The 144179-nt window shown below is 39.0% G+C and overlaps 2 long non-coding RNA genes across 2 annotated transcripts; one reads left to right on the forward strand and one right to left on the reverse strand.

Moving 5' to 3' along the window:
* Positions 1-557: 557 nt before the first annotated feature.
* LOC140507266 (uncharacterized) lies at positions 558-10106 on the reverse strand. The gene is made up of 2 exons (XR_011968272.1): positions 10007-10106; positions 558-3593 (listed from the first exon to the last, which is right to left on the reverse strand). It is a non-coding gene; the product is annotated as an uncharacterized lncRNA (long non-coding RNA).
* Positions 8077-52246, forward strand: LOC140507267 (uncharacterized). The gene is made up of 5 exons (XR_011968273.1): positions 8077-8907; positions 44638-44746; positions 47749-47827; positions 48508-48777; positions 51864-52246. It is a non-coding gene; the product is annotated as an uncharacterized lncRNA (long non-coding RNA).
* Positions 52247-144179: the final 91933 nt, after the last annotated feature.

Here is a 144179-nt window from a genome sequence, read left to right on the forward strand (position 1 = left end):
ACATCCAGTACACAAATTAAAAAAAAAAACCCAAAAAAAACCTCTCATGAAAAATTTGATTATAATATGGAAGAGATATATAGGATGTGTTGTTACAGGTCATGGAGCGCTTCATTTCAGCTGCTGGTGCAGTGGATAGAGAGCTGGGCCTGTTGTCAGGAGGACTTGAGTTCAAATTTGGCCTCAGATACTTGCTAGCAGTGACACCCTAGATAAGTCACTTAACCTCTGTTTGCCTCAGTTTCCTCATCTGTAAAATGTAGATGATATGGATAGCACCCCCTCCCAGGGTTGTGAGGATCAAATGAGGAAATAATCGTTCAGTGCTCAGCACAGTGCCTGAAACGTAGTAAGTGCTATATACCTGTTAGCATTATCTGTATTACTGTTATTTTTGTCATGGAACTCAGTCGTCTCTGAAGGATTCAAGTTGACGGCCAAGTAAGGTCACTTAAAGGGCAGAGATGTGGGTGTGAGCAGGCTAAAACGCTTTACCAAGAAGGAATTCCAAAGGGGACAAATTGTATGATTAGAAAAATGGCAAGGGTGAGGCATAATCCATCAATCAATAAACATTTATTATATACCTACTATGTGCCTGGCATTGTCCCAAGTGCTGGGAATACAAAAGGAGGCAAAAGATAGCCCCTGCCCTCAAGGACTTCACAATCTAATACAGTATCCTTGAGATGGCAGAAGAACTTGGGGAATCCCTCCGGCATGTGAGGAGGACCTCTGGATACAAACTTCGGGGGGGATAGGAGCAGGATTTGTACAGGAGAGGCATGCTGGGTAGGTGATAGTCTGCATGGCTGCTGGGAAACACTCCAATCAATAAGATCACAGATCCATTGGAGGATATCAATCTTCTTCTTCTTCCTCCTCCTCTTCTTCTTTGTTTCCTTCTTCTTCTTCCTCCTCCTTCTCCTTCTCCTTCTTCTTCATCTTCATCTTCATCTTCTCCTCCTCCTCCTCTTTCTTCTTTTTCTGTAACTTCTGTTACTACTTCTAACTGTTACAGTTCTTCTTCTTCTTGGCTCAATATTAATATCAAAGATCACCACATAGTAGATTTTCCCTTGTGGCAACAAGGCAGAGAATTCATCTGCTTTGACCTTTTGTTTGTTATTAGCTCTGGCTCTATAGGGAGTTAAAAGGCTAGTTGTCACAACGCAGTAAGGGCAGAGGAAACAGTTGGAGAACACTTGTAGGTGCCATGAGGCAGACAACAAGGGCTCTCCATTACGCCATTTTTGACGTCAGTTCTGTCAAGCATCCATGTGGATACTTTCTCCTGTGGGGAGAAAACCTTGTGCTTTGCAGGCCAAGGACCGGGCCTTCATTGGCCAGTCTCCCCCAATTACACATGCATAGCAGCACTATTAGTAACAGTGCTTAGAGTCTTTGAAAATGGATTTCTAAGTACATTTGAAAATAACTGGATCCAGCAATTTGGGAATGGTCTAATAAATTACATTATCTAAATACAATGGAACAGTATTATACTAAGAGGAAGAGTAGATATACAGAATGGAGATAAATACGGAGAAAGCTTTGTGACATAGTAGAAAGCGCACTGGATTCTAAGGCAGAGAACTTGGGTTGGCATCATGGCTGTGCTACTGACTATTATAGAATCACATAATCTAAGTCTCAGTTTCCTCATGGACAGAACGAAGAAGATGAGCAAGGGGACTTCCGAGGTCCTTTTCAGCTCCAAATCTGCAAAGCACACGAAGATCACAAGTATGCAATGAATGAAATTTTAAACCCAGGTAAAACTGATGTGTAGCGCTGTTAATAACTTACTAAACTTAAAGCCTGTCTTACTTCACCTCCTACTAAAAAAAGTGAAAGAAAAGCAAAACCTTTGTAACAAATAAGAACGATGGAAACGAATTCTGATACTAGCCATGTGTCTCTTGTTCTGTAACGGCTCATCACCTCTCTGAGGAGAGATGGGTGGAATTCTTATCATGAAATCATTGTTCGTGATTGAATTTATTGAAGTTCTTAACTCTTTCTGAAATTATTTGTTTTTACAATGTTGATGGTATCATATACGTTGTTCTCTTGATTCTTTTCACCACTCATTATTAATGCATAAAAGTCTTCTAGGTTTCTCTGAGACTTTTCCCCTTGTAATTTTTTATGGCGCAATGGTATTTCATTATATTCATGTGTGATAATATACTCAGCTTTTCCTCAGTTGGTGGATACTTCCTTAGTTTCTAACTCATTGCCAATACAAAAAAGGCTGTACGTATGTACATATGTACACACATATACATACAAATATTTATATGTGGATATAGATATGTTGTACATCTAAGACCTTTTCCTCCTGATCTCATCAGGGCATAGGCCTAGAACTGGTATTGCTAGGTCAAAGGATATGCACAATTTAGTAACTTTTGGGGCATAGTTCCAAAATGCTTTTGAGAATTTCTATACCAATTCTTTGCTCCACTAACCATGTGTGAATGTGTCTGCTTTCCTACAGCCCTCAAAATATTTGTCATTTTCATTTTTATCAACTTTGGCAATTTAATGGGTATGAGGGGGGGACCTCAAAATTTCCTTAATTTGAATTTCTTGAATTATTAGTGATTTGGAGTCTTTCATTTTTGATAGATAGGTTGGATTTCTTCCATTGTATACTACCTGTTCATATACTTTGACCATATTTTGGAACAGTATATGCTCTTTGGAACAAAGCTGCCCTCTTGTTTCTGGCTGCTCAGAGCCTGGGAGCCAGGGGGACGATGTGACCCAGCTCCTTCTGATCATAGGTCTCTAAAGATCCACTGAGCCCTTGTGTCTCCCTACTCAGTAGCTGATAAGAGGATCGCTTCGTCATCTCAGAGCAAGCCCTTCAGACTTGAGTCACACATGGCAGGATGCAAACAGGTGCTCATCTTCCCCAAAACATCTCAGCACTGAATTAGTCAATATGTGGTTGCCAGAATCAGGACACACGGCTTTGTCCCATATCTTAATCACCACCAATTTATGCTTTTAACAAACTATAAACTGGTGAAATCTAAGTATAATGCTGATTACCCTGGCCCGCATTGGCTGAGAGCGAAGTATGTTAACTTTTCACCATTCCCCCAGGGTTCTCCATTACCCTTCATGGGACTGGGGAGGTGTCTAGTTTCTCTGCCATTGGATCTAGACTCCACCAATGGTATTCCTTCAAGTACAGGGGGTGGTTCCCTTGTGCTCTAGTTCTATTTGAGCATTAATAGTTAGATTAGCTTTTACAAAGGAATATTTGCTTCAAGGTATAATTACCTATATATAGACATACCCCCAGATACATACCACCTTCAACTCTGGAGAAGGGAAGTGAATTAGGTTAATTTGTACTACCTCAAACTCTGGGGAAAGGAGGAAAATAAGCTTAATAGCTTAACTTGGACACAATCCCAGTTCCAAGTCCAAAGTCTCTGTTGGGTTAGAGGACAAGGCACTCTGGCTTCTCCAGGCTTCCTTGTTGGACTGGTTGGCTATGCTATCTTATTTTGAATCTTGGCTCCAGGGTCACCATGCTTAGAACTCCCTGCTCTGGTGGGGAATGGCACCTGAAACTGAGAAGGACAAAGAAACAGATCAGAAACAAACACCCCTTTTATCTCTGAGTTGAGATAAAAGAGACTAGGGAAGGAAAGTCTTTCCTCTCTCACAAGTTCAGTTCATGTTGCCCATGCTAGGGATGAACTGTGATTTGAATGAATCAGGAAAGAATATGAATCTAAAAAGAATGCAGACCAGAAAGAGTGACTCTCTCATTCTTAACAGCTTTAAATCCCTATTCTGTTTAGGCAGCCAGTCAAGGGAAGCTACCCTTACCTACATGGTTGGGGATGCAGTGTGCCTCTATGTGAGGCAATCTGGGCATGCTACCAAGGTTGCATGCATACCAGGAGTCTGCCTTGCTATTGGTCCAGTGAATCAGCTCCCTTATTTCAAGATTTTCAGCCCTTGGTGGATGTGACCAAATGGAGCCTCTAAGTGATAGTCTTTGCCGGGATTGTGTCTTTAGAGCACACATACCCACCAAGGAGAGCTTCTTGTCAGAAAGTCAGGGTGCAGCCAGTTTTCCAACAATGTGATATATACCAAAGGAAGAAGGGGTCTCAAGAGATCAAACATAAAGACGCAAATATTATGGAAACAGGAATTATTATGGAACAGAAAAATCATGGCCTGTCAGCAAGGCTAGAGTGCTCAGGCTCCTAGGATCTGACGATCTGTCCTTCCATATATGTTCTGATCTCCATATCCTATACCTCTGTAAGTTCATTGGGCAGTCAGGCTCTGATTTCCCACTTGTACTTAATTTTATGGTATAATTTATGTATGCGTGGTGTCTGACCTACTGGACAGCAAACTCCACGAATCAGGTCTATGTGATTCATTTTTGTATCTCTTCCTGAACTTGGCACCATATTCTATACATATTTGGTAGTTGATAATCAGTCATTCAATACATATTTATTAAGTACCTACTATGTACCAGGCAGGGTGCTATACACTTAGTAATATTTAATAAGTATTGATAAATGTTTATTGAATTGAATTAAGGGAAAGGAAGGTGCCATAGGTTCTGGAAGAGAGGCAGGGCACAGAACCTGGGAGTTAAGAGAATTGAGAATGTTTAGTAAACTACAACTCTAGGTCTGGGTATTTGATAGGAAAGGGACACTGGGGAAGAAACTACATAGTTGCCTTCCTCTTCTGGACCAACGCTGAGTACTAAAACTGAGTACCCGTCTCTTAGTACACTCCTCCCTCAACTTTGTCCCCATGCCATTCCTAAGAGAGGGCAGAGGAGAAGGTAAGGGTAAAGTGTAAGGAAACATAGTAAGATGGCATTCTGGGATACAAATAAAAGCCCTCCAGGAGAGGAAGGAACCACCAGTCCAACTTGCTCTACCGCACTCACGGTTCTTCTTCTAACTCTACACCTTATCCCCACCCTTAACATGAGACACCATCGTTGTCACTGGATAGTGCTTACAAAGCACCTGGGAGATTCTTAGATGAAAGGTGCACTGTCAGTGTGTAGATTCAGTCTGTAGTATGCAGGTGATGGTAAAAAGCTTCTCTGTGTCCTATTGTTAGATTTCAATTTATTGAACTTTCAACCTTCACCAAACACCAAGAGAAATTTAAGGTTGCAGGGGAACCAGAGAAGAAATATGTGTGGTTCAATTTAGAGCAAGCTACAGATCTCTCAGGGTCCCACCAGAGATGACATCATTGCTCCTCACTGGCAAGGGCCAGGCACATGGGAGGCTGTGTTTTTACTGTGTTCAGCTGCAGACAATCATCAGGGATGATCTCATCTGCAGCTGAGTAGGTTTGACCTCTGCCCTTGTAGGCATGTGAAGTAGGAAAAAATGGTGAGCAGCCTGAGGAAGGTCAAATAGACAGGCATCCTTTGCTCTGCACTATTTAGTGAGCATGTGTTAAGTGCCCTGAGTAGACCCTGGATATGAGGTAAAGGCAATTAAACGAGAAGACAATTAGTAGCCACTTGGGAGTTGAGTACATTCCTTGACATTTCTTGGTGAGCCTAGCAAAATGCTTGTCTTGTTTTGTGAGGAAAAAGCAGTACGAGAACTTGTTTTTGTTTTTCAATAATGAAATTGTAAAATCTATATTCTCAATGCAGTTTGGTCCTAGGAAGAGGTGTTACCATTAATCAGAACATGAGATTATTTAAATTTGGCAGGAGTGAATTGACTTCTGGTAATAACATGGGCCATAATATTCAGAGCCAACTGCTAGAGGTTATCTTGAGACTCTATCCTAGGATCCCAGGTAAGAATTCCATTGACATGCCCCATGAAAAAGAGCCCAGTGGCTGCTCTGGGATGGGCAAATCAAGGAGCCATTGTACATTGGGTTGTAGATGTTACAGTGAATTCAGTGTATACTATTCAGATAGCTAGATCACACAGTGGATAAAGTGATGGACCAGGACTTGGGAAACTTGGGAAGTTCAAGTCCTGCCTCAGATACTTACTAGCTTTGTGAACCTTGGCAAGTCACAACCTTTCTTCCTCCCTTCCTTCATCTATAAAACAGGGATAATAATGGCACCTGTCATGAGGATAAAATGAGATAACATGTGGAAAGTGTTTTGCAAACCTTGAGGTGCTATATAAATGGCAGCTGTTATTATTATTTTACACCGAGTCTCATGAATAATATTAGTAGTACTCATGACCTCTACATAGTACTTCAAGGTTTGTAAAAATGCTTTACAAATTACCTCAGTTTTACCCTCACAATAACCCTGAGAGGTAGGTACTATTAGTATCTTCATTTTACAGAGAAGGAAATGAAGGCTGAGAAAAGTTAAGTGACTTGCCTAGGGTCACACAGCTAGTAAGTCTTTGTGGTCTGATGGAAACCCTGGTCTGCTTGACATTAAATCAGTTTCTCCATTGACATTCATGTTTCCTCTCATTTGAATGCCTATTATCTAATATTTAATTATCTAATCTTAGATTTTTAACTATTTTAAACTATTTTTTAGCTAATCTTTACTAAGTGCCTACGATGAAGCTGGCACAAAGGCAAAAACAAGGTCCCTACCCTCAGGGAGCTCATTTTCTAAGACGAGAGACATGCAGATATTGACCTAATACAACACAGATAGGTACACATACAGAGTAAGTCATATGTGTATGTTTACATATGCATATACACGTAAATCACATACATATCTATTACATATGTTTATATACACACATGTTTCTCTAGACATACAATACGTATGTATATAGATATATTTATGCACACATATCAATGTATCAGTGTAGAAGTGTGGGCAAATCTTGTATGCAGGTAGATATTTGTACATGGTCTCTCCCATTAGAAAGTGATTTCCCTAAGGATTGTTATTCAGTTATATGTGACTCTTTGTGATCTCATTTGGAGTTTTCTTGGCAAAGATAGTGGAATGGTTTGCCATTTCCTTCTCCAGCTCCATTTTACAGATAATTAAACTGAGGCAAAGAGGATTAAGTGACTTGCTCAGGGTCACACAACTAGAAGGGTCTGAGGCCAGATTTGAACTCATGAAGATGAGTCTTCTTGACACCAGGCCCTGCACTCTATCCAATGTACCACCTAGCTGTCCACCTCCAATTCAGAGCATGTGTAAGTAATCTTTGCCTGCTTTTGATATACAGTCTTCTGGAGGAGTATCAGTGAGGAAGGGGCAAGAAAGTTTCCTTCTGAGCTTTGTCCTGTTATCACTCTGTGTCTCCAGTCCCTTTGGGAAGAGGAAAACACCATTCCACCACACTGGGTCTCTGGCCTTTGAGATAAGGGAAGAAAATGACACCCACTGTGCAGGGTCTCCTACCTTGTTATTATCTTCCCTTGGGATGAGGAGAAATGCCTCATCAAGCCTATCAAGCACTCGTCTTCTACCTTTGAAGTAAGACCAGTAAAATGGAATTTTCCAGGTTCCTTGGCTGAATGACCACTCTATTGAGCATCAGATTTCTTCCTTTCAGGGAAGAGGAGGAAGGCTGTTCTGTCACCTCCAGCCTGGATTTCCATCATGGGGAAAGTGGAGGAACACCAGTTTTTCAACTTCTGGCACTTACCTCTTCCTTGAACTGCCTAATGCCTGGAGAGAACTCCAACCTGAACCCCAGCCCATAAAGACGACAGCCCAGCTGAACTCATTCCTCAATGATTAATAAAATCCCCCATCATGCTGTTCCCATATTGTTGTTCAGTTGTTTTTTGGTTATGTGACTTTTTGTGAGTCCATTTGGCTTTTTTTGGGCAAAGATCTTATAGTGATCTGTCATTTCCTTCTCCAGCTAATTTTATAGATGAGAAAACTGAGGCAAACAGGATTGAGTGACTTGTCCAGGGTCACACAGCTAATAAATGTCTGAGGTTAGATTTGAACTTAGGAAGATGAGTCTTCCTGACTATAGGTCCAACACTCTATTCATCAAGTCACCTAGCTGCCCCATATCCTTCCCATATTAGTGACTCTGAAGTCTGGTTATCATACAAACCCTGTCATGTGTCCTCTACTTCCTGGTCCCTTATTTCCATTGGACTTAACCCAAACTACCTTTCCCTTTACTCCAGCATTTCATTTTAAAGTTATCCTTCTTTCCCACTGTGCTCTTTGGAATGTTTGCTCCATAAACAACAAGCTTACTTTTATATTAAATCTTTTCCTTTCTCCTTTCATCTTCTGGCTCTTGCTGAGACTTGGATCTCTCCTGACAATCGGACCTTTCTTTCCAGCACTGACTACACTTAGCTCATTCCTTTTGACTCACTGGTCAAAGTGGGGGAATTGTTGCTCCTTGCTCCCTACTGTCACTTCCAGGTTCTCTCTCTACCACCATCACCTCCTCATTGCCTAAAAATGTACCATGTCTTCCCCATCCTCAAAAAATTCTCATTTGATCCTTCCATCCACACAAGCTATCATATCTCTCCTCCCTTTTGTGGATAAACATCTTGAGAAACCTATCTACGATAGGTATCGCCACTTCCTTTCCTCTCACTATCTCTTTAACTTTCTATAGTCTGGTTTCTGACCTCATTCAATCAAAATTACTTTCTTTAAAATTATTAAAAGTCTCTTAATTGTCAGATCTAATGGCCTTTTCTCAATCTTGCTTCTTCTTACTACCTTTGACCTAAAGGGCTCAGTCTCCCATTGCATCCTGGGTCATCTCTAGTCATCCTGAGGAATATCTGGTCTCTGGATTCAGATGGCTTTGGAGGAGAAGTGAGGTTGGAGACCTGCACAGCCCTCCCTCACTCAAAACAAAGTCAAAGGCAAGTCATGTCATCATTTCTCTAATGGCATGGTCTTCTTTGGCAATGAAGGACGAACACAATCCTGTGAGTAGATGCAGCTGGTTGGATACTAGCTGGGTAACTCCCCTCCTCCTCTCCTGTCTCCCTCCCCCTCCCCAAAACAATCCCTGTTACTCTTTTCGCTCTAGGTTTTCATACGCTCCTTTCTCTTTTTCCTACCTGTCTATTACTCCTTTTCAGTTTCGTTTGCTAGATCTTCATCCAGGTCATGCCTGGACAACTAAGGGTGTCCCCAGGGCTCCGTGCTGGCCTTTTCTCTTTTCTCCCTTTATTATTTTTCACTTGAGATCTCATCAGGTCCTATGGATTTAATGATCATCTCTCATTCCCATATTTGCATATCTAGTCCTAATTCCTCTCCTAAACTCTGACTTACCATCCCCAACTAACTGCTTATTGGATATATTGCAATAGATGTCTCATAGACATCTTAAACTCAATGTGTTCAAAAGTGATCTCATTATTTCCCCCCACTCCACCCCTCCCATTTCCCTAAATTCCCTATTACCAATAAGGGCACCACCATCCTCCAGGTCACCTAGGCTTGCAACCCAAGAATCATACCTGATTTCCCATTTTTTCTTACCACCCATATCCAATCTGTTTTCAAGGCCTATCAATTTTACCTTTGTAACATTTCTTGAATTCTATGCCCATGCCACCCCCACCCCCATCTTCTGATAGTGCCACCACCCTGATGCAAGCTCTTATTGGTCTAATCACGTCATCCTCCTACTCAATGAACTTCCTTTGATGTCCAAGATCAAATATAAAATCCTCTGGTGTTCTTAGTCCTCCTTAACCTGCACCTTTATCTTTCCAGTCTTCTTATATCTTATATTTCTCTCCCTTCTCCCCCCAATACTCTATGATCCACTGACACTGGCCTTCTTTCCGTTCCTCAAAAAAGATACCATATCTACTGATTCTGGGCATTTTCCTTGGATATCCCTCATTCCTGGAATGCTCCCCCATTCTCATCTCAGTGTCCTGCCAATCCCTACTTCCTTTGAGCCCCAGATCAAGTCCCTTCTTTCCCAATCAGCTGTAATTTCAGTGTCTCCCCTCTGCTGATTATTTCCAATTTATCCCGCATCCATCTTCTTTGCACATAATTACTTACGTCTCCTCCAGTAAACTGTGAGGTCCTTGAGAATAGTGGCAACTACCTTCTGCCTTTATTTCTGTCCTGAGTATTTGGCACATGTGCTTTCTGGAACACAGAAGGGATGTTGCAAAAGTTTACTGACTGATTGATCCTAGTTTCTTTACTGAGTGATAACGAAAAGCTTTTTCATTGGCTGCTGTGCGTAAAAAAGTTACCAGCTGATGAAACTTGGCCCTCCATTTCCTGGCAGTGCTTGATGCAAGGACTGCTTTCACCTGTGGGTGGGGAGAGGCCTTGCTGGTGGCCTACTTTCCCTACTAGAGATGACACTTGGCTGTACCCATGGTGTTCCTTTTTCTTCTGTTCCATTGTATTTATCATTTTATGATCTTAGATGAAGGAGTATTATAGACAGAATGAATTCATTAGTTTTGAAAGGTTGGAAGAGAGCTGAGGGAACAGAACGGCCATGCCATGAGGTGCACCTGTGTGATCCAGCCCAGGAATGGGTCATTCCAGTAGCAAAGACACAGTAGTTAGTAAGTAAAGGGGCAACAATTGCTTTTAGTTTGAGTTTCCCAGGTTTGGAGGTAGTAAGTGAGAGAGTGTGTCAGGTTTAGGGGTTCTTTCCATACTTTGGCTTTTACTATGTCTTCTCAGTAAATATCCCTTTGTAAAAGCTAACTGGTGTTAATTGATTACCAATATTATCTAGAAGACAACAGGTTAAAATGACTTTGGAGTGTTAATCAGTGGTATCAGTGACAATGAGGACATAGTAACTGGAGATAGCATTTTAGGTATTAGACTGGAATGGGGTCATGAAACAGTAATACCGGAAAAATGCTCCAGCTTCTCCGAGGTGCCCTGGAACTTTGAGGAGGACATTTGGCCACCCTCTAGGGACGTGACTTACCAGTGGAAGTGGAATTTCAGCAACGACCCCTTAGCCTACAAAGGCTACATTAGTGCCTGATGTTATTTCGAAGCCAGAAAAAAACAAAAACCAGTCACATGAACTTGTTTCTAGTGGAATCTTCTAGGCTTTTCATTTTCTATAAATGTTAACATCATTACAGAGACAAAGTTGTTTTTAATGACTGCTTTATAAAATAAATAGTAATGATTGTAGAAATAATAACCTCTATAATATCTTGGGTTATTAAAAGGGGAGCCCTGAGGCAAGAAGGGGAAGGCCAAAGGATTAAAGTAGTTGAAGGTCAGTAGGAAGCATGTTCAGGTACATACAAAAGGACATACACAGGTACATACACAATTCAGCCCATTGCATTTTAGAAACATGAATTCTCTGCTCCTTGGACTTCAACACCACACCCCTTCTGCTGCTGGTTCATCCTGGAAGTTTCTTTAGCCTTCTTGCCTTGGAATGGCCCATTATGGTCCACTCACTATTGAACGTTCTCCTTCTACCAATGGAGAGTCCTCTTGGAGGCTCCATTTGGTGTTAGGGACCATGCTGACCTGCCTGTAATCCTCAGCTGACTCTGCTCCTGACTTCCAAGGCTTCAGAATGGGCCCCACACAGCATATTTCATCTCCCCACACCTCTCCCTCTCCAACTTTTACCTCCCTTTTGTATGCCGTCTTCTACCCTTAGAATATAAGCTCTTTGAGGCCCAGGACTGTCTTCCTTTTTTCTTGTATTTGTATCCGCAGCACTTGGCTCTGTTCCTTGAACATGGTAAGTTTTTAATAGATACTTATCTCCTTCCTTCCATGATGAAAAATAAGTGAATCCTAAATGCTTATGAAGAATTGAGAGATTTGTTTAAAATTACTTTCAGATAATTTCATCTCAAAATATTTTATACTATTACTGATTAGGAACTAAAATCTCTAGCTGTGTTCCAAACTCCATCTATATTCTGGTTCATGCTTTACTAAACTCTAAGCATTAAAGCATTTAGAACTAACTGCAATAACCATAAGGAAAGCATAAGGAAAATTCCAAAAAAGCATTTGAATATAGCTGTTTTTGTCATTATTTTCCTAATAAGTGGACAATATCAGTTTTAAATTTCCAGGGCAAGGATTCCTTAATTATCAATAAATTTAAACATAGTCAGCTGTGTAGTCATGAGCAGGTTGTGTTCTTGAAGTCTGCTGTAAGTCAGTTTGCAACTCAATGCATTTTCCAATGAAGTACTCTTGCAAAGGGTGAACACGTTCCTAGGTGAGCCTACAAAAGTCAATTTAACCCGTAAGGTCTAAGAAAAGTAGTACTGATTATTCCAAGGGCCTTTAGCCACCATTCATACATTATTTCTAACAGGAAAATGCATTCAGAGCACTGGAGAAGAATGCCTAGGAAATATGACCCTTTGTCCTTGGACCTCTACCTCCAATTAATTCTAGAAGAATATAAATGCTACTGAGCAGCAATAACTTGTTAAATCCTTATATATGCTCAAGAAGGTAGAAATCTCCCCAAATTTGCATGAACGTAGTCTTCTCTACACAAGAGAAAGTCCTTTTCCTCAGAATGCCCAGCTGGGAAAGGGTTACTGTTCACAGCTAGCTTCAACTGTTTTCCCTTACTGTCTGTTTCAGCTCCATTGATCTCCCCAGGTTCTGGAACTGGTTCAATTCTCTTTGGAAATCATACTGGGTGATCAGAGGTACACTCTTTCCTCACTCCTATAATGAACCAAATGTGGAAAACAAAACCCATAAGGGGCTTGTAGGTTAATTTTAAATAAGAAATTATGTAACCATAGTGAAGCAGCAAAAGTAGGAAAGTGGGCTTATGCATGGTAGATGAAGACATATAAGCTAGGAAGTGTCTTGTTAAGTACAATAGTGAGACTGGATATTTTACCTATGTACCCATGACTTAGTCAGTAAGCATTTATTACGTACTTAACTCTACGCCAGGTACAGAGCTAAGACAAATAGTCCTATTCTCGAGAAGTTAGAAGTTCCCAGTCTAATAATGGCTAACCTCTAGGTCATTCCCATTCCTTCCTCAATGGGGTCAGTATATAGTTCACAATTTTTCTCTCCTCCACTCCTTCCCTCATACCTGAGGGCTTCAACATACATACTGACTCTCCCTCAAACACCACTCAGTTTCTCAACCTATTCCCTTTTCATGACTTGCTCTCCATTCCACTTCAGTTACACACAAAGATGGTTACATCCTTGATGTGACCATCCCCCATCAATGTGCCACCTCCATGTTCAAGAAGTCCCAGATCATCTTATCTGACCATAATCTACTGACTGTCCGCTTCTCTTTTACCTTTCTCTTACCAAACCTTGTTCTTCATTTATAACATGACCTCCAATCCCTTGACCCCTCAGTTCTCTCCCAGACCATATACCCTCCACTGGTCACTCTCTTTTCTTTTCCCCATCTTGACCCCTTTGCTAAACTCTATACGATGCTCTTGAGTCCCTTACTCCCTTTTCATATCACCAATTGCACCCTTCCAAACCTCAGTTTTGGATCAGTCCCACCATCTGCTACCTTTGCTCCCATACATGTGCTTCTAAAGTAAAGTGGAGAAAATCAAGCAACCATTCTGATTAGGTCCAATGCAAATTTATGTTACACAACATAATGGGGCCCTCACTATTGCTAGACAATCTTACTATACCTCCCTTATCCACTAATATGCCACTCTCCATAGCTGTTCTTCCAAACTGTTTTATCCCTCCTCAAATTTCCCATGGTTCCCCCACCCTCCCTATCTACTCAGGTGAGAATCTTGTCTCATATTTTACAGAAACAGCTGAGGCCACTTCTTCTGAGCTCACCCTTCTCCCCCTCCTCATCTCATATTATTCATATTCATATTATGCCTTCTTCCACTATCTCCTTCACCCCCATCTCACCTGAAGAGGAGGCCTTACTACTTAGCAAGGCTAACCCTTGCCTGTGCAAAGGATCGCATTCCATCTTGTTTCCTACAGCAGGGAAGATTCCTCTCACTCTCACTCTATCACTTAACTTCAATCTCTCTCAGTCTGCTGGTTTATTCCCTGCTTTCTATAAACATGTTTGTGTCTCCTGAAAACAAAACCGAACCAAACACAACCTGTCACTTGGTCCTTCCATCCCTGCTGTCACTCTATATTTCTTCTGCCCTTTGTGTCTAAACTCCTGAAAAGGCAGTCTCTAATAGGTGCCTCCACTTTCTCTCCTCTTATTTTCTTACAATCCAACTTCCAGCCTCATCATTCCACCAAAATTACTCTTTTCAAAGTCACTGGTGGGCTTTTAATAGCCAGATTCAATGGCTTTTTCTCAACCTTCATTCTGTTCAGCTTCTGGACAGCCAGAAACAATGCTGATGGCCCTTTTCTTGACATTCTCTTCTGTCTAGGTTTGCAGGACACCACTCTCCTTATTCTCCTCCTCCCTATCAGACCACTCCTTTTTAGTAAGTATCCATTTCTGGATGCCCTCTTCTAGATCAGGCCCTCTAATCCTACGTGTCCTGCAAGGCTCTGTCCTGGGTCCTCTCTCCCTTTGTATTGTGTCATTTGGTAGTTGCATCTGCTCCCATGGATTTAATTACCATCTCTCTGGTGACTATTCCCAAGTCTACCTATCCTTCTATAACCTGACCTTCAATCTCACATCTCCAACTGTCATCTCAAAATGAATGTCAAACAGACGTCTTAAACTCCACACTTTGAAAACTGAACTTATTGTTTTGGCACCTACATCCTCCCTACCTTCTAACTTCCCTATTTCTGTTGAGGGCAGCACCATGCTTTCAGTCTCTCAGACTCACAACCTGGATGACATCCTTAATTCCTCACTATCTCTCCCCAAGGCCTGCCAAGGTCACCTTTGCAGCATCTCTTGAATATGGCCCCTTCCCTCCTCTCCCAATGTCAGCATTCTGGTACAGGCTCACATCACCTCAAACCTGGACTATGATAATATTCTGCTGCTGTCTGTCTGCTTTAAGTCTCTCCCCAGTCTCCCCATCATCTGTTCAACCATTAAAGGGATTTTCCTACAGAGCAGTTCTGACCATGCCACTTCTTTACTCAATAGTAGCTCCTTGTTGTCTGTAGGATAAAATATAAAATGCTTTGCTTGGTGTTCAAAGTCCTTTATAACTTAGCCTCCCCTCCCAGCACTTTTTCACTCACCACATACTCTTCAATCCAGTGACACTGGTTTCCTTTCCGTTCCATGAACAAGGCACTCCATTTCTTAGCTCTGAACATTTTCTCTGGATATTCTCTATGTCTGGAATGTTCTCTTTCCTCATCTCCACCTACTGACTTCCTTTAAAGCCCAACTAAAATCCCATTTTCTTCAGGTAGCCTTTCCCAACCCTCTCAATTTTAGTGTCTTCTCTCTTTTCATCACGTCCTATTTGGCTTGTATATAGTTTATTTACGTACGTGTTTATTTGTCATCTTCCTCATTAGATTGTGAACTTCTCGAGGATAGTGTGGCCAGTGCCTGGCACATAGAAGGCTCTTAATAAGTATGTATTGACTTTGCATTCTAGGCTCTGAGTTTTCATGGACTGGAGTTCATTATAGAGACAGAACCCCCAAACTCCCCAAAGAGGCAGGCCTCTGTGGCTCATAGTGCCCCCACCCAGAGAAGACTTGGGAGAAACCTCCAAATACCGTTCAAGTACACTCCATAGGTAGGTCTCCAAAGGTGTGTTTAAAGGGCCTCTGGCTTTTATGCAGGCACTCAAGGTGATATATCACACCAAGTACTGGACAGCCTAGTAGATAACGTATGAAGAATTTACATTAACTTCCAAAACATGGATACGATTATTGAGCAAGTCTCCATTTCCCCTCGTACTCACCATATATTCCCCTAGACTCATAGTGCCACCATGTGGTTTATGTTCCTCTCAAAAGGCAATAAATTGGTGATTACCGAAGGCGCAACTTCCCAATATTTCCAGGACCCCACTTTTACTCCTCAGAGACATACACATATTTTGCCTTAAGCCTGGAACACTAATGCTGCCACTGATTCTTCCACAAATTTGGAAACACAATTTGTCAGGAATTCACATCTCACAAGAATTATCTACAATGTTATTTCAAGAACGAAGCACAAGCTGCAGCAAAAGCCTTTAACCACTTGGCCCCTTCCTTCCTTCCCAGTCCTCTTATACTGTACTCCTCTAACACATTTTGTTATCCAGCTACATTGGGCTACTTGACATTTTTTGCACACAACATTCCATATCCCCAACCCATGTCTTTTTATTGGCTGTTCCCCATGCGTGGAATGTTCTCCCTCCTTCCCTCTATATCCCCCTACATTCCCATCATACATAAGAATCAAATCCCATCTTCTGCAAGAGGTCTTTCCCTGTTTCTCCACCCAACCCTCTAAGATTAAATTCCATTCACACTATATGTACTTTGTATGAACACTGTTCTTTGTTTAGTCTCGCACCCATTAGATGGTTAACTCCTTGAGGCCAGGGACCATGTCTTTGCCTTCCTTTGTATCCCCAGCACTTAGCACAGTTCCTGGCACATGGTAAGTGCTTAACAAATACTTGCTGACTGACTAATGAATATTCTTCATGTTAGATTATTTCAGAATACGTCTAGCTGTGCTGGCATTTAGCTCATACTTTCCCATCTTGATCAAACATTTCATGAGAGTTTGTTAAATTTTTGAAAATCTAGTTATATTATGTATAAGGTTTTCTCATAACTTATTACTCTAATAATAATCCTGTCCAAAAAAGGAAAACAGAAAAAAATGCAATGTCTGGCATGGTTTATTCCTGGTGCTTATATGACAGTTTTTATTGATCACAGCTTTCCTGAATAAGTATTTAGAAACTACTCTTCTCTTAAAAATTATATATTGATTTTTTTCAGTCATCAAATATTGGTCTGCATTCCTGCATTGACTGTACTTTCATTGATTAGCCAAGAAGAATAACTCTCTGCCCAAGCCTCTTTCGATCACTGTTTGGACCCTGATGACTCAGAGTGAATGTAAATAGCAATTGTTTCTGTTTGGGCTAGAAACCCAGACGGTCTTTCCCTCCCAGATTTTTTTTTTTTTTGACTATGGAAAAAAGACTATGTTTGCCTCATTTCTTACTTAGCCTTAATCATTAAATGGGCTTAAAAAGGCCTTTGTCACTGTATCAGGGCCATCTCCAGTCATCCTGATCTATATTTTGTTACTGGACCCAGATGGCCCTGGAGGAGAGAATGAGGCTGGTGACTTTGCACAGCGCTGCCTCACTTAAATCCAATCCACTTGCAAGTCGAGGCATCAAATTCCTGATGTCAAAGTCCTCTTTGAGAATGAAGGATAAACAACAATGGCTCTATTGAAAAAAATAAGTCTCACTTTGAGTCCCCTGCTTCTTATGAGGAGGTGGGGAGCATGTTTTCTCATTCATCCTTTGGAATCATTGTTGGTCATTTAACTGATGCAAGTTCTTAATTCTTTCAAAGTGGTTTGTCTTTCTCATATAAATTTTATTCTTTGGGTTCTGTTCACCTTGTACCTTAAGTCGTACAAGTCTTCCCAGGTTTCTTTGAAGCCATCTCCTTCATTCTAGCCCACTTATATACTATAACTTGTTCAGCCATTCCTTAATTTGTGAGATGCCAATTTATGGGCATCTCTTCAGATCACCATTCTTTATTGCCTCAAAAACACCTAGAAATGTTTTTGTATATTCTTACCTATAGTTTCTTTGGTTTTGATTAATACCTCCTTTAATCTCTTCTTCTAATTCTTTTTTTCTTTTTCTCCTATTTCCTTGTTGAGTAAAATGCATTTATACCCAACTGTGCATTTGTGTGTATTCCTCTCTTCTGTGATCCATTCAGATGAGAGTGAGGTTGAGGTGTCAGCGGCTCCCTCCACCCCTTCTTGTGTGTATAGATGTCTACTTGCATACCCTCGTTATGTGAGATAGTTTTCCCTTACCTTTCTTTCTCTTACTCTCTCCTCAGTGTATTTCTCTTGCCCACTCTTTCCATTCTATTTTTGAAATCAAGACTAAAGAGAACCACTCCCAAGTCTCATCTACTTGGATTCCCTCTGTGACTTCTGATGATAGGGTTCAGAGGGTACACACATATCATCCCCCCATATTTGAATGTAAACTACTTATTGTGTAGTCCCTTATCATTGCTGATTCATGTTTACTTTTTATATTTCTCTTAACTCCTGTGTTTGGACTTCAAAGTTTCTGTGTGGTTCTGGTTTTTTCATCTGGGACGCTTTGAAGTCCCCTATTCATTCAAGATCCATTTCCCCCATTGGTGCATTATACTCTGTTTCCATAGATGAGTTATTCTTTGCTGTAAGCCTATATCCTTTGCCTTCTGGAATATCATATCCCAAGGTCTCAGCTCCTTTAAAGTGGTGGCTACTAAATCATGTGTGATCCTGGCCCTGAATCCTTGACATTTGAATTCTTTATTTCTGCTTTTTCGAAATATTTTGAAAACACAATATTTTGCCTATGATGTCCTTGGGAGATTGCATTTTGGTGTTTTCTTCAAAAAAGGGCCAGTGGATTCTTTCTATTACCCTTTGCCTTCTGGTTATAAGATACATGAACAATTTTCTTTTTAAGATTTCTTGAAATATGATATCTAAGCATTTTTTTTTTGGATATGGCATTCAGATGGTCCAATGAGTTTTAATTCCCCCACCCCACCCAGTTTTCTAGGTCATTCATCTTTACTATGAGATACCTGATATTTTCTATTTTTTCAGTTTTTGGACTTTGTTTTAATATTTTTTATCTTATAGAAGTTATTGGCTTCTATTTGCTCCATTCTGATTTTCAAGGAACTTGATGCTTGGGCAAGGTTTATTACCTAGTGCCAAGCTGCTAATTCTCTTTCCAATTTTTTCTCCCATTTCTTTTATTTCTTTTCATTTGTTTCCCTTCTAGGCTCTCATTTTACTTATTAAAAAAGTTTAAACTTCTTAAAAAAAACCCTCTTGTTTAGTTTCTTCGAGGAATTCTGTTTGAATTTGTACCCCACCTATCTTTTTCTCTGAGTCTTTGTATGTAGATCTTTTGGAGTCATTCTCTTTTTCTGCATGTGTTTTAAGCTTCTCTATCACCATAATTTCTTTTCATGGTGAAATTATCTCTTTTGTTTGCTCATTCTTCCAATTTACTTCCAGATATTGGACTTTGATAATGGGGCTAGGCTCTGCATTCTTCTAGTGGGAAGTCTGTACTAATCCTGTTAATGCTTTCAATTCCAAAAGACTCATGATGCAAAATGCTATCCACATCCAGAGAAAGAATTTTGGTATCTGAATGCATATCAAAGCAGACTATTTTCACCTTTTTTGTTGTTTTTTCTTTCCCATGGTTTTTCCCTTTTGTTTTGATTCTTTAATCAACATGATTAATGTGGAAATGTATTTAATATGATTGTACATATGTAGCCTATATCAGATTGTTTGCTGTCTTGGGGAGATGAGTGGGAAGGGAGGGAGAAAAAAATTTGCAACTCAAAATCTTATAAAAGTAAATGTTGAAAACTATCTTTACATGTAATTAGAAAAAAAAATACCATTAAGTAGAAAAAAATACCATTAAGTAGAAAAAAATACCAAATGACTCACTGTGATTTCTACCCCCTGGATTTCCCTATCAGAATTTGGTTTGGTACATTTTCTAGATTCCTTTGGAGGATTTTTTGAGGGAAGGGATGGAATAGGACTTACTATTCTGTTTCCTGCTACTCTGCTATCTTTACTCTGTCCCTCCTTACAATCTACTCTTTAATAATATATTCTAGAATTTTGCTGGAGATAGGGGATTGAGGCCTGGAAATCTATATATGTTTCTGTTTTATTTCCTTTACTAGATTATGTTTCTTTAAAGCAAAGGATGTTTTATTTTTCTTCTTTGTATCCCAAATTCCTAGGTCAGTTCCTTAAACCTAATATATTACTGTTGACTTGAATTGAATTGGGTATGAGAATTTGGATCAATTAGAGGAATGATCATTTCTTTCATATGATAAATAGTTTACTTCATCATTCTTTTAATGGAGGGCATGAACTTGCCAGCCATACTCCTTAAAGGGTTGAATCTATCTGGTTCAAGAATCTACACCACAGAGGCCTTTAGCATATGTAGTATACCATTGTCCCTTATTCACTGTTTTCCTTACTCTTTTACTATGTCAATTATCCAGAATCTTGACTAGCAGAGAGTCAGAGAATGACAGTTGATTGCCTAGGAGAGGATATTATGTATGAAGTGCCCATAATGTCCATTTCTGATATGTGCCTCAACTAGTCATTCAATAATCAGGCTTTTAATAGATGTCTGCTATATGTCAGGCTAAGAGAGATAGAAATGGATTTGAAGTTTCCCTTGCTAGATTGAACTAAGATCCATGTGCCAGGCGTAGAAATGCTTATTGATTGGTTGATACCTCAGAGGGCATACTGTCTTCATATTAATATGAAGAAGTTGTAACTATTGGTGACCATGTCACGTGTGTGTGTGTGTGTGTATGTGTGTGTGAGTGTGTGTGTTGCTTAGTGGAAGGAGTTGGACCACCCCACATAAACTGTAAAACGTAAGTTATTGCCGCATTTCCTCTGTTGGAAATATATTTCAGTCAATTTCTTCCAAGTAACATAACACAGAGCTCCTGCTATGCTCTGTTATGGGAAACATTAAAAAAAATTAGCAACGTTGATAAAAGCATCAAAGGAATACTTATCTACTTAGTAGATAACATAAAACTATTCCTAGTCACACAAAGAATGACAAGATAAATATGTAAGATGCTTTGATAGAGTGGAACAATGGACTGAAATCAAAAGAAAGGAATTGGTTGAAGGTTCTTCCTCTGAAAAAATTCTAGTATTTTTAGTTGATCACAAGCTCAATGCAAATTAATAATCTGGCATTGCTACTATGAAATCTAAATCAGTCTTTGCTGTATAGATGCAAAGTATAGAAATAAGGAAGGTAAGAATCTTATTGCCTTGTACGTCTGTTGAAACTTACCTGGAATATTGAATTCAATTCTCAGTGACACATTTTATGAAGAACATTGATAAGCTGAAGCATATCCTGAAGCAGGAGGATAACATGATTCAGAGACTTCAAAGCGAGTTGTCTGCTGAAAGGAATTGGGAGCATTTAGCTTGAAGAAGGGAAAGCTAAGGGCTTGGGGCATGATTGCTGTCTTCAAATATTGAAAGATTGAGATGTGAAAGTGGTATTAGGTTTTTGTTTTTTTTTTGTCACAGAGGGAAGAAGACCCTATGGTATAAAAAGTGACAGGAAGATAAACTTCTACTCTGGGTAAAGGAATGGAACTGTTCAAGAACTGATGATTCTAAATTGACTGAACTGCCTTACAAAATATTGAATCTCCCCTCTTTCTACTATCCCTAGAAGTGTTCGAGCAGAGAGGGAGGGAGGGAGAGGTTCAATGACATTTGTTGACAAAATTGGACATGATATAGGAGAAGGAATTCCTGCATTGACTGGTACCTTTAAGATACCTCTCAACTCAAAGATTCAGTCTTAGAAGACAATGGTATAACAAAGGCACAGGTCACAAGCAGGTGGTGATTGAGGAGCGGGGAGAATATTGAGGAAGACAGGCAAGAGGGAAGAGAAGTGGTTGTTGGATAAAGACTTGGGGTCCTTTACCCCAAAACCTTTTACAGGTAATTGTTGAGTAGGCTATGCTAGCTGTATTAGGACACTGGCAGGAATTTTATCAATGATCATTTTCAAGGAAAGCAAAGTACTTTAGTGAAAAGGGTGGTAAAAACCCCTGAAGGAAAAGAAGGCATAAGTCAGAAGCAGTTCTGTCTGGACATCAGGAAGAGAAGGTAGATGAAAAAAGAAGGAAATAAAAAGACAAGATGCAGTTGGAAGCAGGGTTCTTTTCAGAGCACTTCATAGATAACTGGCAAATATGGTTTCTGTTTAAGGACTGGCAGAAAGAGTCTAAGGACCGTGTCACAAGGGTTAGGGGTACCACACACCACCACCACCTGAAAAATCCTTGTAAAATTTTTTAACCTTCTCTTTGTACCAGAGAAGAACTCTGAATTATTATGGTATTAAAAGATAAAATATGTTGATATTATACAATGCCATACATATATTTTATTCATTTCTGAGTTTCTAAACTTTTTCTGTGCCACCTGCTGGCTTTTACATGTCATCTGTGACTTCTGCAAAACTCTCCCCAAATTCTCATTTTATTTCTTATGCTGACCCACAATATTTTGAGATCATGAAACCATGATGGTGAAACTTGAGATGTGGAAGGGATAACTATACCTATTTTTAGAAAACTTTACCTGTTAGTTGTAGTTATTCAAAATAGGAAGAGGTATGAGAGAAAATAGGAGCTGCACATTAAAGATTTGGAAAAACATGCAGTTTGCCCAAAGATAGCTACAGGAATTCTCAGCCAGAGTCGCAGAGAACTCTCCCAATTTCAGGAGGGATAGAAAGGGACAGGAATGCGATGGTGGTTAACAAGGAATCAAAACACCAGAGAAACGAGGAAATGATAAGAGAGGTGTCCTTGATGAGTTCAAGTCGTGTGATTGAGACTCTGTTTCATTAGACTGTGAGCTCTTATGGGACAGGGACTGTCTTTTTTGGGGCACCTTTTGTAGCCCCTGGGTCCAGCACTTAGTAGGAACTTAATAAATATTTATTGATTGATATTTTAATTTACCAAGAATGGGAGGATGTGATTGCTTTATTACTGTTAGTAATTTGAAAAATCATTGAGAAAGGGGGGAAGTGTTAAAGGTCTGAAGCTAGGAAAATATCATAATACATGTTAAAAAGAGAAAGAAGGTAGATTTACCAAAGCAGAGGTTGGTGGCCTTGAAATTGAGTATTGAGAAAATTTGAGAATATATTATTAAAAGGATGTTTTATAGGCACTTAGAGAGGGAAGAAGCAATCATGAAGGGCCAGAATGAGTTCATTAAGAGCAGGTCATGTCAGGTTAACCTTATTTTTTTGACAGTTATTAATTGATTATGTCAAGGAAGAGCCCTGGATACAGTATACCTGCATTTCAGCAAGGCCTCTGCTAAAGTATCCCATAATATCCTTCTGAATAAAATTGAAATATGTTAAGTGGGTGATACAGTTATTTGGTCTGATGAATAAAGGCTGTAATGTTATGCCTATCAAATTTGTAGATGATGTAAATCTGGAAGAGATAGTTAATGTGTTATGTGCCCAAGTTGGAATCAAAAAGTATTTTGAATGTTGGGATGAAATTTAACAGGGGTAGGTATGTTGTCTTGTACTTCTGTTAAAAAAAATCAATTGCTCTATTACAGGATGGGAAGATATGGTCAGATAACAATTTGTTTGAAAAATTCCTGAAGGTTTACATAAAAAAATTCCAGTGGAAAGAAAGTTTAATGAGTCAATGTGATGACGTGGCAGACAAAAAAACCCAATGTGATTAAAAAAAATTATCTGGGCCTGTGACCTTATCAGCATAGGAAACTCCCTATTAAAAAACCCTCTATTAATGCAGGGGTCCTTTGAAATTTGGTCTTAGAGAGTAACTTGGGGCACTGAATGGTTAAGTGACTTGGCCATGATCAAACAGCCAGTTATGTATTAGATGTGGGGTTTGAACTCATGCCTTTCTGATGCTAATGCTAGCTTGAAAGCTACTTCAGTGCAGTAGAAAGATTGTGGTACTTGAAATCAGAAGACCTGGATTTAAGTCTCAAATCTGCCGTCTGGAGAACCTTGAAAAAGTCTTCTAAACATGATGGGCATCACTTTTCCAATTTAAAACACCATCTTACTCTAAATGTATGTATTATGAACTTCATCCACTATCCCATGCTGTCTCTCTGATGTGATGGTAGGCTGGATAATTTCTGTAATGGTGATCCTTCTGTTTTGTGTCAGTTCTGAGGCCCACATTTAGGGAAGGATATTTTCAAACAAGGCCACTGTTAAGAGTAGGTTGATCAGAATAATTAAGTGACTTCTAATCATGTCAAAGGAGGATCTATTGGGAAAACATATTTACCCTTGAGACAAGAATACTTAAGGATGCGAAAAAGGGACATTATTAATATTTTCAAATATTTAGAGCAGGCAGCTAGGTAATACCATAGTAACAAAGATCTGTATTCAAATCCAGATTCAGATACTTAATAGCAGTGTAATCAACCTCTGTCTTTCTTAGCCACATCTGTAAAACAGTTCCCTATTTTGGCATCTACCTTCCAAGGTTGTGCAGATAAAATGAAATAATATTGTAAAACACTTTGCAAACCTTGTAGTGTGATATTTTGTTGTTCAGTTGTTTCAGTTGTGTCTGACTCTTTGTGACCCCATTTGGAATTTGCTTGGCAAAGATATAGGAGTGATTTATCAGTTCCTTCTCCAGCTCATTTTAAGGATAAGGAAACTGAGGCAAATAAAGTTAAGTGACTTGGTCATGGGCACACACCTAGTAAATGTCTAATGTCAGATTTGAACTCAGGTCTTCCTGACTCCAGGCTTGGTACTCTATCCACTGCACCCACAGCTGCCCCATAGTGTTTTAGAATTGCCAACTATTGTTGTAGTACTACCACTTCATTGACCACTGACTGGAAGTTTTAATAAGGCAGATTTTGTTTTAATTCAATGTGAGAGAGAGCACCCAAAAAAGTGTAGTTGTTTCAAAATGGAACAAACTGCCTCAGGTTTCAAGGTCTTGATCACCAGTGGAGGGAGGCTAGATAACCAGTGGTCCGAGATGTAAATGGAACAGAGATGTTCCTGGTATGGATCGGGTTACATGCTTTCTTCAGTTCTTTTTACCTCCCAATTTCCTGTGAATCTACTATTCTATGATTCTGTTGGAGATGAGAGACAGCAAGGTGATATGGTAGAGAGGAGTGTTGGCCTTGGAGCCAGGAAAATTTGAATTCACACTTGGTTTCAGTTACTTTTCAGTCACACACTAGCTGTGTGACCTGGACTAGTCAGTTAACCTCTCTCAGGCTTGATTTCCTCATCTGTAAAATGGGACTAATAACAGCACCCAGATCACACAGGGTTATTGTGAAGATCAAATGAGACAACAGCCAAATGAAGAACATTTATGCTATCTCCACTGAAATCAGGAAAGGTAAGAGGCAGGAGAAAATGATGCTGGTTGCTATGGCAGAGGGGAAAGTCAAGAAAACCAGTTACACTTTTAAACTTCCAAGAGTCTTGGAAAGGATTTACTTTTGAAGAAGTATAAGTATATTTTTATTTTGGACTTTGGGATTCAAGTGAGTCTTGAGGTCTGTTCAGGAAATTGAACTTTTCTTATGAAATAATATCCTCAAATTGTATATTTTTTTACATTGAATGGAATTTCTTTACAGTGATGTTGGCTGTGGTCCAGGATTTCTGTGATTCTTTTTCTTTGAGGTCATATACATAAAATGGAGAAGTGGTTTATGCATCACTTTCAACTGGAAATTCCAAATTTCAACGTAATTATAAATTATAACATATGAATTACATATATTAATATGTGTATATAAAAATTAGAATTTTTATAATCTATAGCTAAGGAGAAGAAAGAAAAATTCACTTTTAGGTAGCAAAGTCTTTTTCTATGAGGCTAAGGGAACTTTTCTTATATCAGTTGACATGCATTAATCTGTGCTAAGTTTTGTGCTAAGTGCTAGATAGGCAAAGAAATTCAAAAATAGTCCCTGTCCTCAAGGAGCTTACATTCCAGAGAAAAGGGCTTTCAATTTCTTTATTGTTGGATTGGATCAGGACTGAGACCAGTCCAGGAAGCAGATCAAGAGCCTGATAGTAGATTGTTATCTGAAAAGTAGCCAGGCTATTAGAAGCTCATCACCAAAATGCTGGCCAGCCGAGGGTGTTTTTTTTGCCACGACAATTAATGAAACTTTCCATTAAAAGGGTGTATGTGTGCGTGTGCGTGTGCGTGTGTGTGTGTGTGTGTGTGTGTGTGTGTGTGTGTGTATAGTGGGGGTGAAATGGAAGGAGGTTACCATCTGTGTGAGTAGAGAAAATATCCACATCAATGGAATTCTTGAAGTTATCTTAAAGTGGGTAGCAAAGGATTCTGATACCTGGAAGTGGGGAGAAAGGCAATCACTGCAAAGCATGCTGGGGAGCCAACAGTCCAAAAGATGCCCCTAAATCAACTTTTTAAGGGAATTGCAAGTGAAGGGGAGTCAAGACCTCAGGGAAACAATTCAGACCTAGGGAACAGAAAGTGCTGTTGGGGAGAGACCTTGAGACATTGGTACAGGCTTGGGGACCTTGAGAGAAGAAGCAGAGTAGGGCTGAACTAGGGAGGGGTTTACTTGGGTTGGAGTTACTGGGACAGAGATAAGCATATCTAGTAACTGTCTATTTCAGTTAGTCTTGTGAATTAGTTCTTAAGCTTTCTGTCTGCTGAAGGGAGAGCATGTATTAGTAATATTATTGTTATTAATATCCCAGGCCCAAGTCCAGTTGATTCCCCTTTAGCTTTGATTCTGAGTATGTGCAAAGCACAAAGGAGACAAAATGAAATAAAGCCTAATCTCTCATTCTTAGGAGCTTAAAATTTGATGAATCATACTTATATTATATTTGAAATGCTAAAATTAGTCTCATTTGCACCTAATGGTGATGATAAGGCTACAAACCACATCGCCAAGTCCAGAACTTGCGACCAAGGTCAGAAATTTCCAAATTCATATTTGATGAAAAGCAAAGATCACTCCCTTGTCCCTCTTAAGCACCGTGGAAGGAAAGAAAGAAGAATCTAGAACAATGAGGGAATTTGGGGCATGCAAAATCTACATTGGCTTTTTATGATTCTGCCTGAGATTTTGCCTCCAGGAGGTTTGGAGTGGATGTGAAGAATGCTGATGCTTTCTGCACATCCTAGGGGTGTCTCCCACCTTAATCTTGTCTCACTCTTAAGCGTTGAACTGTATTCAGTCAACAGTGGAAAGAGGATGTGTTCTGGACTAGCGGACCAGTGTGAAACTCTCATTCATACTACGTGTGTGACTTTGTGTTAAACCATCATAGATCTAAGTTTTCTCCTCTATAAAGTGAGGGGGCTTGGACCAGATGAGCTGGGAGGTCCCTTTCCGTGCTAGATTTGTGATTCTCTGAAGTCCTTCCAAAGCTACCCCATATGATTTTTTTTGAGTTCTCCTTTTCCCTACCTCCTTACCCTTGTTCCCTGTTTATTCCCCACCCCCTGCCCCAATAGATTCTACTTAAGGTACAGAACATTAAACAGTACTTGAACACTAAATGGATGAAGAAAGTGAAGAAAGACCTTTTTCTTTCACATACCCTCTAGATGAATAGATCTATACAATCAGGTTTCTAAAAAAGAACAAAAACAAAAAATAAGGCATTTCCAAAGTGAAAACATTTTATTTCTTCCCTAGAACAGTGCTTCCCTCTGCTGGGGAACATCTGGAACTCTCCTCCCCCCTCCCCTCCCCCGCCCTGGATTATCTCTGGAAAAAAAAAATCCTTCATAGTTCTCCTGATTTTAGAGCGAACCATTATTATGAAGGCTGAAAATGATGTTTTCCTGTACAGAATGTTTGTGTTTTTAGAGTTCTTCACCTCCTCCTCTCTCCCTGTCTCCCTCCATCCCCACCCTGGAAATCCATCTTTACATTTCCGCATGTAGACTAACTTCTCCTCTAGAGCTTGCTTCCTGAGACAGTCTTCATGTCCCTGGAGTGTTCATTCTGTTTACATAAATGAGCAGTTCATTCCCAGAGAGATGCTTTCATAGTAGAACCAAACTCATTATTCTTTAGCTAAGAAGAGTTTGCATTTCCTGCTCTAGGGAGAAAGCCCTTCCTTTTGTCTCCTTAGAAAACTGTTTCTCAAAGTACGTGATAACATGAAGACATTTATTTGCCTGTTAGAATGCTCCTCCCTTTCTCAACTACATATGGGCATGAGGCAGAATTTTCTTCGCATACTTCAACAAAAATAACATATTGCATCAGATTGAATGTAGAAGCAGATACGAGAATCCAGCTGTCTACTCCTGTCAGACATTCAAGAGATTTGCAAAACTATGTAAAACTGTCACTCTTCTCACTAATTTCTTTTTTGGGAAAATAGTTCTTTTTTAAAATGCCACTTACATCAACATGTAATGGTTTTGTTTTACTTCTAAGTGAATTAGCAAAAATAATATTTTTAAATTTTTATCAGTTTTAATTTTTAGTATGGTAAATATTAGTAGATATAATCCACATAAATAAAAACCCATTTTTGTTCTTAACAATTTTTAATAGTATAAAAGGGTCCCAAGACCAAAAAAGTTTGAGAATTGGTGCCTCAGAGAATGAACTGAGTTTTTCATTCCGTTCAATTAGTAAGAGTTAGCTGGAACTGAGGACTTGATTTCAAACTGCATTTGCAAAATCATACCTCTGCGACCTATAGGTGAGTTTACCCTATCAAGTCAAGACAACAATCGCTTATTAAGTGCTAGGCACTGTGCTAAGCCCTGGAATTAGTTTGTATGAACTGTATGGAACTGAATTCAGAACAGAAAATCTATTTAAAAAATTTACTGGAAAATGGGGAAAATTTACGGTAAATTAGTGTAAGGGGATTGGGTTGGGGAAGTGTTAATATAATTATAAGAATAACAATAAAAGGCAAAGTTTTGCAGAAAAAGTCCTGGACTGGGGTGGGGAGGAAGGAACCCTCAATTTCTGACTTTTATACTTTTCAGCTGTGTGCCCTTGGATAAGTCATTTGTTCCCTCTGAAAGTATTTCCTTCTCTATAAAATGGGTATAATAATACACTGTCTAACCCACAGGATTGTTGTGGGGAATTAACTTTGGGAACTTTAATATGTAAAATAAATCTGAGTTTTTACTTCTGTACTTAATTTAAAAAATTGTCATTACATTATTATGGATAGCTTTTTGTTTTTGTGTGTGGGGCAATTGGGGTTAAGCGGCTTGTCCAAGGTCGCACAACTAGTAAGTATAAAGTGTCTGAGATCAAATTTGATCTCAGGTCTTCCTGACTCCAGGGCAGGTGCGTTATCGACTGTACCACCTAGCTGCCCCATTACAGATGCTTCTGCTGCCAGTGTTGACTGGGATTCCTCCACACAGAATCACAGAACGTCAAAATTGGGAAGGGACCTAAGGACCTGTTTAGTCTAACTCATGCCAGATCATTACTTATCACTATAACCCCCACCCCCAAAGTCCAGCTGATTTATCTATCTCCATCCAGGAGGAACTCCCTGTCTCCTGAGGCCATCCATTCTCCTTTTGGACTGTCTTGTTTTCTAGGGAGTTTTTATGTTTGCCTTTTTGCAACCTCTACTCAATGTTTTTCGTTCTCCTCCCTGGGTGACGTCTGATCATCTCACGCATTTGGGCTTTTCAAGTATTGTTACATACAGAACATCTATAACACCCTTTCCCTTCCCTAGGATAAAATCCACACTTCCTTTAAGCAATCCTCATATGATATCAACTTGAGAGCCTTTGCCCTTGTCTGGACACTCTCCAGCTTATCAACGTTCTCCCTCATGCAGTTTGACCAGGTCACGTGATACCTTAAGGAAAAGTTTCATGAACTGCTGTGTCAGATTATATCATTACTTTATGGTGGATCTGATGATGATAAGTGTCTCTGAACTCCGCTGTGCTGGGCCTCAGATGGCAGATAAAATTTATCCTTGGGTCCTTGTTTGAAATCTTTTGAATGGAATCTCCTCAGAAAACAGAGTCCTCTTTACTCCATGAAGAAACACTGGAGGAGGATTGTAGCGGCAGAAAATAAAAAAAAATCCTACATTTGTACAATACTTTTCATTTTGCAAAGCGCTTTTATATCTAATATCTCATTTGATCCCAAAATGAGCTAAACAGGGAGTCATTATACTTTAAAGATAAGAAATCTGAGTCTCAGCAAGTTACTCAGCTCAAGGTTATCCAAGTGTATGGTGGAACTGGAACTAGAGCTCAGGTGTTTTTACTCTTAGAAGTTATAATGACTATATATCACAAAGATATAAGCAATGAGGAAGGACAGAACATTTTTAGACTTCCCCAAGGAGGAATGGATGAGGGTCATAGAAAGCCAATAGAAGTTGAAGAAGAGAAAATTTTCCTAGATCTCTAAATCTGGACTAACTTCTGAGGGGAAGGAGAACTATTCCCTCTGAAACATCTGGAACTAAACTGAGTCAAGTTTTAGCTTTGCTGTTCTCAGCCCACACATTATTTTTTAAAGGGTAAAGGAGATTCTTGATGCACAGATCAATCCAAGAGCTTCCTCAGTGAAGGAAGACTTATCAGAGAACCTGAGAGTTTTTATTTCCCGCTCTAGGAAATCTGGGGAACACAGGAGCAGCGTTGTTACTTGAGAGCAAAGGTTATTTATAGATGTGACCATGCAGGATGAAGACCAGTGCTGTCTGGTTTTACTTTGGCACTCCCCAAAGGACATTTTGGCTCAGCATCAATGTTTGTGCCCTAGTCCAATGCTGTAAAATCAAGTATTTACAGAATCCATTGCAAAGGCCTGACAAGAAGGAGTATTCTTCTTTTACCCTACCACTCCAGCCTAGACTCTATCTGTGACCTTGCTGCCCTTTTCTCTTCTTGACTATACGCTGACACCATCTCCTTCCTCCAATCTCTGTCCCCCCTCCCCCATTCCTACCATTGCTGGAGGGAACACAGAATCCCTACTTTATTATGACCCTTAGGCTTCTGTGACTTTTCTTAATGATGGCAGACCAGACACCCTAATGCATAGAGGAACGGACTTGAACTCAAGAAGACCTAAATTCAAATCCTGTCCCAGACACTTATTAGATGTGTTTCATTGGGAAAATCATTTAATTTCTGAATAACTCATTTTCCCTATCTATGTAATGAAGGAGTTGGACTCATAGGCCTCAAAGATTCTAGCTCTAATTCTATGATCTGATGATTCCTGCTTCTTTCCTTCTTACCTGCAGCTGAAACCTCCTATATTTATTATTTTCTCCAATTAGAGAGTTAACTCTTTGAAAGTGTTTTTCTCCCTCCCTCCCTCCTTCCTTCCTCCCTCCCTTCCTTCCTCCCTCCCTCCCTCCCTTCCTTCCTTCCTTTCTTCCCCTCAGTGCTTCACATATAATGAGAGTGGTGCTTGGCACATAATAACTTCTTAACAAATGCTCATTCATTCCTTCATGGCTATGAATGATGGCCATGCATCAGTGTCTTTAATACCAATATCACAATATGCTGGATTTGGAGTCAGAAGAGTGGGATTTGAATTCTGACTGTCATTCCTTACCCATGAGACTTTGAGTAAGTCATTTAGTGTCTGTGAGCCTAAGGTTCCTTATCTGTAAAATGAGTGGGTTGAATTAGATGGCTTCTAACATCCCTTTCCATTCTAAATTTGTGATCCTGATAAATTATTGCCAAGTTAATTTTCTCAGGAAAGAATGAAGAATTTCCAAATAGAAAATCTTCTAAACAGTTCCACATTCTTATCTTCTGGTGAATTAAAAAACAAAATAAAGGATAATACTTTCCCGACAGTTTGTTCAGGGGTTATCTGAAGCCAGGGAGGCAGGAGGAAACATGTTATCGAATTGGGAGGAAGAGAAGTTGATGAACTGTGATTAGAAAGATATTATAGGTATAGGGTGTGGCTGGGAATAAGACTGAGAGACCATATTACGATGACTGGACTATATAAATTGACTGGGAACTTCTCAAAGGGCCTGGATGCAGGGGAGGTTGGAGAGGAATTGTATCCCATAACAAATGCAAACTGGGATCAGGACAACTTTGCGTGGAGGTGAAGCCCGTTCTCAGAGGACAGGGGATGCAACTAAATGGAGAAAGGAAGAACTTGTTGGTTTCTTATGATATTTCTTCATGGGTACTCAGATAAAGTCAAAGGATGAAGCACAACTGTAGTTCTCGGAACATCACACCTCCCCTGTGGCAGGCACTATTTGTTACATTTGGAAATATTTAAATGTGTCCTCACATAAGGTATTTCAGACCCTTCCAAACTCATTTCACTCATTACCTTTGGGCAGTTTGAGTCTCACTTGGTAAGTGTCTGGCTTTTACTCAGGACTGACCTGATTGCTCATTTCTTTCAGAAGAATGAATAGTGCAGTTCAAGAGAGAAAATGCTTTCATTTCCTGCTGGAAGTTCTTGTCTTGGTAGGGCTTCTCAGGGAACTGCCAGATTATTCTCTGTGCAGTGTAGCAGCCCCTGGGCCTCTCAGTGTCAGGTTTCTCCTGTACCTATACAATCAGACAAGAACCTTCATGGTACAGGGTGGATTTCATCTCATAGCCATAGGTATTTTTCAAATGAAGTACTGATAACTCCTGGTTTCATTTAGCTCTCTAGACCAAGAACTCTTGACCTAGAGTCCAAGCGGGTACACGCCTAGATTTTAGGACATGGGGGAAAATATTTATCTCTGTCTATATTTTCACTAACATTTAATTTCTTTTATAATCATATATATTTTATGTATTTAAAAACATTATTCCGAAAGGGGGCTCATTAGGGTTCACCAGACTGCCACACAAAACCAGCTGAGACTCTTTGCTGTAGTTCAGTGATGTCAAACGCAAATAGGAATGGGGAGGACTAACCCGTACACAAGACTTGCTACTGGCTGCATACTGATTTAGCATTCAAGTGTAATATTATCTGTGTTTGATTGTATTTTCCTTTATTTTGTCACGTATGTCCCAATGACATTTTAATCTGGCTTGGGCCAGACTCTGGAATGTTGTGCTGCTTGTGGCCAGCAGGCCAAGTATTTGAGAGCTCAGCGTCTAGATTTTGTCATGTCATTTGAAAATTGCATATTCATATAATTTAGTCATTTATGTCTTGAGGGATGGTCCTTAGTCTTACAGTCTTGAACGTTCCTTCTCTATGTCAGATATAAAATCTTTATCAGAGAAACTTGTTGAAAAACTTTCCAGTTGTGTTTCCTCTCTAATTTTTACACTAAAATTGTACAAAACTCTTAACATTTATATATCCCAAATTATCTGTTGTATGACCTGATTGCTTGTTTAGTTACAGACTCTTCCTCTAGCCACAAATCTGAAAGGTAAGTTCTTTCTTGGGATTTGCTTTCACATCTAAGTCACGTATCCCGTTAGAGATTATTTTGGTATATAGTGTGAGATGTTGGTATTGACCTAATTTCTTCCAGTCTACTGTCTAGTTTTTCCTTTTTTTTTGTAAAAAAGTGAGTCATTCCCTTGGTTTTTCTATTTTCTTCTAGAATTTTATTCTTGAGAGTATTCCATCTGTCCAGAGTGAAATTTTCCTACAGATTTTAGGCTGTGTAATCTTATGAATCCTTTCATCCCTATGGTTCATCTTTGAAATGTGTTCTTCCTCAGTTCAGTAGGCATGTCAGGTTGCATGACTGAAGAAAATATCTCTAAAATGAATTCTAGGGTGAAGTGGTCCCTTCCTCTCCAAGTGCCTCTCTTTTCTGCTTTAGCAAAGAGTCCCTCAGAGTTCTGCAAAACAGAACCCTCCCCTCCCACTCAAGCTTATCTCTCCTCCTAACTCCTTATTTTATTGAGAAATTATCTTTCCTGTCATCTTGTTTCATATCCTCAGAGGCATGTGTGACCTTTCCCTCTCTCCTTCCTGGTTATCTAATCAGTGCCAAGGCTGATCACTTCAGTTACTACAACATGGCTCACTACTGCCACCTTTTGTTCACTGAAATGAGTGAATTCCTAGTTTGGCCCTTTTTGTCGCCCTGCTTCCCCCAATGGCCCCTGGAACCCGTCTACCACATAGCTGTTAAAAGAAGCTTTCCAAGACACAATTGTGGCCATGTCACTCTCTTGCTTAAATTTTTTCATTGTCCTATAAATATCACCACCTGACTTCTTTTTTTTAAACCAAATTGATCTTAGCCTTTTTTTGGTGTGTGTTGCATGAACTCTTGGCAATCTGATGAAACTTAAGGATACCGTCTCACAATACTATTTATAAATGCACAACATAAAATACATGAAATTACAAAGGCAACCAATGATATTGAAATAAAGATGTAACTTTTTCCTTTCCAAGTCAATGAATTTCCTGCGATCTTTCCACAGACTATTTGGAGAGGTCCATGGGCCCAGGTTAAGAATTTACCTTCATAGTCCTAAATATATGTTTTCCAAGATTGCGCTAACCTTTTGGCCGCCATTTCAGAGTTAACTCACCTTGAAGTCTAGACACCAGCTTCAGTTGCTCAGTCCTCTTCGTTGATACCTATTACATTTCACGTGAAGAGATCTGGTTCAAATTTCTAGTCTATTGTGAATTTTTTGGATGCTGACTGCAATCCTGTGTGTATGATTCCTTTCTAGCTTTGTGTTACCTATTTCTCTGATAAACATTCCATTTGCATCTTTATCTGAACAATTGATAACAGTTTTTAAAAATTATGACCAAGACCTCCTTCTAAGTTGACATTAAATCCTTAAGGACTACTCAGGATCATATGAAATAATATTTGTAAAATCCTTATTGCAGTGCCTGGCACATAGTAGGCATTTAAGAAATGTTTGTTTCCTCCATTTCTGCTACTAGTTTGTCATGAAAGACTTTGCCAGATGCTTTCTTGATCTCTATAGAATTCTCTTAGCCTATTAGTTGAGTTACCACCACCAAACAGGAAATGAGATAGCTCTAGCATAACCCTATTTTTAATAAATTCAAGTTGGCTCTTTGTGAAAACTATTTCCTTTTCTAGGTGTTCTATAGGAGGCTCTTTATTAATACATCTAGAATATTATTAGGAAATCAAGTCAAACTTATTTGCTTAAAATTTATCAAATCTATTCTCTTGCCTTTTTTAAAAAAAATTGGGACATTTTTCCTTCTTTAATCTTGCAATACTTCTCAAATTCTGCATGAATTTTCAGACTACTGACAGCATTACAGCAACATATCTCATGGGTTTCTTCTTTCTTTCTTTGCTTACCTCACTGCAATATCCCATGCATCCTTCCTCTCTCCCTCCTAAGAAGTCATCTCAGACACTTACTGGCTGTGTGAGCCTGAGCAAGTCACTTAATCACTACCTGCCTCACTTTCCTCAACTGTGAAATGGGGATATTAATAGCACCCTTAGAGTGTTGTGGTGAGGATCACAAGGTAATATTTATAAAGCACTTAGCATGATTCCTGACACTTTGTAGGTGCTTAATAAATGCTTGTTTCTTCCCTTCTCCTTTTCCAAGTCTAAACAAGAAGAAAAGATCTTAGTGACTAGTTTCCAAGGGCTCCCTTTTCTAGAGATCTCTCTTGGGTTTTGAGAAGACCACAACATTTCAAGTAGCTCATAAAATGCAACAGTTGCATTATTCTCCATCTTGAATTCTATCCTTAAAACCTGACATGACCCAGAGTCTACATCTATGAGTAGTCTTTTCAGCACTTTCCTTATCACGATATATAGTTGCCCCTAAAATAAGCAGTTTTGTTGAGGTTCTATGATCCCCATTGAGAACTAGTTTTTCAATAAATGGGCGGTCATGGCAGCTTCTCAGCTCCACACATTACTACAGTTTCCAACATTAGGCTTGCCAGCAGAGTCTGTTCTGCTGAGGCTGGAAGTCTAGACTCTAAAATTCTGATATAAGTACAGGGAACCTTGATAGTATAACCTCAATTTTTATTTCAGATGACCCCAAACAATTGTAGCTTATAGTTCAGTGAACTTTGAACTCTTTCAGACTTGAGATCAACTCATGGGATTTTAAAATGGGAATTATTGGTCTGGTTTGGTCTTGCCTCCCACCCAATTAGAAAAGTAGGGACTTATGAACTTAATACAAATGTAGGTATTTCATTAGGTCCATTAATAGGTCTAGGTAAGGAACAGTAATGAAATAGTGAAACCATTAATCAAAGTAGAGATGAATAGTAAAACAATGGAAAACCTTTTAAACCACATTCTCAAGTGAATGTGGTTTAATTTTCTGATCTCCAAAGCAGTTTGAAATCCAAGTTCCTCTGAAATTCACAGTTCTTTCAGGGAAGATATGGGCAGAATTTGCCTCTCTAGATGGGATATATTCCTGGACAGATGTGAGGGGAAAAATCTTTCGTGAATGGCTGAGTCGATCTCTGGCTCTCTGCACACTTGCTGCTTTCTCTGCTAGCACACTCACTTCTGAGTCCGTGGAGGTTCCAGTTTATTTTATTTTAGAGATTCTTTCCATTCCATTCCTCTTCCTCCTTCCCAGCACCAGTCAACATCTGTACCACGAAAAAATGGCCCTACAGAAAATGAAACCAATAAGCTTTCTTTTGCTGGGCCCAGGCACCATGGGAAATGTAGTCTATTCCTATTTTAGCTGCGTCTTTTACATAATTCACCTGTATAGCTTGCAGCTAATTCCTATTTGTCACTTCCCAGGGCTATTTGGATCCAGATAAGACAGGATACTGATGGTTGACTGCCAGCCCATCTACCATTCTGAGCCTGTGCCTGTGTGGACAGTGGATCACTGCAGGATGGGCAGACCATCTTGCTCCCAATGGTCCCCTCACATTTTCCACAGTTTATCCTTTCTGCTCTAAGTTGAACTTTGGCTCCTTTTGCAAATCCAAGATAGAAATTGAAGGTTTAGTAACTAATCTCCAAAATGATCTTGTTTTAGGGAATCTCTTTGGGGATTTGAGAATCAGGGCATTATTGATTCTAAGATTTAGATACCTTTCATTTTCTCCTGGTGCTGACTTAAAACATAATCAGATGCTAAATAGAATGAATAATATCTTTGTAATGCAAAAACAGTAAAAGAGATCATGTATTCCTTTAGTTCATATGGCTGAAAGGTGGCAAATGAAAAGTTGGAGACCTCACATGCCATAGCCTTTTTTTTTCCCACTTTCAACAAAAGATGACCTTCTATTAAAATAAGATAACAACCAAACAGGTCATCGCTCTCCTATAACTGAAGCCTTAGCTTCACTTCTTTTCCTTCCCTACCCTTCTAAAAAAGCCCTCAAACAAAAAATTGAGCAACTTTGCAAAAAGTAAATAGTTTTAGAGATATGAAAGACTTCCTCCATTTTTCTCTTAGGATGTCATGGAAAGAGGAGATATCTGTATTCAGAAATATGGAAAGAATGCAAAGAAGAATCAGCCGTGCACACAAAAGAAACCTCTACTCTAACGGGAAGTCCTTCCACCATAGTGGTACTTTGGTCTCTTGGCTTGAAACCGGGCTAGATACTGGAGATGCAAATATAATAAGTGAAATAGACACTTTATTCATTAAGAACACTAAAGCTATATCTATAGTGATATTAAAAGGACCACCATTTTAACTCCGTTCTATGCAGAAGAAAAGGCCTGATCTCTGAGCATAAAATGAATGAGTTCTTTTCCATCTATGATATTCTTTTGTTAGGTCCAAGAATCACAGAGACACATCAGAAGCACGACCACCATATTGTCCCATTCATTGAATGGGGGATAAAGGAGGAAGAGCTGTCATAAACCACATAGTCCCATTAGTGGCCAGTTTCATCTTCTCCCTGACCAAACTTTATCCAACATCTCTGCCATGTTTTGACTCAGGCTTCTGTTTTTCTGGACTTTGCTTGGGTTGTCACCAGTTAGCTTGTTTCTCTTTTCTCTTTCTCCATAAACTCACAGTCTGGTGCTTACCTTTCTTCCTCCTTAAATTCAAACACATTCCATTTGGGGGCAATTGTTGTGTATGATGACGTTGTCATTCCAGTCACTTTGAGCTTATACAGTAAAGCAATTGATACACAGCCAATTTACCCATAGGAGTCACTACCTTCTGTGAAGTCAGCTAAAGGGATTGGGTCAACCATTCTGTAAGTAGTTTGGTTTGATGGCTATGCCAGTCTCTTGGACCTTTTATTCCCATCCCCTCCTACCTCTTCCCTCCCCCAAGAAATGAAGGAAACTCTGAACTAAGGGCAGCTTTAGAGGACTCAGAATTTTATGACTAATGAAGTCAAGTCAACAAGCATATGCAAATCACTTATTAAGTACCAGACACGGTGCTAAATTCTAGGGATACAAACAGGCAAAAAGCAAGGTCTCTGCCCTTAAGTCACTTACTTTCCAATGGAGAAGACAACAGGCAAAGAAATCCCTAAATACACTATATAAATGGATATATACTATGAAAATGGAAGATAATATCAGAGGCCACACAGCTAGGTGGCACAGTGGATAGAGTACCAGGACTGAGTCAGGAAGACTCATCTTCCTGAGTTCAAATCTAGTCTCAGACCCTTACTAGCTGTGTGACCCTGGGCAAGTCACTTCAGCCTGTTTGCCTCAGTTTCCTCATTTGTAAAATGAGCTGGAGAAGGAAATGGCAAAACACTCCAGAATCTTTTCTGAGAAAACCCCAAATGGGATCATGAATAGTCAGACATGACTAAAAATGACTTGTACAACAACAATCTTAGGAAAAAGCTGGGCAAGCTATTCTAATCTGAAGGGGATTAATCAAATATTCCTGCATGATGTTAAAGCCTTTGGATAATAGACTGCACATTTATTTCCAGAGTTAAGATGAATTCTTCATTGCTAAATTAACTTCTCAATGTTTATATGGGAGGAAGGAGTAATAAAGTGCAAAAGAAATCTAAGAACTATCAATCTGCCCCTTTTTTCCATGCACTCAATGAATTTAATCATCAAAAGTTCCTTAGGAGCCTCCTGATGTGACAAAGTGAAATAAAATACATCTCAGCCTTTCAGTTTTATAAGTTCAGTCACAAATAAGTAATTATGAAATAACTTAGAATATTCATGTGCTTGCTCCCTATAAAATCTTTTTTATATTCATTTTCACAGTTAGTGTGTGAGAGGGGGGGAGGGAAAGGGAAAGATTGACCATTCCATATTATTATTTGGAAAAGCAAAATTTATTCAGAGAATTGGTGACCAGAAAAAACAAAATAAAACAAAGCCCCAGAACCTCCATTGTTAGGCTGTTCAATGTTGTCTTGGACTCTGAGTCAGCTGGGTCAGTTACCTAGAGAAGCAGATAATTGTTTGGACATGATTATTTCAGGCCCTGGGTACTGCAAATATTTCTTCAATGATGAAGCTTGGTTTTAGTAGGAAAGAATGTTAGACTGAATCACTGGAAAACACATGAGAATTCGGCAAAGAAAGAGCATCTCGGCGAAGGGAACTTCACCTAAAAATTCACCATGGAGAATGCAAAATGAAGAAACTGAATTCTATACCACTGGGTGTGTGTGTGTGTGTGTGCATGTGTGTGTGTGCATGTGAGAGCATACTATTAGAGAAATAGTATTCTAAAGAATTCTAGAGATTAGAGAAATAATATAGTTTTCTTTTTAAAAATTTATTTATTTTAAATTTAAACCAAAATTATGTACTAGAAGACCAGGTAATTAGAGGCAAAGGAATAAAAACAACTGACATTTAAGCAGTGCTTTAAATATCCACCATTGTGTAGTGCTTTAAGGTTAGCAAAGCGTCTTCATCAAGAATCTGGAAGATAGAGACTACTGCTATGATTAATATTCCCTTGATTTTGCAGATAAAAAACCCCCAGAGTTTAATTGACTTGCCCAGGGTCACACAGTTGGTAGCTGTAAAAGTTTGGAGTCAATATGAGCTCTTTAGTGAGGAACCATAACCAACTGATCTATTCCTACAACATGAGGCTGCTTTATTCTAACGGACTAAAAAAAAAATTGGGAGGGTAACTCACTCCATGGACTTGATTTGAAATGCACATCTACTAAGGACTACCTGTGGGACTTCAGAAAATTCACTAATCCTTTCTTTCTGAGTCACAAGTTCTTCATCTGTATAATGAGAGGGTTGGACTGGTTTACCAGTAAGGACCTCTCCAGCTCTAAATCTAGATTTGTTGTTTTTACTCTATTGGAGACCTGCATACATCTCTCTCCTTCATCTCTAGATCTTGCTTCTGGGGAAGGAGACAGAAAGAGGAGAAAGACTTCACAACGTGGCAAACAGATGTTCACAAATAGGTGTTTTCAGTATTCAGTCATGCACACATCCTACTTAAGTGAGGCTATTACTTACTGCTCCTTGTCACAGAGCAGTTAAATAGCAAAATCTTTCAGGGATGAAACATCTAAGACAGGTAAGTTTTGATTAGGAAAAGGTTACTATTAGCATATGTAAATATCAGTGATTGGTAGGGCATTGCAATAGGAAGCATCCAAGCAACCAGATAGACTTTGCCACATGAAAACTTTGCACAGATGATGGATGAGGGAGATAGAAAGCAAGAGGGAGGTGGCAAAGATAAATTGGACTCCCTCTCCAAACTTGGATAGGGTCACCCTTGCCAAAAGATGAGGACATCATGCTGGGAAGGACAGCACAGACTTGGATCCTTATTACTAGGAGTGAATTCTAAAATCCCTTATCCAAGAAATTCAATCACACGTATAGCTCCTGCTAGACCAAAGTAATTTTAGTGTTACAAAGTGGGAATTTTGGTTTTGGCAAGCTAGCCAAAGAGGGACTGACACCCCATTAATTTATTTTTATATTCTATCACAATGAATTCTATTCTCAATTTCCTATGCATAATAAATTGATTCTTCATCTGTTCGATGACTTACTTGTACTGAATGATATTTATGTAACTGACGCTGTCTTTCCAAGTCTATTTTATGATACACATATAACCAGAAACTGAGGAATGAAACTCCTGGGACCAAAACCTTTCTGGTATAATCAAATGTAGATAAATAGTTCTAAGAGTACCATTACATGCTTTACTAGCTCAATAAATCTGTGGTAGCAGAAAACATTAACTTGTAAGTAATGGAAACAGATAGTTAGACCAGATCTGCATTTCGCAAAATGGGCTTAGTGGAATTCCAGGAGCCCAGTGTATAGAGGAGTTGTGGCTCTCCCAACTGTGTGGGGAAGTGGAGTTTATTAATATAACTTCCTCCTCATCTACCCCATCATCACCACCCTTTGCTCCTCTCATACTCCTCCTCCTCTTCCCTCCAACACTTTCTCTTTCCTTCTTTATCTGTCCTTCTCAGACCCACATAGAGGTCAAGGTCAGGGAAGAACCTGACCATTACTAAAATGAGCACAATGAAACAATGTAACCATGACCACCCTTCCTTTCTCAATACTCAGTATATTCCAGTGGATCTGTGATCTCATCAATGTGCCTATTTCCTCCAATGCTGCACACAATGCTTTATATCTCTACAACAGATGCAAATTGATGTGTTAGATCGAATTCTGGACGTGGAGTTAGGAAGATCTGTGTTTGAATCCTGCCCCAGGTTCTAGCTGTGTGAACTTTGATAAATCACTTTATCTCTCAGGGCCTTTGTTTCCTCAATCTGTAAAAAGAGTGGGGTTGGAATTATTGACTTCTAAGGTTTCTTCTAGTTCTCAATCTATGATCTTATAATATTGAAATGAAACACATGGCCCCTTTCTTCCTGGGTAAGTTTGGGATGATTAAGGGAGCTTTGTGATTTCCTGAAGGCAACCCATCCAGCTTGCTTTCTATTTAATTCAAAGAGTAGCCTGTCCATTTGTATTTTCTGAACTAGATTATTTACATGCTGGTGGATAAGCTCTATAGGTTGTTATCTGACCTGTGCAATAGACGCTTTTTACATACTTAATATTCCCTGAGTTGGTGGTTAGGCCATTTTGTTTTTGAGTAGCTAAGTATCTTCGGCAAAGTCCTGCGATGCTCCAGGGCAGGTTACAGCCAGCATCTGTAAACAGGAGCATCAGGGCATCAGGACGACGTCACCATCCCTAGGGAAAGTGCTCTGTGCTAGATCTTTTCCATGACAGTGTTAAATTCCTTTGCCCGACATGAATCCATGGTTTATGCATCACCTCATATCTAAGATCGAGGAGTTTGTGAACAAGGCTATTTCTGCTGTTCTACAAGTTGAATAAATTTGATGTATGGATGTGATATACCTTGTTGGAAAAGAAAGCCTTTAGAGCAATACCTTGCTTTACCAAATCAATGAAAAATGATCAAACCAAAAGTCATCATGGAGGGATTGTGTATTTTCCACACATTTCAGAAACTTACAAACCCCGCTTTTTGCAATGTGAAGTTCATGCCAGAATTTTATTTTGTCATTTTTCTTTTGATGAATACTGGTACAGAGCATGGATTAGATGGACATATTTTCTGAATCAAAAGTGAAGACACAATCTACATATATTTCTTTGTTTTAAGTGTATTTTTCCCTTTGAACCTAGAAGCATTAAAGCAAATCTTAGACATATAGTCATATGGTCACTTGGTCATCTGAAGGAGAGGATGTCCAGAGATAATTTAGGGGCATATTTTGTTTTTCCTCTTCAAACCCATGATTTCATATGTTTTGGGAACTTTAGTTGTGTAAACTGCCTTTACCAATGCAGATTAGAAACTCCTCTGTAACTCATGATCTTGGAAAATTATCTGAGGTTAAGTGAATTGTTAAAGGTCACCCCACCAGTATGTGACAGAGGTAGGTCTCAAATCTAAATCTTCTCGACTCTAAGATTAATCTTTTATCCGTGATGTCTACGCTGTCTATCAGCATCTTAGAAGCTGCTCTGGAGAACTACACAAAACTATAGTTTTCTCTTACCTTTCAATGGGACCAGTATTGATGTACTACTCACATCCATTCAGCCAGAACCACTCTCAGCTCTTCTGAGAAATTACAGTTGTTGGTAGAGTATATTTCATTCAAAGAGCTACGTGGAAAGAATACAGATAGAATCATAGATCTAGAAGAGACTTCCAAGGTTGTTTACTTCAGCCCCAACATTTTACACAGGAGGCACCTAGTAGCTCAGTCAATAGAGCACTGGACCTGGAGTTAGTAAGATTTGAGATCCAGCCTCAGTCGCTTAGTAGCTATGTGACTCTGGGCAATCATTTAACTTCTGCCTCCATTCCTTCATCTGTAAAATGGGGATAATAATAACTCCTACTTGAGTTATTGGGTAGATAAAATGAAATGATATTTGTAAAATACTTTGCAAATCTACTGTTATCAGGTATTATTATGTGAGGAAACTTAGACCCAGGGATGTTAAACAACTTTTCCAAATCGCACAGGTGATACAGAACTTGAACTCATTCTCCTGATTTCAGAATCATTGTTCTTTTCAATGTATCACATGTCCTCTCCCCCTTATAGTTTATTCTTTCAAAGAAAATGAAAATTTATATATAATTGCTCAATTACAGCCCTGTATCTGAGCAATAAGGTCTTTTTCAGCTCTCTTCATTTAAAAGTTGAGGAAGAATGAGTCCTTCAGCCTCACTCTCTGTGCCTGACTCAGTGTCTACAGTCACTTAATCTTAGTTTTTTGGTTTTTCTCCTGCTGCCACTTTATGTCTCAGGGTTAGTGGAGAAGGTCAGTTTTGGATGACTGTGAGGCCTTAGAGAGAAAACAGTACACACGACTTTATTCTTGCCATTCCTCTGTCAGACAGGAATAATTCACTCTCAGATCTGAGCTCCCTGCTTGGACAGAGGGCTTGTCCCAGAGACAGAGGATTTATTTTCCTTGCTTGTTTGAGGTGCTGAAAGTGTAATATAATGTTCCATGCACAAATATGGACATGAGACTGAGGGGCTGTACTCCTAACGACTCTTACAGAGGCAGGCAAGTATGCACACATAACCCCAGGAACACCCAGGGAGGTTACGGAGGGAGCTGGACTAGCATCGCCAGGGATTGCTGCCTGACCTTGTCAACCATCCAGGGAGGGAAAGAATGTTTCTTCTCACTCCATCCCCTTGAGTGATTACTGGCCCTGTTGGCATCCAAGCTGTGAGGTTTCCTTAAAAAGCCACCATGGTACAGCATTGTTCGAGGGCGCCAGGTGGTCTTTTCACAGTCTAGACAAGTTTACTGCTATTTTCTAAGACTTCTTGTCCAAACACCCAAGTCAGGGTGAGGTTATCGACTAATGTCGACAGTGGCATTTGCTGGGATGCGTTTAGAGGCTTCTAGCCATGGAATCATTACTGTTCACTTGCCAGTTATTTATAATTCACCAGGTGATGGAGCCACCTTTTTGATAGGTTGACCATTCAAAAGAAGAAAGGCATGTCTCCCACATAAAAAAACTCCACTGATGTGCCATTGATTTGCTGTCATCTGTTTCTGTCCAGAGACAGGGTAGAGAGCATGGTTCAGGGGAATGAACGCTACACATAAAGTCAAAGCATCTTGCTTTGAATCCAAGATCTACTACCTGTGTGACCTTGAACATGTCACTTTACTGTGTTTCAGTTTCCTCACCAATCAAATGAAGTAGTTGGACTAGATCAGGACTGGGGACCTGTGGCCTTGAGACCATAAGGGGCCTTCTAGGTCCTCAAGTGTGGCCTTTTGACTGAGTCCAAGTTTTACAGAATAAATCCTTTTATTAAGGGCATTTGTTCTGTGAAGTTCAGACTCAGTCAAAGTGTCACACTTGAGGATCCTAGGGCTACATGTGGCCTTGAGGCTGCAGGCTCCTGGACGAAATTCTCTCTCAAGTCTCTTCTAGCCCTGGGGTTCTATGATTCTTTGGTTCTTTCCTTTCAGTCTCATCTTCCTTTTCTGTAAACCAGAAGGATCATTGAATGTATCCAATGAGATGGGGTGCCTTGGGATGTTTGTGACCAGAGTAGTCTTTGGACTTGGCAGTAAACAAGTAAGTAAAAGAGCATTTATTAAGTACTTACTGTGTTCCAGGCATGGAATGAAATTGTGATTTGTCACTTCATTCATTCACCAAATGTTTATAAAGCATCTGTTACATGTATCTCAGCTAGGTGTTGAGTGCGGAGGGAACCACAAATATGAATAAAGCATAGTCCCTGCCCTCAGAAAGTTTACAGTTTCTTAGAGGACATGCATCATGTACTGTGTTACAAGGTCAAATATGATAACTATTTTAAGAGAAGCACCCATCAAATACTATGGGTGGTCAGATGAGGGAAAGAACTCTTTTGGCCAAGTCTTCTTTAAGGAGACAGTATTATAATGGGCTTTGGTAGATGGGTAGGGCGTTCGCTATGAAATGGAAGGAAGGTATTAGAGGCTAGAGGACTACTTGAACAAAGGCACAGAATGGGGAAAGTGTAGAGCTTGTATGGGAAACGTGTGGGCAGTAGTACAGTTTGGGTAAAGCATATGGTATGTGAAGATAAACTAGCTAGATGACTAGATAACTAGCTGCAAAGGCTAGTTAATTTTTTTTTCAATTAGAAGGGGAAATAATGAATTGGATTTTGAACAGGTTGAAATCGAAGTACTAGATGTATGTTGAGGTAGGAAATGTATAGCAGAGAGTTGGGGAGTTGGGTCTAGAGTTTAGGGGAGAAGTCGGGGCTATATATAAATTTAAAATCTGCTTCCACAGAGGTGATAATTGAAATTATAAGGGTGAAAGATTGCCAAGAAATTGTGGGGATAACAAAAATATGAATCAAGGCCTTTTACTCTCTTCCTCTGGAAAACCTCTGATTTGTCAGTATCCTTCAACTATCTGCCCAGAATTGAAAGTAGTCCTACAGATCAAATCTGTTGAGGGCAGAGTATACTGGGACTTCCCCTCTAGGAATAGATTCCTGAGATCCCTTACAAGCCTAAAATTCTGTAATTCTAGAATTTGGGATCAAAGTTTCAGATTAATCAAGGTAAGAGAATTCAACAAAGAGGACAAAAGAATGATTAGACATGGTCAAAGGAGAGGTAGGAGCAATCTGTGTCATGGAAACCAATGTAGGAAAAAATATGGAGAAGCTCTTGGTGTTCAGCAATCTCAAATGTTACAGAAATACCTAATAGAATACAGAATGAATAAAGATTATTAAATTTGATGGTGGAGAGATGATCAATAACTTCGGAGAGGTCATTTTTTTTTTTTTGTAGAATTACAGGGGAAAGAAGCCAGATTACAAATGGTTTAAAACTGAATTATTGGTAAGGAACAGAGACCATGAGGGCAGATTGCTTTTTGGTAAAGAATCTTATGATTTATGTGGCAAGGGGAAGGAGAATCAGAGTGGGTTTAGTAGGAATGAAAGCATTTGGATAGGAGATCACATGTCCTACTTTGGCTGGACAGTTTCAGATGGACAGCAGTCTTGGGAATCCCAAATCTTTGAATTTATTTGGTTTTGAATGTTTTCCAGTACAAAATGGTTTATATCTTGACCAGTATGACCTAACAGTGCTGCTAAATGAAACTCTAGGATAGTTGGAGGGGTGTCGAGGGCAGATAGGAGCCAGAGAAAGCAAGTAGAACAAGGATCAGTACAAGTAGGTCATAAGATTAACTGCTTTCTTTCAATTAAAAAAAAAGGCTGAGTGTAGATAACAAAGTCAGAATTCAGAAGACATGGAGTTATTAAAGAGAGTGCAGAACGCAGGTCAAGAGCTAGTGCAGGATGCAAAAGCTAAAAGACCAATAAATCAATCCTAAATATTTATCAAGTGCCTGTTCTGTGTCAGGCACTGTGCTAAGGGTGGGGGCTACAAACCAGCTCCCCCAAACAGACCCTGTACTCAAGGAATTTACAGTCTAATGGGGGAAGCAACATATGAACAAATGTATACAGAGCAAGTTGTATATCAGATAAATAGAAAATAGTTAACAGAAGGAAGGCACTAGAATGAAGAGGTGTTGGGAAAGGGTGCTTATAAAAGAGGGGATTTTAGGTGGGACTTAAAGGAAGTCAGAGAAATCAGTAGGTGGAGTTGAGGAAGGAGAATATGCCAAGCATGGGGGACAGTCAGAGAAAATTTCCTGAGTTAAGAGATGAAGAGTCTTGTTCATGGAACAGCCAAGAGGCTAGTGTCAACTGGGTCTAAGAGTATATGGTAGGGATTAAGGTGTAAGAATAGAAAGGTGGGAGGGGGCTAGGTTGCAAAGGGATCATAGGTCTAGAGTTGGAAGGGACTTCAGATGCTTTCTTGTCCAACCCCATCTTTTTATAGAAAAGAAAACTGATGCACAGGGAGGTCAAGTGATTGGCTCAAAGGTCTGTCTCTCTCTCATTTTCTCCCCCCCAAATAGATGAGCAAATAGATTCTTAACTTGCTTTAATGAAAATTATATTCTTTAAAAAGTCTGGTTAGCAACAGAAGATATTGCTTTTATACACCTAATTTTGACCTAGCAGTCTTCACTGAATTCAGTTGGCCAGGCCAAATGGTCTACATCCCAGGATACAGAAATAACTGGTGAATCTGATTGTTAATTCACTGTCAATGATCTCTGAGAAATCATGGAGAATGGGAGAAGTGCTGTAAGACTGGATTTGGGCAAATGTCCCAATTTTCACAAAAAGGAAAAGGAAAGAGCCTGCAAACTTCAAGCCTCTTTGACTTAGACTTTTAATTCCTGGCAAAATTTCAGAAGATGTTATTCAAAGGCTGGTTTGTGAATATTTAGAAAAGGAAGCAGTGACTACAAAGAGCCAGTATGGCTTCATCAAGAATAGGTTAGGCCAGACTAATTGCCTTTCCTTTTTTTTTTCTTTTTTGATAGGATTACCTACACTATGGTTAGATCAGAGGTCTTTTGATTTTATCTTTCTGCAGTGAAAAAAGGCACTGAAGAAGGATCAGAGGCCAAATAATATATTTAAAGAGCAATGATCAAACCAGTCTGATTGGAATGTTTTCTTTATTTATGTTTTAAATAAGGGAATAGAAAGAAGAAGTAGATAACAACCACTTTGCTAGAGCTTTGAAGGCCAGATCAAGGAGTTTTCTTTCCTGAAAGGTAAGAGGAATGGATACAAGCATGAGGGTGAGGAAGATGAGGGAGACAGACCTAGAAAAGGGAAGCTGGAGGGGACCAAAGATAAATCTCTTACTTCAATATTGTCTAAGCCAGCTTCACATTTTGGGACCACTAAAGAACATGTCATTTTTGTGGTAACAAAGAACTGGAAAGAAAATGGGTGTCCATAGTCTGAAGAATTTGTATTACTAGAAAACAATGAAATATTACTATGCAGTCAGAAATGTCAATCAGGAGAAATTCTGAGAAATTTGAGAAGTTTTGTATGAACTGATAAAGAGTGAAATAACTAGAATCAGAAGTACAATATACAGAAATAGGCTGAGTAATGAATGTATGCATATACTCATGTAAATGAAATGGATCAACACTACAAAGGAGCTAAACTCTGTGTTATTTTAGTAACCAACTGCGATCTTAAAGAAGATAATGAAAGGTGCCTCCCATGTGGAGGCGTTACGTGGAGGACTATGAGGGCAGAATGGTGCATATATTATCATGTGTGGTTACTACATCTGTTGTTTTGGCTTCCTTTTTTTCTTTGTTTCTAGACAGAGTTCAATGCTGGGTTAGTGGGATGGGGAAGAAATGAGCATATTTGGAAATTAATGTAATGCAGAAATAAAAGGCATAATTCAAACTTTTTTTTTTAATTACAGAAAGGATAATTATACAGAAGAAATTGACCAGGTATTCTGCATCTATGGAGCAATCAGAACCAAAAAAAAATGGACTCACGTTGCAGCATAAGGGCTTAGGTTAGACATGAAAAATAACAACAAAGGAAGGTTCTCATGCCATCTGGCCAGACTCCTGCCCTCTGGGGGAAAGGGAGGTCAGGTGGATAGAAACAGCAAGAGTGACTGATCATCTAGAGATGTACTGGAGAGCTCTGAACGTCTTGGACAGCCCACTGCTAAATTTTCAGGGTGAGTATTAATGCCTCAGGAGCAGTCATCTCTACAAGTCAGGGCTTGACTTAATCTTTTATTGATTGTTGGGACCTAAGAAAGTATTAATAATACAGCTAGAGCTTTAAAGTATATGTGCATTCATTTCACCACTACCACCAGCAGCAGCACATCCTGTATTATTCTATAAGCACTGCTTCAGTTCAGCAGGAATGCAGTGAACGTTCAGGGAATGAAGTCACTCCTCCTGGAAGCATGGTGAACGAAGGCGAATAACCAGCATTTATATAAATTTTAAAGGTTTGCAAAATGCTTTAATCTCACAATACCTCTGAATAGATACAGTAGTGTAGCTTCTGAAATCAACAACATTCTATCAATGTCTGTGTATATTCTTATCCAGTTCATTCATGACTGGTGTCTTTCATGCCACTGAAAATATACTGGAGGAGACAGCTGAGATTTGGTAGGTCAGCAGAAATGATTGACAGATGTAGGTTTTTAACCTTTTTGTAGAGGTATACTACTGGCTGTTTGCATACTATTTAAAAACAACCTCATAATTAGATCTTCAGAAATAGAAAATAAAGGATGTACACATACATATATGCACGTATTTATATGTATATACATTTATATGTATGCCACACATATGTGTATCTATATCTATATATTTAATATATGTCTGAAAACTGACCTGAGGATTTCTTACAAGTTCTGGACTCTGAAGAGCATGCACAACTGCAAATTCAGTGAAAACTTAGACTAAAATTTACACCAGATACTAAGTCAAATATCTCAAGTACTGGTCTAGCAGTTAAAGAATCTTTGCTAAGGCATTCTTTACCTATGGGATTTCCTTCAATATTTTTTCTTGTAAAACAGCATAAGCACCGTAAAGCTGCTTTTAGTTAGATCCTCGGAGAATATACAATTGAAAAACCTATATTATTACTCATTTTAGAAAGTAAAACTATAATATCCCAAAGCAAGAATTATATCAGGGCATCTCAAATACTTTTATAACACTAACTCCAAATGAAGTTTAAAAACACTGATTCCTGTGCCAAGACTTATCACTGATTTGTTTTGTTGATTTTGACAAGTAACTTGACTTCAGAATTTCCATTTAACAGAAGCTGGGAAAACCAAGTGTGAAATGGACAGTGAGCTTTTCAGTTCAGTATTGTGATAGTCAGTTTGAGGCAGGTGAAGAACCCTGAGCTAAGTATTAGTCAGGAGATCTAGGCTTGAGTTCCTACTCTTTTAATAACTAGTTGTCACCTATGTTACTTAATTTCTCTAAACCTTAGTTTTCTTTTCTGTAAAATGAAGGTGTTATAATAAATTGTGTCTAATACTTTTTCTCCATTTTATACAGTTTGAATTGATGGAGGTTCTAAGAATTGATGTATTCCTAATCAAATATTTTCTTCAGTAGAAATTACAAATGTCCCAGAAGGCAAAATGTCCTCATTCATATTTTTAGAAGGAAAAGAAAAGTGCCAGTTACTTTTGGCTCAAAAAAGAACCAATTGAACCATTTGAAAGACAATCACTCATATCACTGCCTTTTGAAAATAAAATAATTAGGCAGAGAATTAATATTTGGGGAGTTAGTGATGGGAAAGTACAGACTTTGGCTTCTGGGTCACAAATCCTAATAAAAGTTAGGAGGAATTCTGGGATTCTTGGAGAGAGGCAGTCTGACCTAATCACCTATGGGATCATTTTACTTCATCTTTCTTCCGAAGCCCAGTCTAAATTCCTTGACAAAAGGATCAGTGTTATTAAATCTTAGGTTTACAATCTGCAGTTTCTACCTCAATCTACTTGCTTGCATCGAGTCTCTTGGCCAATCTTCCTGCCTCTTTCATTGGCAAAATGTCCTTGACTGAATCAGACTTAACTAAAAGAATTAGTGGGGTGTCATAGAAGGACCATAGGACAAAAAATCAGGAGATATGGGCTATAGTTACAGTTCTAGAACTTGTTGACCTCAGAAAGGTCAGAGAAAATTACATGACCTCAGAAAGCCCTTTTCTTTAGCTTAATTCCTTCTACAAAATGGAGCCAGTTAATAGCGGGTCATCTTTGATTTTTTTGCTGCCTTAATTTTTTTTCCACTTCAGATACTTTCTGGTGTCTACTCTATCCCAGAGAAACCTATCCCAAAGAAAAACAGCTAAGTATAATTAAGTGTCATTGTCACCATATCTGACATGATACAATTCTGTTATCCTCATGTTTCTAATAAGTGTAGGGAGATATGTTTCATCATATGTCCTCTGGAACCAACATTGTTCATTGCCTTTAATCTGAGTTTGGTTGACTTTTTTTCCTCACTTATGGTAATCATGGACATTTCCCCTTCCTCTACTATTTTCTTGGCCCTGCATCTGTTAAGACAAGTCTTCACAAGTTTCTCTGAATTCCTCATATTTCTTTTTGTGAGGAGGGAGGAGACCAGTCATTTCATTAGCATAGGGAGCTCTCTGGTGAGGAAACCTCCTTCCAGTCATTTCATTAGCATAGGGAGCTCTCTGGTGAGGAAACCTCCTTCTATCAGTTAAGATTGGGAACTATTTTGCAACATAGAGCCTTAGAGAGTTGACTGGTTCCCATCAGAGGTGTTACTTGAACCCAGATCTTTGTGGCAGCAAAAACAAAACAAACAGCCCCAAACAGAACAAAGCAACAATGACAAAACAAAATAAAGCAAAGCCCAGAAATAAAGTGGGTGTCCTTCAGTGGGGAAATAACTGGTTACGCTGTCATGCATTTTCAGGAAAAGAAGTGCATTTCCTTAGAACCTTCTTTGAGGGGCACCTGACCCTTCTGTGAGTATGTGGAGATGACAGTCCAAATAAAATCACTGTGCAGAATTCCAAAATTACAGGATTAATGAAGTGTGTCGCTCTTAAGCTGGAGAAGGATATAAAGGAGAAGACATTGTGCCTGCCCTCACTGGGCTTATAATTTAGTAGGGGAGATTGATACTTATACTCTTCTGTAATAGGGGGAGGGGGAGCTTTAAATATCGGTAATACAAAATAGAACAAGGTTTTTGTTTTTTAAAATAAATATCTGTCTTACTGCTCCAGGTCAGCGAGGTGGTGCCATCGATAGAGCACCAGGTCTGGAGCCAGGAAGACTCATCTTCCTGAGGTTTAATCTAGCCTGAGACACTTACTAGCTGTGTGACCCTGGGCAAGTTACTTACCCCTGTTTTCCTCAGTTTCCTCGGCTGTAAAATGAATTGGAGAAAGAAATGGCAAACCGCTCCAGTATCTTTGCCAAGGAAACCCCAAATGGGATCACAAAGGGTTGGAAAGGACTGACAGATGACTGAACAATCACGAACTGCTGCTTCAGAGTATTCTGACAAGTTTTATTCATTGAAAAGAAACATTTTCTGTCTTTGTGTTTCTTCCTACTTGTCTTGGGGATTTCTTTTCTTTGTGGAATAAAAAGAAGGTGCAAAGTGGTGCAACGTTCTAATGTCAATTACCACATTCTCTTAAGTCCTGTTCCTTCATGGACGCCAATGTCACCTAAAGAATATTGGTATTCAAAAAATGCGCTTTTGCTGTAGCAAGCAGATTAAATGTAATCCAGACTGATTGTTTCTGGAACCATTTGTAGCATCTATCAATCTATCCATCAATATATGTATATGTATACTGATGGGCTGAATTCCTATAAAATACTGTTTCTGCTTCTGAAACTGCTGAGAAGTTGTTAGTGCTTTGTTTTCAAAGAGGACCAATGATATCATGGGGTGATATCTTGACTTGCACATGGATTGGATTTAAGTGAGGCAGAGCTGCACAAAGTTTTTAATCACCCTCTTTCTTCCTGAGTCATAAAAGTCCATGGGCAGGACGGACGTCAAGATGACTGGTGATGGCCTGGGACACAGTGGATGATCTTGGCACCTTTGATGTCTGACCAAGCTCTAAGCATTCCACAGAGCCTGCTTCAGCTGCTTCCATGACTGTTCAAATAAATTGTTCTCATCTGTTGACTCTGCTGGAGAAAGTCTTCGAGTGCTTGGGGTAGACATCTCCCTAACTTATCCACTGTCGGTTACCCTCAGCCTGGTTTACCCTGTCTGCTCAGATGGTTTTATTGGGCTATCGCTGCTGTGTGTGCCATTGCTTCTTGGAGCCACAGGTGAGAGCTAGGTAAAGGTGGACACCAAAGATCGATGAATAGCCCATGGAAGGGCTCAGCAAGTCCTCAACTCCCTGAGCACCCCATACATCCCAACTGCAGGGAAACAATTGTATGTGAAATGCAGTGTGGTGAGCACTTGATTTGGAATAAGCAGACCTGAATTTGAGTCCCGATTCTGGCACTTACTGCCTGAGTGATCTTGGTATAACTAATTTACCTCTATAAACCTCAATTTCTTTATCCAGAAAATGGAGATAATAATTATATTACCTGCTTCATAAGATTACTTTGGGGATTCAATGTGATATATACAATGCATTTTGTAAATAGTAGAACACATCACAAATTAAAATGACCACCACTCCTTGAGAATAAGCCTGTCACCTTTGTTGAAAATGAAATCTTTCCTCTAGGCACCAAGGATGTCTGAGTATAGGGGTGCAAGCTGGCACAAGTTCATAATTCCAGGTTCTGCTTTATTCATTGTGGCACACTTGATCTACCTTACAATCCACTTTCAAACACATTTTCCTGAAATATTATATTTAGCATAACAGCTCTTGCTTTGCTATTGTATCAAGTCTAAACTCCTTAGTCTGTCTTTCAACATTCCCCCTCTCCCCCAGAACCTGGTTGCCCCTTTACCTGTTCAGCTTTAATGTGTGTCTTGGAACAAAATCTATGCTAATGGCCCTTTGTAGTATGAACAGTTCAAACTGGCTCATGCATTGCCTTTCTTTAGCTTCAAGAACTGAAGCATGCAATAAAGTAGCAGAGCATTAAATGTAGCATATTAATGTAGGCAATGGATTTGAAATATCTGAACCATTGAGCAGGTGGTGTTCTTCTTGAGCCTCCCTCCCAGGAGCCACGTCAGTTCTGTTTTTGGCACACGTGCAGTGTGGCCTCCCTAAAGGCTACTGCATCCCCTTGGTCCCCAGAGGGTATTTAGCCTGCAAACACTAGGCTGCCCCATCCTTTCCAATCACTTGAGAGAAATGATTATTAATAACCGATTACTTGGGGAGGTTCATATTTCCCCCTTTTCTTACTCCTCATTTCAAGACCTCAGTCTCTGAATGTTGAGCTAACTTCTCCTCTATCAGGTGGGGCAGCCATTGTCTTATGCTTAGGCTTGGGCGGGGCATAAATTCTTTGAATAGGTTGCCCTAGGCTTGGGGTGGGGGACTTGGAAGTGGATGACACATAATCAAAGTTCAAGTCTAGCCCCTCATTGTAATATCCATTCTCTCATTGTTAATAGGAGTTGATTGTCATCCTTTTGAATATTCCTCTTCCAAAAAAATGTATAAGCCCTGAGCCTGCTGCCATGAGGTTTTTGGTCTAAGAGAGAGACACCAAATGACCATCCTTTTATTAATAAAATGGTTAAATTACGTCTGTTGAACCTTTTCTAATGCCACACACTCCTTCAAAAGAAACAGTTAAAATGCACTTTGGTGCTGTGCTGCCCATGTAGGCGCGTGTCCACATGGGTCTGTCTAGATGTGTGACTCATCAAGAGGCAAGAATAGATCTCTTTAGAATTCCCTTTCCCCCATTCTTCCCCAGGGCAGACTTTAATTCCTGACTGGAGGTGAAGTAACAAGATGGGGTCAGAGGCTCTGTTCTCCTTAGAGAGGGGAATTAGATCTATACACTCCCTTAAATATTATTAGTATAGGGAAAACAATTTTTAGGTTTAATCTGTGCTTCTGATTATTATCACTTAGCAGCGAAGGAGAGTCCCAAGCTATACATCCAATTTGGCTTGCCACCAAATGCCAGGTCCACAATGAACAAACAGAGCAAATATCAAAGAAATCTATTTATCCAAATAGAAACAAAGCAAAACAGAAATCAGATAAAGTACGCATAAAAATATATATACCAGACAATACTAAAAAGGGAATGAACTCTACTACTGACAGGGAGATGAGAGAGAGAGGGAGGGAGGGAAGGAAGGAGGAGAGAGAGAGAGAGAGAGAGAGAGAGAGAGAGAGAGAGAGAGAGAGAGAGAGAGAGAGAGAGAGAGAGACAGGGAGAGACAGAGAGAGACAGAGAGAGACAGAGAGAGAGACAGAGAGAGACAGAGACAGAGAGAGACAGAGAGAGAGAGACAGAGAGAGAGACAGAGACAGAGAGAGAGAGAGAGAGACAGAGAGAGAGACAGAGAGAGAGAGAGAGAGAGACAGAGACAGAGAGAGACAGAGACAGAGAGAGAAAGAGAGAGAGAGGCAGAGAGAGAGAGAAGAATTTCAATCCCACTCAACAAGAAATTCCCAGAAGTTACTAGGGTAATAATCTGGACATAGGGACATGATCAAAGTGCTAGGTCCTCTACATGTTGGCCTCTACATATTCCTAGAATATTTTTCTCTTCAAGAACTGAAGAAAATCTGCAAGAGAGTGGCCTCTCAGAAGACCAGAATGCTCTGTCACGCTCTCACCAGCTCTACTCCTTCCAAAGGTTCAGAACATTGAGTAATCAGTCTTGGTGTATGAGGAGAGTCTTATACAAATTGCCCAAGGGATATATTACAATATCATCACAATTAAGAAATCTATACCTGCAGAGCAGGGCTTCTTAAACTTTTCCACTCCACCCCTTTTCTTGTCCAGGCAGCCTTAGTTGGCAGTGCCTGACCTGAGGGCGTGCTTTGTGTTCAGAACCAAAGCTGCAGTGAATCTGGGTGGAGCAACACAGGCAAGTGCTGCCAGAAACACCTCAGATTCTTTACATATTTGATTTTGAATTAATTTTTGGTCATTGCGTGTTCAGAAACCTTTTCCTGATGCCAAATTCATCTAGGTCCACAGTTTTAGAAACACTGCTCTAGAGGACCCACCCTGTATCTGGACTTTTCTCTCTTTGGTCATTTTCCTTTCCCTTCACCTCCCAATAAATCACAGTACTCAGATACTCCAAGGTTTTGTAACCACATAGTTCATTGAATATGGTTAAAAATGAGGCAAGTGTACGTGGAATCATCTGTATCTATTCATCTTCCAAGACCTCCTCATGTTTACACTTCTAATTCTTCAGGTATGACCAGGGAAATTACTAAACCACATGAACGTACAGATCATGGAAAGGAAACAAGATGAGGGAGGTAGGTGACCAGGACGATGCCAGGTTAAATCAGAGAATGAATCATGTAACTCTCAATCTTATTGGAGTTACAGTAGCTGCCAGTCTTGGGATGAGGAGTAATCTAAATTGCTTTTGCAGTACCAGTGTCAGGACATGGCAACCCTGGCACCTCTGTTGCCTCATGGTAGCTTGGGAGTCCTAGTCCTATAGCAACAGAATATCCCTGCCTGTGAGGAGTGTGACAACCAATAAACCCAATAATCCAATATGGCAGCTGCTGTTGCTACAGTTTCCCACATCACCACAGGCGAGTCTGAAACTCAAGGGCAGTGGGAAGAAGGAAAAAGACCCTCAAACCTGGATGCCTGTGTCCAGTTCCTATGCTTGCTCTATCCTTTCTAGGGACCAAATATACAGATCCCCATCTATCCAATCATAGTTCTAGAGCTGGGGGGGACCTCAGAGACCACTTAGTGCAATCCCCTCATTTTACATATGAAGAAACTGCAACCTAGGGAGGTTCATTGACTTGTCCATGGTCAAATAGGTAGAAAATACTGGAGAATCCAGGACCTTTTACTTTGAGCAAAGGTTCTTAACACTTTTCATGTGTGTCTTGTCCTCCTTTTGTAACGAAGCCTGTGGATCTCTTCTCATAATAATGTTTTTAAATGCATAAAGTAATGTATCTCGCATTACAAAGAAACCAATTACTCAAATACATTAAAATACAACTCTTTCTCTCCTTTCTTATGCTTTTCCTCCCTACTTTTCCCTCTCTTTTCTTTGACCTTCCTCTCCCTTCTTGCCCCTTCCTTTCTTTCCCCCTTCTCTCTCTCTGTCTCTCCCTCTCTCTTTCTCTCTCTGTCTCATTCACTAACCTCAGATTCAAAGCCCCTGATGTCTAGCACTAATGGTCTTTCCACCAGACCATCCGCTGTAGCCCCATCTCTCTTCTCCATAACAACTACCCCCACCCCCTTTGGATTGGGACAATTTTTTCCACTTCTGTGGTGGCTCACAAATTGTTTCCCTTTCTAACAACATCTGAGATCCTTGAGTCTCTAAAGAGATGGAGCAGTGTTAGAGAAGCACCTGTTCTGTTTACTTACTATTACCCCTCCACATAAGGGCAGCTAGACGGCACAATGGGGATGTGCTGGGCCTGAAATCAGGAAGACTCATCTTCCTCAGTTCAAACCTGACCTGAGATACTTATTGGCTGTGTGACCCTAAGCAAGTTATTTAATCCTGTTGGCTTCAGTTCCTCATCTGTAAAATGGCCTGAAGAAGAAAATGACAAACTACTCCATGATCTTTGCCAAGAAAATCCCAGTTGGGGTCATGGAGAGTCAGATATGACTTAGCAACAACAACCCTTCACCATCTGCCCTCTCACTCGTGTCCTCAGTGGCCTTTCCACACACACCACACGCCTTCTCCTATTTACTGAGCTGTTGTCCCTACCTGGGGACACCCTCCTTTCTTTTTGCCTAGCCATATCCTACAAATTTAGCTAAAATCCTGCCTTCCATGAAGTTCCTCTGCTGCTGCAGCACAGACTTCTCTTTTCTCTGAATTTCTCTTGTGCTTATGGTCAGTATCATTTAGTTTTAGCGCCTGATGTTTCTCTACGTTGCTTCTCTAATAGATTGTGAGCTCCTCCAAGGCAGACGCTGTCATATGGTAGATTTGCACAATTGCCTAGCAAAACATGAAGAATATAGTTGCCACTCAATGATCGATCAGTAATTAAAATCAGTTCATCCTAAATCTCTAAAACTCCCTTTTAGTCAATATTTTGAATGTTTCCTCCACTAGAGGAAAGTCATGCTGTCTGGCTTGGAAAGAAGCAGCAGAACCAGAAATTGGACTCCCCACTCTTTGCTATGGTCATGGCTTTAGCTACAGCTGTACAGGCACCGACAAGTGTAACCGAGTCTCTAAAATGTGGACAAGACGTTACATCCACCTATATAAGGCTGACTGCTCCCTTGGAGCAGTTTACTTATCTGGAGTCATTTTCTCAAGGAAAGTTAAGTTTATTGTGTTAAGATAAGTGTTGCAACATCTGGATTTCTAACTTCGATATATTTTCTCTGTGCATTCTTTTGGAGTCAGTGTATGGTTCTTGTTTGACTGACTCTTGGTCGATCAAGTGATTACTGTGTCTTTCCTATCCTAGTTTATCTCTAACCTGCTACAGTAACTCTAATCTATTGTGGCATTAGGCTTGCTTAGGTTTCCCAGTTCACCTTAATACCACCGTCTCTCAAAGCCCCCCTTAGCAGTTTTGCTTTGGCTCACTCCTCAGCCTAAGTGCAGACCAGGAAACAAAGATTTGCAGCCTTTTCTTTCTGAGAAAACATGGAAAAACTCTTGTGCTGAAAGCTCTGTGATACCCAGTGAAGCCCAACAGGTGGCTGTGTTTCTCAACATTTCAAAGCTGCCTGCTTTGCAAAATTCCATCACCCATGACAGCCGTTTGTGGCAGACAAAGTCAATTCTCTGATTCTAGAACATTTAACACAAGGACTCCAGGACGAATAGCGGGGAAAGGAGGTTCTTCAAGACTGAAGAAATCTTTTTTTTTTAAATGATTTTCGACATAGTGCTTTCATTATAATCTGTTTAGATGAATCAGAACTAGTTGTCCTGTCAAGTTTAAGAACACCAAATCAAAAATCTAATTTTTACAAACTATAGACATGCATATATTGAACTTTAGAATAAAAAAGAGCCTTAAAAAGTTGGTGTCTTTTGTTATTGCTTTGTTTAATAAAGACGGTAGCTTGCTTTCCTGATTGAATCCTGTCTTTATCCAGGATGCTTAGTAGGAGTTTTCTCTCCAAGATCATCGCTCCTTTTGTTAGTGAAGCCCAGATATTGGCAAAGCTCCAGAATCTTACTTGTGAGTAGAACCCTGATGTAGACTGAACCAGTACAGATAAAGCCAGATTCACTTTTAGCAGATCAAATAAAGTTATTTATTGGGAGAAAGGCACAATTCAGGAACATAAGTAACCTAATTCAGGTATTTAATCTTGTCCCAGAACAGGGACTTTAGGATTTAAAGCAGCCCATATATCAGATCCTCTGCTTAGGCTGATGGGTTACTGCAGAGTTGGATTTTTAATATAGTTCAAACAACATGAGTCAGCAGAACAAAATTTCAATGACACAAAGTTATACCATTTATAGAACAACCTGATGAGGATTAACTGTTGAAGAGTGACCAATCATGGGTAAACATTACGGCCTGGGCAATCATACCACTAGGAATCAGGGGCCATCTAGTTAGGGAAGAAGATGGGATGAAAGAGGGTAATATCCAAGTTGTGCCCAAACAAAAAAAATTCAGGAGTACAATGGAGGCTTGGCTATATCAAGACATGAGCAAAAGAGACATAAAATACCATTGGGCCATATGGCTTATGCTAACATGTAGTGAAATGAATGTTATCTGAATCACAATGGTACTAGGCTTTAAAAATTAAAGAGGTTTTTACTGAGTAAAATATTGGGAAAATTTCAACATTCAGGTGATCTGTTTAAGCATACAGGTTGGAGGTAATAGATTATAAAATATTAGCTTTAGAAGGAACATTAAAAAGTGACCTAGTTCAGCGTGTTTCCCAATCAGGGAAAGACTGTCTGATAGACAGTCACCTAGCCTCCTCTTCCTGGAGAATTCAGTGTATTTAAAATTATCCCAAAGTGGAGTAGCTCCCTCTGGAGGAAGTAAGTTCTCCTACACTTGGGCTCTTTCAATTAATCAGTCAACCAACATAAATTTATTAAGGGCCTCTTAGGTTCCAGGTGCTGGAGATAAAAATACGATGAAGAGGACATTCTCCATTTGCTAATTAAGGGGAGATGACTACTTGCTAGGGATGTTATAGAGTGGCTTCTTAGTCAGCTATGGGTTCAACTAGGTATTTAGAATCAGATCAGAGCTCATTCGATTCTAACCCTAAATGTGATTCTGCCTTCCAACTTGGAGGTTCTACCATTTTGTGATTCTCTGGGGAGGCTGACCCAGTTTCTGCACAGACCTTGTTGTTCTAATGTTCTGTAAGTTCTGTCTTTTGGTCCCAGTTCTTTCTTCTGAAGCAAGACAGAATAAATGTCATTCCTCTTTCACAGGAGAATTCCCAGGAGAATTCTTGTCTTTGCCAAGCAGTGATCGTGTTTCCTATTTGGTCTTATCTTTTCCAGACTAACCATCCCTAGATCCATGTACCTGATATGTAGAGATCTGAGACTAGAAGTGTATCCAACCCACAAGCAATTTAATAAAAAGCTTAGATTGTAGACAGATCTTGGTATTAGGTGCTGGGGGGAAATAGGAAGGTTAAATAAAATATGGTCCTTTTATCCATTCTGAAGACTATAATTTTGAAGCTTATTGCATCAGAACTCAAACTCTAATAGACTTTGGCAAACTGAAAAGGCTTGGTATGGATCAGGCAAGCTAACCGTATAAAGAGACTCTACCTAAGCACCTGAACATCACATGATGGATTATTTCACCCATGGCACCCATAAAATGTGGACACTGAGATTTTTATTTATAAAAGCAATACCGCCATATGCCATAGGATTGTGGGATCATAGATCTAGAACTGGAAGGAAACTCAGAGCCCATTTACTTATCCCAATGAGTCTCATTGACTTGCCCAGATCACGTCTGTAGCAAGCATCAGAGGTAGTAGATTTTAAACTCAATGGTTTCTGAATAGGTTAAAGAATGGATTTTTCAAATGGTTTAGGTAGGTGTATAGGATAAATGTAAGAGAAATAGTATATGTGGTTCCAGAGGAAAAAGATATACATCCCTTGGGAGAGAGAGTCAGGGAAGGATTCTTGAAGGATATGGAATTTGAGTTGAGCTTTAAAGGATGGATATGAAATGAACAAGTAGAAAATAAGAACAGAAAGGGAAAGTGTGTGAAGTTATACATTTATTAAGAGCTTACTATATGCCAGAAACTCTATTAAGAGGCGGCTAGGTGGTACAGTGGACATAGCCCCAGAGCTGGAGTTAAAAGAAGATATGAGTTCAAATTTGACCCCTGACACTTATAAACTGTTTTCTCAACTGTAAAATGGAGAAAATGATAGTACCTACCTTTCAGAGTTGTTATGAGGATCAAATGAGTTAGTATTTGTAAAAACGTTTAGCATCTCCTACCTACACAGTAGGTGCTATATAAAGACTGTTCTCTTCTTCAGTCCCTAAGTGTTGGAAATACAAAGAAAGGCAAAAACACATTCTTGCCCTCAAAGAGCATGGGGGAGACAATTTGTAAAGAAGTAGGTATATAGTAGCTGAAGGTTGTCTGCAAGGAGAATGCTTTAGTGGATAGTGGGACTGGGAAAGGACTCTGAGCTGAGCCTTGAATGACTGCAGGGAAACCGGAGGCACAGCATTCAGTGAAAGCCCACTGGGAAATCGTGAAGACTGGAGATGGAATGATTGTCATGTTTGAGGAAGTCCAAGCTGGCCGTTGCGTCTGGATCATAGAGTGTGTGCAGCGGGGTAAGTTGCAAGGGGCATACGAAGGTAGGCAAGGGCCATAAGGACCTTTCAATGCCAAAAAGTTTATATTTGATCCTGGAAATAATAAGGAGCCACTGGAGCTCAACGCAGAGGAGATGACATGGTGGCAGAGCTGGACTTTAGAAAAAAGTCAAATTGGCAGCCACTTGGACAATGGATTCAAGGAGGGAGAGACTTGAGGCAAGGAAGGTTATTAGGATAGTCCAAGTGAAAGGTGATGAGGGCCTGAAATAGGGTGGTGGCTGTACAAATGGAAAGAAAGAAAGGTATATGAGAAATTCTGGCAGTGAGGTAGAGTAGTGGTTAGAGCATTGGGCCTTAAGTCTGGAAGACTTGAGGTCAAACTCTGCTTCAGTCACTTACTAGCTGTTTGACCCTGGGCAAGTCATTTATCCTGTTTTATCCTCACTTTCCTCCTCTATAAAATGAGCTGGAGAAGGAGATGGCAAACCATTTCACTCTCTTTGCCAAGAATCAGAGATGACTGAAATGATTGAACTATAAATAGGAGAGATGCTGTGAATGTAGAAATACAAGATTTGGAGTGAGAGAGGAAGGAACTGAAGAGGTTGTAAGCCTGAGTGATTGGGAGGATGGTGGGGCCTCCAAAAGTAGTTGGGGAGATGTGAAGGGGTGGAAGGGTTTTTTGGGAAATATAATGAGATCTGTTTTGGACATGCTGAGTTTGAGATGCCTATGGGATATCTAGCTCAGGATGTATAAGAGGCAGTGGGAAATACGTGGCTAGTTCAGCAGAGATACTAGGTCTAGATGTGTAGATGTAAGAATAATCTTCACAGAAATGATCACTAAACCCATGGGAGCTGATGGGATAGTTTGGGGTACACAGCACATGCAGCAGATGCTAAGTAATCCAATTTGGGGGGAACCTTAAAAAGTGTGAAGGGATAAGGCCATAAATACAGAGTGGTGTCTAACTATAGCTGCTGGGCTAAAGAGGTTGAGCTTTACTCAGGAGGTCATAGGGACTCACAGAAAGTTTCTGAGCAGAGAAGTGATCTTACCAAATTTATGAATGAAGATTCATGTGGCAGCTATGTGAAGGAGTGAGTGAAAGAGAGAGAGCAAGGAGTTAAAATTGATTGGGGTGCTTGCTACTGTAATAGTCTAAGAGGAAGGTGATGAGAAATTTTATTAAGGTGGTGGCATTAAGCTTGAATTAGAGAGGAGAGAGTTTTTACAAAAGCTATTATGAATTGACAAGATTTGGTCACTGCTTTGATGTGGAAATTGAGGGAGAAGAAACGGTTAAATCAGCAGAGCCTTCCTTCTTATTTTCCTGGACACATCTTTTACTATTGTTCTTTTTATATCAGTTATTTTTTTTCTAGCGTCTAGTTCTATGGTTTTATCTAAGCATTTTCTTTATCCTCTTAAATTCTGCTTTAAAGCTCTTTTGACCAAGTTATCGGAGTTTCTTGCCAAATTTGTTTTTCTATTGTTTATGTTATACCCCTTTCCCCTTGACGAGAGTCCATTATTCTGACATCATAAGTCCAGAAAAATCAGATCCATCAGTGTAATGCTCTGTTAATTTCCTATGTTTCCCTTTGTCTTTAAAGTTTCAGCCTTTATTTGGAAGAAAATATGAATGCTCTACTGTATCCCTAATTCCTTTTTTCTTATCCAGAATTTCAAAATCCTTAGAAACATATTCTAACTTCCTTTTGACTTTATCACTCATTCTCAGAAATGGGTAGCTGTCTGGGTGTTTATGAGTATTGCAAGGGTGTCCATCAATGTTTAGACACAAACTTAAGGGAGGAGGCAGCACATTTTCTGACTAGCTATGTCAGATATATTGTTGTCTGAATGAAAGCTTGATTTTCTACTGGCTCACAAGGTGTGTGTGTGTGTGTGTGTGTGTGTGTGTGTGTGTGTGTGTGTGTGTGTGTGTGTGTGTGTGGGTGTGTGTGTGTGGGTGTGAGAGAGAGAGAGAGAGAGAGAGAGAGAGAGAGAGATTTAAAGGACTCCAAAGTTATCATGAACAAATTATGATGGGAATGCCCATCAGTTGGGGAATGACTGAACAAGTTGTGGTATATTAATGTGACAAAATACTAATGCGCTATAAAAATGATGAACTTGTTGATTGTAGAAAAACATGGATAGACTTGCATAAAATAGAAGAGTGAAATGAGCAGAACATTGTATATAGTAAAAACGATATAGTTTTAAGAACAACTTTGAGTGACTAAGTAGTTTTGACTTTTATAAACACCCAAATTAACTACAGAGGACATAGGAAGGAAGGTGCTATCTGAATCCAGAGAAAGAACTGATAAATAGAAGTATGTATAGAATGGTTTCACACACATGCACACACACACACACAAACATATATACATATTTGTGTCTAAAAGTAGTCATCTTTTGGGCAGGGTTGGGGGAGGGAAGAGAAAAGGACGTTACATGACAACTTCACTATACATTTAAAAGCAGTAGCCAATTGTTCACAATCGATTTGCAGTTCCACATGCAGTCATCTTTTTTCTATTTTACTCTGTTATGAAAATGCTCATTTTATTTAAATTCGGAATAAAATAAATAAAATTAAAATAAACAAAAAATCGGATAATCTTCTTGGCTTAACCCTTCATGAGAATGTAATAGTCCTTTTGTGGCTCAGACATCCCTAAGAAAGGAGTGTGGTAACCAGAGTCCTAGTTCCCCCCTCTGTCTTTGCCCTGAAATACAGACTAACTCACTGAAAACACTGGAGTTGTTGGTTAGGGTAGATAGAGCTAAGCAAAGGCTGTGCAACGCTCACAAGACTCAAGATTAAGCAAAAGATCAGAATGAGACACAGGTGTCTGCATGCAAAACCAGCTGAGTCTCTCTGCACAAGCCACTGGTCTAGGTCTTGGAGATACAAAGATAAGCCCAAAGCTGGGCAGCCTATTGGGAAGGAAACTTGTCAATATAAAGTATATACAGAATAAAGATGCAGGAATTTCAGGAGAAGAAAGCACCAAGAACTGGGGGAATCACATAGGATGTGGCACTTGAGCTGAGTTTTGGAAAAATGCTCAGTTTTTACCGAGATATAAAGGGAGAACATTCTAGATCATTATGGAGATGGGGGGAGGGAACAGCCTGTGCTATCAGACAGCTGCATGTGAGCAGCCAGAAGATGAAACCTTATGTAAGAGGTCAATGTGTTGGGAACATAGAGGGTATGAGGGGGATTAATGGGAAACTGGTATGGAGGGCTCAGCTGGATCCAGATTTGAAAGGGATCTAAATGCCAATGAGTTTGTATTTTATCCTAGAGGAAGTAAAGAGCCATCTTGAACAGGGGTAACATGGTTAGACCTGTGTTTTGGGGAAATTATTTAGGCAGTTGGGTGGAGTATGGATTGAAGAGGGGAGAGATTGAAAAGAGTCCCAAATTCGGAGATGATTGCAATAGATTCAATCAGAGGTATGAGGCTTTGAGAGGGAAACAGATGTGAGAGATGTTATGGAGGGAGAACCAATAAGACTTGACAAGTGGATATGGGGATGAAGGAGGATGAAGAATCAAGGACTTGGAAATTGTGAACTTGGAAGACTTAAAGGATGATGGTGTCCTCAATGGAAGGAGGGAAGTTAAGAAGAAAGATGAATTTATGGGAGAAGACTTGTTTTGGGCTTTGATTAATAAACCAAGCAAGTGTTCCTTTGAACAGCGCTTCCATATAACAAACACTGTGCTAGATACTGAGGATAAAAATGGAAGTTTATGTCTTTATCCTCATGGATCTTGTATTCTACTGGAGGAACACAGAATGTTCACTAAGAAGTAAATACAGAATAGAAGAGAGAGACTGGACAGCAACTTCCCAGGTGAGGATCAATGTGGCCAACACTTTCTCTGCAACTTAGAGCCTTAGGGCCTGCTTAGAGCACTGAGAGATGAAGGCACTTGCCAAGAGGCAGGACTTGAACTCAGGTCTTCTGGGCCTTGAGGGTGGCTCTTTTTCCACTACTCAATACTGCCTCTACAAAAAAAGTAAAATAAGTAAGTACATGATGATTTTAGGGGGAAGTGATGCTAACATCTGGAGGAGTCAGGGAAGCATTCTTGAAGAGGGTGGCACTGATGCTATTTTACAAGGAGCTAAGGGTGAGAAGGGATCATATTGTGAGGGACTTCAGATGACAAAGGAGGTTCTTTGTTTCCAAGAAATAAAAGGGAGTTACTGAAGGTCTGTGAGCAAGAAAATGGCTGTAATGCCAAGGATACCCGCAGCAGCTGCTGTGAATATGCATGCATGTTTCCAGGGTAAACTTGCAAAATGTAAACTCTCTTCCTCAAAGACAAAACAAGACATTTATTCAAACACCAGAAAGCCAAGTGCATCATAACTCTGTAGATATTATCAATGCAGGGAGCACGGCCATCTCCAAACCTTCCCTCCATCAGGCCTCCCCACAAACAAGCTCCCTTAGGCAAAATCATTCCCTCTCTCACTCACTCTAACTGCTCTGCTGTGCTCTCCCTGCCCTCTCTCAGCTCTGCCTCCCTCTCTCTTCCTCTTGTACCCTTCCTGCTCCTCCCACCACTGGCTTCATGTGACTCAGGCTGTGGTCTGGGCCAAAGTTCAAAGCAGGTCACATGGGCCTATAAAGGGGCAGGGAAGATCTTCAAATCCCTTTACCATTACAATGGCACGGTCAAACTTTTGGACAGTTAGGAGACATGATGATACATTCAGGTGATGGAGATATATAGTAGACAATTGGTGATATCATACTGGAGTTCAAGACAGAGATAAAGAATAGACAGGCAGATTATTTTAATTTCTTTTATTTTTAATTTGTGAAATAAAACACATTAACATAACAGTATAATAAAAAAGAGGATTGCACATAAAACTGCAAATCTATTATGTAGAACTAATTATTACTTTTAAATATATAATAAAGTTATGTAAATTCCTTTCCCCCTTTTTCAGTTTCCCTTTTTTTCCTTCACTCCCCCTCCACTCTAGAGATGGTTCACATTAGACACAGATCTGAATATATTTTGCATATATATTCTATATATATTTCTATTTATCAATTCTTTCTCTGGATGTAGATATTGTCTTCCTTTATATGTCCTTTGCAGTTAATTTGGATATTTATAATAATCAAAATGACTTATTCACTTAATTGTTGTTAAACCTCTTACTGTATACGGTGTTCTTGAGTTATCTACATAGAGATCACAACTGAACCCATGGAAGATGATGAGATCACTGAGAAAAAAAGAGGGTCCAAGACAGGGCCACGGGATACAATCATGCTTAGGAAATGGGTTATGGATTATGACCTTTCAAGCAAGACTGATGAGAGCTTAGATAGGCAGGAGGAGAACCACTTGAGAACCGTGTCTCCCCAAATTAGGGAGAGTAGAGTTTTTAAAAGGAAGGGGTGGTCAATGATATCAGAAGCAAGAGAGAGTTCCAGAAGGATGAAAACTGAGAAAAAACCATTGGATTGGGCAGATAAGGCGAGTTTCAACTGAGTAGTGAGGTCAGAAGAGAGATTACCAGTGGGAGATAGAGATGGTGGGATGTAGAGAAGTGGAAGCAATGGATATGGCCAACTTTTTTTCTAGGAGTTTGGGTATGAAAGGGAGAAGACAAATAAGATACAGCTTGAGGAAAGACCAAGTCAAGCAAAGGGTGTTTAAGGATAAGAGAGACCTGGAAGATAGGTAGTAGGGAAGAAATAAGTTGTCAGGAAGAGGTTGGAAATGAAGATTAAAAGAGGGATGGCTGAGGGAACAAATTCCTAGAGGAAAGAGGAATAGATTAGACCCTGGACAAAAGTAGATGGTTGGCCTTGGCCTCATATCCTTGTTCCCCAAGACACTGTTGGTAATTTGTAGTTCGTTTTCATCTTCTTGTTCCTGCCCCTTGATTTGATTAAGTAACAGGTAAAAGACTGTGGTAGACTTGGCCCTCAGGGGCCCTAGCTTATTGCAGTGTTGGTCACAGGTCTGGTTATGAAACTACAAAAGCTCCTGAATCCTCTTTGTTTGATTTAACAAAAGACAAAATGTATCTGGCAATCAGGACACAGAGAATTTAGGATAGAGACACGGTTCTCAAATTTAGGATGTTACTAGATTCTGCAAAGAGTCCCTTTTATTCATCTCAGACCTCCTTTATTAGGCAAAAGTGGTCAGGTGAAAGGAACGTAACTAGAAAGAGTCCTGAGAGTGGTTCTTGCTTTTATGTACAGATACCAAAAATGCACCTCCCCACACCACACACACACACACACACACACACACACACACACACACACACACACATTTAAGGTGCACTGGAATCAGATTTCCTGAAATGAGGCTTGAGGAAGGAAATGAGGATGAGGAAAAAAAAGAACTTCAATTAAATCAGGCAAAAAAACAAAACAAAAGAGAGTAGGAGTCAGCATTGTCAGCCTTTGTCCTGAATGCCTTAAAGAAATAGTGCTTGTGGTGGAACGTTGTGGGGCAAGAACATTGTATACAGTAAAAACAACAAGGAGAAGGGTGAAGGTGCCTACAAATTCAGCATTTATCCAAAAGGTAGAAAAGCAAGACTGTTTATGTTTCTATTTGGGGTAAAGCAAGCCAGAGTCAGTCAAGGAATTCATTCAGATCTCAGATTACAGGGGAATAGAAATATTTTTGCAAAATGAGCATATGTGGAAGAAACATTTTTTGAGTTAACATTATATTTCACAAGACCACATTAAAGTAGGTGACTTGGCTTGGAAACTTGGAGAATGTTCTAGTCATGGACAGCGCCATATCAGGTGGCCATCTTGGACCTAACTTTCCTTGGACTCTCTGAGAGGATGTCCTTTTTAGCACTTACCCAGATGTGTTGCATGAGAAGCTTAAAAAAGAAAAAATAGAAACAACATTAATCCTAATATACTGATGCTGTCCAAAACTTTCTGTGGCTTAGGAAATAGCAGCAGCTCCTTATATCATATCCTACATGTATGGCTATGTATGGTTAGGAGGGGTGAGCTGACTCTCAGCAAGCTCACCAACAACTTTCTAATGGAACATAGATAGAGAAAGTGATATGGTGGGGAGGGGGGGATGGACAGAAACAGAGACAGAGAGACAGAGAGAGGTACACAGAAAGAGATGAAGACAGAGAGGGATCCAGAGAGACAGGGACAGAAAAAACAGAGATACAGAATAGTAGCCTGGTAATAGAGAACTATTCTCAAAGCTGGGAAGATTTGGGTTCAGGTTGCAACTCTAAAACCCTACTAAGCAAACCTCAGACAACTCTCTAAGACCTTCATGGGCAGAAGAGTTACCTGTCTATCTACATGACTGAAAGGAGATTTCTCACTACATCAACAAAATCACAAGCAATGATTTTTAAAAAGTATCAGTGAAAAATCCCAAGGGACTTTTGGGATAGGTTAAGATATACTCAAAAGTTTGCTTCTCATTATTTGTTGTTTTAGAAAGACTGACTTGGGGAGGAAATGCGGTATATCGGTAAATCACAGGATAGGAGTTGAAATTCTCCCTCTGAGACTAACTTGTGAGATCTTAGGCAAGACACTTGACTTCTCTGGGCTTCAGCCTCCTCAGCTGTAACAGAAGGGTGTTATGCTAGATAATAATAATAAATATTTACATGGAGTCTTAAAGTTTTAAAGTTCCTTACATGTATTATCTCATTTATCCCTTCTAACTCTAAATCTTATGAGCCTGTGAATTAAACTCCCGTTTTATGATTGAGTTGCAGGTAGAGGAGGGGCATAGAAAGAGCTCTAGAGAATTTCCATCAGCTTTTATGATATATATATATATATATATATACATATATATATATATGTATATATATATATATATATATCATATATAGCATACCTCTGTTTTCATGCAGTCATTGATTTCTCTTTTGTTCATTCTCATTTTCTGGGAGTCTGTTGTTTGGGTAACCTTGGGTTACCTCTTCTACTAAAGTATTTTCCTTCATTTTTTCCTTTCTAACTTTCATTTTTTGTATAGTATCCTTTTGTACTGTCCTCAAGATTGCAGAGTTAATAGAAGTAGACCAGACTCTTTCTGCTAATCAACGCAGCAAGCATGAAAGAAAGATCCCCAAAGGAGTAATATTCACAAAATGGAACCATAGTAAGTCTACTTTTTTCAGTGCAGGTCTTTACAAAGAGACTCACAAGTCTGTGGGCAGTAGGGAAGGACTCTAGTCAGAAAAAAACCCAAACAAGGTGCAAAGTGTATGGAAACTTTCTAGCTGGAGGAACAGAAACAAGACAGGGATACAAAAAGCCGGTAACCATGTTCTCAGGAACAGGGAATCTCAGTTAGGAGCTAGTCATGATAGCCTGCTCTGACTCTGAACCTGCAGGTCAGGAGCCTTTAAAGCTTGTAGGAGGGCAAAGATCAGGTCTTCTCCTCTCACTGTGCAGGCTGGAGCTATGCCTAAGATGCTCATACAACATGATGCTCAGTATCTAGAAGCAATGGCAAGACCCCAGAATGGGTTCAAACAAACCCCACCATTTCTTCAGAACCTGTTCTTGACCCAAAATACCAATTTAGCAGGAAAGGATAAAAAATGAGTGGGCAGAAGATGCTAAGAAATTATTACAGAATCAGAGATGTATGTAAATTTAGAATCATTGTCTATGAGCAAAGCCTCATCTAAAATCACAGATATTCCATGCATTCTCCAAGAATTCCTGGGAGAAAAGGAACAAGAATGAGAAAAATGATATTTTAAATGTGAGCTCCAGAAAGTAGAATTGGAGAGAGACTAAACAGCTTAGTTTAGAGGGGGCAACATCTCATTCAAGCAATAGATTCTTTGAAAATTAGTGTGGGTCAAACAGAGATGGAACATGGAACAGCAAGAAATACCATAACAAAATGAAAGACTAAAAGAAGAAGAATATATAAGGTGCCTCCTAACGTAGAACAATTCACCTGGAAAGCAAGAAAATGAAAATTAATCTAAGAATCATTAAATTACCTGAAAACCACAACCATAAAATATTCTAGATGTTATACTCCAAGAATTTATGAAAGAACATTTCCCAGATCTATTAGAATCAGAAGGCAAGGAGAAAAAAGAAATCCACTGGGTATCTAATGAAAGAAACTCCAAAATGAAAACTCCAGGTTGTCATGACCCAAACCCAGAGCTCCAAGATCAAAGAAAAAAAACAAACAACTTGCAATCAGCCTAAATAAGAAAAGCTCAAGTATACAGGGGAAACAATCAGGATCACAAGAACTGGAATCTACCACAATAAAAGAATGGAGATTGGAATGTATTATTTTAGAGGACAAAAGATAGTTTTATAAGCAAGAATCATTTACTTGATGACAGTGAGAGAAAAAAATGAACATTTATTGAAACTTCTAAGAATGTTTAACAAAAATATCAGAAGTGGATAGACACTTTGAAATACAAAATGGGAGTCAAGAGAAACGGAGAATAGTAAAATACATTCGAGCAAGAGGCAGAGACTATACAGTGATGGGATTTTTTCATCCTGATAGGGGAAGCTGATAGAAATGTCCTCTCATAGCCCTGATGCCACAGAAGGTATAAAGAAGACAGAGGATCTATGATTCATTTTATCATAATTTAAAAATCTAAGGAGGAGAAAGAAAAGAGAAGGAAAAGGAATACACTAAGGAAGAAATGGGGAAAAGGAGTGTAACCTACTATCTCACAAAAAAGGATACATGAGAAGGTGACTATACAAGGAAGAAAGAAGGGATTAGGGGAGAAACTTATTTAAGAAACACATTTATATGAATTGAATAAAGGTGAGTTGAAAAGCCATTTATAAAGAGTTTGATAAAGGACTGCATCAAATCAATGGGGAAATAGATGTGAACAGGGTGCGAGAGAAGGTTAAAAGGGAGAAATTTATCACAGGAAAAATAAACTTTAATTTGAGAGGGTGGATAATGACAGGGGGATAAAAACCAGAAATATAAGAAGCTAGGATCAAGAATTAGGAAGAGAACAGCAGTGGTGCATTAATCATAGATCACTAGGGCTGAGTACATTACTTCTCTTGCCGTATTTTTTTTAATAAAGAGGAAAGTATGGAGTAAAGAAAGAAAAAAGTAAAAAAAGATAGGATAGAGGTAAATACACAATTAACAATCATTACTGTGAAAATGAATGAAATAGACTCACTCATAAAATGAAAGAATGGATTTGAAGGTAGAATTCAATAATGTGTTGTGTACAAGAAATACGCTTGAAAAAGAAAAAAACTAATGGTGTTAAAATAAACATCTAACTCCTATGTTTTAAATGAATTTCAAAAGCAGGATAGCAATCATGATTTCAGACAAGGCAACAGTAAAAATAGAGTTGATTAAAAGAAATAAACAGGAAAACTACATGAAGTTTTAAGACGTTAGAGACAATGAATGAACATCAGTGCTTAATATGTATGCACCAAGTGGCATAGCATCTTATTACTTAAAGAAAAAGTTAAATGATTTATGAGAATAAAATTCTATAATAGTTGGGAATCTCAAGGCACCCTCTCAGAGTTCCACATAAATTAACAAAAATATAAAGCAGAAAGGAGTTTTGGATCTGGATAGAATTTTAGAAAAGTCTGATGATTACTGAAAGGAAATATAAATGAATATATAAATAAGGCTACAAATGAAACAAACAAATACAGAAAAGCAAAAATATTAAACATATCATTTACCAACCATAATGCAATAAAAATTATATTCAATAGAGGGCCTTTGAAGAAAGAATTACACACCCGTTAGAAATTAAATAACATATTCTTAAGGAATTTGTGGCTCAGAGAATAAATCATAGGAAGAATAGATTTTTTCAAATACAGTGAAATCAATAAAAAAGCATATCCAGACTTCTGAGATGCAGCCAAAATAATCCTGAGGAAAAAATGAATATGTTTAAATACCTTCATAAAAAAAAGAAACAAAAGAACAAATCAACAAATTGGTGACTCAACTAAAAAATACCTAGAAAACCCACAATTAAAAATTCCCAGCTGAACACCAAAATAGAAATTCTGAAATTCAAAGGAGATATTAACGAAATTGAAAGAAAAAATATAAACATAATATATATAATATAACATATAATGTATTATATTATATAAATTACATAATTATATTTTATATATAACTATATAAATTATAAATAGATATAATATAAATTATAAAAATAATTATATAAATATATATATATAGCATAAATATAATTTATATAAAAATATAAAAAAAAGAAAAAATAAATTCAGGAGAAAATTACCAATAAAATAGATAAACCATCATTAAAGAGAAAGAGAAAAGAAGCCATGTGCAAAAATCAAAAATGAAAAAAGGAGAATTTTTAATATATAATGTAACTTAAAAACTCTTGCTTCCTTTCTTCTAGGAATTCTATTTTGACCTTGCAGCCCAACTATGGTTTTATTCAAGGCTCTTCTTTTAGTTGTTTTGGAGTCATTTTCTTCTGGGTTTCTCTTTGGGGGCATTCCTTGAATCAGTGTGTTTTCTCTTTTCTAATTTTCCAGCCTTTCTTCCTGACTTGGGACTTTGTATTGGGTCCAAGTTCTCCAAATGTCTTGAAGGAAAGTCAGAACCTTGTTTGGTTTTGCTCTGTGGTATCTGGAAGTTTGTCACTGCTTTCTTTGGGTACGGAGTGTTATGTTCCTCAAGGATGTCAGAGGTGACTCAGCCTCTTGACCTACAAACTTTCTGAGCCCTAAGGCACAGTCTAGTCTAGGACTTGGCCTGATCTTTGTCTTCCTAGGTTGGGTTTTGTAGGATTATGACCCTGGTTCAGTGACACAGCTAAATACTTCAGGATTCCCTGGCTTGCTTGCCTTGCACTGGAAGACTTCCACAACGAGACTCTCCTGGATTTTCTTGTTGAATCTCTTCCCTACAGTCCACAGACTTCTGGCTATCTCTTTCTAGGTACCTCAGCAGGAAAAAAATCACTCACATGAATCTATCCTCAGTTTCTTGATTATTACTTTTATCTTATGCTTTCTTTGCAAGCTTATTTTTATAGCTATGAAAGATCTAGGCTGTTTCGTTACTACTCACTTTGCCATCTTAGCTGGATATACAGTGTAATATTTTTGAAAGGCCTAACTCCATTTGTCCAGGCCCATTTGAAAGGCCTTAACTGTGTATAAAGAACTGCCAGTCATTCTCAAATTACCTATCTTTGACAAAAAGAATTGTAGGAAGATGGTTAAGTCCTTGGCTGTCTCAGATAACAGTGTACAGTACAGTGTACTGTATAAGGAGCTCATATGAGCTCATGTCCTACTTTCCATATTCCTATAAAAATCAGATTACTTCCTCAATCAATTAGGTAGCAAGGGAGTATAATATATAATTCATCTTCGCCTCAGAAGATCTGCATTTTGGCTATAATGCTCTTGAAAGATTTTATGATGTGTTTTCTTTCATGAGGTGACCAGTAGATTTTCTTTTTTTCTATTTTTACTTTTCCCTCTGGTTCTGAGAGATCTGGGCCATATTATTTGATTAATTCTTCAAATAAAATATCAGGTCTCTGTTTTTGTCATAGCTTTCAGGTAGTTCAATGATTCTGTGATTCTCCCTCCTCTATCTTGTTTCCAGGTCAACAGTTTTGTTGTTCATGTTTGCTTTTGTTTTGTTATCTCACCTTAGACAGTTGACACTCACTAGCCGTGTGACCTTGGGCAAGTCACTTAACCCCAGTTGCCTCATCCTGGGTCATCTCCAGTCATCCTGATGGATATCTGGTCACTGGATTCAGATGGCTCTGGAGGAGAAGTGAGGCTGGTGACCTGCACAGCCCCCCCTCGCTCAAAACAAAGTCAAGTGCAAGTCGTGTCATCATTTCTCTTATGGCATGGTCTTCTTTGGCCATGAAGGATGAACTCACATGTTTTGCTATGAGATACCTTATATTTTCTTCTTTCTCTCTTTAAAAAAATAATTCTGTTGAATTTGTTTTTTAGTATTTCTTGTTCTCAAGGAATCATTAATTTCTCAGTCCATTCTAATTTTGAAGGAGAGTGTTGTTCAGGCAAGGTTTTACACCTCTTATGTCAAGTTACTAATTCCCTTTCCAATTCTTGTTTCCATGGTTTTAATTTATTTTCAGTTTTTCCCCTTCTAGCACTCATTTCATTTAAAAAATAATTTTAAAAAATCTTTCTTTATCTCTTCCAGGAATTCTAGTTGAACTTGTGTCCAGGCTATGTTTTCCTTGGAGTCTTTGTATGTAGATGTTCTGGGTTCATTTCTTTTTCTGGATTTGTGTCTTGGATGTCCCTGTCACCATAATAGCTCTTTATGGGATTAATTTTTTCTTTGCTCATTCTTCCAGTCTACTTCCTGAAACAGGACTTTATACTAGGGCCAGGTTCTGGAAGGAATGTCTGGGCTGAGTTTGTATCCTCTTGGATTCTGTTCTTGTTTTCTTGAGGTGTTGAGTGTCATGTTACTCCAGGATCTCAGGGAAAGCTCAGGCTGGTGACCTGTATGCTTTTAGAATGTCCAAATTAGTTTGATCTGGAGAAAAGTCTGATCACTTCCCTCTTAGTCTGACCTCTGCAAGTTACTGACCTGGATTTAGGTTTGAGCAACACACCTGTGGGCATACCCTTGGTTAGAATTTCAGTAGACAGCTGCTGGTCTCAGCCACTATCAGAGAAAACTCTGCAATGTAGAGTGTCATAACTATGGACTCTCCTTTATTCTGGGCTTCCTGCCATGCTTATTTTATTGAAGGCTTCAGACTGGACTGAGGACTGAAACCAAGAATCTGTTCTAGTTTTGGGATCACAGGCATGAAGCTTGATTCTGAATTTACTCCTTGCTTAGTACACATCCTAGGGTCTATGACTGCTCCTCATCTTGGATTACTACTCATAGGTGCAAATCTGCTTTGCAGTAACTGCCAATTGGCACTTTACACAGAGTTGGGGCCCTCTTCTTACCTGAGCACACATCTTCAGACCTCTTGTAGCCCTTGTGCTGGAATGATATTTAGAGCTGTTCCTGGCTAAATCCCATCCTTCAGTGCCCACAGTCCTCTCTATCTATCTTCCTATGTTGACTTGGGCTGGAAACGTGATTTTTTTTTTGTTTTTGGTCTTGGATTTATATATCAAGAATTAGTCTTGTGTGGTTTTGTTGGGTCCTTGTGGAGGGATTGCAGGAAAGAGCTTCTTGCTTCTCCATCATCTTTGATAGATCTCCCCTTAATATATAATTTGTCTACCAGTTCATGCTACACTCATTTTCACCAGTCAAGTAGTACCATCAGAGGCCATCTTCTGTTCCTGGGAGGGCATCCTCTTAGACATGTATATGTGACTTTTCCTAATGGCTGTTGTATTTCCAAAGACCAGTAAAAGGTCTTTGGACTGCAACCTCTTAGACATGTTCCACTCTATGTACAACGTAGGGAACCCTAAATCTATTTTCAATTTTAGTTTAGAGATCTGAAAATAAAATACTAGATTTCAGGTTATGATGGCAGCATGGAAGGTTGTCAAAGCGTACATGCTAGACACGATCCTAAGAAAAAGGCATTAGATAACTGGAAGCTGTAAATGTAGTGGAGGCGTCCACTGAAAAAAACCAGCATGCACTTTTCAAATGTACAGATTGGAAACGTGAAGCAGTGACTCAAGTGGAAAGGTTCAGGAGAGAGAGAAGAGGAAGCACCAAGTCATGACTGGGCTAAGAAGGAAGTGATAGTGAGGAGAAAAATGAGAAAGAAAAGATCTCCAATGAAACATTTCAAGAAAATGACCATAGAAGGAAGATAAGAGGGAAACACAGACAGTCAAGACAGAGGTCATAGTTATTAATTCTGTGGAATCTATGAAAATGAAGGATAAAGGCATATGTTTAGTGGACAGTAGATGGTCAATCTCTTATTACTCAATCAACCTATCATTAATCTCTCTATATATAGATATGGGAGTGGGAGAGGAAGGGATATTGGGGGACACCAGTGATGTGAAAACAAATGACTTCAATAAAAACATATTTATTTTTTAAAGAGATCATTGGTAACTTTGGAAAGAGGAGTTTCAGTGAGGTGGTTGAGACCCAGATTGCAGACTAATAAATGGCCGCTTAAGAAATTCCAACTTTATAGCACAAGCATTCAAGTAAGACAGCTTTGAAATTAACATGCTGAAATGAATATAATATGAACATTCTGAGTAATCCAAGTTCTCATTTTTATTTGTATCACTTCTTTTGAAGTATGTAAGCATGAAACCAAATGAATAATTTTGGCCAGTAGTTAAATAGCTTGGAGACCTTTCCTTGAGAGGGCTCATCAACTCTCATTCCATTACTGGATTCTGAAAATGTCTTATTATAAGGTTACCTGACTTTTGGCTCATAATAAACTCTTGTTGGCTTGACTTGATGTGGCTTCTCTCATCATCAGCAATTACAAGTAGCATTGAGAAAGTACAATACTGTGCAATTCAGTCTACTTTTGTACACCAAGGGGAAGGTCATGACATTTAGTTTCAGTTGAAAAGAAAAGAATTTGAGCTATCGCTTGAACCCAATTGCATGTTGCTCGGAAATGTTGCAAATTTATTGTGTTGCAAATGTTGAAATTTTTTTGTATTTTTTAAAACATTAATTCTTGCAATTCATAGTCTCTCCAGCCAAAAGTAATATTTTTAGTGAAAAGTAATATATTCATGATTTATTTATTCCTATACTCATCAGACTACAGTTAAGTTTGACCATGTCTCTTCCTTCCTGAAGAATCTTCAGCTCCTTATTGTTTCCTAGGTAAAATATAAACTTCAGCCTCAAATGTAACATCCTATATAATTTGTTTCTAACTTAACCTTTCCAGATGAATTTCTTTTTATTTTAATTTTTTTAAAAAATTGCTTTTCATTTTTAAGTTTATTTTAAACTTAAGTATAAAATAAGAAAAAAAACATTGCCATGTACACAGCAGAATATAAGAGGATTCAAAGTAATACATTTTCACTTCAAGAAAACCTTTATAATAAGTACTGCACCTTGTTTTCAAAGTTGTCCAGCTTTCCTTTGCTTCCTTGTAGGTTTTCTTTCGTTGTCTGCTATCGAATTTTGCTTTTCTCTCCTTTGCATAGTCTATGTTACAGTTCAACTGGCTTGCTTCAGGTTCTCAGAGCCAAGTATTCTATCTTACCTCCTTTATGACTTTGAATAGGCTCATTTCTCATGCCTGGAATACTCTCTTAAAATTCTTCATTCCATTCAAGGTTCCAGGTAAGGATTCAAACTCCAATTAAAAATCTTAATCTCTTGGATTATTTGTGCTTTTATCTCTCCTTAAATGATTTTCTATTTATTTACCTGTTGATGTGTTGTATGCTTTAGAAAAATATAATCTCCCTGAGGGCAGGAGCTGTTTCATTATCTCTCTTTTTTCTTTTTGTTTCTGATACCTCACAGGTTGTGGGTTTATCCTTCATTCGCAAAAAGGACCAGGACATCAAAAGGTTGCTCTCATGATTTATAAGTAAATAGGATTACAGTGAGGCAGGGCTGTGCAAAGTCACCAGTCTCACTTTCTTCTCTGGAACCATCTGGTTCCAGTGGCTAGATATAGATCAGGATGACTGGAGATGGCCCAGGATGCCGTAGGAGACCTTAGCCTTTATAAGCCAAGGTCTTAGTAGTCTAATAAGGGAAAACCATTCCTACAGCTACCTAAAAGGAATCTATATGGAGGATGGGGTTTATGGGAGTGTGTATAAAAGAACTAAGGGCTTAAATTGGTCAGAGACCAGCCCTAAGATTCTCCATTAAGACTCCAGTGTAATCTCATCATGATCTAGCTGCTCAAGAACAGTTCTCCAGCATGGAAGCAAGGCTGAGTACAATGCCAGTGGTGAGAGGGGCCCAGCATAATGTTTAATAAATGTTTGTTGGGTTTTTCTGCCTCTGAAATTTCTCACTCAAATAAAAACTTGTCAGAAACCTACTTTTGTATTCCTTTCAAAAGGAGCACAAGCCAAATTTTTTCCCTTTGTGTTTTAACTTTGGGTTTTAAAAAAGAACAGAAAGAAAATTGAACCTTTGCATTTAGACATTGCTTAACAAATGTTTGCTTCATTGGATTGAATTTGTAGGTTTGGATGTGCTTTTGCTTCACTGGAATTTTTATTGGATTCTTTTATGGTAAGAAATCTAGAGCTAATAGATCTTCAGTAGTCTATACTGGATTAATTCTTTCAGAAGAATGACTAGATACTCCCAGATCCTTTACCTGAAAGTAGGGAGTCTTAATGTGTGTGTGTGTGTGTGTGTGTGTGTGTGTGTGTGTGTGTGTGTGTGTGAGATGGACCCTTTGAGCAGTCTGGTGAAGTCTCTGGACTCATAATAATATTTTTGATGCATAAAAGAAAATATATAAGATTACAAAGAAAATGAATCATATTGAAATTCAGTTATCAAAAATTCCAAGTTAATGGACATCAAGTTAAGAATCTCTGACCTAGAGCATAAAACTTATTGTGTATAGGAGGTAGGTGGTGCAATGGATAGATCTCTCATCTTGGAGTCAGGAAGAACTGAAATTTAAATCTGCCTTAGATATTTACTAACTGTGTGGCCCTGGGTAAGTCTCTTAATTCCTCAATCTCTTCACCTGCAAAATGAAGACAATAATAGCACAGATCTCATAGGGTTGCTGTGAAAATCACAGGAAATAACATACACAAAGTGTTTTGTAAACATTGAAGTGCTGTATATATGTTAGCTATTTTTAGATGACTCTGTAACTGAATTAAAACTTACCTCACTACTCATCTGCTCATGTATTATGTAATTATTATAATTGTCTAAGAAAGAGATGAGAAGGGCTAGAGCTAGAGTGGTTTTGGTGTAAATCAGAGGAAAAAGATGGATGTAAGAGATGTTATAGAAGTAGAAATGACAAAACTTGGTAACTGATGGGCAATTGGGGAAGAGAGAGAGGAGTGAAGCGTTAAGGATGACTACTAAGTTGGGAACATGGATGCCTAGAATAATGGTGATGTCTTTAGTAGGAAATGGTGAAGTTAGGAGGATGGGTGAGGTTAGTGCAGGAAGATTATGAATTCTGTTTTGGATATGCTGAGATGCCATCTAGGTGGGAATGTCTAGCAGATTGTTGGAAATATGACTGAACTCAACATAGAGGTCAAGATCGGATATAAAGACTGCAGTTCTGGGACTCATTTGCAGAGTGATGTTAGTTGAATAAATGGGAATAGTAACAAAACTCTAGGGGTATGTATATACACGCACAAAGTATGGGATGTGTATAATAATCCTATAAAGGAATCCAAGAAGTATGGGGCAAGGGATAAAACCATGACAGAGACAGATCATTTCCATAGATATTTTCCTTTTGGGCAGCATCCCATTTGAAGTTCATTATTAATTTGAGATTAGATCTAAACCTTCATGATTAAAAATGTAGGTTTTGAACATGGAAACAAAATCATGTAATGTAAATGGCTAGCTGGAATATCAGGACAGCTAAGAAATTTGGGATAGCTTGACCACAATAATAAGGGCCTTATAGCCATCTGAAGTTTTCCTTCTCAGTATTTTCCTTGCCTGACCAGGTAGGTAGGAAGGAATCCTAAAAGTCAAGGATAGCTTCAAAGGGAAAAGTCTAGGCATCAGTTATCTTATTGACATCAACTTCTTGCCCACTTTGCTGAAAGTATGAGTTGGATAAAATCAAATAAAAATTTAAAAGTATTTACTGTGTACTAGTTTCTGTGCTGAGTATGGGATTCAAAGAAAAGCAAAAAATACAATTCCTGCACCTTCTGTAGCAGGTAAGATTTGAGCTGAATCCAGGGAATCAAGGGAAGCTGGGAGTCAGGGGTAATGAGAGAAAACATTCTGGATGTGGGATGCTGCAAGTATAAGGGCTCACAGATGGGAGATAGTATCACATTCGTCGAATAGCAAGGAGGCTAGCTAGAGCAGTAGACTGTAGTGGGGGGAACAAAATAAAGTATTAGAATACTAGAAAGGGGCCAGGTTATGAAGAACTTAAAATGCTCAACAGAGAACTTTATATTTGCTTCTGGAGGAGCCACTAGAGTTTATTGAAAAGGGGACCTGATCGTTGGACCAGCACTTTAGGGTAATTACTTGGAGTGGAGTGGAGGATGTTTGACAGACTTGAGGCAGAGAACTCAATGAGAAGGTTATTACAACGGTCCAGGTAAGAAGTAGTGAAGGTCCAATTGGAATGGTGACCTTGTGAGTGGTGTGAAGGGTACCTATACAAGAGATGTTGTGACAGTAGAAATGCTAAGATTTTATTTGGACTGGGGAAAGGGAAGAGAAAAAAAGACAGAAGAGCAGTGCAGAGATATTAAAATCTACTTTCCAACGTGCCTAGGGTGAGCCCTAAATACAGGGAAGCTTTGGATGAGTGGTAGATAGACCTCAACTCCCACTGTACTATTTTGTCTCAAAGCATAGTTCAGTATTTTTGGAACCTACCAGGGTACAATGAGCACAGAACAATACTTGAGTCTACCTCTAGTATTAGAATGAAATGTTGAGATAAATCATGTCTCTGCTTCAAACAATAATGTCATAAATGTGTTGTGCTGACTTTGGAAGCCTGAATGACCCACATAAATTATATTTTTTAATCATGATGGTTTAGATCTAATCTCAAAATTAGGAAAGGACTTCAAATGGGATGTAATCCTTTTTCTAGTTGCCAAGCAAATAAATATGTATTACTTATATTTTGGCTTATTACCAAAACTTTCATTCTTAAGACACTGAAATGAGATGTGGTGAACTCCAAAGGGCAAAGGGAAGAAGTAGACTGGGAAAATCAACTTTGAATCCAATTTTCCCACTAAACATTTCCCTTATGTTCAGTTTTATTATCATTTTCACAGAACTGCTAAATATTGTGTTTTTAGTAAGAGTCATTAAAAATCCAGAGGCAAATTAGAAAAATAACATCTGAGTTTAATAAGAAAAATATTTCACCAAAACTACACAAGCTAGTGGCAAGATAATTGAGCTTCCCCCATAACATCTCCCTTCTAATTCCCCAACAGGATATCCAATGACAGCACACTTGACCAGTGAAAGGCCAATTGTCTCATTGGCATGAGCTTTTATTAGCTGTTCTATCCATGAAGGAAGAGTTCTTTCTGCTTCCAAAATTCCCAGCCTAGTACACAATGCATGTGATCCTCCAACTAAAGGAGCTGAAGTTTGCTCGTTATAATGAACTTTTCAATTTCTCCTTAGGTCTTTTTAAAAGCTGTGTTGCTAAAGGCCAGTTCTGTTCTGTTCAATATTCAGATTATGGAAACAGACATATTTCTCATGTGTTCACTCAGAATCATCTTCAAGGGACAGTTCTATACGTCCATATTTAGCTCACTTTGATTGATTTCTGGCCTGACTACCTTCACCAGCATAGACTGAACTAGAGTTCATTGAATAATTAAGGAAGATCTGGACTGAATTTTAGACATTTTCAAGTCCAACCCATTCATTTTGTAGATGAGGAAACTAAGGCTTAGAGAATAGAAGTTCCTTGAGGACAGCCCCTGTGTTTTTTTTCTTTCTTTTTATCTTTAACACTTAGCACATTGCCTCACACATAATAAGTGTTACACAAATACTTGTTGATGATGCAGTATATTTGTGCAAGGTCACAGCAAATAAGTGTTATAAGTGAGATTTGAAGTCAGGTCTTCCTGGCTTCAGGTCCAGCACTGTACAATATCATGCTTCATCGTACATCTTCTCATGTTGTGCAATTTTTTCCATACTTTTCCAAAATTTCGCCATAGAGAGTCTACCCACATTAACCACTGAGGGAAAAATAATGCTTAAGTCCTTGTTCAGACTTGTAAACTAATTATATGAATTAATTATTGCAGCCATCCTGATGACCAAATCAGATTACCACACAGTTGATCATCTAAAAATTCATTGTCAAAAATGCTTGAAGATATTGACCTGATTATGATATGGTTTGCTTAACCGAGTCTTATAGTCACTGTGTTGTAATATTTGAGCTATTCAAAATATGCAAATTTGTTATTCTTGGGATAAGTTATTTGATCTGTAAATGCACTACTATACCTACTCCTTTGATAATCTTAAGAACAGTAAGGGTTCTCATAAAGAGCCCTTGTCATTTGACAAGTATTATTTTTTCTCAATTACAGGATTAGAGTCTAAGAGTCTCTAAGAGTCATGGGAATGTATCTCAGAAATCATCCATTTCAACTCATCTTAATACAAACCCCTTTCTCTATCTCTTCCTTTATGAACTCCTAGGAATTGATAGGATCATAAGATCATAGATTTAGAGTCAAAAGAGACCTTAAAGTCTATCTAACCCAACCTCTATATCCAGGCCCATAGGGGTGCAGTTGCACACAGTTGCACATCTCCTTAGAAGTGAAATAAACACTAGAACTCAAGTTCCTCAGCTCACTATGCAGTCCTTTTTCCACAGTGCCCTGTGTGTTTTCCCATACTCATGCCTTGCTGTAAATCACATTCAGGCTCACTCTTTGACGTAGATTCTCTGACTCTTACCTTCTCCTAAATCCCCAAATTCAATGACTGATTCTTTCTTTGATTGGACCCATTCCTTCCTTTCTATTCCCATTGCCGACTCTTTGATCCACCCCCTTATTCCTCCAGTGTGGATTATTTTAAAGCCTTCTTCTAATGGCTCTCCCTCTATATTATTCCATTCTATTTCCAATCCATTTTGCATATCTGTGACAAATTAATCTTCCTAAAACACAAAGACCACTTCTATTATCAATCAATCAATCAACCAACATTTAATAAACTTTTATTATGTACCAGGCACTATATGCTAAGCATACAGTTGTATGATCAAGCATAATAGGATCTTTTACTGTTTTTGTTTTGGTATAATCAAGAAGTATAATGTCTCTATCTGAATGTCATTAAGGAGGATCTTTCCCACCCATTGTGGGGCCTGGGAAGATTTGTAAGAAGGTCTAAGCTTTTTGTTAATGAGGCACTGGTTCTCAAGGGTTGTGATGCCCTCCAGCTCTAAAAAGTGTATAAAGACTCTGATGTGTGGATTTTATTTTGGGGCTTACTCACTGGAAGTGTTTGTTTGGCCAGACGAAGACTCTGGGAAGCTGCTTTAAGGAGCCTCCCAACTTTGAAAACCCAGATGTCACTGCTTTCCTCTCTGGTAGCTATGGTCAGACAGATGGGGTCCAACTGTCTGTTGAATTCAGGCAGAGGAAACCATGTCTCTTGATCTGTTGATTTCTCTGTATTTCTTTGAAGTTCAGGGAGCTGACTCCCCTGAATTAGGTGAATGGATATATGTGCTTGGTTAAAGGAATGATACATATGTTTGATTAAAGTGATTGTTAACTCCTCAAAAGCTGCTTTTCCTTTTATGAATGCAGATCTAAGAACCTCTGATAGCAGGCCCCCCTGTGTATGTTGGGATGCTTGCTGTTACAACAAAAAAGTTGTTGAAAAAAAGAAAAGAAAAAATAGTTTCTACTGTCAAAAAGCTTACATTTTAATGGAGGAGATGATATATTCATAAAGAAATAAATAAAGTAAGTACACATAACCTTAGAGAGGAAAAGCATGGACAAGTGGAGGGTGGAGGTCCTGGAAAGGGCCCATTGAAACTTTTGCATGTGAGCTGAAATTTAATGAAAGCCAGGGATTCTAAGAGGTAGAAGTGAGGGAGTGCATTCCATTCATAGGGGGATAGTTAGTACAAGAAGAAGAGACTGTTTTTGAGAGATTTAGTGAAGGTAGAAATGACAGAATTTGGATTTTGAGTAAAATCATGCCTGGATATGTAGGCTATTTAGTGAGGAAAGAAAGTTTTTGAGGATACAAACCTGGGTATCCGAGAGTTGCCCTCTAGGGAACTTTGGAAGAGGGGTAGATTTTGGAGGATAAAGAGAATGAATTGTATTTTGAACATGTTGATCTTGAGTGCCTAAATTTGCATCGTTTCAATTTTCACCTGACACCTAGGTTGATAATCTGGGGCTAAGGTAAACAAAGTCACCTTCTCTTGCGTATTATAGCTCTTCAAATTTAAGATGTCTTAAAATTTCTAGTGCAGTGATCATCTTTAATAGCTATTAAGTCACTTTTCATAGCTTTAATGTATCAAAGCTTAAAACTTCACTAAGACTTTGGGGATTTGAAGACTTTTATTTTGCAGCAGCTATAATGTCCCATCTCTAGTCTCTTCAATATGTATTTTTGATCCCAACCCCTTCTTTCTTTTTCAACAGATTGGCTCTCAAATCACCTCCAACTCTATAATCTCCAACATCTTCCTATCTACTAGTTCATTCCTTGCCGTACATAAACATGTGTAGGAGACTCCCATCTTTAAAATAAGCTCACTTCATTCATCCATCCATGCTAGCTGTATTCTATATTTCTCTTCCCTTTCTTGGCTTAACTCATTTAGTAATAATAATAAAAATTTCTACAGTTGGTACCTCAATTTCCTTCCTTCTTAATTTCTTGAAAACTTCGAGTCTCTTCATCCATCGTCCTTTCAACTAATTCTCATATGGCATGGTTTCTACATCCCTCTCAATTCTTTGTGACTTCATCTGGATGTTTTCCAGATGACCAATGTCATTCCTAAGCTGTGGTACCCAGAACTGAACACAATTCAGAACTAAATTCACAGTTCAAAACTCTAGATGTGGTCAGACCAGGGCACTGTGTAGCAGGACTATCATTTGCCTTAGTATGCAATGCCGTGCCTCTGAAAGCAACCTAAGACCAACTTACCTTTCTTGGATGCCATATGCCTTTACTCATTTCTATTGAACTTACACTGTCCTGAAACACCCACCCATTTTTCAGACCACTGACCATGTAGGCACATCTCCCATACCAAGTACTTGTAAAGTTGATTTTTTGATCCGAATGTAGAGCTTTGTATTTATCTCTTTTAGTGGATTTGGTCCATTGTTCTAATCCATCACCATCTTTCTGAATCCTGACTTTGTCAGTCAGCATCTTAGTTATCTTTCTAAGCTTTGTGTTAGTGGTGAATCTGACAAGCCCTTATCCTATACTCTTAACTAAATCACTGATAAACATATTCAACAGAATAAGTTCAGGGGAAGATTTCTGGGGTATTTGACTAAATTCCAGCAGTTTCCTCCTTGTTGGTGGGTTCCAAATCCAGAGTAGAATTTGTTAATGTTGTCTTCTCTGCTTTCCAAAGGAAGAAATTATTAAGACTAAAGCCAGCTAATAAGTTATTAGCTGTTCTGCTTTTGGTTGAGCACTTCAGCAGACGTACACATAATTGAAATTCCTGACTTCTTATGATACTACTCCTCTGGTCCTGATGCCATCCATTTTATTTTTCTTTCCAGGTGGTCTGCAATATATTTTGATTGCAATGTTGCTTCTATTTCTCTTTACATTCACTGTCACCCAGATGGGTTCAATTTTGCTTCTCTCTTCTGGTTCCTAGATTTTCTCTATATCTTCTGGGTATGCAATATTGCTCCTTCCACACTTTTCCCTTTTAGCTATCTTCTTCCCATTATCTCTACTCAAAGTCATCGCTTTAGTATCCAGGGGTGAAGTCAAAAGGCCATAGTTAAAGGACCTAGAAGGCCACATGTGGCCTGAAGACTGCAGGTTCACCCCCGCCCCCATAGGTTTCATCTCCTCTCACCTGAACTAGTCCAATAACCTTCTAACTAGTCTCCCTAACTGATCTCATCCCGTTCCAATTCATTCTTCACTCAGCTGCCAAAGTAATTTTCCTACAGGGTAGGCCCAACCACAGGGCTCCCTTCATGATCAAATAGAGAATCTTCTAAAATTGAAAGCCATTCACAACTTGTTCCCTTCCTACCTTTCCAGTCTTCTTGACATTACTCTATGAGCTATCTACCTTAACCTACTTATTGGCCCTCATACTTGGCAGTCCATCTCTCATTACTGCACCTTTGCAAAGACTATCTCCCATTTCTTGAATATTCTCCTTCCTTCATTGTACCTCCATGTTTCTCTGGCTTTCTTCAAGACTCAACTCAAATACCTCTTTCAGTAGGAGACTCTTCTCTGCCTTGCTACACCCTCTGATTCTCACTGCTAGTGAAATTAGCTTCCATCTATACTGCATTTATCTGGAAGGCACATAGCTATTTGCATGTTTGCTCCCTGATTAGAATATGAGCTCCTTGAGGGTAGGAAACATACTTTTGCCTTCTTTGTATCTTCAGCACTCAGCATCACTCTTGGTGCTAGTGCTGATAATGATGACTGATAATCATGAGTTTCATTCCACCAAATCTCAAACATATACATGAGGGTATATTTGCCTCTTTGTGTTATAATCTCTAGTTCATCTTGTTTTACACTGTGCTTTTGTAGGCAGACATCTTAGTCTATGGCTTTTCATACTGGCTCCTTTCTTGGGTTTTGTCTCCTGTGAACTTCTAGGTGTTTCTGCCATTATTTTTCTAATTTTGTAGTAGCTATAATACCTAGACTGGCCAATGTGTGTATGTGTGAGTGTGTGTGCATATGTATATTTATATATATATATGCATATATGTGTATGTATACACACACACATATATACATACACATATGTATTTAGAGAGAGGGAGAGTTGGAAGGTTAGAGTCAGGCATTTAGGACACAGATTTTTTCCTCTTCTCCTTGCTCCCATTTTCAGTTTAAATCCATTTTGATTATGTTTTCAGGATTTCACTTTTTTTTTTTTTTTAACAATCTACTTCTGGTTAGGAACAAGGAGGCCTTATATCTTAAGCTGCAGTGCTAACAGTCATCTCTTTTTCTCAGATACCAACTTCTTAAAGACCTGCTCACTTGCCAAATTTGCTTTTCTCTTCTGAAGTCTTTATTTTCCTGATTAGGAACAATTAGAAGAACATCACCTATGTCCCACAGTCGTTAGTCTCTTGCCTGTGACTTCATAATCTTTGCATTGTTTTCCAGACTCTTTTTGTCAGTATTATTGGTGCTTATTTGAATTACCGGAAGTGAAGAGTTGTCATTTGGTTTGTCATAGGAGCCCTCAGGAGATTTTATGTCACGGCCACTCTATTTATCATTGCCTCTGTACCTCTCGCCTGGGAGCTGCCATGACCCAGGACTTATTCCACCTTTCTCTGATTCTTCCTGGAAGTTCTCTTACCTGACAGCACCTGTGGAGGCACATCATCACTCTTTGGAGTAAAATGGTTGCACTTTCCCCAAAAGGCCCAGCTGTATCCATTCTGGGAAAAGCCTCATATCACTCAAAGGAAGTATCTTAAAGGAATCATATTAGATTCTTTCCCTTGTTAAGTTGCAAGAAGGTCTTATATTAGGAGAGTTAAGGTCTGTAGTGGAGGAAATGTTGTTCTAACAACCATGAAGGTGGCTGAAACAGGGACATCAGCCTGTGGAGTGCTTAGAACTTTGTCAGCCATCGAAGACACCAAGGTCATTCATTGCCTCCCTAGCCCTTGCCTCTTGTCTTGCCTTTTGTTCCACCACTGGACTTTGATGACTCAAGAAGAGAGAGTGAAACTAATGTCTGTGCAATTCTGCCTCACTTCAGTCCATATCACATGCAAGTCAAGGCATCACCTCATCATCCACTATTTTATACCAACACCATGACATCATTAGTACCTTTCAAAAATGAAAGATGAACAAACAAACAAAGAAGCAGAAGAAAATCTGATGGAGAAGCTGGAGCAGAGGAGAGCTCCTCACAGGCCCCAGGAAGGATCAGACTAAAATGAAATGACTCAGGTTCAGTTAGTTTCATTCAAGTTTGTGGGAAATCAGGGCTAAATTAAGCAGTAAGTGAAAACAGTTTGAGATTAGTGAGGAAAGCATTTAATTATACCTAGGTATGGGTATTTTTGGACACCTCTTCTATGTAATATGCTAATATAAAGACAGTATAAAATGGAAAAGGATTGGAGGTTTGTGTTTCTATGGGAGTAAGGACTGGACTTGTGATTTCATTAGTATAGGGAACTTCTGGGTGAGAAAACTCCCAATAATAATCCAGATTGGCACCTTCTTTGCAGTTTAGGGCTTGGAGATTTCCCTTTCTGTCCATCTATATGTTGTACATAAACTGCATTTGGATTATAAAAACCAGATTCACTTTGGATTGTCCATATCAAGGAGTTGGAAGGTCTGCTTTCTGTAAGACAGGGAGTAACAGTAAGGTCACGAGATCATAGACTTAGAGACAGAAAAAAACTTAGAAAATCGCACCCCCTTATTTTCCCTATAAGGAACTGAGGCTCAGACCTGAAATGGCTTGCTCAAGGTCACAACCAGGATTCATATGCAATTCCCTTAATTCCAGTGCTCTTTCCATGTTGAGAGGGGCCAGTTGATTTTTACTGTTAAAATTGGGCCTCCTTATGAAAAGAATGGTCTTTACAAATGGATAGACTTTGTTTGAACTGAGGCAATGTGGTACAATGGAAAGAATGGATTTGGAGTCAGAGGAAGTATATTTAAATTCAGTTTCTGTTTGCCTGCAAGATGGACAGAATTTTATAAAACCATGGCTCAACATCCTAAGCCCTCTTTCCAGGACTTTACTAATGTTGTCTTAGAATGAGAGTTAGAGCCAACCAATACCTAGGTACAATCATGTACTTAAGTGCTAATCCTGAACTGTTTTTAATTACTGCTTACTTTAGTCATGGTTTCCTCTGGGCTTAAGTAGAACTCACTCATCCTGATTCGTTTAAAGGCTTCCTGAGGTATAAGTAGGTCTCATGTATGTCCGAGGGTCAGCAGCCCTATGTAGGGTCGGTTCTCTGCAATAGGCAGCAGTTCTTCTAATAACGACCTCAAACTCCCTGCTTCTGAGTTATCAAGGGAAAACACCATTTGCTCTTTCAGGAAGCTTCCTTTGGGTTTCAACATCCTCTCAAATTATGTAAACAGAATGAAGGAAAAATTAGAGAAATATTGGTCTATGAGAACGTCTATGACTTTGTTGGCTCCTATTAGAAAATTATGAACCTGACCACTTTTCCAGTTCTCCTTAGAACATTGCCTTCTACTTTACTGTCATTTGATGTGCATTGAGGACACAAATCTTCAACCTTCACACAATACCTCAGAGCAAATGCTAAGAGTAGCCATCAAACACTGCCCAGGCCCCTCAGTTCTCTTCTCTCACTTGAGGAATCTTTGAGAAACAGCTTGGAGTAATTTGCAAAATCCAGCACCTTGGAGAATGGAGGAAGTAAATACCTGTGGAATCTGTATGAGCAAAGACTAATAAGTGGAAACCATTTCTATGGTCACCAAAATGGAATCTGTAGGTAGGGTGGGACTTATGGGACTGGTTATAAAAATGGTGAGGGCTTAAACTGGTCAGAGACGAGCCCCAAGTTTCTCCACTAAGACTCCAGGGTCATCCCGTCATGATCTAGCTGCTCAAGAACAGTTATCCAGCATCGAAGCAAATCTGAGGACAGTGACAATGGTGAGAGGGGCCTAGGACTCCTCCTGGTAGAATTAGAGGACAGAAGTACTGGGGACTCATGGTAGGAGAGTTGCTGATGTAACCTTTGTTCCAAGGGTCAACTGTATGAGATTCTCTCCTCATTCATAGGGATTGATAACTCATTGTTCTGAGGCTCCGTGTGTGTGTAGCATAGTGCCTGGCACATGGTAGGTGATTAATAAATATTTTTGACTATTGACTATTGAGTTGACAAGAAAGGAACAGAAGAGAAATCTGGGTTCTTCCATCTTTGAGAAAGAAGATGGGTGATGCCACCTTCTTTCCAGGTCACTGCAGATAGAGAAACACTGAGAAGAAGCCAACATCAGGGGAGCTCAGAGTTTCTATCATGTTCCTTTCTTCAGTTTGCCATACTAATGATGCTAGGGTAAGATCTGGAACTCTCTTTTGATTAAGTGAAATTGCCTTATTCCCACTGGGAAGGCTCCTTTAATTTGTATTGTCTGTTGTATATTCTATTATGTATTTCTATTTCTGTTCTCTGATTTCTGTTTCCTATTGCCTTGGATAAATGGGGTTTCTTTTCTACTTGCTATGTATGTTCATTATGGAACTGGTATTTGACAGGAAGTCAGTCAAAGTTTGGATGTAAAGCTCAGGCCTCTTCTTCTTCATTAAGAAATGGTGACCAGAGTTTAACTTGAACCCAACACTTACATCTTCTAGACTAGTAATATTTATAGTATCGGATGGATTAATTCTAGCCTACTGTCACCCTCCTCCTCTATTTCTGAGGAGAGAAGAGTGGCAGCCTCTGGACCCAATTTCCTGCTTCCCTTCCTGGCAGAATCAAAGTCTTCCTTGTTTAAACCAACTCCTTTATTTGCCTTTGCAAGTAGAACCCGCAAACTATCATTCCACTGAACTGCAATTTATATCTTTTTTTGAATTTCATTTATAATGGAAACGTCAAGATTGATTTAATTCAATTCCTCCAGTAGTATGGCTACTCACTGGTCAAGGATCTTATACTGGTCTGAGAACTAACAGACAAGATAAAGAACTGTAAGTATTACCATTCTCTGTCCCTATTCCCATTGCAAAAGTAGAAGGGGGCCACACAGAAGGGAGAACCATTTTGTGTTTATTTCATTATCATGTGACCAAACTTTGAGTGATAAGACTCTCCCGCTCTTCGTTAGCTAGGTTGATGTTAAGAAAGCAGACTACATCTTTTGCCAGGTTTGTGTTCAAAACTTGTGGATCATAGGTTATGTGCCAGCCCTGAATCTCTACAAACAATGAAGGGTTAAACTAACCTTTGTGGATGGTTAAGAGATTCAGTTATAAAAATCAGTTTAGCAGAGTATAACATTTTATTTATTTTTTAATTAATAAAAATCTATTTTCCTTTCCTCTTACCTCTCCCCTCATTGGAAAAAAAGAAAAAGAAAAACAGATCTTTACAACAAAAATAATAACATTTGAAAAAATCTAAATAGAACATAAGGTATTAAGACAGTCACAAAGTGATTTCTTGAGCCTCTTCTACAATAGACTGGCAACATCTATTTTAAGTATATGTAACAGTTTTTGTGTGTGTGCGCGTGCATGCGTGCGTGTTTATGTGTGTGTGTGTTCGTCCTTCGTTACTGAAGAAGACCATGCCATCAGAGAAATGATGACATGACTTGCACTTGATTTTGTTTAGAGTGAGGGAGGGCTGTGCACATCACCAGCCTCACTTCTCCTCCAGAGCCATCTGAATCCAGTGACCAGATATTCATTAGGATGACTAGAGATGACCCAGGATGAGGCAGTTGAGGTTAAGTGACTTGCCCAAGGTCACACAGCCAGTGAGTGTCAAGTGTGAGGTGAGATTTGAACTCAGATCCTCCTGACTCCTGCACTGGTGCCTTATCCAGTGCACCATCTAGCTGCCCCAAGTATATGTATGTATAACATGTATATATGTATGTAAGAACATATAAATATACTTTTATATCTCTCTAAACACACACATATATATCAGTACTATTGAAACAATTTTAAAACATTTCCATCTACACTAGATAATAAAGTATTTCTAATATATTGAGCATTAATATGACATTTCCTCTTAGAACCAGCAAGCTTTCTTGTTTTCTAATTTTTTGAATTTGACTTGAAATAGTTGTTACTTTTTTAATGATATTATTTAGACGTCAATTAGACATTCATAAATTTAATTGAAAGGGAATATTTCAGAAAAAGTTTCCATGTCATCGAATCTTTCAAGGAGTTGTTGATGTCTGCATTATTAATGGAATATTACGCTGTCACTACAGGAGAAAAAAATACTATTTCCTGGGAAAGTTTAAGAATGATCCCGTGACAATTACTTAAAGAATCACAAAAATCTTTAAAATGTAATTAATATGCCAACTGCTTTTTCCTACCAACCAGTGATTTCTAACCCTTTTTCACTTCCTGAGATAATCTGTGGACTTGCTTCAACACACTAGGATCAGCAGGCTTCTGCTATCTAAAGGCACTGTATACTAACTAGTCTAGCCTTCTACCCATCCATACCTTTTCCCTTCACCTTGGAACCTTGGGTAGAATCTATCCATTCCAATGACCTTCTCACCTTGGAACTTGTTGGCCCCTCTTCCCATTGGTGAGTTCCTCCCAATAATTCTATTTTGGGGAGGGGCCCTTGCCAGCCAACCTCTGTGCTTCTGACTTCCTGGTTTTCATTCAACACTGAGACCCTGGCCCTGTCCTTTTCCCTCTATCCTCTTTGCCTTTCAGCTCTCTTTTGTGACTTTTCTTCCCTCACAATAACATAAACACCTTTAGGGCAGACATTGTCTTTTTGCTGATTTTCCAGTGTCTGGCACACAGTAGGAGCTTAATAATGTGACTGAAAATGAACAAAACTGAAACACACAATCCATACATGGAAATTAGATTAATTACTTCAAAGTGGATATGCCCCTACTTCTTTAATACATCAAAAGGTCTGTGCTTTCCCATGGGCGGGCAATTCCTCCAGTGTTTCTATTGATTTTATTTCATTTTTCTCAATTACATGTAAAAACAATTTTTCACATTGATTTTTTAAAATAATTTTTGAGTTCCAAATTCCCTTCCACCCTCCTCAAGAAGGCAAGCACTTTGATATAGATTATACATATGCAGTCATGCAAAACAAATTTCCACATTAGTCATGTTACACAAGAGAACACAGAACAGAAACAGAAAAAAAAGCAAAACCCAACCAGACCAAGAAAAACAGAGTTGACGAACACAATTGACTGAGAACAGACTGATCCTGACCAGGTTGGAGTTCTTAGGCCGGTGAATTTTCTGGGGCTGACCAGACACGGTCATTCAGGCCTCTCCCAAACTCTCCCCTCCAAGATTCCCAAGCTTCCTTTACAGGACTTTTGCATGGTATACAAAGCAAATTATCTGGTGAAACTGAGACACCTAACCCCTCCCACCGTGTCCTAGCCATTCTCTCTTCCTTGGGTCTCCATGTAAACCCTGTTCCCAGGCCATCTCCATTGCTTACTGTTCTGTACCATGAGCTGTGACTCCTTTGCCCTGGTTACAGACCTCAGTATTGTTGTGTTGATTGTCTTCACTTAAAGTTCAGGTGGACAGAGTAAAGAAAGCATGCTTCATTCTGCATTTCTTTCTCTGAAGGTACATGGCTTTTGTCATCATAAATCCTTCAGAATTGCCTTGGATTATTTTATTGCTGAGAACAGCCAAGTTATTCTCAAAGTCGATCATTGTACAATATGACTGTTACTGTGTACAATGTTCTCCTGAGTCTGCTCAGTTCACTTTGCATCAGTTCATTTAAATCTCTCCAGGTTTTTCTGAAACCAGCTTGCTTGCCATTTCGCAATAGTATTCTATCACAATCATATACCAAAACTTGTTCAGCCCCGATTGATGGGCATCCCTTCAATTTCCAATTCTTTGTCAACACAAAAACAGCTGCTATAAACATATTTGTACAAATAGGTCCTTTTCCTCCTTCATCATGGTTGATCAATATCTTCCCATGCTTAGGTAGATGGTCCATGAGTTGTTATGTGCAAATTCCTGTGTGACCTTGCACAATTCTCTTAGCTTTTGTAGTGCTCAGATTCCTCATCTAAAAACAAGATAATGGTAAGTGTGTTATCAGGCTGGAGGATTAACCCCAGGAGCAATTGTGGACATGATAGAAGTAATTCAGGGCTTACAGTCAACAGATCTGGATTCAAATCCAAGCTCTGTCATTTCCTACTCAGGTAACTTGAGGTAATTTACTTAGCTTTTCTGGGCCTCAGTTTCTTCATCAATAAAATAAGAGAGTTGGACTAGATCACCCTTCTCCTCCTAAATCTATGGTCTTGTGACCCACATTTGGAATCTTCAGAGTATACGTTGTGCCACAGTTCACAATCATGTAGCATCATTGAAGAAATGCTGGTATAAAAAATAGTTTCTTCATTCAAGGATCAACTTGGGATCTATTAAAAGTTCTACACAATTTTCTCAAATGCCATCAGACCTACTCCCTTCCCCCTATTTAATCCCAGGCTCAGCTTAATAGCCATCTCCCATGTCTCTCCAAGATATTTGTACTAATAAAAAACCCCCAAAGGTCAATGGACTGTCCATTCAGCTGCATAGCACAGTCATGAATCACAGATAGCCTATCAAAAGCTTATTTTGTAGTTTAGGAAGTCATGACTCGGTTCTTTCAGACTGCTCCAAAAAAGGAAAGAGAGAGAGAGAGAGAGAGAGAGAGAGAGAGAGAGAGAGAGAGAGAGAGAGAGGGAGGGAGGGAGGGAGGGAGGGAGGGAGGGAGAGAGAGAGAGAGGGAGAGAGAGAGAGAGAGAGAGAGAGAGAGGGAGAGGGAGAGGGAGAGAGGGAGAGGGAGAGGGAGAGGGAGAGAGAGAGAGAGAGAGAGAGAGAGAGAGAGAGAGAGAGGGAGAGGGAAAGAGGGAGAGAGAGAGAGGGAGGGAGGGAGGGAGAGAGAGAGGGAGAGAGAGAGAGGGAGAGAGAGAGAGAGAGAGGGAGGGAGGGAGAGAGAGAGAGAGAGAGGGAGAGAGAGAGAGGGAGGGAGGGAGGGAGAGAGAGAGGGAGAGAGAGAGAGGGAAGGAGGGAGGGAGAGAGAGAGAGAGAGAGAGAGAGAGAGAGAGAGAGAGAGAGAGAGAGGGAGGGAGAGGGGGAGAGAGAGAGAGAGAGAGAGAGAGAGAGGGAGGGAGGGAGGAGGGAGGAGGGGAGGGAGGGTGAGAGAAGGAAAGGGAGAGGGAGACAGAGACAGAGAGATACAGAAAGAGAGATAGAAGGAGAGGAGTGTGTGAGAGAGAGAGACTGGTCTTTTTGTTGCTGCCGTTCTGTTGTGCGTTATGTCTGACACTTCATGACTCCACTTGGGGTTAGCTCAGCAGAGATACTGCAGTGGTTTTCCATTGCCTTCTCCAGTTCATTTACGGATGAGGAAACTGAGGCAAACAGTGTTAAGTGACTTGCCCAGGGTCGCACAGCTAGTAAGTATCTGAGGCCAGATTTGAACTCAGGTCTTCCTGACTCCGGGCCTGGTGCTATAGCCACTGATCCACCTAGTTGCTCTTCTGGCCTTCTTCCTGTTACTCATTTTCATCTTCCTATCTCCTTTATTCATCTGTAAAATGAAGGGGTTGAACTAGATGATGCCACCTAGGTGTCACAGAGGATAAAAAACTGGGTCTAGAGATAGGCATTCCAGAGTTTGAAATCTGCTTCAGTCACTGACTACCATGTATAACCATGGGCAAGTCCTTTAACTTTATTATGCCTCATTTTCCTTACATGTAAAATGGAGATGATAGGGGGCAGAGCCAAGATGGCAGAGTAGAAAGACACATATACACTAGCTTTTACCCTACAGCCAATAAAATACCTGTAAAGAATAGCTCTCAACAAATTCTAGAGTAGCAGAAGTCACAGAACAAGGGAGTGGAGGAAATTTCTAGCCCAAAGTAACCTGAAAGACCAACAGGGAAGGTCTGTCACACTGACACGAAGCTAAGCCCAGTCCAGCCTTGGCCACGCAGCACCAGGAGGAGCAGAACTGAGCAGAACTTCAGGGACAGAATCTCCAGCAGCACCACAGATCCCTCAACCCATAGGCACTAAAGGTCAGTGAGAGGATATTTTCGGCTGGCCAAGAAGGGATCAGGGTGTCTCCATAACTCAGACCTTCTCAGGTGGCAGCAGTAGAGGCAGCAGTGGACCAGGTTCCTAAATCAGGCAGTAGCCTGCATCCATTGCTGAAGGTCTCATTGTAAATCCCTTGAGGGAGCTGATCCCTGTGTGGTGGCCCTGCCCTGTCCTGAACAGCTGATCTTACTCTCACACTAAATAGGGTTCTTGCCACCCTAAAGCCCCTGTGGGATTGGAGCAGCTCACCTGAACCTCAGCCCTAGTGCTGGCTTGGTGGTACTGGAGAGGTGGTTGTGGAGAGGAAACTCAGGAGTCAAGTAACTGGCTGGGAAAATGCCCAAAAAAGGGGAAAAAAATAAGACCACAGAAGGTTGCTTTCTTGGGGAACAGGTGTCTCCTCCCATCCTTTCTGATTAGGAAGAACAAGGCATACTGTCAGAGGAAGTCAAAGCCCCTGCCTCCAGGGTCTGCAAAGGGAACTTAAACTGAGCTCAGGTAATAAAAGAGCTTGAAAAACGAGTTAGCAGCTTACTGAAAGAGAACCAAAAAAATGCTGAGGAAAATAACAGCTTTAAAAAGAGGTTAACTCAATTGGAAAAAGAGGTCCAAAAAACCAAAGAAGAGAAGGAGGCTTTAAAAAGCAAAATTGGCAAAATGGAAGAGAAGGTTCAAAATCTCACTGAACAAAATAATTCATAGAAAGAGAGAATTGAGTTCAGGGAAATGAATGACTATGAGATAAACCAAACAGTTAGTAAACAAAACCAAAAGTTTGAAAAAATGGAAGATAATGTGAAATATCTCATTGGAAAAATAGCTGACCTGGAAAATAGATCCAGGAGAAACAATTTGAAAATTGTGGGACTACCTGAAAGCCATGATCAAAAAAAGAGCCTAAACATTATCTTCTATGAAATTATCAAAGAAAACTGCCCTGATTTTCTAGAACCGGAGGGCAAAATAAATATTGAAAGAACCCACCAATCACCTCCTGAAAGAGATCCGAAAAGAGAAACTCCTAGGAATATTGTGGCCAAATATCAGAGTTCCCAGATCAAGGAGAAAATACTGCAAGCAACTAGAAAGAAACAATTCGAGTACTGTGGAAATACAATCAGGATAGCACAGAATCTGAAAGCTTCAACATTAAGGGATCGAAGGGCTTGGAATAGGACATTCCAGAAGTCAAAGGAGCTGAGATTGAAACCAAGAATCACCTACTCAGCAAAACTGAGTATAATACTTAAAGGGAATAAATGGTGGTTCAATGATACAGAGGACTTTCAATCATTCATATTGAGGAAAAGACCAGAGCTGGATAGAAAATTTGACTTTACAATACAAGAATCAAAAGAAGCCTGAAAAAGTAAACAGGAAAGAAAAATCATAAAAGACTTTCTAAAGCTGAGCTGTTTACATTACTCCATGGAAAGAAAATATTTATAACTCTTGAATCTTTTCTCAGTATTTGGGTAAACAGAGAGATTGTACACACACACACATACACACATATAGACAGAGAGTACAGGGTACATTGAATCAGAAGAGATGATATCCACACAAAAAATAAATAAAATAAAATAAAAATTAAGGGGTGAGGGAGGAAAATACCAGGAGGAGAAAGGAATAAATGGAACAAGGCAGGCTATAAATTCAAGGAAAACCCAAGTTTGACTCCTTTTTCAGTCACTAAGTGACCCAAAAGCAAGTCACTTAGGCTTAGTTTTCTCTTCTGAAAAATAAAAGCATGTACCTTAAGGGTTTTTTTGTGATGTTTGAATGAGATAATGCATGTAAAACATAACTATAAACCTTAAAGCACTAAGTACATGCCAGCTAATATTATAATTATTGCTATCATTATTGTATGATATAGTCACCTGTTAGGGAAGCAGATAGTTGACTTACTAACTCCCTCCTATAGGATATAACATGATGTAGCCTCACAGTGTATAAAACAATCCATTTCTCTCAGTTATGTTTAGTGGCTGAGTCATTCACAATAAGAGAAATTCAGTTTTGGGGGATGAAAACATAGACTATTCTTTCCAGAGGTTTGGCTGACACAGTGGCATGTTACTCTCAAGTAAGGTACCCTTCATTTCAGAGGAATTAAAATTTCAGTTAAAACAGCAACAGCAGAAAAGTGTCCTTCCTCAATTGCCCTGTGGTCTGTGTCTGCTTGCGGTACATTCTGCAGCCTAAAAGCCCCTCCGTTTTCTTATAAATATATATTTTAAAGAATCTTCCAATGAAAATAACAAATACACATCTAATTTTGTGCTTGTGGAATTATTCCACTGGAAAAACTTATGTGGATCCCTAGGACAGGTATCCAAAACCAGCTGGAAATTCATAGCATTGGGGAGGGCATTTAGCCCAAGTGTTTTGCCTACGAAACTCATGCTCCTTTCATTTTATTCAAGTTAAATGTTGTTAGTCATAGGTGTCTCTATTTTCTTCTACTTCTCTCTGAAGGAATGTTATTTTTTAAACTGGGTTAATAGTGATAGTCTCAGTTCTACAGGGTCTCAATTAGCCAAATAATTGAGGAAAAATTCTATTTAAAAAAATCCAGACATTTCTCTGATTTTCCTGAAGTCCATATTGTACCCTTCCAGTAAACTCTTTGGGGACAGAACACAGTGCTTAAGAAATTTTAAATTGGATATTGTTTTACTTTAACTGAGTTTACATGTAGGTACACATATGTTATAGTAGAAGCCTGGATCCTAGAGTCAGAAGATTTAGATTCAAATTCTGCATGTATGACCTTATGCAAGTCACTTAATCTCTCCAGCCCTCAGTTTCCTTATCTGTAAAATGAGGATGTTGTACTTGTTAGACTAGTAACAAATGTCACACACATGTTCCACTGAACCCAGTCTGGCTGGATTTCTACAATAGGCTTGGACAATCTTGTCAAACCTATACCCCCAAAAGAATCCTCATCACAAAATATCTAGTAAGTTTTCAACTAGCCTCTGTTTAAAGACTTTCTGTGATGGAGGAATACTGTCTCCTGAATCAGTCCATTCCACTTATGGACAGCTCTAATTAGTAGTAAATATTTCTTGACATTAAGTTTAATTGCTCCTTGTAACTTCCATCAAGTTTTCCTTAGGCGTTCCCTTTGAGGTGAAACAGAACAAATCTAGTCTCTTTCTTCCTGCCTCAACATGATACATTCAAATAATTATAGACAGCTATCATGTTTGCACCGAACCTTTTCTTCTCTAGGCTAAACACTCTTAGTTTTGTCAACTAATTCTCATATGGGATCTTCACCATTTGAGTTACCCTCATCTGTACATTCTCATCTTCTCAAGGTTCTTCCTTGGGGCAGCTAGGTGGCCCAAGGAATAGAGGACCAGCTCTGGAATCAGGAGGATCTGAGATCACATCCAGCCTCAGATACAACACTTACTAGCTATATTATCCTGGGCAAGTCACTTAACCCCAATCGCCTTGCACAAAAAATAAAAGCACAAAACCAAAGAAACAAAAAACAACTTATGGAGCTTAGATCTGAGTCACAAACTCCAGGTGAGTTCTGATCTGAACAGAAAACTGCATCCCTTAGTGCACCCCTAAGAACTAGAATGTGGAGCATAATACTCCAAGGGTGATCTCAGGACAGCAGACAGATTATCATTCTTTCTCAAACACTTCTATTACTATGATCTATTACTATGGTCACTCTAATATCACATTTACACTCTTGTATTCCACAACTGCTGTTGAAATGTGTTGAGTTTGCAGACCACTAAAAGCTTCCAGTGATTTCTTTTCATAAACTAAGGACTAATCCCATCTTTGTCATCCTGTACTTCTGCCGCTGATTAAAAAAATATTGTTCAACAAGCATGAACATAGACATTTTCAGAGGACCAGAAAAAGAAGTAGATATGGAAAAGCATACAATTCAAAAAAAGCCATACATACATTAAATTTAATGTGGTAGTAACAACATTCCCCTGCTTGTGCATGTTCCTTTCTGAACTTCCTCATGACTTCTTCCGTGTATTTTTAGAAATTTCATTGACATTCTATTCTTCCTGTTCTCCCCCTTTTTTTTTTATCCCTGTCACTGCCCTTCCGCTCTCCCATTCTCCAAAAAGAAAGCCCTCTCATAACAAATAAGCATAGCCAAATGGAGCAAATTTGTGTTGTATTGGTTCTGTCTGATGACTCGTTCAACACCTGCAATCCATTCCTTTCATCTTCTAAAGCTGATCATTGGTCATCATGTTGTTTTCACGTCTTTCAGAATTGTTTTCCTTAAAAGTGTTGTGGTCACGAATAAATAGTTCTGGCTTTGCTGTCTTCCCTCAGCATCAGTTCATTTGAGTCTTCCTAGGTTAACTCTGAAATTAAAGCCTTTCCTCATATCTCAGCACTAGTGCCTTCCTTTGAGATGATCTCCAATGTGTTCTATATGTATATTGTTGGCACATAGTTGCTTGCTGGAATCTCTTTCATTAGATTGTGATATGTGATAGCCTGGAGAAGAAAAAGTTCAGTGGAATCATGATAGCTGTCTACAATTATTTGAATGTATCAGGTTGGGGCAGGAGGAAAGAGATTAGATTTATTCTGTTTCACCTGAAAGGGAATGACTAAGGAAAACTTGATGGAAGTTACCAGGACCAATTAAACTTAATGTCAAGAAACAGCAAGGACTGTTTTTTGCTTTCTTTGTATCCCTAGCACTTAGCACAGTGCACAACACATAGTAGGTACTTAATAAATGTATGTTGACTTTCTAGAGTTCATTAATGTCCCATTTCATTCATTTTAAAATAATTTGATCAATTATTCCTTAAACGATAAGCTTCCTCATGGTTTCAAGTTCTTTGCTACAACAAAGTGTGACTCGGAATACTTTAGGACAATATGTGTCCTTTCCTTTTTCTTTGAGAAGCCAAATAGCAGTATTGTGTGATGCACAGTTTATTGACTTTTAGGATATGGATCCAAATGGATTTCTAGAATGGGTGAACCTATTTGCAACTCTGCCAAGAGTGCAATAAGGTGCCTGTCCTTTCACAGCCCTTCCAAAAATGATCATTTTTCATTTCTGTCATCTTTGCCAAACTGAGACATGTGAGGTAGAAGCACAATTGTTTTAGTTTGCATTTCTCCTTCTATTAGTAATTCAGGGCATAGCTATCGATTGCTTGGATTTCTTCCCTTGAGAACTACCTGTTCCTTTGCTTTGACTTTTTATCTTTTGGGAATAAGCTCTTGTATCAAATTTTATCAGAGGATTTGCTGCAAGAAATTTTCCCAGTTAAGTCTTTCCTTTCTCATTCTAACTGCACTGTTTTAGTTTGTGTGGAAACTTTTCAATTTTATGCAATGAAAATTCATCATTTTATTGGCTATGTTACTTTCTATGTCTTCTTCAATACTGTTCCCATATCCATAAGTATGAAAGGTATATCTTTCTATTCACCTCTATTTTGTGATGGATTAATATATAGAGAGCCAGTCTTGAAGAAACCTAGAAAGCCCTGAGGTGAAATTCTGCCTTTGATACATGTGTGACCCTAAGCAAGTCACTTAACTTTTCAGTGTTTCAAGAAACTCTTTTAGGACTTTAAGTTGCAGAGAAGGAATTGACCTGCATGGTTAATGGGACTCTCCTCCCCTGTGATTTCCTAATTCCAATGAAATCCCACAGCTAGTCTCATTGCTTATCCCTTTTCCTTTTTATATCTAGGTAAGCTGTTAATTTAGTTCTTACTGTGGTATATGGGGTGAGATGTTGCTGTAAGCCTAATTTCTTCCAGACTCCTTACCATCAGTTTTTGCTAAATAGAAAGTGAATCCTCATCCTACTAGTTTGTGTTTTGGGGTTTATCAAACACTATTTTAACCTTAATACAGGATCTTCATTTATCCATATTAAATACAATTTTAATAGATTTCAACCCATTTCTGTGACCTGTTGAGACCTTTGGTTTACAGCCAGTGTCTGAAATACCACCCAAGCTTACAGTAGTTGGGTATTTCCTGCATTGGCCATTCAAGATCTGAAATATTTTTGGTCTGTGTCCATAAATTGTAGGACTGTTGAAAGAATCTTCCTATAATTTGTTTTCCCTGTCCTTGTTTCAATCAGGAATAGAACATATCTGGATATCTCTGATTCCAGGCCTCGCTGCATATCCTTGGAGGTATGGAATGAACCCCTTGAAAAGGAGGCATCACTGAGGGATAGAGACGTGTCAACAAGGTCCTAGCCTAAGTCTCACATTGGCTTTTCTATATTCTAGCACCATTGACCTAATGATCTGTTTCTTGCTTTCTCGCTTCTTCTTCTTTGACCTCCAGGATTTGTTTTTTCTGTTCGTTCTTGACTAATTCCTTATTTTTAAGACCATGGCTTAACCCTAATCTTTTTGTCCTCCATTCTGACTCTACAGCTTCCTGCTTCTTGGCTCACCATTGATCATTGGGTTCCTAGAGCCAGCATTTAGAGTCAGATGGAAGCACAGTGAACAGAGGGCTGGAAGGAGAGCCAGGAAGACTTGTGTGACCCTGGCTAAGATCGCTTAACCTCTGCTTCATTTTCCCCAACTTAAAAATGGGAATACAGTTATCTCTTCTACACTATGACTTTCCCCATCACAGTTTTGATGCATCACGGGTTGAGATAAGACATTAAATGGGCATTCTTTTAGACTTTTGTGGAAGCTGGAGGTAACATGTGAAGGCCACTAGACAACAAAGAAAAAGTTTAGAAACTCAGACATGCATAAAATATATGTATACTATTGTATAATATCAACATATTTTATCTTTCAATATTATAAACACCCCATAAAAGAAAAAGAAGAAAAATGAAGGAGGTCATTAGGTCAATGGTGCTAGAATATAGAAAAAGCCAATGTGAGACTTAGGCTAGGACATTGCTGACATGTCTCTAGTCCTCAGTAATGCTTCCTTTTCAAGAGGTTCATTCCATACCTCCAAGGATATGCAGCGAGGTCTGGAATCAGAGATATCCAGATGTGTTCTATTCCTGATTGAAACAAGGATAGAGAAAACAAAATTATAGAAAGGTTCTTTCAACAATCAAACAGACAGTCAAAAAATTTTACACAGATTTTCTAGATCATGTGGATGCTGTTCCCCTGACCCCCATGATGTGGATGAGATAACTGTGATAGCAACACCTGCCTCAAAGGGTTGTTGTGAGAATAACATGAGATGATATTCATGAAATACTTAGTATAGTGTCTGGCGCATGATAGGTTTTATATCAATGCTTATTCCCTCCCCTTTTTGACCCCAGCATATCCTGACCTCTGGTCTCTTTAACCCTGACCTGCTTGCTCTGCGCTCCAACCAAACTAATTTACTTATCATTGCCTAAACATATCCTTTGCTTTCCCATCCCTGGGCAATGCTCTTGCCTTTCCCAGAACACCCTCCATTTATTTCTGCACATTTAAATTCTACCTTGCTTAAAGCGTAAGCTTCAATTCCACTTTATTCTTCTGGGAAGCTTTTTATCTCTCAGAACTCATTGCATTTGGTTCCAATCAGTGCATACATTGTGGTCACCTTATATTGGCCTTATTTTGCCTAATTGACTGCAGATCTTTTCCATTTTTCTTCTGTTTGTTGTCTTCCTTCCATTTTAATTCTTAAACACCCTAGAGGTAACTTTGCTCAGTTGGTTCTCCCCCTAGGGTTTCTTTAAACTAACTTTCCTGAAAATAAAAGTCAACCACCTAGAAAAAGAGATCTGGAATCTTAAGGAAAAAAACAACTCCTTGAAAATTAGAATTGGGCCAGGGGACGCCAGTGAAGTTACAAGAGACCTAAAAATAATAAAACAAAATATAAAGATTTTAAAAAATAGAACAGAAAATGAAACATCTCACAAAAAACCCAACTGACCTAGAGAATGGATCAAGAAGAAAAAACATAAAAATAATCAGACTACCTGAAGGCTATGACAAAAAAAAGAATCTTCATACAGTAATACAAGAAATAATTAAAGAAAAATTGTCCTTAAGTGTTGGAACAAGAGGGAAAAGTAGAAATAGAAAAAAATCCAATGATCACCACCTGAAAGAGATCCTATGAGAAAAACCTACAGGAATACCAATGGTAGATTCTGAAACTCCAAGCTCAAGGAGAAAATACTATGAGCAACAAGAAAAAAAATTAAAATATGATGGAGCCACAATTAGAATACCACAAGACCTAGTGGCAGCTACATTAAAAGATGGCAGGTCTTGGAACTAAATATCAAAGAACAGAAGAATTGGGTTTGTGGACAAAAATATCTTGCCCTGCAAAGTTAAGCATAATTCTAAACAAACATAAAAATGCTGCGTATCCAATGAACTGCCAGAATTTCAGGATTTTGTTACAAAAAGACCTGAAATCTATAGAAAATCTGACATATAAGATCCAAGAGAAGTATAAGGTGAACATCAAAGACTAATTACAAGGGACTCAATAAGGACAGACTATTTACTTTTTTACATGAGGAAATGTAAATTGTGTGTCTAAGATTATATTTTAGTAATTCATAATTCAAAAGAAAGATTAGGGTAGGGTTGAATATGATGTGATACTAAAAAGCAAACCATCTAGGAGAATTTAAAAAGAGTAATTGCCTTGAGCAAATGAGTTGTGTGAAGGAGGACTGAAACAGAGGAATTAGATGGAGGAGCAGGGCTGGTAGTTCTGGAACTCTACTCTCATCAGGTTAATGGGTTAAAGAGGGAACAACACGTATATATCTAGAAGGGCATAACAGTCTTCTAAATTCAGAAAGAAACAGCAGAGTTAGGGGATAAGGAAAGGGGAGAGGATAAGGGAGGGCTTTTGGTGTGGGGATAGGTTAAATATTAGGAGGGCAAGGTAATGGGTACAAGTAAAGTAGAGGAGTCAGGAAGGATAAGAAATAAGAGATACACACAAACATAAAATAAAGATCAGGAATAGAATTCATTGAGGAAAAAAATAAACTGGTTTTCTTTTCTTTCGCTCCTATGCTAATATTGTTCATTGACTTCCATCATTAAAGGTGACTAGGAGGTAAAGTGAATGGCTCACAGGCCTGAAGTCAGGAAGACTTGAATAAAAATATTGTTTCCTAGCTGTGTGACCTTGGGCAAGTCCCTTAAGCTCTGCCTGCCTCAGTTTCCTAGACTGTAAAATGGGGATCATGATAGCAGTTACCTCAAAGGGTTGTTGTGAGAACAGAGTGAAATAATAGCTCTAAAGCACATGGCACAATGCCTTCAGGAGGATACATAGCAGGAGATTAATAAACACATTTCTTCCCTCATCATATTTTTTCGTAAAATTTTAAAAACAAGCTTATATTTGGCTCCATGTAGACACACATTAGAACTTTATAGGTAGCCAAGCTGGGGAGGAAATCTCTTCTCTGGAGCCTGGCATTATCTCATTCTAGCACTGTCTCTGGAAGTGAGGTAGAAGACCTTCTGTTTATTTACTTTTTGAGAAATACATATCCCTTCTCCTACAAGACTGAATTGTATCCCACTTAGGGTCCATCGGAGTGTTCTGCACATAGAAAATGCTCAATAAACGATTGCTAAATCGATTTTCATAAAGGAATAACAATTGGAGCAACAGTGATAAGTGAAGTTTTTTTTATAGAGTCTTTTGGCTTGCAAAATACTTGAAACTTAAGATTTAAGTAGTAACCAAATATTCTTTTTTTTCTTTAGGGAGAAAAACTTCAAGTTTAGAGAAAAATAAAAAACAACTTTTGATACCTTGAGATTTGTTTCATATGCAGAACCTTCTAGTGCAGTAGATGTGTATGTGTCTATGTGTGTGTATGTATGGATATGTTAAACACACACATATATATATCCTTTTAAAAAGTGAGGTATTAAATTGGGCCAAAAATTTGTTTTGAAAGCATTTTAAGAAATAATAACATGTAGACTAGAACACTGAACATTGGATTAGGAGATGGGTCTGGGTTCTAATTCTAGCTCTTTCGCTACTTTGCTGTGGGACTTTGGAGGAGTCCCTGAACCTTTCTGCTTTGTAACAGCAGCCTTAAAATGAAGGTGGTTTAAGATTTCTCAGGTTCTTTCTAGTTCCATGGCTTTAGTTCTTTTATTTCTTTCCCTTTGTAACTTTGCCTTTCTAGGTCAGTATGGATGATGTGGTGCTAAATTCCCTCCATTTGAGTCAAGAGTTTTGAGTTCCAGTCTCCGTTCAGACACTTAATTTTTGTGTGAACCTACAGAATTAACTTAGTCTCTGTCTGAGCCCTGATTTCCTCATCTGTAAAATGGAGGTGATGAGTACACTTGTTTTCCTTAATTTAAAGCATTTATTGTGAGTCAAGTGATCAGTAAACTTTAAAATATTGCATAAATCTAAGTGATTATTATTAATGGACTTTCCCTCATATCTTAGTAGTAGTTCAGGAACCTACAGTAAGTAAGCCTGCATGCATTAACAAGGGCAAGAGCTATCCTTGACTAAATCCTGCATTTTATTGGGGTTTAAGAAATATTTACCCCAAATAATGTGATTTCTCACAAAAGTCTTGGGCACACTTTGTTCAAGACTTTGGCTTGACCTTGAGATGTTGGTTTCCATGTTTGAGACAAAAGGTCACCAGTAATACCATGTTTATCCAGTGGGAGGGGGAATTATGGGAGGTTCCAGAGACAGACGATCCAGCACAAGAAATTAGATTCAATTTGGCTAATTGGACATAATTTGGCAGAACACATAATTATCCTCTAGAAAAACGTTCCAGGAACACATGGGTAAGAAATTTATAATAATAATGAGAAACTCTTTGTTCTCCACCAGCGATGGGCATTTCTGAGAGAGACTCTATAATGGCTTATGACGGAAAACGAAGAGAATTTACTTTTATGGCAACCAAAGAAAACAATTTTAATTAACAAGTATTGGCTTTCTCCTAAGCTTCCAATGGCTCTGATGAGAGAAAAGGGGGACATGCAGCTCAGCTTGGTATCCCTGATGACATCATGAAGAGTGTAGGTTATTTAAAAAAAAGATCAAAAAGTCATCTGTTTGAGGATGCCCCCATGAGGGACCATAGAAGAAAATGCAAGTTCTTTCAGAGCAAATTCCTTCCTTCCCACCCCAAGTGGGGGAAAAGTAACTTTCAGTAACATCACCCCAGAAGAATCTATTTCATTTAGCCTTCTGGACCAGGTAATCAGAATCCTACAAGCACAGAGCAAACAAGAGGTTCCTCTGCCTCCTTTCCAAAGACTCCTGGCAAGATAATGCCAGGCTCCAGGGTAGAGTTGGCCTCCCCAGCTTGGCTGCCCATGAAACTCTGATGCTTTTCCACACAGGGCTGAATGAAAGCCTCCCCAGGAGAGTCAGGCCAGGAGCCTATGAGTTGTGGGACAATCCTGGTCACACGCAAACCACATCTGGTAAATGCTGGGGATGCTGCCTCTGTCTGCAGGGTTCCAGCTTGCTGGTGGCCTCACCACAAAACCCTTCTCTCCTTCTCCCAGTTGAGAGGGATCTCTCAATCTCCTAAAATTTTCCTAGACCCTTTTGTTTCATTCTTTCCTCTGCCCTTATTACATATTTTCTTGCACAGGAATCTGCTAGTAATGTTTAACAACCAGATCTCTAGGGGTGGAGGGGGAGAAAAATAAGTATGACCTCTTTTATGTTTAATCTGAAGTATTAACATTTCTTCTATTACATACTCAAGTTTAGACAACCCATAAAACAATGAATTAAGCTTCGATTGGGAACATTGGCATATTTCCAAGCTGTAAATGTTCACATAGAAAATACGAAAAGTTGCATTTTGACTTCCTTTTCATGGTATTAGGAAGAGAAAAAGCCACATCTTGGGTTGCCATTCAAACTGTGCCCCCTTCCTCCTCTTCTGGGCCAAGTCAGTTGTTGCCCCCCACTGCATTTTCTGTCTCTCCATGACCTCCGCTGCTTTATCTCACCCCTGGGCTGCTGGGGGCCTGGGCAAAGGGACCAGAAATACTTCCTGCCTCTCTGTGTCTTCTTTCTTCTCTTCTTCAAGGCTCTGATTCCATCTTAAAATCATCGGATATTTCCATGTGTCAGGACACAATCAAAAACTCTAAATTCCAACATTTTATGCAGATTCAGACTATTCCTAACCTTGTAGAAGAGGCATTACTAATAGACAATAAAGCTGAGGGTCAAAGAGATTAAGTAAATTTGCAAACCAATAGACAAATAAACTTTAATAAGTGCTGCCTCTGTGCCAGGCACTTTGCCAGAGATGGACATACAAACAGAACAATGAAAGTACTTTTCCTTAAAGAACTTATATTCTATGGGAGAGGCAACAGGTACACACAAAAGCATAGAGTAATAAATACAAGGTAATGGGGTGGTGGTGATGGTTGTGACACATAAAAAGGTGGAGAAATATAGTTTTGTGTAATTAATCATTTTATGATTCCCTCATGGAACCCACTCAATGCTTATATGCCCTTGGAAGAAAGGGTATTCCTGAGGGTGACAATCAACTCTGATTGGTTAGCAACTAATGAGAGAATGAATATTATAATGACAGTTGGGCTTATTCTAATGAGGGTCTGGGGGACATGATCCTGATTACTCTGTCTTGGTCAAAAAAGGCTCTTCCCAAAACACCCCAGTTTAGGGCAATCTAGACAAAAGGGGGAATCCACTTCCATTCAGATCTGTTTGACTAAAACATAATAGGCCAGAATCCACCAATTCCCCTAAACTAGTTTTCCCAGTTGGGTGGGGTCTGAACAAGATGGAAAAGAATGTTAGAGAATGAGTGAATAGAAAGGGAAAAAATTCTGAATCTCCCCAATAGTAAATGGTTATTAATATATGAGAAAAATAATCATTTCTCCTGTGGTGTGGTGTTGGTGTAGGTGGTACAATAAGTACAGTGATAGCCTGATCTTACATGGGGATTGGGGTAGCGCCATATAGAAGAAGGTGCTTGAAATGAGATTTGAAGGAAACAAGGGATTATATGAGGAAGAAAGGAGAAGAGAGTGAATTCTAGGGTAGGGAGACAACCCATCCAAAGGCAAAAACAGAGCAAGAAGGGAACAGTAAGTATCACATGTAGGATTTGAATCCAAGTCTCAGCTGACTCCAAATTCAATGCTATTTCCATGGTACCAGCTACGTCAAGAATAGGAATTTTTTCACCTAGGAAAAAAGAGGTAGGGGTGCGGTGATAACAGCAGTGCAGAGGGGAATCTAATTCCAGGTAGAATTACTGGGGTAGACAGCCCATTGCCTACTCCTTGTCTCTGCAGGGCTGGGGGGAGAAAGTGGGGGTGGTGGCAAATGGGGTTGTTGGGTTGTAGTAGCATCAAAGACTGGGGATGGAGGTGGGTAGCGTCTATATGGTCAGTTGTGGCAATGGAAGTGCACCCTACAAAGGGGAGAGCATAGTTCCCCTTCCCCTCCACACCAAGTAGAATCCTGCTCCTCTGTAGGACAAAGCCCTGTTTATCCAGGGCTATTCATGACTTTATTCAAGGATTCTTTTTTCTGAATAATATTGCATAAAGACTAGTAGTTGAATATAACTTATTATTATGTTCCAGCATTAGCATTCTATGGCACTGAGTGTCTTACAGGAGTGAATAGTACTGAGAAAAATGGTCCCCTTTATTTGTATAGGATCTGTCTTAACCTTCCTACCACCCTGCTCTCATTATCCTACACTATACCTTCCTGCAATCCCTTCCTCCTCCTTTGGGCATCTCTCTTCTTCCAGAAACAAGCTCAGAATGATGGGCTGAGATGTCTATTTAAGTGTCTGGCCAAGAGCCACAGCTCCTTCCTTTAAGTGCTCATCCTGGACTACAATTCAATAAACCTTTTTAACTCACCTACTCTGTGCAAAACATTGTGGTAGGAAATCGGACTTTCCTTCAGGGTCATCTGCCATAACACTAGGGATTTGGTAGTTTTGTGATTTGGCTGAGTCTGCTGTTTCGTATTTCCTAGAGTACAGGGGCTGGAAATCCTTTGCCTGAAGAGGACCAGTAGATGAAATCCAAAACTCTGAGTTTAGTTAGGGACCTAGCCTTCGTTTTAGGCTAAAATTAGCTATTGTTTTGACTTCTTTTGTCTAGTGGAGGACTGAAGGACCTGGCCTGTGAATGTCTCAACAGCCACAACAAGTGAAGTCTAGTGCTAACTCAAGATTCTGAGTCCCAGACTTCTTGACTTAGTCTTAGATAATGACATATAACTCCCATTAAAAGATGATTGTAAGTCTATGTTCCTAACGTCCATTTTAGGGTTGCAGCTCTCCTCCCTCTGCCTCTCCACCTCCAAACCCAGAGGAGCTAGGTTAACTTTGTTTCCAAAATCCTTTTTAATTAGTGTGTAGATGGAGTTAGGGGCCAGAACAAAAGCTAAATGAGGAAGACAAGGACATTAGCCTCTACCCACCACCTCTGCCCTCCCATATTCTCACCTTGATTATGCATAACAGCAAGCAACAAAAGCCCTGACTTCTATCTCATGTTTTGCTCAGTAGAAAACATCGCTAGTCTCCCTAGAATGATTTTTGGATTTCTTTTCCTTTGCTTGAGCCAAAATCTGTCTTTTTGTCCTTTTGACCTCCCATTTCCAGCTCTGTCTGGGGCCAAATGGAACAAGTACAATCCCTCTTCAAGATGACATGTCCTCAGATATTTGACAACATCTTTCATAAAGTTTCTCTTCTCTGGGTGAAATATTTCCAGTTACTTCAACAGATCATACATCTAGAACTAAAAAATTCCTTAAAGACCATGTAGAATCACAGATCTAGAGAGCATAAAGTTTCAGCATTTGAGTTTACGCATGAGGAAACCAAGGGACAGATTAAGTGGCTTGTCTAGTATCATACAACTGGTAAAAAGAAAAGCCAAGATTTGAATCCTGATCCTGTGTCTTCAGATTCATTGATTTTTCTATCACCCCGTACTGCTACCATATCCTCTGACATGGTTTCCAGTCCTTTCAGAAACCTTGTCTCCTCAAGACATACTTCGGTTTTCAAATGACCTTCCTAAAATGTGACATACCCAAGTGAACCCAGCACACCCTATGTTTTCTGATCAGGACAGAATCCTTTTTAAAGACACTATGCCTCTATTATTTCAGTTCATGTAGTATTAATATTGATATATAATTCAATATGTATGGATTTTCAGCCACTAAAACTCCCACCTCTTTCTCACATGAACTGTTGGCTAGCCATACCTGAGCGATTCTCTATTTGTCCTTTTCCAGAATCCAAATGTAGGATTTTACATATGTCCTTCGTGAATTTTGTCTTACCACATACACGTCACTGTTCTAGTCTGTTAACAGCTTCTTGAGTCTTTCTCATAGTGCCTAATACAATAGGTATCCTTCCCAAATTTATGAGGTCTGAAAATTTGATAAACTTTCATTAATATCATTAAAAAAATGCTGACTAGAACAGGGTCAAGACCAAATTCCTGGAATGTTCCATGATAGCAGAAATAAGCTTGTTTCAGTAGAAAAGAAGATGAACTGAGAGTTTGAATTTCTGCTCTTTCATTTACTACCTGTGTGACCTTGAGCAAGTCATGGGGACTATTGCCTTTCCAAGTTTATTGCAATGATTTATTAACCTCTACTTTGGGGGTCTTAAGATTCAACTAGTTCTGAATTCCCATTTAACTCTGTTATCTTTTGTTTCTGTTTTCTTTTTTCGGTAATCATAAATATCAACTCTTATTGTTATTGTTTTCAATTTGATTTATGTATTTTAGAGGCAACTAAGTAGCATAGTGGATAGAGTTCCGGATCTGAAGTTATGAAAACCTGAGTTCAAATCCATCCTGAGAGCCTTACTAACTATATGGGCTCGTCACTTAACTTTTATTTGCAAAATTTCTTCAATTGTAAAATGGGGATAGTAATTGCACAGTTGTTGTTGAAGATAAAATGAAAAAAATGTTCATAAAGTACTTAGCACAACTCGACACATGGTAGGTCCCTTCCTTTGTTTTTACATCACAAACGGTCTGAGCATCTAGCCTAAACTTTCCATTTTGTTCCCAAGAATAGTATGAGAGATTTCTGTTAAGTGATTGAAGTCTATCTCATGGGGCTATATGTATTTCCTTTCAGAAATCTGGACAACTTTTACCCAACCAGTGCTGCTGGTTATCTTTCCTTCTCCCTGACTTTTCAAAGATCACAGATAATGGCTCAGGCATCACATCTATCTGTACTTTCTGTAGCCCAGGGAAATAGTTTGTCATGGTCTGTCTGACGAATGGAGGTCAATGCTTTCTTAATTTTTTTTATCAACTATTTTCTTTTGTTGAATGTATGGGCTTCTATAGATAGTCACATCTCATTTATGAGTCACGTTTCACCAGGCTTCTCAGATTTCTCACTTAGTTTCAGTTTCGTGGAAATCATTTTCTTCTACCTCTCTGAGTTAAGAAAAAAAAATCTTCCTAATTGGTAAAGAAAACAGAAGCAAAATTAAGAGTTGAGTTTCAGGTTTTTATCTTGTTTCTGCCATCCATTATCATTGACCCATCCTGCCCGAATAGCCAGCCAACTTAGCTGAACATTCTCTTTCCCCTCTGAGTCTGGCAACAGACTCAGCATGTTCTAAATTTTAGCACTCCTGATACTAAAGGATCATGTAACCTTTCCATATTCATCCTGTCTCCAACCCTTTCCTTTCTTCCATCTTCTGAAGAAGCTTTTTTTTTTTTGAAATCTAAGTTGATTGATGAGCTTCCTGTACATCCACATCAACTTTTGATGCTTTTTGTTTTCCTTCATTAGAATAATTTGTTTGTTTTATAATATTTTAATCCTTGTAAGGGTCTCATTCCTCTTGGACTGATTTTCTCAGTGGAATTTTAGCCGATTGGATTTTCGACATCTTTCTCTGAACACTTTGAAATCTATTCTCCCCAAACCTAGGACAGGCATTAAATTATATCTTGTTTTCCTCTCTTTATCAGTCACAGACTTTAAGATGAGATGGTCACTTCCCCTCAAGGTTCCTATCATTTTTCTTTGATAGCTACCTTCTTCTCTATTGGTCAGAATTAGGTTCAGAGTTGCAGCACCCTTCATTTTCTTCCTCTGAAGTTTGAAGAATGATGTTATTATTAAGGAAGCCAAGAATTTATCAGATGCTTTCAACAAAAGAGAGTTCCAGCAAATGTCTAAATGATTGAAGTATCTGATAACTCCTGTATCCAGGGGTGTGCTGAAGCCAGCTCATACTGGCTTACCAAGAGCTAATTGTTAAATTTTCAGTGGGAAAATTTATGCTTCGGGAATTGGAAAATGCTCCAGATTAGGGCTTGATTTATGGTTTTGTTAATTGTCTGGACTTAAGAAAGTGATCAAGAATTTGTTGAGATAATAATGCAGATTATATAAATATCATTATATAAATATTATATGTTATATAAATATGGTATACTATATATCAACAAGAGAAAATAATGCAGATTAAACTTAAAAGTGTGGTTTGCAGACTTTTGTGGGGAGAACTGGTTCTTAAACATTTATCATCACACCCCTGCCTAAATCATACCTCCAAACCAGTTTTGTTCCATATAAATCTTTAAGGTTTTCTAATTACCTCATTTAATAAATTGGATTCATTTAATCTATCCCATGATGCACATTTCAATCACAATTTATTCATTTGTTTTACAGAAATACTTAACTATGGTCATCTCTGCACTTTGAGATTACTATTCTCCATCATACATACTTTTCTTATAAAACCCAGTTGGGAACTATATGCTGTTTGTGTAGAGAGAAAAAGAGAAAGAAAACCTATAAACCAAGAAACTGAAAGCCCTATGCATAATTTTTTATTGTTCAGTCAAGCTCTGATTGTTCATCACAGTATCACAAAATATTAAAGTTGGAAGAGACTTTAGAGATTATCTAGATGAGAGGTGTCAAACCCAGGGCTCAGATGACCTGAGTGAAGTCTGAATCAGGTCAAAATTTAACTGGGAAATATTTAATAAAGTAAACAAAAATTCAACAGAACGTAGATAATGTTAATATATGGCTTTTGAAATCAACATGCTGAACTATATAGTTTCTTTCTATTTGAGTTTGACCTCACTGATCTTGACCAACCTCTTCATTTTATACCTGAGAAACCTGAGATCTAGAAAGCTGAGGTGACTTCCCACACAAGAATAAGCATCAGAGAAGCAGAGAACTGTGGTCCTCTGGCATCAGTCAGTGCTCTTTCTCCTGTCCATGCTGCCTCCCTAGTATAGGAAGCTATATTCCACTGTCACTTCACGATTCTAATTGGTGGAAGAATTCTTACTTTTTCTTTCACATAAGTCCCATAAGTTTCTGGGTTACAGAAAGTTTCAAATCTTTTGCTTATATAAGTTAGCCATGTGGAAAACCTAGTTGGCTCTTCCTTTCTTAGCTCAAACAGGGGCAGTAAATGGTTTTGGCTAGGAAACCCTGACCCTTTGCTGTGCAGTCTCATCTGGTCTGGCCAGACAATTCCTTAGTCATGGTTTGAGAGAGTAGGCAGGTGGAGAGTTTGACAATGAGGTCATATTCCATTGACAGAATGAGAATAAGATATATGAGGTGAGCATGGGATGTTTGAATGTTTTGGAAGAAATACTTGAAATCTTGAACATCCCCAAAGAAGGGTATAATCTAGGACTCTGGTCTGTATCCACTTATGAATATCTTTGATTGTAACTGGTAGATTATTTTCACATTACTTTCTAAAGAAGTCATAAAAATCTCCATTTTTAAACTTACAGGATATTTCCCTGCTTCTACTTATAAACAAACTTCATACAAAAAGGCACTGGGATAAACAAAGATCATTTTCATCGATTACTTGGAATTTTTGTCAAGAAAACATTTACACATAAAATGAAAGATCCCTATTATTTGGAAGTTAGCACACATCTTTTTATCCTCCCCCAAAAGGGTTTGAATATCTTTCTAAATCCTTTATTGTATTTCCTGAATTTTTCCTATGTCGTGTGTATTTTGGACGTGCTGGCTTTGCGTTTTATCCTATGTTGGTTTTTTCCCCCTCTTTTAGTTAACCAGACTATGGTCAGGATTCATGACTCTTAACGCTGGTCACAGGGCATGCTAAATCAATCATAGGAGTACTGAATGAGTCTAAAAATTTTCTACCCAACATGCTTTGTTGAAGTTGTGAGGTTAAATTAAATACAGAATCCTGTCTTTACCATTATAGTTTATTTCTCTAAGCCAAAGCCCCTTCTCAAAAAGTCATGCATCCTGACATTTAGGATGTGTTGCCCTGGCTGGGCTGCCTAGGCCTGAAACAGCCTGGACAGGTCACCACCCTTATTATAAAAGGCTCCTAAGTGTACCAGTTTGGGTTTGGATTCATTTTGAAGACTTACTTCTTTAGGCAATTTGAATTGGTGACCATTATAGGGAGTTAGGCCTGGGGTTTCTTTTTTCATACCAGACTTGAATAGCCAAGCCGGAAATGACATTAAAACTGGCCAGTCTCCGTGGCTTCATTTGCTTTCATTCCCACTATGGGACCAGTTGGCACCAAGGTTTTGTTTGGAAACCATGAAACTCAAGTCTTAGAAAATGAATGCCAGGAGGGAGACAGAAAGAGCTTGTTTTTGAATTTCCATAGGTTTGTGGGGACTCAAAAGGAGTTGAATGAACGTTTGCCAATTTGGTCACATGAAACTTTGCAAACAAGTTCCTCAAAATTTTCACCAACTCCTCCATGATAATGAATGGCATGACAGAGGCACATCACAGAAGGGTGATCTCTAAACTCCAAAGAGAATGACAGCTAGAGATAAGCTGGTCTGGAGCACATTCTGTCTTTCCATTTAAGAGGGAATTGAAATCAATCAATTGACTGATTTACCTACTATAAGTTGAAGAAATCAGAAGCATTCTGTTTTCCTAGCGCCTTCAACACAACATGATGTTGGCCAAGAGAGAAGTGAAGCGTGTTAAGATGTGAGGTCCATTTCAATCCCTATTACAAGAATAGCCACATAATAATGTGATGATTAGGTAAGAAGGCCATTCCCTGAATTTGGTTTCATGGAACGCTGGTGTTCCACACAGTATGAGTGGTTGGGGGGATAGGGTCCACATTGAAATACAAATACTTCCATTTCTGCTATTGGACTGACTTCCACGTCCATTGTAGGGATAGCTTCCTCTCTACAATAAGCTTGTAGATAGATGAGTTTGGCATCTTCTGGGTTAAAATATGAAGGGCTTTGCCAGCCATGAGAACACCTTGTACGATAGTTTTTTTCTGAACAGTACGGTGAACTAATGATGGTGGATGCAGTAACGGATTTTGAAAAGTAGTTGGGAGAATGTTACCATCTTATTCATTGAGAAATGCTAGCCTAATAGCATTTTTAAAATGTCTTCAGTCAGCTTTTCCCAAAAAAGTGAAATGGAGAGTGGAGTTAATGTATTTTGAAAGATTCGCTTCCAGATAAATTGCCTGGGCACACAATATTTACAGCTTGATCCAGGTATGAAGTTGAGTCAGGGAAATCTACTTTGATATTTACTAATAGAATAATGATTTTCCTGAGTTCTTGACAGAAAATGCTGGTCTACACAAGAGTCCAGATGTTGTGGTTTAAAGGTTCTATTTTCTTGAAACTACAAGTATATCTCAGAATAAGTAAAACCAACTTGAAAAAATTTCCATGTATGATGGACTTAGGGAGAATGTCAAGTTTTCCTTCAGTGCATCTCAACTGATGCTTTTCTTAGATATGAGGAAGATGTGAAGTTAGGTCTACCTCAAACAGATGCTTGTGGGACATAGGAGAGATGGAGAAGTCATGCCCCTACAAAATTCAGAAAAAAGTGAAGTACAGCTGGGGGGTTCTGGGAAATGTTGAACAACCTACTCTCTGAGGAGGAGGGGAAAAAAGGGTGCATAACACACTTTTAGGTTTAATTTGCATTAATAACATTTTTCTCCATCACTTTCTTAAATCTAGAAAATCAACAAATGAATAAACCAAGTCCTGATTTTAGAGGTATGAATGTTTATAATGAAAATTTGATACTTGACTCTTGAGAGAGGTTAGAGCTGGCACCAGCACCTCACTGGGCACAATAATAACCATCAAAATTGGTGGAAGGAAAAGTAAGGATACTCCTTTATAGCACTACTCTTGGGGCTTATAAATTTCTATAAACCCAAATTCATATGTAATTCAAATAAAATGTCCTATTAATTCTAGAACCATATGCATCTATGGATCTCACGGTGCTTTGTTCTGATTCCATGACTATGATCAGTTAGTGGCTCTGGAGAAGCTATTTATTTATTAGCTTTTGGGAGACCATGATTTAATCATACATTAAGTCCTTTAACGATTAATTAGCTAAAGAAGGAAGAGGAAAAGGAGAAAGAGGAAAATAAAGGGGAGAAAGAATAAGAGAAGGAAGAAAGGAGAAGTTATAGGAGAAGAAAAAGACTCATAGAATCACAGAATCTCAGAAGGGACTTTGGAGGTCAACTAGTTGAATCCATACTTGAACAAGAAACCACCTAATATCACTCTTGAGAAGTGGTGGATGAAGGGAGAGAATTTGGATCTGAAAAGAATTGTGTAGCACTCATATAAGATCACATGCTGTTATGGGGGGAGAACAGAGGACGAAGGGGGGAAAAATTTAAAACTTATGGAAGTGATTGTTGAAAACTGAAAGCAAATAAATAAATTATAAAAAAAAAGACAAAAAAATTGAATTAAAAAAAAAATCCAAGACCTCTAGTATGAAGGACTACTCTACCTCCTGAGGTGTTCCCTTCAGTTTTTGGATAGCTCTAATTGTTCGAAAGCTTTTCACACATTGAATTCAAATTTCTCTCTTTTCAATTTCAACCCTTTATTTCTAATTCTGTGTTCTAGGACCAAAAGAATAAACTTAACCACCTTTCCATGTGGATAGACCTTCAGATACTTGAAGTTAAGTTATCATGTGTGAAGAAGGGGAAGAAAACATAGAAGAGTTACAAAATCATAGATTTAGTGCTGGATGGAATCTTTGTGATGATAAATTTAATCTCTTCATTTTACAGAAGAGGAGACTGAAGCCTGAAGTGATTAGGTGACTTGCCCAGGGTTACACAGCTAGAATGTATCTGAGGCCATATTCAAACCCAGGTCTTCCTAACTGCAAGTCCAGGGCTCAATCTACTATGCCACCCTGAAAAACAATTACTTTTAGGATTTTGTTTTGAAAAAATAATTTTACAATGTGTTTTAAAGCAATACATTATGAAAGCCATGATGTATAAAACTGGAAGGAGAGAAGAAAAGTTTTCTGTTTACTTAGGCATTGAAAGAGTCTAGCTTTCCACATCAGTCCTTAGAGAGGAAGTAGGAAAAGGGTGGAAGTCACATTAATCATGGTTAGAGTGAAAGGGTCTCCTGGTAAGACCAATTTCATTTCTTCACTCAAATAGGGAGATAATATCCCAGCCAAACTAGTTCAATTAGGTGAATTCAAACTTGAAAGGATTTCAGAATCAAAGAGTTTTCTGGGAAACACAAAAAAGGCAAAATATTCAGAAGACTACTGAACCCAAAAAATTAGGCTAAAGAATCCTCACGTCTTGCGCCTGGAACAGACTGGAACAGACTGGAACAGAGGTCATTCCAGGTCTCTGTCCTATTTCCAGAAAAGACTGAAAAGACTCAGCATTTGTGGGCAGGTGGGTATCTATTGAATTCCTAAGGATCTCTTAGGATAACAAAGTTAGTGCTTTCATTAATCAGTCATTTTTCAGTCTCATCAAACTCTTTGTGACCCCATTTGGGGTATTCTTAGCAAAGATACTAGAGTGGTTTGCCATTGCCTTCTCCACCTCATTTTACTGATGGGGAACTGAGGCCAGCAGGGCTAAATGACTTGCCCAGGGTCACACTGCCATTATGAAAAGTCTTCCTTACAGAAACCCCAATTCTTGTTTCAGCAGAGTTGAAAAGATGAACTTTTAGGATAGTCATTAACTCTTCAGCATACTATGGGATGAAATGATAATTCTGAAATAGACCATAGTACAATGCAGAGAATTAATTGGCAGCATTCTCCTGTAACATGATTTAGGAAAAATGTGGATATGAGGAAAATTTTTAAATTTTGTTTTGGGTTGAAATTTAATTGTTTTCTTAAACTAGTTACTTTTTTTATTTTTGTGGAAAAATGAGGAAAAAAATACAAGAGCCAATAAAAGTCCTCTAGTCAATTCTACTATTTCTTAAGATGCATAGTCAAAGTTTAATAATACTAGCAAAAGTAATAATATGAAAAATTGTATAGAATTTTAAGGTTTGCAAAATGAATTACATATATTGTTTCATTTAATCCACTGAAATTATTTCCTAAAGTCATACATCTGGGATCCTTTTTTCCTCTCCTAGGATGAGGTATCTTTTCTCTTTTTAAAATCAGTTCTTGATCCCCTTTTCAGAATTTGGGTTCTTGAAGGCATGCTCTGGGAGGCTTGGGAGTCTCACCATGTAACATTTTCAAAGGCAGAACAAAGTTTTCCAGCAAAGAAATCCCAAATGCATCCCAAACATAATCACAAGGGGCTGGCAGAATAAATCATCCTCCATGCCCAGAATTCTCACAGTTCATGCCGAATTGGGAGTTTGGTTTTTGTTAAGTGTTTTCCAGCATCTCACTGCTTATTTTTTAATTGAATACCAAAGGCTTTTCTTGGCTACTGATTTCTACCCTCACTAAATCTCCTGCTGCCCTGAAATGTTGGCAGAGGCAATGGGTCCTTGCTTAAGGCTACCACTGGTTTGTAATGGCAGGTATGCTTAGATACACAATAGTCGCCTCCTGCTGTCTGGTTGACTCCCAGTCAAGAAATTCTAAGGGAGAGCCCACTGTGCTACAGATTAGGCTTGCATGGTGTTTACAGTACCTTCCTCACCTGTTGCCAGAGAATGGTTTTTTCTACCACAGGGTATAACATTATAGAACTACAAAATATTAAATCTGGAAAGAATCACAGACACTCTCTTGTCCACGAATTCTTGACCTATTTTTTTTTTGCGTTATAGACCCCTTTCACTATCTGCTGAAGACGAGAGACCCTTTCTCAGAATCATAAGACGTTAGACTCATAATGGAAGGTAACGCTAAATTTCTCTTAGCAGTAGTAAAAATAAAAATATAAATTTTCCCTTCTAAGTTCATGGATCCCCTGAAATTGCTCCATGGAACCTTGCCACAGTGTATGTTTTTAAAGAGATGGTTTTAAGCAAGGATGTCTATTGTCATTGCTACTATTCACTTTGTGGCACAGGCTTTTCAGTTGTGTCTGACTCTTTGTGACCATATTTGGGGATTTCTTAGCATATAATGGAGAGGTTGGCTATTTCCTTCTCTAGCTCATTTTACAGATGAGAGAACTGAGGCAAACATGATTAAATGACTTGCCCAAGGTCACACGATAAGTAAGTGTCGGAGGCCAGATTTGAACTCAGGTCTTCCTGACTCCAGGTCTAGTGCTCTATTTATTGTGCCATCTCGCTAACCAACACTAGAGATATAGTGTTAGAAATTCAAGAAATAGCAGTAAGATAGGACAATGAAATGCAGTGAATAAGTATAAACACAGAGGATCCCTAAATCTCTGATTTAGTCTAAACTTCTCAATTTATAGATGAAGAAGCTGAGGACTAGAGAAGAAAAGGGACTTATTCAAGGCCACATAGCTAGTCATTAACAAAACATAGACTAGACACAGGGTAGCATGACATAATGGAGTATATGGAACTTAAGATTTAGCTGATCTGTGTTTGAATTTTAGATCTTCCCCATCAGTAAATGTTTGAAATGGTGTGATTAAAGACATTGAGCATATCTAGACCTCAGTTTCCTTCCCTGTAGAATGAGGAGGTTGGACTTGATGGTCCCTTCCAGTTCTAATAGTCTATGATTTTATAACCCAGGTCTCTCTCCTTTTATGCCCTTATTTTTTCTAGGGGTCACTGACACTCCCCCCTTTATTCCTCTTGAAATCACTAGATCTGCTTTCCTTGAAAATCAGGATTTTCATGTGGAAAAGGGACTAGACCAGTTGTATTTGGCCCCAGAGGGCAGATGGAGAACTTATTGCTGTCAGTTTGATTTTAGCTTAATCTCAGGGAGGATTTCCTAACCCTCCAAACTGAACTACAATGGAATGGGTTGCCTTGGCAGGGAGAGCTGTCTGGGAGAGAGTTCCCTGTGCAGAGAGGCAGGATGATCACCTCTTAGGAATGTTACAGGGCCAGGGCGAGGGAGGGGACAGAACATCATGTTCCCTTCCAACCAGTACATTCTATGATTTTATTAACCCAGAATGGGTGTGGCCACTGGGAAAGAAGGGGGGGGGGGAATCAAAATACTAGCCTAGAATTCATAAAGTATTTTTTCATCTTCTACCTACCTGGGCATATCCACCATGGATATCCTTAGGCCATTTTCATTACTAAGAATAACTAGCATTTATATAATGTTGGATACATTTCTTCATCACAATCCCTTGAGGTATTACAGATCAGGAAATGGAGACCTACATGGGCCAAGTGACAAATTCAAGGTTCCCTGGTAGCATGTGGTAGAGCCATCCTTCTGATTCATTGTATATCATAGCTCTGGTCTAACAGGTCTGGTTGAAATTGATGGTGATGAAATAGAAATTGATGAATTAATAAAGTGTTTTGACAAAGAAATATATATTCCCTTGTAGGAAGGGAAGAAATAATCTCCAATTAGGCTAGATTCTTACATTAAGATTTCCAAATATGAAATTGTTTCAAATTTGTCTGCTTTGGGTTTTCTTTTTTGGATGGGTTATTCTAGACCTGTGGTTCCATCATATAGGGAAGCTCCCATATGAGGAAACTGAGTCCATCAATGGAGACTGGCAAGTATTCTGTAATTTAAAGTTTTTGAGAGTTTTGTCTGGGGGATACTGAGACATTAGTGGACTTGCCCATGGCAACATAGTCCATATGTGTTAGAGACAAGGCTTGAATCTAAGCCTTTTTTACTCTAGAGATTGGGTGACTCTCTACTAGACTACACTGCCTCTTAATTAGTATTTACTAAAATTTAAATACACAGGTATTATATTGTACAAATTCAGTAGATTCTGTCTGTGCTCTCCAAGAGGAAATAACTTAACGCTGAAAACTGGTGTCATCCAGAACCATCTGCTAGAATGACAAACAATGAAATAAGAGTCTAGTCCATAGAATCAATCTATATTAATAAACTGAAAATAAAGGAATCCAGATTTCTGGCATGTGTTGTCATTTTCAATCATGTCCAACTCTTCATGACTCCATTTTGGGGGATGTTCTTGGCAAAGATACTGGAGTGGTGAGTCATTTCCTTCTCTAATTTATTTTGCAGATGAAGAAACTGAAGGAAACAGGGTTAAGTGACTTGGCCAGGGTCATACAGCTAGTAAGTGTCTGAGACCTTTGATTTGAACTCAGGTCTTCCTGATTCCATGGCTGGTGTTCTAACCACTGCTCCATAAGATCCCTACACATTCTTCAAGACTCATTTCAATGACACTTCCTTTCTGAAGCTGCCTCTGAACTCACCAGAGAAAAACATTATTTTTCCTCCTTTAAATTCTAATTGTACTTTCCATTGTTACTTTGTAACTGTCTTGTATTGTGATTATTTGTATAAGAATGATTAATTTGCCATACTAAATTGCAAGGGAGTATAAAGTAAGGATCACACGATGCAAATTATTGTATTTTTCACTGCCCTGAACATAGTGGGCACCCAGGAGATGAACTGAATGAATAAATTAAAACAAAAGAGAGAAAACATTGTGGAAAAGGAACATAACAGAACTCTGGGATCCTATACATCCTTCAACATGTACTTCCTAAGTGGGAGTGATCTCAAGAGTTCTCATTGCAATATTTTGCCCCTTTCTTATGACACATTTTCTATTTCATTTGTTTTTTTATTTTATTTAATGGTTAATTCCTGTACATGTTTGCATTCATTATAAGATTATAAACTCCTTGAGAGCAGGAATGTTTCTCTTGGTTATCTTTGCATCTCCCATGATGCCTTGAACAAAGTAGGTACTTAAATATTTTCAGAATTTATAGTTTTCTCATATAGGTCCCTTCTGCTGTATCTAAAAATGCTAATTTTATTGAACTCAATTAGTTTTCCTGGGCTGGTATCCTCAACCACACTATCAGTCTTACAATCCTCAAATATTTATTCAAACAAGCCTTAAAACAAATGTGTGTAGCTCAGTTTTGCCTAGAAAGGTGTATTTTTCATGATATTTTTTGGCAGTCTTCTCCCTGTTGGGGTAGCCCTTGAGGCTTGTAGAAAAGATAATTGAGGTCTTAGTTCCCTTATTTGTTGATCTTGGTTAGTTCCACAATAGCTTAGGTTGTGTTTCTTTTGAGCAAGCTTTGTTTCGGAAAAATTCCTGGTCTTCCCATGGGTGTCATTGAGACCCACATTCAGAGACTCCTTCCTGACACTCTTAGCTACTACTGCTAAATGTGATGAAACTGGGGCAGATGTAGGAAACAGCTGCAAAATGACACTGTTCGCCTGGGGGATTGCTTCCTGTGTTCTCAGGTTGAGCAGAATCCTTTGTCAGTGTTTTCTATAACTCTGCCTGTAGGAGCCAGATTGACATGTTTATATTTCTGGGGAGGGCTCTGTGTCAGTAGTTTCTCTTTGATTATATCCTCTGTTGTATGGTGCTGGATCATGTTATAAAATGTTCTTCATTGTCCTCCAGTTACTTGCCCCTGGGCCAGGCACAGGGGCTGGGTTCCATGCTATAGAGTATAAGAAAGACCTTCATGTAGAAAGGCATCCTGGGCCATCGTCAGGCAACTTGACTTTTGTCTCGTTACTAGAGTTTGATGACTCTGGGGGAGAGAAGGAAGCTTGACACAGCTTGACACAGCTCTACCTCATTAAATCTGGTTCCCAAGAAAGTCAAGGCATCAACTTCATGATGTCATTGGTCCTTTCCAAGAACTAATGATGAACAACAATAAAAACCAGAAGCAAAGCAGACTAACTCAGCTTCTCCTTGGCTGCCATGTACAGGGTGCTAGATGCTACATAGAAAGAGGTGTGAATTTGGAACTGGGTTCAAATTCTGGTTCTGCCACTTACTACCTGTGTGATCTTAGACAAATTCCTTAATTATTCTGAGCCTCAGTTTCCTCAACTCTAAAATGAGGAAGTCGGATTAAATGGTTTTAAAAACCTTTGCATCTCTAAATACAAAAATCTATGTGAGTGTGTGAAGAGGCATCTTAGTAAACTTAATAAAAGCTGAGAACCATGGTATAAGCACAGACATGAGGAAATTAAATAATCCTACACTAAAATCTTACTTTCACAAATACAATGAAAGTGTTTTTTGTCTATATTTCCAGGATTTAGCACTGCTGTGCGCAGTTTTTAAAAATTGATCCATGATTTTATGGGTGTTTGTTTGTCTGTGTTCATCCTGTTTTCAAAGAAGACCATGCCATCAGAGAAATGATGACATGACTTGCACTTGGCTTTGTTTTGAGTGAGGGAGGGCTATGCAGGTCACCTGCCTCACTTTCCCCTCCTGAGCCATCTAGATCCAGTGATCAGATATTTATCAGGATGACTGGAGAAGGCCCAGGTTGCCATGGGAGACCTTGGCCTATTCAGGTACTCAGAGTCAAGGCTATAGGTGAGGAAATTCCCTTGAATAATGAAGATCTGTGGCCTTGCAACTCTAAATCCAAGGGAGGTGCCTGTGGTGCTAAGAGGTCACTGGCACAGTGGATAGAGCACTGGGCTTGGAGTCAAGAAGACTCATCTTCATGAGTTCAAATCTGACCTTAGGACGTTTACTTGCTGTGTGACCCTGGCTAAGTCCCTTAAAGCTGTTTGCCACCATTCCTCATCTGTTAAAAAAATAAGCTGGAGAAAGAAATGGCAAACCATGCTGGTATAATTGCCAAGAATATCCCAAATAGAGTCACAGAGACTGAAATATGACTGAACAATAACACACACTCTGGAATAGATTGGAGTCTGGACTTGAGCCCGAGCCTTCCTGGTTATGAAGGCATCTTTCTCTTCACTGTGCTATGCTGTCTCTGCCTTGCACACAGGGGAAGCTTAAAACATGTTTGCTACATACGAATCTCTGCAGTCATACTGTGGTACTTCGTCGTGATGTATCAGTGACCCTGGGTTCTTAAATTTTATTCGAGTAGACCACAAGCTCAGAAGGTACTACCAAACTGGACAGGCTTAGAAGTGACAGGTTGAATTATCTGTCACATGATTATTCAATATAGCCAGAAGACAGGCCATATTTGTTTTTTAAGCTAGAGCAAGTCATGAAACTGAAACTCATGTGAACAAGATTATGGAAGCAGGACTCTCTCAGTCATCCTGATGAATATCAGGTCACTGGATCCAGGTGGCTCTGGAGGAGAAGTGAGACTGTTGATCTGCACAGACCTCCCTCACAGAACAAAGTCGAGTGCAAGTCATGTCATCATTTCTCTGATGGCGTGGTCTTCTTCGGCAATGAAGGACAAACACACATAAAAGATAGTTTTAAGAAAACATCTTAAAAGCATTCTGGTGGTGCTGTTCAGAAGGCTGTTGGTGATGGGGTATTTTGGAAAGAATTCCCAGGTTCTCCAAACTTCCTCCACAAACAGATAGAACATCACTTCAAAATGAACATAGAGCAGAAAAAATAAAGAACAATTCCACCAGGATGTCCAGTTAACTGGACTTGGGCTTTAGGAGAAAGGTGAGGGTTGAAAATATAGACATGGCAGTTACTGCAAAGGAGTAATTAGTAAATTATGTGACACATAGATAACATCAAGATATACTGGACAAAAATAAATTAGAATGAGCAAGACAGTAATCACAGTCAGTGGTCCTTCGTGCATGCGAGAGAGCAGTGTGCTATGGTGGAAAGAACCTTGGATCCATAAAGAGCTTACTTGAGTGCTAGTCATTACTATGGACTAGTGGTATGACTTTGGGCAATTCACTTCATTTCCCTTGGCCACAGTTTACTCATTTGTGAAATAAAATGGTTGAGTTGAATGATGTCTGAAGGCCAACTCTAAATTTCTATGGCTTTATATAGAATTTAGTGGGGAAAGTCTGTTTACTTAGCTGGGAAATGCTTCAGTTGGAGGAAGGAAGGTTTTTCAATGGTGGTGGCATGGATGGTATCTGTTAGTCTTGGAAAGAGGGAGGAAAGGATTTTACAACCATTGGGAACAATGCCTAAGAGGAAAAGTTGTTGAGAATGGTGGGGGTGGAGGTAGAGGAGGAGGAGAATTGGAAAAGTGGGAAGAAAATATATAGTTTGGCATGATGGCATCAGGGCATCAGGTGGTGCAGTAGACAGAGTGCCGGGCTTGGAGTCAGGAAGATTCATCTTCCTAAGCTCCAATCTGGCTTCAGACACTTACTAGCTGTGTGATGCAGGGCAAGTCTCTTAACCCTGTTTGCCTCAGTTTCCCCATCTATAAAATGAGCTGAAGACGGAAAGGGTAGATCATTCCAGTGTCTTTGTCAAGAAAACCCCAAATGGGGTCCCAAAGAATCAAACATGACTGAAAATTGACTAAATCACCACAACAAATGGGGCTATCAAGAAAACATTAATCTAATGGTTAGGTGGAGACTTTTGATACTAAAGGTACAGAGGTTAACCTTATTGAAGAGGGAACTGTGCTGTATCTAAAAGCATTCAGCAAGGGTATACCCACATCTCCCTCAAGCTCAGAAGGCAATAAAATTGCATGTTTTATGGATGCTGGAAACGAATCCGTCACCAATTTTGGTAGAAAATAGGAATCTGATATAGAGGTGCATCCTGGGGCTCCTTGGTAGACTTTTCAGGGTTATGCTTTAGCTTGCCAATGAGGGCAAAACCAACATACACAATCAAGCAGATTTTTGCCTTGGGTCAGCCAACTTACAGATCTGGACTCAGCATAAGACATTCCGTGGAGTTTATTAAGCATTCTAAGTGTTTTACAGAAAAGCATTGTGGAGATACTTCCTGGGCTTAATCTGTTTTCCATAACAGCACTGATTATTTTTGTTACTCAGATGAATCTAGTTCATGGCAGTATGGACTGCATCCGTTAAGGATTCAGAAGGTAATAATCTGTTGTTGAGAAAGAAATTCCCTGGATAGACGGTGTATTTTGAAGCTTTTGGGGGCCTGAATGAATGCCAAAGAATAGAAATCTCCAATTCCCAGAGATTTTCACCTAGTGTATGCGAAACCACCCCAGCCTCCAAGATGATAAATGGCTTTATTTGATCTTCAGAATTCACATCTGTTTAAATCTGATTGTAGCCATTTCCTTGGGTTTTCTGCATAGATTCTTGTGCTCCTCTTCTCCTGCTCTGTTCTTTTGGCTGTCATGGCATGGGAGGAATGGCCCTGTGCATGAATGTAGAAGACTCAGGTTTGAGCTTTGGCGTTGGATGAGTGACCTTTGGGAAGCTACTTAATGTCTTTGTGTCTTAGCTTCTTCATCTGTAAAATGGGGATAATATTTACATGACCTACATCACAGGGTTGTTGTGAAGGTAAAATGACACATTCTGTAAACCTGAAGTGCTACCTCACTATTGAGCTATTGTCATCATCATCATCATCATTTTTTTGAGAGAATTTCTCCATGAATATTGAGTTTTTTTAGAATTATCTAAATAAACTATCTAGAATGTTCCACATGTAAAAAAATTGTTTGACCTTTCATTCTTTTCTCATAGTAATAATGTTCTTTACTTATATGCATGACCTTTAGAAAATAGTCAATTCAGTCTTCCTAATTCACCATTTTCTCACATGTAAAATAAGGTCATTGAACCAGATAATCTTTAATGTCCTTTTTAGCTATAAATTAGGTGAGAAATTTTCAATTTTTTTATGGTCATGGTCAGTGGAACAATCACTGAGTTCAAATCCTACCTCTACCATGAGCTAGAAGCTCACTCTTTAATTGGGGAAGGCAACACAAAAGACTTCATATCAACTCCCCCCCTCCCCCCCCAATTCTAAGGGTCAGCAGCAAAGTGGATGGCAAAGACCAAAAGTTCTTTAGGTATTTAATCAGGCTGAGCAGAAGTATCTAGTGAATTTTAAGACTAAGGGGACCATAGTATGGTGATCTCTGCAGGGCAGAGGTCTTAAAGGAGCCTTGCCCACTACCATTAGCTTAGGGGTGTAGGCCTGAAAATGGGATGGGTCCCATGTCCGTGGTGAAATCACTCAACCCCTATGGGCATCAGTTTCCTTAATCTATGAAATGACAAGGTTGGATTAGATTGAATTTGAGTTCTCTTCCAACTTTGAATTGATGATAATGATGACCATACAAATTTAATCTCTTGTAATGGCACTAGATCAAAGGAACATTGATTAAAGTAAAGGTCATTGTTTCTAGCTCAGCAATCAACAGGGAAAGTTTAGGAGGGTATAGATACTTACATACTGACTCACAGTTACTTGATTTATTACAACTTTCAAAGAAAATTTGAATGAATATTGAAAATGTGTACAGAGACATGTCCCCAGTTATGAGTGCTCCAACTGAGAAAAGTGCTGTAACTTGGAAAGCAAGGCCAAGTTATACTGGTCTGTGGACAACCTAAACAATAGGAGTTGCCCAGAAGGAAGGTCAATATTTGAAATCAAAGTGTGATAGGCCTTTTGGATAGCGAGCACATTTTCTTTGGATCCTCTCACCTTTAAAGATTAAATCAGACCCTGTGTAATTTTCAAATCAATGTGTGGATTAGAATAATATAGTCTTATTCAGATAAAATAAGACTAGAATCTCAAAGAGATTTGCATTCATTTGGAGGGTTTTTAACCTAAGGGAAAAAAAAAGTTGCTTATTTACTCAGTATGTAGAAGACAGAAGATTTTACTGAACTTGGAACTGGGCTATTCACTAACCCCTTCACTTTGTGGTTTTCAACGAAATATCACAAGAAAATTTCTTTTCACTGTCATTCTTATGCAGCAACTTGTCTTTTTAATGGTGTTTTTACTGTAATATCTCCAGAATTCCTCATGCCAGCTCTTGCGTTGGGATGGATGAAGGATGGGGTCGTTCGTTTTGCACCTAACCTTGCAGTTAATTGGGCTGACAATTAGGCACAATAGACAAGATCACACAGCAAAGGTGAGAAGTAACGGATGAGTAAATTGTGTGTCCCATTGTTATCTATGCAATGCCAAGAGAGCTAAAAGCGGTGGCCCCGTAACACATTGCATAAACACCCTGTGGATGATTTATGAGAAAACTGGAACATAGGTCCCATGGGATGAGAAGGTATGGATGGTTGGGATTTGTAACATCAAAGGGAGCACCCTCATCAATCTGTTGATATATTAAAGTTTAATTTTGGAGGCAGTTAGGTGGCATAGTAGATAGAGCTCTCTTCATATCTGATTTCAGACAGTTACCAGTTGTGTAACCTTGATCAAATTACTTAAGCTGTTTGCCTCAGTTTCTTTAACTGGAAAATGGGGATAATATCTACTTCGGGGGATTAGTGTGAGGATAAGATAATTTTGTAGAGAGCTTAGCACAGTGCCTGGTACATATTAGGCATTGTATGAATTCTATGTATTATTTTTAGGGTGGTACTTTAAAGATCAACCATATAACATTCAAATAAAATAGTCACAGAAGCACAGGGTCCTAGATCTGAGGGGGAGCTAGAGAAAGAATGGGGTTGAGCATCCAAGAAGGATCATAACGAAACATGCCTTGACAAATGAGACTCTGAGCTCCACCATAAAGAAGACTGCACAAATTCTTTTAGAAACCCACAAGTGTGATCCAGATCCAAAGAAGAGTGGGTCCGACCAAGATATTTGTCACCAACTTAGTTATCTGGTAATTCATCTAAGCTGTGACTTGTTCTTTTCATAAATATTGTTATGTTGACAGTGCTGTAAAAAGAAAAAACCAAACTAAACCAATAAAACACTTAAAAGGAAAATTAGAGATGTATATATAGCTTCAGCATAATTCTGAGCCAGATTCTTTTTGGTTACTGCCTTTCCCTTTAAATGTCCTTCTTAGCTTACTCTTTTAATGCCACATTTTATAAGGCTCTACCAGCTCTAGGGCAGGTGCAAATTGTCTATTATACTTGAATCGCCCTTCCTTAACTTGACTCCCTGGTATGGATACAGCCTGGTACTCTTAGTTTTCTGTAGAGTTCAGCTCTACTCCATAGCTCTACATTCTTTCCCCAAGAGGCAAAAGAACTTTCTGGTACTAGATCCTGTTCGGTCAAGACTTGATTGCGCTCTAATGGTCACATGGTGGTTGCAGGTTGAGTTACCTCCTTGCCTCTCGGTACTCTATGTGATACAGAAAAAGTCTTTCTTTACAACCACTATGTGAGTTAAGTAGCAGGAGTATTATTATTTCCATTTTATGGGTAAGGAAGAGATCCTGGGAGAAGTCAATTGGCTTATTTCCAGTTACATAGTATTAGAGATGCATTTTAAAGGGGCATCTCTCTTGAGTCCAGGTCCAATGTCTTTCCTGCACACAGCAATGGTTTCCAACCTTTTGAGTATGGGAACTTCTTAGTAATTTTATGGTTGTTGTCAGGATCAAGTGAAATAATAGTTGTAAAGCATTTAACACAGTGCCTACAATATAGTAGATGCTTAATAGATGGTGATTCCCTTTCTTTCCTTCCCTTATTCAATGGCAGTAGTTGTGTCTAGTCTGTATATTTTCTTAGTGCTAAACAGAACTCAAGATGACAAATCTGGTGTGCATATGGGTTTATAGCCTACCAGAAGTCCATAGTCTATAGTCAGGTGCTATTGCATAACACCATACTGCTGACCACCTTTTATGCGTTAGATGAGACCAAAGTAGGGAAGGAATGGAGCTAAGATAGGGAAAAGAACTGGGAGGAGCAATTTTGGAGCACGAGGTGTTGGCTAGGAAAGGTTATGCATCCATCCATAAATACTGAAGAAAGCACAGTGAGGCTCTGGAGGTCTGGGGAGAACAATGACTTGAGTATGAGGAAAGGTGCAAAAGAACACAAGACAGAGAGCTCTACTGACAAATGTGGACTTCTCTGCGATTTCATTGAGCACTGACTGGTCTTGCTGGATGACCAGTCCTAAGTAAATGATTCAATCCAGATGACAGCCATTCCTGATATAAGGGGGAAAAGGAGGAGGATTTTCTGACTAATTTTATGAACATACAGGGTGCTGACACTTTTTTTGGAGTTTGGCAGGCTCTTTCTGTGGAATTTTGGATATACCCATTGACTGGTCTCTTATTAAGGATGAAGGTATGAGAGGTGTGAGGGTGAGTCTCATGGATTAGGGATGCACTGGCTGGTAGAACCACATGGGCCTATAAAGGTGTCAATTGCAGTGTTAGAATTTTCTCTTTTTTTCAGAGAGATCCTGAGAGAAATGAGCATGAACCAGAGAACATCAGAGCAAAGAGTGTGCCTGGGTTAAAAGATGTGGAGAGAAAAGAGCTTGTGCTTTTGAAAGTGGAACCATCAGGTGTTACAGAAGCTAGCGTTTCATAGACGTCCTAAGGCAATGTCGTGAAGGAGAAGTGTGTCTCTAGTGCCATCCTACCATCCTTTATTCTGCCTTTTCCTACATCATGGCATCCTCCTTGGAACCTAGTGCCTTTATGCTGTTTTTTGGCTACTTAGGGTCCATTCCAGTTATTGCCCAATTATCTGGATCTGCCTCACTACTAATAACAAAATATACCTATTACATGCTCTGCTTTCATTTAATTGTAGTTTTAACTATCAAGCGATGTTTCTGGTTGCTTACCCAGTCCTTTTGCCTTATTTGGCAAAAAAAACCCCCAAAACCAAAAAACAAAAAACAGATCTGGGCCTTATTTGAGCCCACACTTACTCTGGATATTTACACATTCCCTGCTCAGGGGAAGTGCTAAGGAAATTCCAAACTTTCTATGACTTTTTGGAGAAACAGAAACTTTCTAAGCCTCAGCTCTACCTCTCTCTACAGTATACCACTGATTCTTTGTCAAAGGGCATATGGATTTTTTCTGATTTGATCTTAACTCTGAGTCTCCAACTAATGGTCAAACCCTACTACTTTCTGGAAATCCTACATTTCAGTCAACTTGAATTATGTGAGCTAAGAATAATAAAACTCTCCACAGAACAACATTCTAGGAAGGCCCTTCTTCCTTTATCCCTCTATCCCATTCTAGCCTGCTCACAACTGATCAGGGTACCTGAGGGCCTGAAAGAACCCTTTCCCCTAAACTTGTTTCCCAATGCTCCATTATCTCTTTCTCTCTACTGGCTGAACAATAACACCCCATTCAGCTCCACCACTATAGGAGAAAACTCAGAATTCTCCCCACCTTTAGGCCCACTCTCTCCTGGCCTTATTGATGGGCAGCACTACTCTTAGCCTTGTATCCTGCAGAGAGAAGCATCCTAAGGTCCCCTTGCCCTTGCATTTTACATTTTTGCTGATGTACCTTCCAACCCCCCAGGCACTGCTGTCTAATTTGATTAGGTACTGAAGGACTTCTGGCCTATGTTTTCTAGGCTACTGATGACCTTGAGAACTTTCCGGAGCTTTGAAGTCTTCTGTGAGTTTTTTCTCTCAATTAGAGAGTGAGCTCCCGGAGAACTGGGATTGTTTTGCATTTCTATTTGTATCCTCAGAACTTAACATAGTGCTTGGCATTGTGGTGTTTAATAAATGCTTTTTCACTTATTCATTCACAGAAGGACACAAATGTACTTGAATATTATATTCAACATTTATTCTTAGCATATCAAGAATAAAATGAGGAATACACCATACCTAGTATACAGTGCAAGATAAAACAATAAAACATCAACGTAGAGGGCAGCAAGCTCATCACTCAAAAAACCCTTGAAGTTCCTTAGACATTAAAGAAACTGAACGGATTGAAGAGTTCTGGGAAATACAGTGTGAGTAAATATACAGTCATTCCTTCCTCACTGAGGCTTTCTGCGTCATAATTTCTACGTATTGTGGGTCAGCATAAGGAATTAAATGAGAAATCTGGGGGAGTTTTGTGGAAGTTGCAGATAATACACAAAGGCTAGCAGATAACATGGAAAAAGTTTAGAAACTCAGAAATGCATGAAATATATGTATAGTATTGTATAATATCAATCTAAATTTGAGAAATAATAATAATATAATAAATAGTAAGTATGGTAAATGCCCCATAAAAAAAAGAAAAATTCATACCTCCTCTGGAAAAAAGGGAGGGCCAAAAATTTTTATGTGGATTGTCTAGATCATGTGCCCCTAACCCCCTGGATAGGGAAGGGACAACTATAATTTTTGTTGTCTTTCTTTCAAGAATGCCAATTCAGTGTTCCACTCACTGGATGAAGACACAGAAACTCTGAGGGAACTCTAGACCTAGGGATCTTTGCTCCTTTGGGAAGACAGAAGCTCTCACAGTCTATGCTGTCCTTGGTTTTAGCTCTCTCTCTCTTTGCTGCAAGTAGCCTATGTTCTCTGTCATGCTATCCAGGAACAGCAGACACAACACCCAGTTCTGGCAATGAACCTGCTGCTGTCCTCTGTCATCATGGTTCTCTTCGGTCCTGTTGACTCTGAGCATGACACAGCTCTGCTGCTACATCTTTGTAATTGTAGCAATAATAATAGTAGAATTTATATAGCACTTTAAGATTTTTGATGTGCTGTACGAACATCGTCTCCTTTATGTCAATTCCTCCTTAGATTCCAAAGTCAGACTCCTTGTCTCTCTACAGCGGAGCATCAAGAAGAAGAGGCAGTTGAAAAACAATCTGATACATGACTTCATGGTAAAGCATAGTAGAATGGGAAGAATGCTAAACTGGGAATAGCAGGGCCTGAGTTCAAATCCTAGCTCTATCACTTTTCACTGGGGTCATGTGACATTGGACAAGTCCCTGAACCTCTCTGGGCCCAAGTACTTCATCTGTAAAATGAAGGCCTGATAGTTTCTAAGATCTTTTCCAAATATAAACCTATTCATCTATGACTCTGTGGTTGGATGATCTCTAAGGTTCCTTTTGTCTAGCTGTAGATCTAAAAAATAACCTTTCGGCTGATAATGGCCTCAAGATATTATCAAACAAGATGACTTTTAATTTTAATTGACACTATGGAAGAAAATAACACTTTAGCCCCAAGAAATTATGACTAACGACAGAATTTGGGGCACCTCAGTTACATTATTGTGGAGAAATTTGGGATGGAAAGGGACTCATCACATCACAACACATATTTGTCCACTTACTCCCTCTAAGATCATTCTTTTCCTATAAGCTGGGGGAAAGAAATTGGAGGAGCATACCAGGAAGGATGTCTTGGAGTCAGAGGAGTGATTTCTATTATGTTAAGCGTCACAAAGACACTTTTACTTTCAATTTGCTTGCTTTGGCATGAATCTGCTCTCCATCTCAATCTCTACTTCACCAGTTGCTTTCTTCTCAATTTGTCATGTGATTTTTGACACTGCCTCCCTCTCCCCCTCCCCAAACATAGCTCTAATTGTAAGTTCAAAATAAGTGGGAAACCATTTTTCATAGGTCACAGTCACAGGGTATATATGATTCCCACAATGTTTCTTTTTTTAAGAGAACTTTTGCTCTTCCTGGGACAATATTCTAGGAAGGAGATAATAATCTCTGGCTATTTGTTGCCTGAATGTTTTATTAGGATTTACTTTGCTAAGGAATCCAGATCACCGTCCTTATAGAAATCTAACCTTACAACTGTCAGTCAAGTAATTGATTGAATAATTTTTTTTTAAAAGACAGAAAAACAAACAATGGAAAATGGAAAGAGAATCTAATCTAGAGTTTATGGATCATCAAGGAATCTGACTAGATCTCGGTGGGTCTATGAACTTGGATAGAAAAACAATTATGTCTTTTTTCTTTAATAAGATCAGTTTCCTTTGTAATCCTATATATTTTATTTTATTCATTTAAAAATATTAGTCTGAGGAGGTGTCCATAGACTTCATTAGACTGCCAGAGTGGTTCATGATAGCATACAAAAAAGGTTCAACAATTGTGGCCTTTTTTTTGACCTTGTTACTGCTTCTTCCTATCTTAAAAATAGTCATTTACATAACAAAGTAAAAGAAATATTAATATTATAGATAAAAATAGATTAACACAAAAGTATGAGTAATAAAATATATCACAATATACATATAGACTTGGATCACACTCTTTCACTCAATATCTTTGGGAAGGAATGGACACACGTTTTCAAGAACCTAGCAGGGAATGTGAAAAAGGAAGACTCATGTGTCAATGATACTTTCAACTCTGACCTGTAGGTTCAGTGTTATTGATCCATTCAGGAATATCTGTACCACATAAAGCTACTTCTTTACTCACTACCAGACTGTTCAACCTCTCCACTGCTCAGCTGGGAAAATCCTCTTCTCTACTTCAACATGACATTTATAAGCTCAATTCACCATTGCCTTTAAAAGAATGCTCAGAAAGTATTACCTTTTGATGTGAATAACAGTCCTCTTTAAGCTAGAGAGCTGCAAAACTCATCAGACTGGTTACTTGTGGGCTAAACAGATCGGCCTGGCCAGCTCTTCACTAGCCACACTGTACGACTGGAACACAGCAAAATAGCTCTGGTTGACTTTAAGCCAGTTTACCAGGATATTTATCATTGTTGGTCCTTCATACTCAAAGCAGCTGCAAAGCCCTCTCTACTGGTCCTTCTCACACCAAAAGTGGAAGCAGAGAGCAACAAGACCTTAGGAAAAATCACCTCTCTCCATCTCAAGGTGGTACTGAAAGGCAATCACTATTCCCCGGAGTTCTTGACCAATGAAATCAGTTCTCCAAGTGACATGGTTCCCAAAAGACAGCTGATGTTTAAGATTATTTCCTCCACTGTCACTCCTATTGAACTTCTGCTTACTCTTGTTTCCCTGTGTACATTTAGAAAGAAATATCTTAACAGTCTCTGGTATTTTATTACCATCCTTGGTTGCTTTATTTGTTTGCCCTTCCTGTATTACTAGGGTGTTTGAGAATTTAAAATTTTCATCAGTTCTGGATTTCTTTATAAGAATGTTCTGAACACCCTCCCCCCTTTTTAACTGAACATCCATCTTTTTTCTACACTTGCATGGTAGGTCACCTTGGATCACATTTTGTGTTCCTTAGAACATATTATGCCATTCCATTCTGGCAGGTACAGAATAATCTTGTGTTCTTTGAATTCCTTTTCATTTTTATTTGAATTCTTTTCTCCTGGTCACTCAAAGAATTTATTATCTGTCAATGGAATTGCTAAATTTAACCACGATATGTTTTGGTGTTTAAAAAATAGTTGTGTTTTTTCTTTTTCTGAAGGCGATCTATGGCTTCTTTGGGTAGACATTTTGCTTTCTGTGTTCAGAACTTTTGGAGAACTGTCTTGTACTGTTAATTGTGTTACTGCAGTTTCTTGACTTGTTCTTCTGGGATACCTACAATCCTTAAATGCTCTCTATGTATTTTGTTTTCCAGATCTATGTTTTACTTGTATAGAGATCATGCTTTCTTTCTTTAAATATCATTGTTTTGCTTCTCTGATTCCATATTCTTAATTTTGATAAAATTGCATTCCTAATCATTTATTCTTTCTTTTGGTTCTTGGGTTAGACTTGTCACTCTGCATTAAAAAAATCTCTATTTCTGCTAAAAATTTCTGTTTTTGCCTAATAATCATAAATTCTGATTTCTGATTCTTATTTCTCTTTTAAACCATTCAAAAAACATCTTGCTGAGGTTCCATCCTCTCCTGGGCATTCATAGGATCCTTTCACTCTTCAGATGTTGATTCATTTTCCTTTTTCTAGCGATATTTATTCATAGATCTCTGGAATCTTTTACCTCATATGGAGATCCTATTTCCTTCTGTTATCATTATCTTTACCGTCCTGTTATGGAAAGTATCACAAAGACATTTTTACTTTCAATTTGTATGCTCTTAAGTTTCCTTCCTCCTCAAATCTTTCATAATTTCAGACTCCCTTTCTCACCTTATTTCATCTTATTGTTCACTTTCTGACTACTTCCCCACTTGATAGCAATTTTCCTGGGGGCTGAACCTAATAGCAATCTCAGCTTCCTTCCAAGCAAGAAAATTTACAAGTCACTGTCTGTGATCTATGCTTCATATTTCAGGAGGGGGACAGAAATGACGTTTGCCATTTACTGGGTTCTTTCCCTTAGGCTTGATGGAGTGCCCCATAACCACACAGGTCTTCACCCATTTCCCTCTGTTCTTTCAATATTTTGGCTGAGCTCTTTTAAGGCACAGAGCACAGACATATGACATATTGCTGCCATTTGGGCAAGCTTCTGCTTTTAGCATTGAAAGAAAGGGGTTGGAGTAGAGTTCAACTTTTTGGCAAGCCCTTGGGTTGTCTTGTGCATCCCTGCTGCTGCAGTGTGGTGGGCAGTGGGGAATGATGAGAGGATGCTTTAGGGGCCAGCAAGTACCTCATTGAATTGTTCCTTCTCTTGGAATGTCATGGTTTTTGTCTAGAAACATGAAATTGCTGTATCTCCTTTACATAATTACTAATTTTGAGAGGTATGGGAGTAAGGAAAAAATATCCTGCCTTCTGTCATGTTGGTAATGTGATTCAGAAGTCCTTAGCTATTCCTTAAACCCAGTGAGGTGAGATATACAACACTGAACTTGCATCTCTCATTTAATAAATGCTTTGATCTTCTAGACTAAAGTTTCTTGATTCTCTATATTGATAAGATAGAAATCAATAAATCAATTATAACATGAAATAGTCAATCCACATCTTTAAAAAAAACCTTTCATTTTGCCTTCATTTGTATCAAACTGGAGTTTTTCTGCTCAGGAGACAGATCGAATGAGTAACAGAAAAACAACACCTTCTGTTGGTTGTCAATAAGTAAGAGTCACACTATTACTTGAAATAAAACAAATATCTTTCATAATTTTTGAATAGACACAAAGAAGAGTAAATGCGTGTGTGTGTGTGTGTGTGTGTGTGTGTGTGTATTCATTTACTCACTGAGCATTAAGCATCTATTCTCTACAAGAAATGGTTTTAGAACTAGGGAAACAAAGACAAAAAAAAATCCCTGACCTCAAGGAGCTTAGCTGCTACTGAGGGTTTCCACTCTATCCAAAATGAACTCCTCTTCCAAACCTGCTCTTTCCAACTTCTTTATATCCAGGCCTGGCGTCTCAATTCTTCTAATCATCCAAATCAATCAAAGTCATTGTGATTCCTCCTTATTCTAGAGTCTTCACATCTAACCAGTTGTCAAGTCTTGTTGTGTGTGTTCGTCCTTCGTTGCCAAAGAAGACCATGCCATCAGAGAAATGATGACATGCACTTGACTTTGTTTTGAGTGACGGAGGGCTGTGCAGGTCACCAGCCTTACTTTTCCTCCAGATCCATCTGGATCCAGTGACCAGATGTTCATCAGGATGACTGGAGATGACCCAGGATGAGGCAATTGGGGTTAAGTGACCTGCCCAAGGTCACAGAGCTAGTGAGTGTCAAGTGTTGAGGTGAGATTTGAACTCAGGTTCTCCTGACACCTGCACTGGTGCTCTATCTGCTGCACCACCTAGCTGCCCAAGTCATAGTATCTTTTGAATTTATTGCTTCATATTCACTGACTCTACCAGTGGCTTAGGTACTCAGCAGTCTTTTGCCTAGATTATTACAGTTATTACAATAGCCTTGTAATAAGTCTCCTCACTTCCAGACTCTTGTCCTTGTAACTCATCCCATAATAAATCTTCTAATGCACAGATCCTATCTCTCCCTTTCTTCAAAAACCTTTAGTGCCTTCCTACTACTTATATAATAAAGTCTGAATTCATTGGCATAGCATTCAAGTGTCATAGATATGGCTTGCTTTTAGTCACTTTTTATGGTACAGGACTTAAAATCAGTTGAAGATGGTCGCATATGTTATTCTAAGGCTAAATCTACAGGATTCATCACACCATGTTCAGCTTACTTACAATAAATGTGTTAATTATCTCTATCACTCTCCTTTGAGAAAGACCCATGGGGCAATGCAAGCTACACAACTCACCTTAAATTCCAAATTGGCTTTCCTTGGAAATAATGGGAAAGAGTAAGAAAGCTGTGCAAGCCTCAATGACTATACATGCCACCAGGCACAATAAAAATAAGATTGCAGTTGAATTCATGTTTTAATTTCCTATTGGTCTGTCTTGTGTTGTCAGACGCAACACCTGCTGTCTCAGGGAGCTGCTGCCAGGTCTGGAATGAAGTCCTGAAAATCCTAACCTTACTTCACCCAAAACATCCTTTGTGGAAATACAGTCCAAGCATCACAATGTGTCTGGTTAGTCTACCGTTAATGTTATTTGTCCTGAGATTTTGAAGATTATCGAAATTTTTCCAGATGCTCAGGCTATACACTCATACCTTCTGAAAATGTCAGTCTGCAAAAAATAAAAGGCTTACCCAGGAATGATGCATGCTTTATTTTGAGAAGTCTCCAATGTAAGCAACTATTAGAGCTTCCATTAATACATGTTAGGTGAGAGGTGATGTCTGGAGCTCCATCCAACAATAAAAATTTGAGACCTTACTCTGAAGTATAAGGGTGTGTCTATACAGACTTGGGAAATGGGGCAACAGGTGGTGTCAGTGATGGAATTAGTAAAGACAGATGAAAGAATAGACTTGAGAAAAATGGTAATAAGCTACATTTAGACTGTTTTGAGTTTGATGGTAGGGCATCTAGGCAGAGATACCTTGTTAGCAGGCTGGGGTCTGGAGCTCAAAAGACAGAAAAGGGGAGATATTTATCTGCCCTAAAGTGGTCCATAAAACCATAAGAGTGAATCAAATAAGTATTTTTGTAAAGTGTGTCACTAAATCCACAGAAGTTGGATATAAGTAAAAGATGTGGTCATTTTAATACATGGTATTGCTGGACTCAGCCCATTTTATTCCTGGAACTCTACCTGGGCCCTTGCGGAGCTCACTGGTGATTGCCCGAGTGTTCTCCTACCTCTAGGTTTTAAACTCTGGCTCCAGCTACCCCTCATCTTGCTTCCTTTCTGTCTCCTTATGTGTGTTCCCTGACCTCCCCCCACCTTTTCAACCTTGGAACCATAATTAAATAAAATTAATCTTCTCATTGTTCCTGGAAAGAGTGTGCCAGTATATTCCCCTATGGATCTACTCATCTTTCCCAGAAACAACTAGGTGACACAGTGGATGAAACATGGGGCCTGGAGTCAAGAAGACCTGGCTTTAGATTTAACCTGAGACACTTGCCCATTAAGTGGGCAAGTCATTTAATCGACATGTGCCTCTGTTTGCTCATCTACAAAATAGGGATAATAACAGCCCCTGTCTTACAAGGTTGACGTAAGGACCAAATGCAATAATATTTATAAAAGACGGCATATAATGGCATATAATATTTGCTCTCTTTCCCCAGAAACTTTCCAAAGACTTTCCAAATTCCTTTCAGGCCACCATTCCTCAATGTATGTAGTCTTCTCCATCAAGATGTCAACCTGTTGTGGGCAGGTACTATATTAGCTTTTGTTTTGTATACCCAGTGCATATACCTAGTAAATGCTTAATAAATAATTATTCATTCATTTATTTATGACTACGAATAACTGGGGACAACTAATCGGATTTACCAATTTGCTCAAACTGCTCTTGGATTTCCATCTACTCCAAAAGGATTTAGATCAAGAACTCTTTCTCTGGAAATCAATTTCTTCTCCCATCACAATGTTTTAGAAGCCCCACAGGCCAAATTCCTTAAATTGTTTGAACTCCCAAACAAATTGATGAGCCTGGTCCTCACAGGTTGAATCACTGCTTCTCTCAGTTGTTCTAGAGAAAAACTTGAGGATCTGGGATTTCTTGTATTATTTCTCAAGAACCTTGATCCAGGGTGCTTCTCACTGATTATCAGCTGCATCTTATTACCTTTTTAGAAAGGGTATTTACTAAGTAGGCATAGTAAGGGCAGTTGTTGCAGAAGCAGCTCTCCACTTTTAGAGGTATACTTTCCCCTTGCATGCATAAGGTCCTTGATGGGGGTTGAGGGGAGGAGTATACTAGATGAACGCTCCTATTGTCCCTCTGCAGAGTCTTCATGAAATTCCCTTTAGGTATAATTCTGATGAGCTCTCTGGACTCATACTCTTGAGTTATCCCAAAGCTTCCTTTTCTTGGTACATTTAGTTTGTCTTTGATGCATCTCTTAGCTTTAAATGCAGATGCTTCCATCTGCCACAAATGGCCCATGAGCAGCTGCTACCAATGCCAAAGCAAATTCCAGATATCTAGACCTTTTGATAGCTCGCAAGATCATCACCAGTTACAGGGGAGGAAAGGTGGGCGATTAGATAAACTCTATCTTCTCCTCTCCTTCCCCTAAAGGCAGTTCCCTCTCTGGAGTTCTTAGCCATTGGATCAGCCACCACTCCACTGCACTGCTTTTGGAATATATAATTCAGAAATGGCTTATTGTATTATATATAGACCTAGAGGTATTGTTGATTCTTTCAGGTCAAGGCATTCTAATCTAGCTATCTGTCTGTCTATCTATCTATCTATCTATCTGTCTGTCTGTCTGTCTGTCTGTCTCTGTCTGTCTGTCTGTCTGTCAGTCTGTGTGTCTGTCTATCCATCTATCCTTCCATCTATCTATGTCTTCTGCATCTACTGTAAGCCCCATGAAGTTAGGGATTCTACCTTATCTAACTTTGTGGACATGTCTTAATCTTCCAGGGATTGATTAATTAATTGCCTCACCACACAGCAAGCATTTGAATGTTTGTTAAATTGAATTTTGGCATGTTTTCCAATATGTTTCTAAATAAAACACACAATGGCATGTAAGAGCTGGACTACCTATAAACCAATGGTGGCATGTGTCAGATAGAGGGCTAGTCTCATAGACAAAAAGTCAAGAACCTGGGTTCAGATCCTGCCTCTGACATTACTAGCTGTGTGCTTATGGCCAAATCACCAAATGTCCTTCAACCTTAGTTTCTGTGAAGTAGGGACAATATAATACCTGTTTCACAAGGTCATTGTGAGCATGAAGCAAGATGATGTAAGTAAGGGGCTGCCAGACCAAAAGTACTCTGTATAAATATTAGCTATATTAATTGTGTCGGAGTTTAGAGAAAGTTATAATGACGCAGCTAACTAACTGCATTTATTTGGGGGATTTTGGATGGAATGTTCCCCTTCTGTGAAGTATTACTTTTTCTATGACCATGAGAGCAAATGGTCAATGAGCCCAACCGGACTGTGCTCTGCACGGACCATTCAAGGAAACACACTCTAGGAAGTAGAGTCTCTACCACTAGTTGTCACAGGAAAGTGAAGTAGATAATGTAATACCTCAGACTAAACATTTACACAACTGTCTATTCAAGTCGAGTTTGCCCGGTTTGTATTTTAAAATTTATGGCAAAAGGTCATAATGGCAGCTCAAGTATTCCTCAGGATTGCCAGCCCCCTAGGCCTGTGTACCCAGGAGGCCATGGGCACCTGTCCATCATTGTTAAGATCCAGAGAGTCTGAATCAACACCGCCATCCTGGTAAGGAAGCTGAGGAATGTTAGACAAACCAACCTGGGGAAGAGTCTGCCCTGGGCTTCCTCTCCACCACACCTCTCAGACAGACTGCCTGGGAAAACACTTCATCTCCCAGGCTGGTTCACATCTGAGGGGTGTCCCCAAATGTGAAAACATAATGTGCATCTGAATGTATATTTTGATTTCTATAATCAGTAAGGAAAGCAGTGCAAATGAGGAAGTCTGTGAAAGGCACTGGCTGTGCTCCCCCTTCTGCGGCAGGAATGGAAATCAACATTTTTCCTCAGCAATGGAGAACCCTGCTGAGATCCAGGTTCAGCTCTCTAGACAGGAGCTGGCTCCTTGCCAACACAATTTTAGGCAAGGCTGGCCTGGATTTTAAACTGGATTTTAAAAATATTTATATTTTATGTCATAAAAACTAGACACATCAAGAACTACCACAAATGTCTCAAGGTGTTGTTACAAGGCGTTTTAAAGAGAAACAGAATATATTTTTCATAGCAAGACCAAAAAAGGCTCAAAAGGACATTTCAAATTCAATCTACTTCCCTCTGGTTTAAATATTGCTCCAGTTCTCAGATTCATTAAATATTGCACTTTATTTAAATTCTTTACAGAGGAATTCAGCTGCAAAGATTGCCATTGTTGGCTACGGAACTTGCTATTTGGTCCACACCTGTGATTTCCTTGGTACAGGCAGCTCCGTCCACTAATGTGGACATGTCAGAAAGTCCTCAGTAACTGACAGATCAATGATGGAATCCAAGATTTAGGATTCAAAGACATCTTAGCTGCCTTTTTAGCACAAATCTCTCACTTTGCAGATGAGAAAAGAGATGATTAGAGATTTGTTTGGAGTTTTGAGGCATTAAATGATTAAACCCAGCCTGTGGATCCAAAATCTCCTCTCTCTCTCTCTCTCTCTCTCTCTCTCTCTCTCTCTCTCTCTCTCTCTCTCTCTCTCTCTCTCTCTCTCTGTCTCTCTCTCTTTACTGCTCCATCTTGTTTCTACTGAAGTTCCA

Source organism: Notamacropus eugenii, chromosome 5 (genome assembly GCF_028372415.1).
Source record: "Notamacropus eugenii isolate mMacEug1 chromosome 5, mMacEug1.pri_v2, whole genome shotgun sequence".
Classification (NCBI taxonomy): Eukaryota; Metazoa; Chordata; class Mammalia; order Diprotodontia; family Macropodidae; genus Notamacropus; species Notamacropus eugenii.